The following is a 121896-nucleotide window of genomic DNA, read 5'->3' as shown; positions in this document are numbered from 1 at the left end:
ATGAAGATTAAAACTCAAATAACTGGCAGCAATGGCTTTACAATCAACTTCAGTAAACTACCACATGCTCAAAATTGTAAAACAGCTGTCTTATTTTGGAAACATATTGTTAAAAAAAACATCAAATACCCTAAAATGCTAGAAGCAACAGCCCTGTGCATATTCGGGTGATCCTTGAAAGAGTCCCAGCTCTAAGCCCTTCTGATGCCCTCCCCTCCTCTCTCTTCCATGTGTGCGCTTCCTGTACCGTCCTGTTTAAACAAAACAAAAACACCAAAAATAAATCCTCATAAAATATCAACCTTGATTTTGTGGATTATATTTAACTGAAAACTGAATGCAAAACAAAATTACAAGACGAAAGAAGAAATGGTTTACTGAAGAGTTCTTAAAAAGCAGGATTTCATTTATACCATTTCTTTAAACCAGTGGTTCTCAAACTTTTTATACCAAGGCAAGTACCACTTCAGAAAATATTTGTCTCTCTTAGTTCCACAATAGATGTCAGCCGCTCTACAGTTAAAAAAGAATATGTATTGTTGTCAGCCACTTTAACATTGTAAATAAACAGTTTGAACATTAACAATGTACTGTGCGTACATACAGGTAAATGAAAAGCCTAAAGATTAAATTAAAATTAAAAACAGACCTAATGGATGGGAATCATATGAGGAAAATGTGGGAAAATCTCTAAAAGACAGGAATTACCAGCAACACAACAACATCAGATTCAAGCTTTGTATTCGTCACATACACTATAGAGCATATATAACCAGCAGTGTAATGTGAGTCAGGTCCAATCCATGATGAGTGTTTAACTTGAGCATCTGTGATAAAGCAACACACACACACAGGTATTGATCTTCTGCAGCTTACATGTCCTTTACCCATTTAGCACTACACATTTTTCAGCGTTGAAGGTCGGCCATGTGCCGGCTGGGTTTATTTAGCTGGATGATGGATGTCAAACCTATCTATGTCAAAAGTATCTATGTTAAGATACCAATGTGTAATAATGAGAACTCTTTAAGCCTGGTTTAAATAGCAGCACTGCTCACCTTTTATTCCTTGCTTTTTTTGAGACCAGATAAATATTCTGTCAAGACTAATAACACATTTGATCTAGATACAAATGCATTTAATTAATTGTTGTTTATTTAATTATTACTTTGACTATTGTTAATTTTTTATTAGTTTGTAGCCTATTTTGTATTATTTATAAGCCATTGTGTGTGTTTTGTTGCCATTTGCCAAATTTAACAATATCTAGTCACAAATTCCGTTTTTAGGAAAAAAATGTTGAGTGCTGCCAGCTCATTTTCTAGTCCCGTTAACATCTTGGGGACCTATTATTTAGTGACTAACTATTATTTAATCTGTTTTGCAAATGTGCCAGTTGTTGTCGATATGTATACATTTCTATGATAGATGCAGATTTGTAGAACAAAGGCATCTCTTAACATAACCATCGGTGCATCGAAAGAAGATCATGGGAAAAGGTTTGATTGAGATTTTACAAAATAATTTAAACACGCCAATGATTGCAGTGAAACCGCTTTGTTTCTCCTCATCCTTTCATCACTCGACAGATTCATGTTCTTGTATCGTTGTTCTTTCTACTCTGCCGATTGGACCTAAAAGCGCGCTCATCGCTATTTTATACGTAAAGTCAGTAAACTGAAGTGGTATATGTCTACTACAACACAATTGGCGAACGTCACGAGTAGAATTGGTCCAAGGTAGCCCGCTCTAGGAGGGAGGGTTGATGAGAGGCGAGGCGGGGCAGGAGGAGGGTAAACATCGCCGGTGTTCTCACTGAGGTAGTCTTCCCTCGGTGTGTGGCTGTAGATGTGGTCGGAGACCGGATTATCCAAACAGAAGGCTGCACGCGCGCGCTCCCAACGCGTCACATCTCACCAGAGTGCATGAGAGAACCAGAGCAGAGCGCTGAGAAGAGACCAACACTTACCGTTCCTGAGTCCCCCGGCCGACAGGTGAGATCTGTCTGTGTGTGTGTGTGTGTGTGTGTGTTCATATCAGAGGATACATACTTGCATTAAGCTTTTCTAATGTGTTTGAAACTGCTCCTGGCATCTTTCTTCTTTCTTTCATCCGTTCTTTCTGTATGGATGAGTATGAAGTACACAATGATAAAAGCTTCTAAATCAACAAATGGTGATTATTATGTATTATTATTATGTATTATTATTATTATTGAGCTGTAACTGTGTTCAGCTCAGGCACAATCACCTGTTATCAAACACACAATTTCCTCAAAAGATATCTGTTTTTTCAAAAATGAAATAGTAATAATCAAAGAAACAAATATCCATTTCATTTCACTTCCAGTGGAATCTGTGGTCAGGTGTGAGGGGGTATTTATTTATTCAGAGGTCTAGGACTGCTTGACTAATGTGTGATTTCAAGCGCTGTGTGAGAGAGCCTTCATGCAGATAATCCATTATGTTCATTCTGCTGGACTTCAAAGTACAAGTCCCCAATTTATTGTGTTAAGGGACCTGTGTGTGTGTGTGTGTGTGTGTGTGTGTGTGCGCGCGCATAGATGCATAATGTGTGCACAAATGTTTTTATGCAGTAATAAGGTCACATATTAATCTATTTTTATTCAATCTTTTAAACTAAACAATCAGGTTTAAACAATTTAGTATTGACCTTTATTGGATCTTAAAAAGTGGAGCTTATTTTTGTAGGTTTTTCATACTTAGATTTGGGAAAACTGGTGGATTATGAGTTATTCTGTGTCAGATGGAGACACTCGTGTTATATCAGAGCCGAGAGTCAAAGGCTAGCCGTGAAGGCAGGTGTGATGGAGGTGATTACAGCTGGGGGCTGGTGTGCTCAGCCAAAATCAATGTCAAGCACTTCCCCAGGGAAATAAAGCATAGCTGGAAATACCTCAGCTGTAAAAATACATACATAATTAATAATGCAGGTCTGTCTGTATAGTCAGTTTAGTTGTATCTGATATATAAAAGGGAGAAATGAATGAAGGTGAAGGTAGTCTTGTGTGAGCATGCATTCTGAACACACATTACTGAAGACTACTGAGGAGGAAGAAATGAGACTAATTAAAATCAAAAGCAGGATGCTGAAAAACGGTGGATAGATGGTGTGAAAGAGAAATTTAAAACAGCTTAAGGGGTGTTAGAAGTGAAAAGAAGAAGGAAAGAAAGGCAGAGAGTGTGTTTTGAGGCTTGAGTAATCCTCCTGGGAACAAGCCTGTGCTGCCAAAGTGCCATCCAACTCCTTCCTCTCTGCGCTCTTCATCCACATCTCCATCTCTCCTGGGTAAAGATTAGCTGTGCGATCTCTCCTCTTCTAAAGCTCTGACATCATTCCTGTGTATTTCCCATCGCAAGAAGAGCTGGATTCCTAGATCTATCTGTGGCATTCCACAGTGTTTAACTGAATCACTGCGTTCTTTATCAACAATCAAATGACTCATTCATATGCAGTCTTGATATTCAGTGTTACAGTATTTCCTTCAGCGATTCAGTGATAATGTAACAAGTAATAAATATACAAAATCACCCATTTAAAGGAACACTGAACTTTCTTTGAAAATGGGCTCATTTTATAACTCTCCTAGAGTTAAACAGTTGAGTTTCACCTTTCTTTAATCCAAAGAGTTTCTATATTTTTCCTATTTAAACTTGACTCTTCAGTATTTACATCATGTACTAAGACCAATGCAAATGAAAAGTTGTGATTTTCTAGGCCGATCTGATTAGAAACTATACTCTCATTCTGGCGTAATAATCGTGTGCCACAGGCGCAGTGATATTACACAGCGCCGGAAGTAGCCCCAGCTAGTTTGTGTAGCTGAAGAGTCACAGTTTTTCATTTCCCGTTGGTCTTAGTTCACAGTGTAACTACAGAAGAGTCTTAAAGTTTGAAACAGGAAAACATTTTTGAAACATTTTTGAGCAAGATGCTAACAGTCTAATCAGATTCAGTGATCTATGCTAAGATAAAAGTACTACCGCTAGACACGGAGATCGGCTGAATGGGTTCAAAAACGGTAAAACTCAACCGTTTAACTCTAGGGGAGTTAGAAAATGAGCCTATTTTTTTTAAAAAGTGGAGTGGAAAGATTACCATTCGGATCCATAAATCACACACAGGGAGAAAGAGGGCCCATTTTTTCCTCTCTCCTCATCACAGTCCCATCACAACCCCAGAAGCATGACGCCCTCCGAGCCTCAAGCCACCATTTCCACTCCAGACTCTGATAGGCCTTTAAGGTAGCTTTGTGAGCATCTTTGTGTGCGGTTTAGGAGATCGCATTATCATCACTCTTGAGCTTGTAAATAAGTGAATGTGTGGGAGCGCAGAGCCGTTACTCACTTCATCCAAGAGAGCTTTATCACCCTCGTCTTCTCTTCATGGACACGCATGAGAATCTCAGCAGCACACACAATGCCCATCTCAGGCGGCTTCCGGAGGGCCTCCATCTCTGTCTGTCTCTCCCCCTTCCCATGGCTTCTGGGGGAACACAGGGGCACGTTGTGTTTACCTCCGGCTGTGGCGAACAGAACACAAAACAATCCGTTCATTGCCTGTTTGTCAGCCCCGAGGCTTTTGAAAGCCAACGAAAAAGAGAGATGAGAAAACAATTAAAAACCTTCCTGAACGCTGCACTAACGTTTTCCCAGCTCAGGGAGCCTGTGAACAGGGACAGAGCCTCTAAACTGCTCCATTATTTCTCAGTTCTTGGCATGATGCTAGAGCTGCTTGTGTCTGAATGGACGACTCACAGAGGCCTTTTGTGGGGAAACTTGGCTCAGGATGCATGCACTGCTTAATTACGATTTTCTGTCCGTCCATCCATCCATCCATCCGTCCATCCATCCATCCATCCGTCCATCCATCCATCCATCCATCCATCTATCCGTCCATCCATCCATCCATCCATCCATCCATCCATCCATCTATCCATCCATCCGTCCATCCGTCCATCCATCCATCCATCCGTCCATCCATCCATCCATCCATCCATCCGTCCGTCCATCCATCCATCCATCCATCCGTCCATCCATCCATCCATCCGTCCGTCCATCCGTCCATCCATCCATCCGTCCATCCGTCCATCCATCCATCCATCCATCCGTCCATCCATCCATCCATCCATCCATCCATCCATCCATCCATCCGTCCATCCATCCATCCATCCGTCCATCCATCCATCCGTCCATCCATCCATCCATCCGTCCATCCGTCCGTCCGTCCATCCATCCATCCATCCGTCCATCCATCCATCCATCTATCCATCCATCCGTCCATCCATCCGTCCATCCATCCATCCATCCATCCATCCGTCCGTCCATCCATCCAATCAGGTTGGCCACGTTCCTTCATTATAATAGTAATGGTGTAATGGCAAAATAGTGTTAAATATACCACACAAGGCTGTATAGTATATTGAATTAAACAATCCCTAAATGTATTTCATGCTATGAATTCATCTTTTATACAGATAAATTATAATTTCAATCATAATGGTCTAAAAAAGTGAAAACATATGCTTTTCCTAAGTGAGATTTTATTTATAGAAATATTGTGTCAGTGTTATTGTTATATCACAAAATGGTTTCCCCATCAGAAAACAAAAAGCAGAAATTACATTTGGAGCACAAATTAAGATATTTTCGATGAAAACCGAGAGATCTTTGACCCTCCCATAGACAGCAACACAACTGACATGTTCCCAGACCCAGAAACTTAGCATCTGTTAAACAGTGTACAAAGAAATCAGAAACAAGGACTTTATACAACAATTCTTCTCCTCATCCAGTCTCAAGCTGGATATTTTTCTTATTTTTTGTTTTCTTTGTGTACAAAAAGTATTCTTGTAGCTGTGTAAAATTACTGATGTCACATGCACTGTTTTACTGATGTCCTTTCTACATTTCTGGACATAGGAACAAATCAGTTGTGTTTCTGTCTATGCTGTCTATTCTTTTTATCTACTGCTGAAATCTGTATTTAAAAAGCTTGGTATGATGCACAATTTAGCTAGAAAAGGTCAAACAAAATGTTTTAACTTTCTTACCACTATTTGTGGACTTCTGGTTGATGTAGTCCTTATGAACACCACCTTATAGACTACAGCATCCTGCAATTCAAGTGAGTGCCACAAGATAAGAAATCAACAATGTTCGACCATGTCTTCGTCACATCCTGGCTTCATAAATGGAGTTGAACGTTTTCGGCTCAAGCCAGCAGACGTCAGTGGCGTTGGGTCTATGCAGTATAGTGGTTGTGAAGTGAGCGACAGGGCTCTGTTGCACTGCTGTACACATGCTGTGTTCCTTTCATCTGTGAAATGAGTAAATCTAGCAAAGCTAGGTTAAAATCTTTCCATCACAGCAGAACATATCAGAAATATAATATATCAGCTACTGGACCATTATTTAAGGGATGGGTGTTTTCAAAACACTTGGTTAAATTTATAGTAGGTTCTATTTTAATGTTTAACCAGGAATAATCACTAAATGTTAATAATTGGTCAGCCAAGCCCTTATAATTTTCATGTCCTCTTTTTATTTATGTGGTGAAATGCCTTAAATGTTGGTCTTGTCTGAAATAGTTCATTTATCTAGACTCAAATCTGATTAGTTAGAAACAGTTACGTACAGTTTTTCTTTGAGGAAGATTTTCTTTTAAAGAGGTAACTCAAATCAATATTTCATGTTTATTTACTTAGTAATAAGTAAATACGTGAGTAAGTACAATGTAATATGGGGGATAATACACATCAAGCCAGTTGTTAGTGCAAAATAAACCACTTACAGGTTCTGATCACGCTGTTGGGGTTTAGTCTGTCATATCAAACGACTGGATGTATGTTATCCCTTACAAAAACTAAAAAATAGCTATCTAAGCATTTACTACAAAGAGCCATAGTTCTCTGAAGAGTTATGCAAAATTGTGTACGTAATCGCAGATGATATAATTGTTTGATTATGAAATCGACAAAACAGTTTGTGATAATGGCAGCGGTTTGCCTATATTCTCAGTGAACTACTGTATGACTCTGTGTAGTAAATGCTGCTCCATCTAAGAGCATGTGGAAATACCATATGTAATTACGTTTTGACTCCAAATTCACTTCATAAAGTCAGTCGAGTGTTTAAAATAAATCCTTCTGTGAGATGATGTGGCTTCTTAGAATAATTAAGACACATAATATTTAATTGTATTCTAAGCAGTGATAAAGGCTATGTCGATTAGCATTCATTATAATTGGACACGCATGGGCTCATGGACGCATTATAAATTATAATAAGAAGAACTCCGATAAACCATATACTGCCGTAGTTGTGTGTTTATTAGTCATGTTGAATCAATTAAAGCAGTTTATTCAGCTGCAGCAAAGGGCATTTCTGGGGATTCGCCTTTGCGATTTAATTTCAATTAATTGTGCAGCTCTAGCCTCAGGATTCCTTTTGTGTTAGAAAATGGTCAGTCAAAAGTTCCCATAGGTAAACATAGCAAAACATACACTGAACAAAATTATAAACACTTTTTTCTTTATAAATGGTTTTGCCCCCATTTATCATGAGCTAAACTCAAAGATCTAAGACTTTTTCTATACAAAATACCTATTTCTCTCAAATATTGTTCACAAATCCGTCTAAATCTGTGTTATGCCGCGTTTCCACCGAAATTACCCGGAACATTTTTACCAGGAACTTTTTTTCCCAGGAACTTTTTTCCCCCCAGACCTGTTGCTTTCTGCGTTTCCACCGTTGTAAAGTACCGGGAAGATTAGGCAAATGACTGGTGACGTAGGTCCGCGCGCGTTTCTCAATACAAAGTATTGTATGATAAAAAAATAAATAAAAAAAAGTACGCTGATTTTGGACGTGCATCATCGGTAGTTAGTTTAGACTTTGTGCATTCGACTGGGGAGTGTGATGTCCGCAACGACGCAAGTCCGGTAAATCTATAACAGCAGCGTAACTATATACATATATATATATATATATATATATATATATATATATATATATATATATATATATTATACTTGATAACTTCAGTCAGCTCATCTTGGCTACTGCAATATTTACAATAAAACGAAATAGGATATCAAATACCACTGCCTCCTTTGGTTTTCATTTAAGCATAATAACAGCTGCAGAAATGTACTTAGTTCAGGGATATGTGTAACATTATATACAGCCATTACAATGAAACGAAATATAATATAGACTTGCCTTTTTTATTTTCATTTTAACATATAGATAAATTGAATACAGACCAAAAAGAAAACCTGTTAGATTTACCCCGCAGCTGAATTATATTTTATTTTTCTTTATAAATAAACAACATATTTGAGTTTTAAACAACTACATTCTCGCCTGAAATACTTTTAAAATTACATTTCATGACACAATAACTGTAATATTTTGAAAATGTTGATCCGAATAAATGGTGGTTGAACTCAACCAATGCTGCGTGAACTCAACCAATCAGAATGTTTAGCGCCAAAGTCCCGCCCCCGAAAGTTCCGGAACCTCGTAAAAGTACCACCTCGCCAGCTGGGACTTTCTGAGGGGCATTTTTTTACCCGGAACTTTATTTAGTTCCTGGTTCCTGCAGTGGAAACACACCAAGTACCAGGCCAAAGTCCCTAGTTCCTGGGTAAAGTTCCTGCGGTGGAAACGCGGCTTTAGTGAGTACTTCTCCTTTTCCCAAATGATGCATCCATCCACCTCACAGGTGTGGCATATCAAGATGCTGATTAGAAAGCATGATTATTGCACAGGTGTGCCTTAGGCTGGCCACAATAAAAGACCACTCTAAAATGTGCAGTTTTATCAAACAGCAAAATGCCACAGATTTGCATAACCAAAGAATTTCTGTCTTGACCAGACTGCAGTTTGTCGTCATAACCAACTTGAGTGGGAAAATGCTCACATTCAATGGCATCTGACTCTTTGGAGAGTTGTTCTCTTCACAGAGCATATGGCTGACAGCTTGTATGGCGTCATGTGGGTGAGCGGTTTGCTGATGAACGAGTGGCCCATGGTGGCGGTGGGGTTATGGTATGGGCAGGCGTATGTTATCTGTTTCGCAAATGTTCAAACTTTTGAAATGTTGGTATGGAAGAAAAAAAAGTTTAAAAAACTGTGAAATTACTCATACTCAGAATTCTTGCTTTGCATTTAACCAATCCAAAGTGCACACTCACCAGTGTTCATCATTTATGTTGTGGCACCCAGGGAACACTTGGAGGTTCCGTGTCTTGCTCAAGGACGCCTCAGTCATGGTATTGCCGGCCCAATACTCAAACCCATAACCTTAGGGTTAGGAGTCAAACTGCCTAACTACTAGGCCATGACTTCCCCTACACATGTTTGGAGGTAGAAATTGACACCTACTTCTAAGCATGCGTAAGTGTTGAATCTTTCTGCATTCATTCATTGAAGCTGAGAAAGGACTCCAGAAGATCAAATAGCTTCACATGTAATTCATTCTAAATGTGAATGAGTGTGCATGTGAATCAGAATCAGAATCTCAGAACAAATCATTTGTGTTTTAGGATTTCTTTGATAAAAGGGCAAGACTGATAAGAGAGATGAGAAATTAGCTCATGTCTGTGTGCTTTGTCTTCTCTGGTTTTCTGTGTGGAAGTGTGGGGAATGGTGCTTGGTTTAATGAGCTCCTCTGAGGCTCAGGCTGAGATGATCAAATGCTGCTCTTCACTACAGTCAGATAACAGATGCACAGTGCTTCATGCTAACTGAGCTCAGCGCTAGCTCACTGGTTACCTTTACATGTACACTGATAATGACAGTATTGCTCAGAATCATGGACTGCATACAGTTATGGTGTTTGTTTATGTGGCATGCAGTTGTTTAAATGCAGTTCCCATTTAATATTATGATTGATTAAGGGATAAAACCGTAACGCTGAAGAAGCAGGCTAGCTTGACCCAGTTATCTCAAAGGCAGGTGTTGGGAAAGGCTCTGTATGGTGTGGGAAGATACTCACAACAATGATATATATCTTACAGTAATTCAGTCTACAAAGTTTCTATGCACCATGAGTTGCATCCCCTAACCCTAGCATTCTCTTTAGAAGCATGTTTTTCTTAGTGGAAGCTTGGATATATCAGTGTCAAACCATACATGTCACGTAACTCATCGTTTGAGAAAACCAATTGCCTTAAAAAGCTGACAAATTATGTTAACTCAAACCATTTGAGGAAACCGATTGCCTTAAACCATTTAAGTTTTAAAACTAACAGTCGGGGACATGTCAGTGTGGCCACTGATTAAGGCAGGTTTTTATATTATTTTTTTAGCTGAGAGGATTACATCACAGAAAGTTTTCAAGGAACATCACAAAAGCAAATGTTTTTTTACAAATTGAGTGTAACTAAGAAATAAAGAAGCTTGAACCTTCAGTAGTTTATTCAACATCAAATAGACCAGGCCCTTTCTTTGTAAACATGCTGCTCAACTCCTTGTCCAAGCTCTTGTTCTGTCCCGGCTGGACTATTGCAATGCCCTCTTGGCAGGTCTTCCAGCCACTTCTATCAAACTTCTACAATTAATCAAAAATGTAGCTGCATGATTAATCTTGAATTAGCTGAAAAGAATGCATGTAACACCTCTGTTCATCAATTTGTACTGGCTACCAGTAGCTTAATTAAATTCAAGGCATTAATGTTTGCCTACAAAACCACTACTGTCTCTGCACCCATATACCTAGATTCCTTACTTCAGACTTAAGTGTCTCTAAGTGCTTGCACTCTGCAAGTGAACAGGGTATTATTGTGCCATCTCAAAGAGGCACAACATCACTTTCAAAGGCTTTTAAATGAACTGTTCCCTCCTGTTGGAATGACCTGCCCAACTCAATCCCAGCAGCTGAGTCCTTAATCGAATTTGTTGAGTTTACTTGAAAAAAGCATGCAAACCGATTGCCTTGAAAAAACGAAGTAAAGTGAAATAGGAATAGTATGTTGTACTGACAAATGCCTCGTATCGTTTACTTACACAAGAGTTCTAGTAACTAAACAAGAACTGTAGGGGGTTCTTGATCTTTTAATTTAGGTTTACTCATGACTTAGTATAGCTACTCACTGACTCCCAGAGTGCATTGTGGCAGAATAAATTATACAGTTGTTTTTTTTTTTGATTTTATTTGCCAATTTTATTTGCTCTTTTGTGTCAGTAATAGCACAACAAAAAGAGTAAATAAAATGGCTATGGTTACAATTAAAAACTTAAAAACAGTTCTAAGTCCCAACCCACGGGAACATGTATCACTATAATGGTGAGTAAAAAAAAACACATTTTACGAAGTTAGCTCATGTGATGATCTCTCAAATATTTCAGAAATATTTCAGAAGATGATGACTTTGGGAAACGAGTGAATGCAACTAGTGAAAGATTACTGCAGGCATGGAGGGAATGAGTGAAAGTCTATTAAGACTTTCTTCTTCTTCTGTTTATATGTTTCACATTAGTAACACATTAGTGCACTGTGCCTCTCACTGGTGTATTAATGTCATTGGTTCCTTTATGGCTACTTGAATATCTCAAGTGCCACTCAAAACAGTAAGTAAAATGTTTTATTTGCATTGAAAGTAGCTGTAACTTGATAAAACCTATTAAGTATAACAACTAAGTAAAGATAACTAATTAAATCTAAGTAAGGTAAACTATTGAATTTTACAGTGATCTTCAAGAAACAACTAAAAACACATATGTTCCATCTTTTTTTGACCCTTTAACTCTAGCAGTTTCTATTCAATTCTACTTTATTTATCTTTTTTATTTAAAAAACCTTGCTACGTGTACTGTGTTAGGCTAACCGAGACTTGTCATTTGCACTTTTATATTGTTGCTCTTTTGTTAGTTTTGACTGATTTTACTGTCCTCATTTGTAAGTCATTTTGATTAAAATGTAAATGTAAAACACTTCATGCACTATCTGGTGATGAATGCATCTTGTCTGGTTATACAATACTTTTGTAATAAGATTGGACAAAATTACCCAGACAGGGTTTGTAATTGAAACTATCAAAGCATTTGCATACTAACCTGTGTGGTACTGATATACTGTAGTTATTTTAAACGTTTAATCATTGTGTGCACTAGACTTCCGTTAAACAGTGTTTCTAAATAAACACAAATTCAGGAATTGTCTTCACTAGCACTCCAGATTATAGCACAAGGCACCTCATAAACATTATACTGAAGATTTCCTGGAATATTCCATGAAGAAAAGCTTTGTGGAATCTGAAAAAACAAACAAACAAGAGTTATTAAAATCAAGAAATAAATGAAAATAAGCAAGAAAGAGAAAGATAAAGAGTGAGGACTGGAATGGCCCCTGGCCCCTGCAGTGCCTCTCTGTGCGCTCACTGTAGATGAATAGGAGCCTGGTGACCCTTCAACCAGAATGATCTGTGAACACTGGAAATCTGTGCACAGCCTAGAATTCCCTAATCACTGGCTCATTACAGCCAGAATCAGCTTCCCATGCACACTGATCGAGGGCACATATGGGTCGTTCATGTTCTTTTATTTTACCTCACGGCTCCCACAAACCAACAACAACAAAAAAGCAGTGCAGAAATGACAATAAATTGGTTATTTATTTATTGTATGTGGACAGCAGTCTGCATTGGTAGGTAACTTTGAGCATTTCTCAGGCTGAGGCTGTTCCAGCAATTCTCAACTCTGTACATTTTGTGTCTTCCTTATTTAACACTCCTGATTCAGATCATCAGTTCATTAGGAATTGGAGGGAATGGGATAGATTTTCCACAGTCTGACCTGTGTTGCAGTCTGGAATTAAACTGCTGGTTTCTTCTGGCCAGAGGAGAACTGTCCTTCGACTGAGCAAAGGTTTTTTCTCCATTCTGTCTCCGATGGAGTTTTGGTTGGAACCCTTAATTTCTGGCAGTATTGACGGTGTGATTGCACAGATGGTATTTGAAGAGAACTGAACTGAGCTGGATGATGACATCACTGGATCAATGATGAAATAAACCGAAGAAGCCACAAAGAATGCATGTTACACCTCTGTTCATCAATTTGCGCTTTGTATCTGCTGATTGCTGGTCGAGATTTACATGCTTGGCTGAATGACCCAGTATTCTCTCATTCATTTCCTTCATGAACGAGCTATGTCCCAGTTCATTTAATTCACGAACGAGATGTATCAGTTCATTCATCTCTCGATCTCGTTCAGTGATGAGCGTATTCGTTCACTACATTCAACAAATCACATCCTCCGTCACATCTCATTCTCGAAGGTTATTGGCTCGATGGCTTGACAGGAGGAAACCGTTCACAGATCTACCTGGTGCTGTGCATGCGCTGCTAATAGTGCCGCCTTGCTGTGAAGAGAGGAACTTTAGTTCAAATGATTTCATAAAAGCAGGACCCGCGGGTTGGAAAAAATCTGACCCACGCAACACTAGTCTGATCTCCAGGCGCACACACGCACGTGCACACACGCACACTCACCAGTGGGCAGCCATTTATGCTGTGGCACCCGAGGAGCAGCTGGGGGTTCGATGTCTTGCTCAAGAACACCTCAGTCATGGTATTGCCTGCCCAAGACTCAGACCCACAACTTTAGGAGCCAAATTCTCTAACCACTAGGCCACGACTTCGCCACACACAGAACAGACACAAAAAGTTTCATGCAGTTTTTCTGACAGGATATTTTTTTTTTACAAAATAACTCCCCATTCACTGGTTTTTTACTTTAATTTTATGGTTTTTGTTATTGTCATTTGACCATTTCTTTCTTTTTTTTTTTTTTAAGGTGATGGTGTTTGGTCATAATATTTTAGCGCTTCCTGTTCAATAACAGTGTTTTTTTATGTAAATTAGTATATTTAACTTTAACTTTATGATTTTTGCTTGGCAGCCACTGCTGCCATTCATTTGATCATTTTTTTTTTTTTTAAGAAACTTTATGCAGACAGTTCTGGTTCCCAGCATGCTTTGCATAGAACTGAATAAGGAGTATAAATGGAAAGGGTTGAGAAAAACATTGAGAAAGGGAAAAACCTGTTAGTGTTTATTGCTGTTATGTTTGACATTTAAAAGATTTTCTATAAAGTTTTGGTTTGTTTTGTGGTTACCTTTTTTTTTGGGTGCCAACCATTTAAGGGGCCGTTCACATATCGCGCCTAAAAACTCATGGAAAACGCTAGGCGCGCCGCTTTCTCCCTCTTTCCAAAGCGCTCGGGCAGAATCATTCCTGAGGCATCTGGCGTTGTTAAGCAACCATGACTCGCTCTTTCCAATGAAGACGCAGAAATTTCAGCAAAGGATAAATGGATTTGCAGCACTAAAAATCTCTTGCAGTAGCTCTGCTACTACATTTATTTCAAAATGTCAATCCATATACAGCTATAATCAGCTGTTCCTTCATCTTGGCTGAGCTTTCAACATTGTTACGGGAAAGGATGAAGCTGATTGGTTGGTTCTTGTCACATGACCCGCGGTGCGCTTGCGGCATTCTGAAAAGTTGAGATGTTTTTAACTCGATGCGTTGCGGACGCGCCTGGAAAAAACTAACTTGTGCGCGCAAAAGACGCGATATGTGAATGGCCCCTAAGAGTTTTTTACTGTTTAAATACATTTGTCTGCAAAATGTTGATTACTGTAATGTATTGTTTATGTCATGATACTTAAAATAACAGCCAATTTGTTAATTTACATCGAATTGTGAGTTGAGTGAATTGTTACATCCCTAACCACCTCTTTACCAAAATTCACTACTTCAGACTAAGCTTGCATTCTGCAAGTGATCGCCACATTATAGTTACAGTCTTCTTTTTTTTTTAAACATGACCCTCTAACACTAGATCTATCTATCTGATTTTATATATATATATATATATATATATATATATATATATATATATATATATATATATATATATATATATATGAACATATAAACACCTTGCACCATATAATGTTGCTCTTTTGTTGGTTTCTGTTTGTCCCTTATTTGTAAGTCACTTTTGGAAAATGTAAATATCATTGTAAATGAACTGACTTTAACTGAAATATTGACTGTTTACGATTGTCCTCTTTTATAAGCTGCCGTACGCATAATTTAATTTTGTTTGCATTTTTGACACACTGTTCCTGTTTAATACTGTAAAGCTGCTTTTGACACAATCTGTATTGTATAAAGTGCTACATAAATAAAGGTGACTTGACTTGAGACACATTCATGAACTGAACTGAGTTTGTCAGATAAGAAAGACGAGAAAATGTGCAGAGCAGTACCATACTATTTTTCTTATTTTATTTATTTTTTTATTCTTGAAAAAGCCAACTTTATATACTATACTTTGATATACTATTTAAATGTATTATTATTATTATTCTGATCCAAAATTTAAACACTATCTTCTCCTAGAGCTTTAAAGCTATAACCACCAAACTTGGCCCAGAACTTCAGACTAGTTTAACTCGGGTTGCTATATCTTTTCAGACTGATCAGGCTTATGGTTTTCCACCACAAATCCCCATAGACTTACATTGACGGAATATTCAAATGAGCCAATACTATTCCAAATCTAACTGTTAAAATGTAAACTTAAACTCCCAGAATCCATTGAGGCTCAATCAAGCTTACCTGCTATGTACTATTTCTAACCCATTTAAACTTCCACTCAAATCATGTTAGGAACATGCTAGCTAAATGCTATTAACATGCTAATCATGCTAGAAACATGCTTACAAACATACTAGTAACTTGCTTATTATGCTAGAATCATAATAAGAATAAGCTGGTAACATGCTAATCATGTTAGCAACATGATATTCTTGTGATTGATTCATGATCAGTCATGCTTACTTCCCCCCTGTGCTACAGTACTTTATTAGGCAATATGCTTTGAATTTGCATGTTTTAAGACTAAATTGGTATTGAATTGCATTGTTAGTGTGATTCAGTCCTTAAATGTAAATGTTTATTGTCCTTTTGACCTGGTGGGATTTTACAAAATGTGTTTGACCTCTGTCTAGACATTCACTGTTGCACCGAGTCTTGACCCCCGAACAATGTGTGTGTGTGTGTGTGTGTGTGTGTGTGCACGAAAGCTATGAGCTTATGTCACCACGGGACACTATGATGATATTTGTGCTATTTTCTGCTAACTTAACCACAGTGTATTATGTATAATATAACGTGAAAGAGAGATCCATTCCATATCCATTTATTATGTTATAAGCTGTTGAGGATAGCTTTCTCTGTGTGTGTGTGTGTGCGTGCGTGTGTGTGTGTGTGTGTTTGTTTGTGTGTTTGGCTCAAGAAGGGCCAAAAGGTTGTAATAGCTGTCAGAGAGAGAGACACAGGAAGAAAGAGAGTCAGAGAGAGAAAATTCTCCTCTGGAAGGAAGCATAAAATTGGGATAATCGCCATCAATTGTGCCTCACAGTGGGCTGCCATTCCTGAAAGAGTGATTCATCCCAATAGAGAGTGTATTGAGTAAGAGGAGAATAGCGCTTCGCCCCCTGGGGGTTCATCCGCTGCTCTCCCACGGTGGGCATATGCATGACATCAACAGCTGAATGGGGCTGGCATCCTCTTCATACCAGACTAAAGCCAAGTCTTTGCCTGGGTGAGTGAGAGTGGGCACTGCCACTTTACTGGGGTAGGACAAAAGCCCTCAGATGGGTAGCCGGGAAACTTCACATGGTCCTGGCCAAGTAACAGGGAGAGAGAGAGAAAAAGAGTGAATACCTTTCACTGGCCTCCTTTGGCATGGCATCAAGTTGCATCAGACAAACACACACACGCACACGCACACACACACACACACAGACACACACTCTACATTCCACCTGTGTCGGCTTCCAAACGATGCCTGGTGAGGAATTTAAACTCCATGGAAGCTGTCATCTTTCCAGAATAAATGAAATCCTAACAGTGGAAGAAATCCAAATGCCAAGAAATCATGATCATCTAAAGTCTGGCTTGGGAACTTAATGCAGAAGCTGGTGTGTTTTAATAGCTCATTCCTCAGGCATGGAGGGACTCGTGTAACCTTGACTTAAAGCACATATTAAATTAAGCAGAACAAAAGAATACAGTTCAATTTGATCTAACCAAAATGCCACACAATGTTTGATCACAATATTTGATTGTACACACATTATGGCTGAGGGAATTTCCCGTTATGTGTGAAGTGCTCTGATCAGAGGCATCTTGAAAAAAGTCAATTGTAAGGCCTATTAGTTTGGTTTAGTTAATCCATTATGTCTCCCTTAGGAGAAATTTGTCATGATTTGTCATGAAATTTGTCATGACCCCCAACTGCTCCCCGGGCGCCGCAGCATAAATGGCTGCCCACTGCTCCGGGTGTGTGTTCACAGTGTGTGTGTGTGTGCACTTTGGATGGGTTAAAAGCAGAGCACAAATTCCTAGTATGGGCAGGGCCGGCACGTGCCTATAGGTGAACTAAGCAGCCGCCTAGGGCCAGGGCAGCAAGAGAGAGAGAGAGAGAGAGAGAGAGAATTATTAATTATTAAAAATTTCCCCACTCCATTATTATAAATTTAAATTAACGTAAAATTTTGAATAAAAATTCCTGCCTGGCCACGCCCTAGTACTATTTGCGTGCAAAATATTTTAAAGTATATTCCAAAAAATTTTAAAACTAATACAATTATCTGGCCATGAGTACAAAAGACGACGTTTTTTAAATGAGCAAGCACTGGAGAAACAAAGAAGCTCCTTTTTTAAATGCATCGCCTCCGCTGCTTCGAGACCATGTGCATGTATTTGGATTTTTATGTGACATCGCATCTCTTAAAGAAAAGGAGAATACAATAGTTCTTCAGGATTGCCTAAGGCTGGAAAAGGCCCTGACTCATGGAGACTCGCGGGATGTTGAAGAATAAATTGTTTGAAGAGCTGACTGTTTTGTTGAGACGCCTGGTTAGAGCTGAAGATCTTTGCCCGGACCCGATGGGACCCGATGGGACCTGACGGGTTCGGTCGGGTTCGGGCTTAATTTATCTCATCTTACGCGGGCTCGGGCCGGGCTCGGGCTTGCGCTCCGGTCTGCGAGGTAAACGAGCGATCATGTGATGTGTTTCGATTAGCGCGAGAAAGATGTGAAATGGATGCTGAGTAGGTGTAACGGAGGCTTGCCTCTGGCAATTACGTTTTGGTTGGGCCAGCAACTAAAGCAAAGTCCGAGGTGTTGAAAAGTTTTGACCATGTTTATAATGAGAATAATGAGTGAATAATGACATCATCAGTGAGCGCAGGAAAACGCTGAAGACATCTACATTGGATTAAATCGTTTTCCTCCACAAAAACATGCAGGCTTAGACTAATCTCTGTGAGTAAAGATTTTTCAAATGATAACTAAATATTCAATGCCCGATTACAGCTCTTTACAATTTCCGATTACAATTTAAGGCCCGATTACAGCTCTAAGCCTGGTTGTTGGAGCTAAACCACTGGATGCGCTTCAATTCATCTGTGAAAAAGGGATGGAATTAATTTTTCCAAATGTTTTTGTAGCATTGAGAGTGCTTCTCACTCTTCCCGTCACTCTGAGCTCTGGAGAACGCAGTTTCTCAAAGCTTAAACTGATTAAAAATTATCTCCGAAGTACAAGTTAAACTCGGGGATGCAATCAAAGCGTTTGCCTCTGCGAAAGCCCGATGTGCACGCTTCTGAAATGTAGGCTATTAGTTGTGTGAATGTGTGTTTGTGTGTATAAGTCAAGAAAAAATCGAAACCTCCAGTACTTAAGAGCTAAAAAGTTGTGTGCATAGGTTTAGTTTTATTCTGTACACTATCTATTATAAAACTGAAATTATATGCAGCTGTTGTGTACTTTTTTCACGCTGCAGAATGAAAAAAAAACCTTTTGAAACCATGCTTACACATTTTTCTTTTTTAGTGTGAGGTGGGGGCGGCACGATCGTGCTCTGCCTAGAGCGGCATCTGAGCTTGCACCGGCCCTGAGGTTGGGTCACCATACTTCGCTGTATGTCACGTCACTTTAACTTTAACTTCCACTTAATATAGTGAGCAGCTCAACATACAAGAGTACACTATAGTTGCACTTTATCCATACCATAAATAAATAGTCAAGTCAAGTCACCTTTATTTATTTGGCGCTTTAAACAAAATACATTGCATCAAAGCAACTGAACAACATTCATTAGGAAAACAGTGTCTCAATAATGCAAAATGATAGTTAAAGGCAGTTCATCATTGAATTCAGTGATGTCATCTCTGTTCAGTTAAATAGTGTTTGTACATATATTTGCAATCAAGTCAACGATATTGCTGAAGATGAAGTGTCCCCAACTAAGCAAGCCAGAGGAGACAGCGGCAAGGAACCGAAACTCCATCGGTGACAGAATGGAGAAAAAAACCTTGGGAGAAACCAGGCTCAGTTGGGGTCAGTTCTCCTCTGACCAGACGAAACCAGTAGTTCAATTCCAGACTGCAGCAAAGTCAGATTGTGCAGAAGAATCATCTGTTTCCTGTGGTCTTGTCCTGGTGGTCCTCTGAGACAAGGTCTTTACAGGGGATCTGTATCTGGGCTCTAGTTGTCCTGGGGCCTGTTCTTCGTACGTCGCTAACTCAGTTAGCTGGATTTGAATGTTGACGATTTGACGTGATCTTGGATCGTTTGGTTCTTCAAAGCTCATCCCGGAGCTGCTGTCATAGCAACAGGTCCGTTAGCTCAAACCTGCTCGGGAGCAGCTTATTTCATGTAAACAGGATTAGATCGCTTCTTTTCAACCAGAACTGATACTCAAAATATGTCTGCTACCACCGCTACTTTATTACAAGAGTATCGAACTGATCCAGGGACACTAATTTAAAATAATAATAATTAAAAAAAATAATTAAAAATAATATAAAAATGCTGTGTAGTCCATAACAGCCTACTATAGACAGCCAGTTTTACTCACTGAAATATTTATTTGTCATAAATTATTACTTCATAATTGTATTAGAGTCGTACACACATGCTATACAGATAATAGAGTCGTGCATTATTTTGAGTGATGACTGCTATTATAAGAGTGGCTTGATGGAGCGCAGGAGATGCAGATAACATGATATTGACCCTTGAGAAACTTTCATTAATGCTGTCACGTAACAAATCTGTCCAAATATAAAATGAAATGAATAGATAATTTCTACATTGAAATAACAATGTAAAGACTGCATAAATTGCGAATCTAAATAATTGGGAATCATGAAAATTAAAAAAAAAAAAACATGTATCTATTATCTGTTTCATGTATCTATTATAACATTTATGTAGTTTTGTTTGCTTGGCTGTTTCCTTATAAAAGTCCAGAAATTTGTCAAGTTTTTCGTCAGGTGTTGTTTTAAATTATATGACGTCATTACATTGCCGTCTGGCCACCAGCCAATCACTGCACTGCGGATCATGGTTTCGAGTATCGATACATATCCCCTTTTAAGCCAACACATGAACGCGCAATTATCTCAGATAACTCAATCCAGCGATACTGATCATACACAACAGGTGTGTTCGAAGAACCCAATTAGCCGGATCATGATTAGCATGATGATATCATCTTGGATGTGTCATTTGATCTCGGATGTAATAAGCGATGTATGAAGAACGGGCCCTTGGTCTCCGCTGTCTTTCAGGGATGTAGTGGTCCTTTCTAGGTGCTGATCCACCATCTGGTCTGGATACGTACTGGATCCGGGTGAATGCAGTGACCCTCTGATCTGGACACAGACTGGATCTGGTGGCCTCGGAATAAGAGAGAAACAGACTAATATTAGCGTAGATGCCATTCTTCTAATGATGTAGCAAGTACATAGGGTGTTATGGGAAGTATTCCCGGTTCCAGTTTACTTACTTAATGCAGCCTAAAAATCCTTTAATGGATTTGGAAATTAAAAGCGAAGTAGTGTGTTATGTGTAAGCCAGGTTAAAGAGATAGGTGTTTAATCTAGATTTAAACTGCAAGAGTGTGTCTGCCTCCCGAACAATGTTAGGTAGGTTATTCCAGAGTATAGGTGCTAAATAGGAAAAGGATCTGTCGCCCAGAGTTTATTTTTTTAGGGCTTTATAATATTACTATGGCACAGTAATATAGTAATAATGTACTTCTTTTCTCATTTTTTTCTGATCATTTGGAATGAGAATAAAAAGACAAAAATAAAACAACAACAATTAATCAGACTCAATGATGGTGGAGTAGAACTGTTTCAGCAGTTCCTGTGGCAGGTTAAACTTCCTCAGCTGGCGAAGGAAGGACAACCTTTGCTGGGCCTTTTTCACAATGGAGTCAATGTGAAGGTCCCACTTCAGGTCCTGAGAGATGGTGGTTCCCAGGAATCTGAATGACTCCACTGCAGTCACAGTGTTGTTCATGATGGTGAGTGGGGAAAGTGCAGGGGGGTTTCTCCTAAAGTCCACGATCATCTCCACTGTTTTGAGCGTGTTCAGCTCTAGGTTGTTAACAGGGTTCTAAATTAACACCCGCCAACCCGCCAAATGCGGGTTAAAATTCATTTTGGCGGGTGTTAATTAAAACTTACTAGCCAGTTCGGCTGGTGATGCATGACATGAGGCTCTGTTCTCGGTCATTTATCCCCCTGGCAGCACTTCCTACATTTCCCATGAACACTGTGCTGTAATGCTACGTGATGACGTTTCATATTCTCATTGTCTGCACGCAGTTTGCAGTGAAACCAGCGCGAAAAAACATGGAAACGAATAGCGTCCATCAGAAAACACAAGGAAAAAGAACGAATGGAGCCAGAGCAGGGAGCATAGACTGAAAGAGGAGGGAGTTAGCTATTAAAGAAAAAAATTAAGATTAAACTAAATGTGGCGGTGGTTGGGACAGATTTCTGGGGGCAAAAAGAGGAACGAGGCAGGGGATGAGGATATTACGGAGAGCCCCGCACGTCACCTGTAGGAGAAAAAAAAATCAATCCGTGACGACGGTTTTGCAATCCGTCCCCTCAGTTTATAAACCGTACTCACAAATTCATAAACTGTTCCCTCGGTTTAACAAATTGTACCCACGGATTAACAAACCGTGCCCACGAATTCCCAATCCGTGCGCTCAGATTTTGTAAACCGTACCCTCGGTTTTTGAATCTGTACCCACGAATTCATAATCCGTGCGCACACTTTCACAATCCATTCCCTCGGATTTGTATTTGTAAACTGACACGCATTTGTAGCTCCGCCCCCACAGGCAGATTCATTTCTGTTTATTAAACATTATTTTTCATAGTATCCAATGAGTCCACGATCAGCATTCACAAATAGTCTTCTTTTTAGCGTTTATTTTAATAGTGATTATTACATTAATCACCAATAGGATAAGACACAGGCGCCTGTATTTTATGAAAAAAAAAAAAAAAAGCTAAAAAGAAAATAAGGGTAAAAAGCAATACAAAACAAATAATATGCCAGTTATGTTTTCATTCCTTTTCTCTCTAACTGAATGCAATGTTATTTTCGGCCTCATTATTTATTAATAACATTAACAGTGAAACATGCATCTAACTCCGGCAGGTGGGGTGGATGGAGCTTAGTATAATAAAATCAGAAAAATAAGTCTTCATGCATGTTAAGAAAGAATTGTAGACAAGCATTTACAAAACTGTCAAAGTTTATTTAAAAATAAAGCAATTCATGAATTATTTTCTTGTACTCATTTATTTAGCCTAAAAATTAAAATGATAAAAATAACTTATATATTATTATATATTATTATACAGGTTATGCATAAGAATCTTTTATCCAAAACAATTTACAACAGAGGAAAAAATTACTCCAGAGTTAGTCACAATGCCAGGTTTATTGTACAATAATAATCAGTTGCTATTATAAGATTATTCCTTTATTATTATTAAACCTATTCCACATAATAATAGTCAATAAAACTGTATGTTAACAGGAGCTTGCTGCATGAATCCGTGAGTACGGTTTACAGATCCGTGGGAACGGATTGCGAAAGTGTGCGCACGGATTATGAATTTGTGGGTACGGATTCAAAAACCGAGGGTACGGTTTACAAAAACTGAGCGCACGGATTGGAAATTCGTGGGCACGATTTGTTAAACCAAGGTAACAGTTTATGAATTCGTGAGTAAGGTTTATAAACGGAAGTTTTTCATGCCAACAATGTTAATAAAATGATCAAATGCATTCAGTGGCACTCATAATTTGTTATTTTTACCGGAAAAAAAATGGCTAGTGGAAATTCTGATTGGCTGGTGATCAAAAAAGTTAATTTAGAACCCTGATTGTTAAGACTGCACCAGACAGCCAGCTGCTCAACCTCTTGTCTGTAAGCAGACTCATCACCGTCCTGGATGAGGCCGATGACTGTAGTGTCGTCTGCAAACTTTAGGAGCTTGACAGAGGGGTCTTTAGAGGTGCAGTCGTTGGTGTACAGGAAGAAGAGCAGAGGGGAGAGAACACATCCCTGAGGGGCACCAGTGTTGGTGGAGCAGCTGTTTGATGTGTATTTCCCCAGTCTCACTAACTGTTGCCTATCTGTTAGAAAGCTGGTGATCCACTGACAGATAGAGCTAGGAACAGAGAGCTGGGTCAGTTTGGTCTGGAGGGTTGTTGGGATGATGGTGTTGAAAGCCGAACTAAAGTCCACAAATAGGATCCTCACATAAGTCCCTGTTTTGTCCAGATGTTGCAGGATGAAGTGCAATCCCATGTTGATTGCATCATCCACGGACCTGTTTGCTCGGTAATTGAAAATTGAAAATTTGATGTTCATCTGCATACATCCTTCCGTGACGTTGTTTGTTTGTAGTTGTATGCATGTGAGGGTGGCCCTAAAGGTGCATTTCTAGAGTTTAGCTCAAGTTCTACTAGACATGGCAGATCTGAGCCTGGTGCTGTTTTTACCTTTTGTCCAGCGGGTGGATTGGATGTTCACCACGGCACTTTGTTAAAATGATATGGAGATTTGCCTTTTGTCTCACACTCTGTCATTTTGGAGTATTTCTTATTTTGAATTTTTTTTTATCATATATGACCGCATATAGATACATGCAAGCATGCACATTAACACTGACATGCGGCAGTGATTACTGTTTCTGAAAGTTTAGGCAAAGGAACCAGGAAACAAAAGTTCCATAATTCCAGTGGCCAGTTAAAACTTTAGAAGTATTTTCACAGTGGCGAACTTGTCGAGTATTTGTGTAATAATGTATATTACGATATTGTTTGTCTGAGCACCAGAATCTCACAAACACACACACCCTGTGTAAAAAAAAAAGACCTGAAAAATGCCTTCAGAGTGCACCTTAGCATCTTAATATCATTATTTTCATTATTGAAAATTCTGCCTGATATGTTTGGCTTGAACAATCCGTCAAAAATCATGAAAATTACTTGACATCCAAGCAGATAAGTGAAGTTTATGGCTTTATATGGACATTGGGATTTAACTTGTATGAGTATTTCCCATCATATTTGATGTTTTGGGGCACTTTTGATAATACATGTCAAGAGTGTGAAAACTAGCCAAATTTAAAATGGAGGATGTCAAGAAAGCTCTGAGAGAACTGGCAAAGAAAATTGATGGAATGGCTGAAAATGTGGGCAAGATAAACAGTTTGGTAGAGGATGTGAAGAAATTAAACAACCTACTCGCACAGAAGGATGAGAAAATTGCAGAGTTGGAGAAAAGTGTTGATGACTTGGAGCAATATACAAGAAAAGAAGATTTGGTCATCAGTGGCCTAAAAACAACACACCGCACCTACTCCAATGTCATCCGAGGGGAAAGCAGCGAAGTTGATTTAACAGAGGGGAAAAACTAACGCTGGAGGAGCAGGTGATTAAGTTCTTCAATAGCAGGGACACCTCTATTCACAAGGAGAGTATCGCTGCTTGCTAAGAAGCGGACAAATGGAAAGAACCATCATTCTGAGTTTTGAAAACAGTAAACAGAAAATAGAACTTTTTAAACAAGGAAAAAAGCTAAAGGACACGCAGGTGTATGTGAATGAACATCTTACGAAAAGGAATGCTGAAATAGCTAAAAATGCAAGGACACTGAAGAAACAAAGGAAAATTACAACATTCAACATGGACAAGGGATTGTAAAATTGGGGACTGCTATAAATTATGAAGGTTTTTTTATCCCGTTTTGGTTGAGACTGATGGTTGACTTACTGTTTTTCCAAGTGCTTTTCTTTATGTTCCAGAGACTTATATTGAACCCACTTTCTTATTGAGGCACGGGCCTCAAACCTAAGCCCTATAGCAGCCCTTGGCCGACTTCTTACAAGTATCCTTGGCCCGAGTCCGACGGGAGCCTGTGTCTCTTCTCTCGCCATTAAAGTAGTTCAGTTTTGTTTTTAATTGAAAAGTTTTATTTCTTATTGTTTCATTATTCATTAATTTAGAAAAATGTTAGGAACTTTTTTTTTTTTTTTTTATAAGTGAGAGAGTTGGGTTGATCATGTTCGATCAATTTAGCCTTCTCAAATCATTGTGACTTGCATAAAATGAAATCTGTAGATATTAACGCTTAAAGAATACACTGAAAAAAAAAACTGTTGGATTAACATAAAAAAAATATGTACATCGGTTGCACATAATAAAATTAGGTGTACGCAACATGATTTACACATGTTAAAGCTACATCATTTTTGCTTGTTAAACGAACATGATTTTTATATGTTATAAATACATAATTTGTTTTTTAAATAAACATGATTTATATATGTTGAAAATACATATTTTTTGCTTGTTAAACAGAAATGATTTTTATATATTAAAGATACATATTTTGTGCTTGTTAAACGAACATGATTTTTATGTTAAAAATAAATCATTTGTTCGTTAAATAAACTTGATTTATATATGTTCAAGATACATAATTTGTGCTTGTTAAACTGACATGACATTTTTATATTTTGCATTCATATATGCTGAGGTTTCAATAAATAAAACTAACCTGATTAAGTTTTATAATACTAAAAGCTGACTGAAGTTAAAAATAGCTTAGATTCCATGAACAAATGTCAATGAACAATGACAGCACATAAGTACTCATATCACTTTACTCATTTCATTTATTCATCACTTCAAGTAAAAGACAATGCACAGTCAAACATGTGGTGGAAAAGGTGAACAGTAATAACCATTCATACAGTAACTGCAACAAAAACATTAAGACAAATACACTGTCAAACAGGTGTAGAGGAAAAGGTGAACAATATCAAGTTGTCAAAAGCATACCTTGACATTTTTGTTTTCAATTTTAAAATCATAAGAAGTCAAATTCATGCATTTCTTTTAAGAGTACAACTCATTTTTATGTATGTGCTACAGAAGTAAACGAACAGTATCAAGTTATTAAAAAACAGAAGACTATCTTCTGCAGTACCTCAAATGTATTTTTCATTTCAGGTGGGTAGTTGAGATTTTAAGGCATACATAAGACTATTAGCATTGCCATAGCTAACGCAAAGTTGTCCAAGCCTTGCAAGATGTTCTGGCCTTCCAGAGCAATCCTGCTGTCATCTGATCTGTCACAGAATTTAAGAATGTATATTCACACTGTCGTCTCCCCTGTGGATTTTTGGATCAAGGCTTCGTCATCATCCTGCAGAATGCACAGACAAAATGAGATTGGACAGAACACCGGGCACTGCTCTGGGAATATTCAAACAAATGCAATTTCAATCATTTAATAATGTAGATATCATGAAAAATGTGAACTTGTATATAATGAGAACCAGACAAGACCAAGAAAGACAGATGACCGATTACAAATTACTGTTAGACCTCAGTTCTAGGATTGTGGATGGTGGTCCTACAAGTTTAGATCAAAGATACCCAATGGTGCAGTGGTCAGCAACCTTACGGCAGGCAGATGGATAATTACAGAATACCAATAATAATGTACTGATGTGCTTTGTCGTGGTAGCATACAATAGCAGAGGGAGTCAAGACAAGAGTAATTAAAGCTACACTGTGTAATAGTTAAATTTGATTTTTTTTTTTGCCAAAATTATATGTTCTCAATGTTTATACAATTCAAACAACTAATTAAGTAGTCTCGTAAGTGTATAAGTAAGTTGCCATTTAAAATACATACGAGTGAATTGTTCTAATGGCGGAAGCCATGTTGAGCCTCCATCTTGAAAATAAATCAGCCAAAGAGGGACATACCTGGAAATGCAAGCTTTGTGTGCATCTCTAATGGTTACATAATACACTGATGAATCAGCACTGCTTTTAAATGAACATTTATTTTAAAAACATTTATTTTACCAAATTTAATTTCCTAATGGCATAAACAGGCTTTACTCCCTTGAAACCTTAACTGGAATGTAACTGCGACTTCCCGAATAGGTGAACACACGCATACGCGCGCACACATCACTTGTGAAGTAAAATTGAAAATTAAGGATGCAGTGCATCGGGATTAGAGGTCGACCGATTTATCGGTTTTGCCGATTAATCGGCACCGATAGTTGATTGGTGGAACAGTCAGTTATCGGCAAAAATCCCTGCTGATAGTTCTACGTGTTTCGTCCTCTGCTAGAGCGGCTGAAAGTTTCCCGGGTTGGGTCTGTTGCTGCAGCGGCTGAGAAGGCTCTGTTTTCATTATACAGTGTGAAAGCGGCTTCTAGTGGCTGAAATCACTGACAGCACGTGCTGCTTGTTTAGACACCTAAACCGTCATAAACCGGAAACCGGTATAATAATAAAAAACAATAAAAAAACAAACTGTATATACATTTTTGGTCAACCGCCCAGCACTAATTAGTTGTACATGTTCTCATATCCATATATTTTGTTCTACTAATAATCTCAAGGTTAAGTGTTCAAATTGTCACCTTCGTTTCTAATTTTCACCTTTTTTAATATATATTAAAATTTAGAATATTAGTTGACAGCCCTAATGCTCATTCATGTTTATTTCACGCTGTAACTGGTATTATTGAGGAAGAGAAGATTATGTGCTTCTCTTGAGCTGAGCCTGAGCGATCTCACGCCACAGCACCAAAACGGTATTTATGTTTTTGAATTTAGTAAGAAAATGGACGTAATTTGAAATCTGAGACTTTGTTTCATATCAATAATAACAAAGCACAAAGATTATTGTGAGTTATTGGATGGGATGTGCACTACAATGTTCCATTCATTCATCAACTGAAAACAGGATGATTAATAGATTCCTGGGATTTAAGAATCGATATTGGTTCAGAAAAATGAGAATTGATTAAAATCGAGAAATCAATATTTTTTACCCAGCCCTAATAGAGAGGAATACTGAAAACCAACAACAAAATGTTGTGTTTCTGTAAAAAAGAGAAATAAACAGGATGAACTTTCTGACGTCTCTGTCTGTGTGAACATGTCGAGCTTGGGCTGAAATGCAATGCTCTAAAAGCAGGTGTAGTGTAGTTTTGCTGTGTCCAAAACTGATGCTTTATATTCAAAATGAGATACATATAATACATATAAGACTGAATTCATGAAGGGCTAATAGAGACAGTAATAAACACATAAGAATTATCTGCTTGATGACACTGATATTTTTATTTTCACTTCTGAGAGAGAGAAAAAAGAAACTAGCCGAAAGTGTCGTCTCTCTGTTTTGGACCGTTCTGAAAGCAGAATTTATGCAAATGCGTATAAAATGTTTTAAAAACTTTAACAGGGAATTTAATAGGTCTGCCCCCCACATAAGATTTTTCTAGTTACTGGTAGTTGTTCAAGTCATTATTGAACTAATCACGTTTATATAAAATGAATCCATAATGAGCCTGAATATATTCTGTGCTCAAGCACACGCATTAAGTTTTCCACAAAGCACAGGAAGAAGTAGCCTAATAATTGTGAAAAAGGAGACATTTTAATTAATTATTAATAAACAAATGTTTTCTTGTCACCTATGTAAAAGATGACATTCACAGTGCTGACTCTCTCCACATGGACACGCCATTAGAGAGAAATGCAACCTTCACAGATTACATAATCAGGGAGTATTAAATACTGTTTTAATTAGCTTTGAATTGTTTCATTTAAAATAAGATGTTTCATGCTTTCTCTAGATTGTACTTCTCACGTATGTGAGTCACCGCATTTTTAAGTTATTTCGAAATCAGGAAAAAAAATCAAGTGATCACGAGGGTGCCTTCCTGGCATGCATGGTTATTAATAATTTTCCGCACAGACAATTGAATGTGAATAGTAATAGAGCACATTTATACTTAGTTAGGTTACAGTATGGGATCTGCATTAAAAATACATTTTCAAAAGTCTACAACCGAGACAGATGCAGTTATAACCTGTAAATTGAAGGCAATTTAATGTTTTAACATGATCTAATGGCCAATGCTGCTCCAATTCATTGATTATTAGTATTCTTGATTAGGATTAAATTGATGCACGACTCTCATAAACTTGTTTTAATAATCTCTTTTGTATTAGATAATAAAGATACAAAGCAGGTTAAGTTAAATATTATTGTACAAATAAATATAACATGCTATAGATTTGCACTTTCACATTTTGCATAAGCATTAAAAAGTTAATTATTAAAAAATTATTACATGCAATTATACAAAATAAAACCAAACAAGATTTGTAATAAAGATAAAATGTGTTGACAAATAAGAATACATGTTGCATGTTACACTGTAAATGTTGCACTCTGATATTTTAAGGAAAGGTGTGGCCAGCTGACTTCAATTACAAGTACTCGGGCAAGTATAAAATTGGTTCCCTTTCTAGGGAACTTCAAACTGCATCATCTAGGGGTCGCTATGGGGAATACCTCGTTGTGACCCATGTCTGAAGCATACATTGAAAAAACACCAACAAGTTGGCTTGCGATAGCCTCCGACGTCACTACCGCCGCGACTATGGATAAATAGGCGCCGGGAGAAAACGTAATTCTCTTCTTCGTCTTCACTGACTGTTTTGTTTGAAGCATGCATCTGAAAGAACCAGTAAGAGTGATCTTTCTCTGTCTATCATGGTGAATACTAGCAAGCGTTTAGACAATGAGTTTATCTGAGTCAGCGTAATTTCACACCCAATGACACACACAATCTTTGCGTCATTTGTTTGGGTGAAGAGCATGCACGCGATGTCATTGAGAAGGCAATCTGCGTGCATTGTGAGCATTTTTTCAATGAAAAAGCTCCACACTCGTTTGTCTTTCTTTCAGAGGAAAAAGGAAAAAAAAGGCAGCCATCTGCTTCCCGTGGTTCAGAACCTGCCGCTGCTTTGGCACAGAAGAGAATGAGCTCGTGGGGAACACAGGTGGATCCGGCTGACGAGTTTAAGTACTTTCCCTTTCGCGCTCGTGTGGTCAGCGGACAAGAGAGAGCCTCGTAAGAATGATGTTATATCTTGCTGAGTTCTACCTAGGAAGAGCAGGAGATGTTTGAGGATGGCAAAGAAGCTGAGGCTGAGTTTCATGCCCTGCATATGAAGAGCTATTGGAGGTTATTGGAGGCAAGTTGGAATTGCCATGGAAGTCTGCTGGCAAGGTGACACCGCAAGGTTGCCTTGATGAGCGTTATCTTTCTAACCATAGCCCTCCAGCTCAGGTGAGCCTTCCATTTCTGCCTGATCTCCATGCAGTGATTGAAAAGGAATGGAAGAGACCATTTTCTTCTCACATCCATTGGTTTCAGCATAAGAGTTATGCTGAGATCAAGGCGATGCACAAAAGCGGCTATAAGAGGATGCTCCCCTGTAGAAAGAGATTTCTCTTCTCTTAATCTCCCTCCTTGCCATCTAAACCCCTTCAGCATACATCTCACTTAAATGTCAAGCTGCCTTCAAATCCTTCATTCCATGAAGGTCCAGATCTGAGCCCGAACAACATAGGGGTCCTGGTCCGTCTCGATCTGAGGATCAGAGATGGGCACAGAAGGCTAGTGTCATGACTCACTTCCCCCACCTGTGGGTAGGGGTAAGAGGAATCTTGGGTCAACGGGGACGTAGGCAAGACCTAAAGGATGTGATCCAGATGAGTAATCAATGTTCTGGTCTGAATCAGAGTGATAAATTTTATCTACTCGTTCTCTTTTGTTTTTTTTTTACATCTGCTCTTATGTGAGTTTCTTTGCAATGCTCAATTACAGTGTTTGCTAAACACTCGATGGCATTATGTCCAGCCGATATGATAGCCCTGATACTGGCTTCATGTTTCCGGTTTCAGGCAGCCAGATCACATGTTTCTGTGGGAGGTTTGCCTAGTCATTCTGATATTTGCAGCTGGCTCTGATGTCTCTTTAGTGGTTAAACATAAAATATAATTTGTTTTGGGTAAATCTAACAGGTAATCTTTTTGTAAAGTTTTATGTTAAAATAAAAATAAAAAGAAGCACTTGATATTTTGTTTCATTGTAATGGCTTTATATACTGTATACACTTTTCCCTGAACTAAGTACATTTCTGCTGCTATTATTATTTTTAATTACGGAATTACTGGATTTGCGTCATTGCGATGAAATTCAAGTCCCAAACATTTATCCTCAGATACCTATCTAAACAGGGTGTTGCTATGGATCTGTTGAGACAGCTCCTTCAGCAAGCCTATGCAAGAGTAAGCGGTAGCCCCTGTGTAACATGTAATACAATGCTAGGTTCTTTGCCATATCCCTTTAAAGGAAACTTTCTTGATTCCAAGCCTTAATCTACACCCTGGGCCAAGGCCCTAATAAGTAAGGTGGGTATGTAGTCTAGGCTTTCGGCCATAAGGGGTAATGTCAAGAACAGTTGCTAACATCCCATCACTGTAAAAAAAGAAAAGTTGACTTCACTTAAAGTTACAAGGCAACTTGCTGCACAGCTTTTTTAAGTTTACTCAACCTTTAAATGAAGTAGTTCACTTACCTCAGTTCACTGAGTAAGGTCACACGTCTCCCAACTTAAGATCTTTTGTTCAGCTGATTGAGTTTTTATAGTTAAAAAATTTTCATTTCAACTTTTAATGTTATTTAAACTTGACTTAATAAAGTATGTTCAGTTGACTAAAATTGTGTTTTTAAACAGCATCACAAGGTTAAAAATAATTACTACATGCTTGATATTATGGTCCAGGTTTTAATTCAAACCAGCAAAAACACATTGGTAACTTTAGCCATACTCATTCCTAATTAAATGAGTATGCAGAAGTAAAAAAAAAACATTCAAAGTGCTATCTCATGCAACCAGTCCTAAATACCTTAAATGTTCAACATTTTAAAATGTTAACACAAAACATGTTACAAAACAAGCAACATAAATTCAAGTTAAAGGAGTATGCTGACTTTTTGGGGCTTTAGCTTATTTACCGTATCCACCACAGTTAGGGTGAGGCTCCTTTGTCTGTTTGGTGTTGGTGTGCTTCATTGCACATGCGCCAATTTCATGGTCATTACAGTACGCATGCTCCAACCTCCAAACTAACTTCAGTGCTTGTTAACTTGCATTTACAAATCGAAATTACAATTAATACTAGGTTGGTCCAACGATTGTTGAACCAACATCTTTTCACTAGTTAAGCCAACATTTTGGCATTTAATTGTCCAGTTAACGAAAATATAATCATTAGTCTAACTTTTTGTGAATTGGATTTTTTGCAGTGAGGGGCAAATCCCATGGAAATGGTAGAGTTGGTACTTAGTGTTCGCCATGATTCTGGCCTGCACTTCCCTCAGAATTGCGGCACTGTTCCCCATAGCAACTCCTAGAGAATGCAGTTCGAAGTTCCCTTGACAGGGAACGTCTCAGGTTATGAATGTAACCATGGTTCCCTGAGTAGGGAACGAGACAGTGCATCATCTAGCTTCCTGCCATTCTTCAGACGCAAGCTTCAGACGAAGAAGTGAATGATGTGTTCTATCCGCGCCTATTTATCCATAGTTGGACCAGTAGTGACGTCAGGGGCTGTCGCCGGCCTACTCATTGGTGTTTTTTCAATGTATGCTTCAGACACGGGTTACGACGAGGTGTTCCCCATAGTGACTCCTAGAGGACGCAGTGTCTCGTTCCCTACTCAGGGAACCATGGTTACATTCGTAACCTGATACGTTAGTTTCACCTTGGCAGCGGTCACGGCAGCCCTTGTGTGAAGCCTCCTCGTTTTAAGACGAGGTGATGATTATGTAAAGACCATCGGCTCTACCTGTGCGACTCCATCGAGCAAGGACACCGGCAAGGCACTTGAGTATTGCCTTTCTCCCCTTTCTTTACTTTTTGTTCAGCTTCTTCTGATACACAATTAGGTCAATTGTACTCACTAGTCAAGTCAGGTGACCTTTATTTATATAGCGCTTTAAACAAAATACATTGCGTCAAAGCAACTGAACAACATTCATTAGGAAAACAGTGTCTCAATAATGCAAAATGATAGTTAAAGGCAGTTCATCATTGAATTCAGTGATGTCATCTGTTCAGTTTAAATAGTGTCTGTGTATATATTTGCAATCAAATCAATGATATCGCTGTAGATGAAGTGACCCCAACTAAGCAAGACAAGAGGCGACAGCGGCAAGGAACCGAAACTCCATCGGTGACAGAATGGAGAAAAAACCCTTGGGAGAAACCAGGCTCAGTTGGGGTCAGTTCTCCTCTGACCAGACGAAACCAGTAGTTCAATTCCAGACTGCAGCAAAGTCAGATTGTGCAGAAGAATCATCTGTTTCCTGTGGTCTTGTCCTGATGCTCCTCTGAGACAAGGTCTTTACAGGGGATCTGTATCTGGGGCTCTAGTTTTCCTGGTCTCCGCTGTCTTTCAGGGATGTAGAGGTCCTTTCTAGGTGCTGATCCACCATCTGGTCTGGATACGTACTGGATCCGGGTGACTGCAGTGGCCCTCTGATCTGGACACAGACTGGATCTGGTGGCTACGGTGAACTCGGCTTAAGAGAGAAACAGACAAATATTAGCGTAGATGCCATTCTTCTAATCATGTAGAAAGTACATTGGGTGTTATGTGAAGTGTTCCCGGTTCCGGTTTACCTAATTAATGCAGCCTAAAAATCCTTTAACGGATTTAGATATTAAAAGCTTATTAGTATGTTATGTGTAAGTCAGGTTAAAGAGATTGGGCTTTAAACTTTTTAAACTGCAAGAGTGTGTCTACCTCCCGAACAATGTTAGGTAGGTTATTCCAGAGTTTAGGCGCCAAATAGGAAAAGGATCTGCCGCCCGCAGTTGATTTTGATATTCTAGGTATTATCAAATTGCCTGAGTTTTGAGAACGTAGCGGACGTAGAGGAGTATAATGTAAAAGGAGCTCATTCAAATACTGAGGTGCTAAACCATTCAGGGCTTTATAAGTAATAAGCAATATTTTAAAATCTATACGATGTTTGATAGGGAGCCAGTGCAGTGTGGACAGGACCGGGCTAATATGGTAATACTTCCTGGTTCTAGTAAGAATTCTTGCTGCTGCATTTTGGACTAGCTGTAGTTTGTTTACTAAGCGTGCAGAACAACCACCCAATAAAGCATTACAATAATCTAACCTTGAGGTCATAAATGCATGGATTAACATTCCTGCATTTTTCATTGAGAGCATAGGCTGTAATTTAGATATATTTTTTAGATGGAATAATGCAGTTTTACAAATGCTAGAAATGTGGACTCGGCTCAGTGTTCATCTTCAGTTCTCTCTTCACAGCAGTTCAGTCAGTGTACTGTTTGAGTAAATGAATTACTCCAGGATATTGGTTTGTTTGAACTCAGAGGGAGTGTCAGCCACATTAAAAATGTTAACAGCTTTAAGTCATTTGTGGATTAATGTGTATTGGAGACGCAAACCATTTAAAACAATTCAGTTTGGTTTGGTGAACTGGTTCAAAAAGATCTGGATACATCGAATGATTTGTTCACGAACCGGATATCACAAACTGATTTGTTTTGAACTCTCTCACAACAGAGAAGACAATGCTGAATAAAGTCGTAGTTTTTGCTATTTTTGGACCAAAATGTATGACCAAAACTGACCCTCTGATGTCACATGAACTACTTTGATGATATTTTTATTACCTTTCTGGAGATATACCGTACACACAGTTTCAGTGGAGGGACAGAGCTCTCGGACTAAATCTAAAATATCTTAAACTGTGTTCCGAAGATAAACGGAGGTCTCATTGGTTTGGAATGACATGTGGGTTAGTTGTTAATTACATAATTTTGATTATTGGGTGAACTAACCCTTTAAATAGAAAAGGCCATTTGGCCTTAGTTTTGTCTTTTTTAATACAACATTACAAAAAAAGGATTGCACCTTCTGCAAATTGCCCACCTGAGAACAAAAATAAATGAATATAAAATATCAAGCCAAACATGTACACAATGTATACAATTTATATTAAAAAAAATTAAATAAAACAATTATAAATATGAATCAGACTTTTTAAGCTGTAATCTCAAAACAAACATTAAAATGTACCTAGATGAGCTAGAGAGTGAGTGAGTGAGTGTGTGTGTGTGTGTGTGTGTGTGTGTGTGTGTGTGTGTGTGTGTGTGTGTGTGTGTGTGTGTATGTGTGTGTGTGTGTGTGTGTGTGTGTGTGTGTGTGTGTGTGTGTGGAAGAGTGACGCCCCAGTCAGACCAGTTGCTTCGTTGCAGTTTGGTACGGCAGAAATACATACATTAATTTTCAGTAGAATGCTGCATTTGTCTTGCACCACTTGCACTGTGGTGCATTTTAGTTGAAGCCTCCATGCGAAAAAAATTGCATCACAACATCATGTATACAGTGAATGCATGCTGAAATTATTGTTGCGTGGCTACATAAAAGTTTAAGCATATGTGATGCATTGCCGCGATTGGTCTGACTGGCGCATGAGAGAGACGAGGGTGCATGCGTGTGTGTGTCAAGGGGTTCTTTTTTTTAAAGCTATACTCTCACATGAACGTGAATACGTTTACTACTTAAAGACATCAAAGCTAAACATCATATCTAGTCAAACCGCATCATGACATCGCTACAAAAACAGTATTGGATTCAAATCGGTGAACATCAATGTATAGGCTTAGGCTACATTACCTTGTTTCAGCGACGCTTGGTGAAACAGCATGGAGTGGATGTTTTTGGTTCAAATGCTGAATCATTGAAATTGTACTGCTGTGGAATGCCAGGTCTGCTTTGCAGTAGACACATTGCACCTTGTTCTCTTCTTTTTTAAGAATGTAATGATCCCAAACTTTAGACATTCTCTGGACATCTTTACTCTCCGCCATCGCACCAGCTAAAATGTATCACGCGCTATGGTGTGCTTCCTAAATATTGAACAACGGTCCATGTGAATCAGATCCCTGCGCATATAGAGCACGTCATAGGATTATAACGAGGCTTTGGGGGGCAGAGTTTTTGCCTCAAGGAATTTTTGTGATCAAGTTAATCGAGTAACTCGATGAATCGTTTCAGCCCTAGTTCTACCATACTTGAAACAAAAAGTAGAATTTACAGTTTTAGCTATATAAAGTTTACACTAAATGAAATAATGATCTGGGATATCATCGCTTAGCTGCATAATTTCAATACCATCAACATCAATTCCATGTGACAATAAACCGAAGGGTATTTTAGGAGGACATTTAAACATCTGAAGTATGTCATTAAAACATGAACAAATTGAAAATCTACTTTTGGACTCAAATCTAGATTTTTTGTGTTTGTCTGAAACGTGGTTAACTAAAACTTCTCCTAGCGCTGCTTTGGCAATGCCTGGGTATAAATATTACAGACACGATAGGAAAATTGGTTGAGGGGGAGGACTTCTTATTTATGTTAAAGATTATTTGACAAGTAAACAAGTCCATCTTGAGTGTTCTAATGAATTTGAATGTATCGCGGTTTTGATTACACTATCTCCGCAAATGTCTTTTATTATAGTTGCAGTGTATAGACCACCCTCATCCGATATCTCATACTATGATCATTTTAAAATATATGTAAAGAGTGTATTGTTATGGGGGATTTCAATCTTAATTGGTCTGATAAAAATACCCAAAAAAATTGAAGGGGATAACTAAATTGTATGATTTTATACAAATGATTAAGAGCCCCACACGTATTACAGCTACTTCGCGAACTATAATAGATCTTATCTTTACTAATAAACCAGATAGAATTACTAAGGCTTTTAACTATTTAACTGGATTATCAGATCATAATTTAACTCTCATATCTAGGAAGTTAAATAAAAATAGGTTTGTTTATCATGAAACCACACAGAATGAACAGAATTGTTCTTTTAGAAAACCAAAAAAGGATATGAGTGCTTTAGAAGAAGAGCTTGGACAGATTGACTGGGAACCCCTTTTATCCACTGAAAATTTGGAAACAGGGCATAAAAAGTTTATAGAAGTATAAATATACAAAATTTGTTAGAAATAGGCATAGAAAGAACAACCTACCATGGATTTCGGAAGAGGTATGGATGCTCATGAAAAGGCGTGATAATGTTCTAAAAAAAGCTATAAAATCTGGTTTACGACAGGATCGACTTATGTTTAATAGCTTAAGGAATAAGGTGGTTAAGACATTACGGCAGGCTAAGGCACAATATTTTATCAATATTTTAAATGAGGCTAAAGGAAATGGCAAAAAGGTGTGGCAAACTATTAATAAATTGATAAAGAAAGAATCTAAATCATGTACTAAATGTTCAGAATTAAATCATGAAGGAAGAATACTTAATAAACCTGATGAAATTATAGAAACTTTTAATAATAATTTTGTTGACTCAGTTCAAAGATTGACTGATAAATTTGGTATCAGACATAGAGAACCTAACTCTGTTAACTCAGCTGAAACTGCTTTTTATTTAATAATCAGTATCAGAGAATAAGATTGAGAATGTTATAAAAACCTTAAAAAACTCATACGCTGAAGATATAGACGGTTTAAATTGTAGTTTTTTAAAAAATAACTGTGAAAATTTTGAAGTACCAATCACACACCTTGTGAACTTATCAATTAAGAAATCAATTTTATCAAACTGCTGGAAAACTGGGATAGTTACCCCAATTTTCAAAGCAGGTGATCCACTAAACGTAGCAAATTATAGGCCAATCTCAATTTTGTCAGCTGTATCTAAAATAACAGAAAAAGTAGTAACTGAACAAATTGTAAAATTTTTTGAGACACAAAATAATTTATTGTGCCCCATGCAATTTGGGTTTCGTAAACGGCACTCTACGGAAACTGCTGTATGTTATTTCATTGAGCAAGTGCGATTAAAGTTAGATAAGGGTGGGGTTGTGGGTGCGGTGTTTCTTGATTTGCAAAAAGCATTTGACACTTTAAACCATAATATTTTATTATCTAAATTAGCACATTTTAATTTTTCTGTGCATACAATGAAATGGATTGAGTCTTACCTTACATCAAGGAAACAATGCACCCGGATCAAAACATGTATATCTTCAACAAGACACTGTTTAACAGGGGTACCTCAGGGGTCCATACTAGGACCTCTACTTTTTAGTTTGTACCTGAATGAACTTCCAGATGTTTGATGATTTATGTACGTGCTAAAACAAACGAACAGGTATCACAAAAACTATCTGCTGTTATGACCAAAATCTCAGACTGGTTAAATTAGTGTTGTTTATCGTTAAATGTCCAGAAAACTGCTTGCATGTATTTTAAGATTAGAAAGATGGATGAGGTTATACCAGATATATTAGTAAATGGTGACAGATTACAAATTGTATCAGATTTTAAATACCTTGGAGTTATTTTAGATAATTAACATTAAAAAAACATGCTAAAAAATAGTTTGTACAGTTACACCTCAACTTAGAATTTTTAATTTATACGGAGTCAACTTTCAGCAGAATCTGCAAGAATCTTTCTGTACTCTTTAATCTTTCCTCACTTCTCTTATTGTATCACTTCATAGTCCCAAGCAGGAAAATCTACTCTTAGACCTTTAAATAGTTTATACAAACGTGCTATGAAAGTGTTTGATAAGAAACCTGACAGACATTATCATTGTCTTATAATTCAAAAACATAATCTCTTTACTTTTAAAAACTTTGTAATATTTCACGATTGTAATTTAATGTATAAAATTGTGAATGATCTTGCACCTCCACCTTTAAAGATGTTTGTTTCATTGCGCAATGACAGCATAAGACAGACAAGAGCCTCGTTAAGAGGTGACTGTGAAGCGCATTTTAGAAAAACTGAATTTGGACGATCAGCTTTTTCTGTAAAAGCTGTCAACAATTGGAATAGTTTACCAACTGATATTAGACAGTGTACAAACTTTGTGCAGTTTAAATTACATTTGAAAATATTTTTAAAAGCAAGTCAGGTTTGTGATCATTGATTATATAAGGTAATGACTTTTTAATATGTTTTCATACTTCTTGTATTGTACCGTGTTTAATTTGTATGTTTTTGATAACTTGGTTTACTCCTGCCCAGGGACAGCAGATGAAATTTAGCTCTGTAGCTAATTCTGGGGCAATATTTTATTGTTCATTGTCCCTGTCAAATAAAGAATAAAAAAAATAAAAATAAATCTAGAGTATGATTTTGACAATGAGTAGGTCCTGAGAGGTGTTGTCTAACCCCAATAGAGTTCGGAATGTCTATAAATGCTGATCTCAATGAATCTTTTTCATTATCAACATGGATATTAAAATCACCAACAATTAAAACTTTATCTGCAGCCAGCACTAACTTGGATGTTAAATCAGCAAACTCTTTAATAAAGTCTATATGGTGCCCTGGTGGCCTGTATACAGTAGCCAGTACAAACATAACAGGCGATTTATTATTAACATTTGTTCTCTGGATAATGTTATATGAAGCACCATTACTTCAAACTAGTTATAATTAAAGCCTGCCCTATTGGAAATACTGAAAACACCTCCCCCTTTACCTTTTGGACACGGCTCATGATTATAACAGTAATCTTGTGGGGTGGACTCATTTGAAATAATGTAATCATCAGGTTTTAGCCAGGTTTCTGTCAAATAGAGCACAACTAGGTTATGATCAGTGATCATATTATTTACAAAAATGTTTTCGTAGAAAGGGACCAGATATTCAATGAGCCAAGCTTTGACAGTCCTTTTGGTCATGACCCACAGCTCATGACCATAGGTGAAAATAGGTGAAAAACGTAGATCGACCAGTAAATCATGAGTTTCGCCTTGCAGCTCAGCTCCTTCTTTACCACGACAGATAAGTACAACAACCACATCACTGCAGAAGCAGCATCTATCCTCCTGTCAATCTCCCGCTCCATCTTTCCCTCACTTGTGAACAAGACCCTAAGATACTTGAACTCCTCCACTTGAGGCAGCGCTTATAATGTATAATAAATATAATGACCAGGACCGGAGATAAAGGGCAGGCCTGCTGGAGTCCAACATGCACCGGGAATAAGTCTGACTTATTGCCTCCAATGCGAACCAAGCTCCTGCTATTGTCATACAGGGACCGGACAGACCTTAGCAGAGGGCCCCGGACCCTATACTCCCGCAGCATCCCCCACAGGATGCCGTGAGGGACACGGTTGAATGACTTCTCCAAATCCACAAAGCACATGTGGATTGGTTGGGCAAACTCCCATGAACCCTCCAGTATCCTGGAGAGGGTATAGAGCTGGTTAAATGTTCCACAGATGGGAAGAAAACCACATTGTTACTTCTGAATCCAAAGTTTGCCTATTGGCTGAATTCTCCTCTCCAGTACCCTGGCAAAGACTTTCCCGGGGAGGCTGAGGAGTGTAATTCCCCAGGAGTTGGAACACATCCTCCAGTCCTCCTTCTTGAAAAATGGGGGACAACCACCCTGATTTGCAAATTAAAAGGCACCGTCCCTAACCACCAACAGCTGCTCACCTCCACTGTAAACTGTATGTGCAGGACATTGCTTCCCCCTCCTGAGGCACCATACGGTTTGCCAGAATCTCTTTGAATCTCTTTGAAAAATTCTAAATTCCTCCCAGACCTGAGTTCTTGTCTCCGCAACCACCTAGGCTGCAGCCCACTAGGCCTGCCGGTACCAGGTGGTGATCATTTGACAGCTCCGCCCTTCTCTTTACCCGAGTGTCCAATACAAATGGCCGAAGGGTCAGACAAAATGACCACAAAGTCAATCATCGATCTCCGGCCTAGGGTGTCCTGGTGCCACATGCACTGATTGACATCCAGTAAGTCTTCCTTCCCGCCCTCCCTGGACCCCTTTCCAGTTTGCATACCGGTCCAACTACTCAACTGATGATGCCATCACCACTACCTTCCACTCAGCACTCACACATATAGAGAAAAAGACTCAACACTTGACTGATTGGAAGACCTCAGGCAGTACAGGGTCGACAGTAACACATCCAACACCATCACATTTAACTCTGTTACCTCATTGCACTCCTTTGGCATCTGCTGTTGTTAGGAAACCATGACCCCCTTATCAGGGCGCGCCCGCAACACAGGGCTATAAATAGATACGCCACAGGTGCATCAACAGGACATTTTGTCTGAAGAGCAGTCCTGGGACATATTAAGCATGGCAATGCAGTGCAGCATCTCGTTCCAATTTCTCAGGGAACAAGGTTACGGTTAAGTAACCGGGAACATTCCCTTTCGAAAACTTCAGTTGATGCTGTGCTGCTCAGCACATTGGGAACGAGAATACCCACGCTGCTGTGCTTGAAAAATGTCTGGACCCCTAAGGTTGTGCAGGTGTGCTACCAAACCACAAGAAAGCCCTTAGACATTAGCTTGTGATGTTGACTCAAGGACATGAGAGCCCAGAGTAGCATGGACATCCAAACTATAAAATCTTATGAATGTGTGCGGAGAGGACCAGCCTGCCGCATCACAAACCTGTTTTAAGGGGGCACCCCTTGCCAACGCACTAGAGGAAGCGACCCCCCTTGTGGAGCAAGCTCTAAGACCTATAGGTGAAGCTTGACTGCGTGCCTCATAATCCAAAGCAATAGCATCCCTGACTCAGTGAGACATGGTCTGCCTGGTGGCAGCTGCTCCTCTGTTACCACCACCATAACAGACGAACAGCTGCTCCGACTTATGCCACTGGCTAGTGCAGTGGATGTAAGCCTGAAGACCATGGACTGGACACAGACTATAAGATTTCTCCTGTTCCAGCTTTGTGAACGGCGGATGGCAGAAGGCCTCTAGAATGACCAGATGAGAGCTAAAAATGGGAACCTTTGGCAGGTAATCAGGATGAGGATGCAAAATCACTTTTACCCTCCCTGGGGCAAAATCTAAGCATGACCGATTCTGCATATCCCCAGTTCTCTTCGAAGAAGTTATTGCCATGAGAAAAAAATATTTTTAGAGTCAGAAGTTTATCAGACGCTGATTCTAAAGGTTCAAAGGGGGTTTCAACCAGACCCTCGAGAACTATAGCTAAGTCCCAAGAAGGCATCTTGGTTTCCATCTGGCCTTGGTCAGTCATCTGGCCCCACGAAGGAAGCGAGAGAGCAGAGGCTGTCAAGCCAAATGACAAATGACAAATGGCAAGCCAAAGAGCGGCCACATAAACCTTAAGAGTAGCAGGGCATGTGCCTGTTGACAATTTCTCTTGCATGAAGTCCAGAACTGAAGCAATGTGGCAGTTGACTGGATCAACATTGTGTACCACACACCACCTGTCAAACATACCCCATTTACTGGCATAACTGGTGGAGGAAGCCCTAGCACTAAGAATGATATCAATAACCTCTGGCGAAAGCCCTATGTTCCTCAGTTGGTACCCTTCAGGGGCCAAACATGAAGATTCCACAGGTCGGGCCTGGGATGGAATATCATGCGCCCTGCCTGAGACAGAAGGTCCCTCCTCTCCGGAATCGCCCATGGCGAGCCATCGAGGAGAGATATTTTCTCAGAGAACCATACCCTGTTTGGCCAACATGGCGCTTATCAGCAAGAGGCAAGACCTTTGTTGGCGAACTCTGGCTAGGACTCCCGGGAGCAGAGAGACTGAAGGAAACGCATACAGGTGCATTTTGGGCCATGAGTGTTCCATCGCATCCAGACCCTGGGGGGCTGGTTGACTTGAAGAGAATTAGAGGGGACATTGCACTTTCTGATGGGAGGCGAAGAGGTCCACCTCTGCATCATAAAATTTTCTCCAAATCTGTTTCACTACCTCTGGGTGGAGTTTCCATTCCCCCGTCAGTAGTGCCTGTCTGGACAGTAAATCTGCTCCCACATTCAAATCATGTGACAGTGACAGGAGCCTGTCCTGGGCCCAAAGAAAAATCTGCCTCGCTATCTTGTTCAGATTGCGTGAGTGCAGACCCCCCTGGTGATTTATATAAGAGACTGTCACTGTGTTGTCCACGTGTTCTAGGACATGACAGCCCCTCAAATGGAGGAGATATTTCAGAGCCAGAAATACGGCCATCATCTCGAGGCAATTGATGTAACAATCGAGCTGATGACCCCCCCCCCATTCCCCTCGAGCTGGGTGGCCATCCAAGCCACCAGAGGGGCATCCGTTGTTAGCAATCTGCGATGACACGGTGCCCCTAGAGTGGGACCCAAGGCAAGGAACCGGGGTCTGAGCCACAGAGATAGTGTACGAAGCCCGCGGCGTGTCACCTTTATTCGCCTTCGAGGATTGGCTCTTGGATGAAATCCTCTGGCTTTTAGCCACAACTGAAACGGTCTCATGTGCAACAGTCCCAAAGGAATCACCGTGGATGCTGAAACCATAAAACCTAACATATTTTGATACTGACAAACAGTGCGATCCTGGCTTAGTCTGACCTTGCTCATTGTCTGCTGAATGGTCTTGATCCGAGCGGGAGACAGTTGTGCCCGCATCGTGATCGAATCCCAAATGATCCCGAGGTAAGTCATTCTCTGGGTCGGACAGAGAACACTTTTCTCTGTGTTGAGTCTCAACCCCAGAGAAACTAGATGAGCTAACACGATGTCTCTGTGTTGTAGCGTCATCTCTTGCGATTGTGCTAGTATCAGCCAATCATCGATGTAATTCAAAATGCGAATGCTCTGGAGTCCTAATGGAGCCAGTGCTGCATCCATGCATTTTGTGTACGTGCGGGGTGATAAGGCTAGGCCAAATGGAAGAACCCGAAATTGGTATGCTTTGCCCCCAAAAGTGAACCTTATGAATTACCTGTGTTGTGTCAAAATTTCTATATGAAAATATGTGTCCTTCAGATTGATCGTGATGAACCAATCGCGATGCCGAATTTACAACACGACCATCTTGACGGTTAACAATTTTAACTTGAGCGCTTTGCCTTTCCGCTTTAAGTCTCAAAGATCCAAGATTGGACGCACTCCCCCACCTTTTTTGGGAACCAGGAAGTATCTGCAGTAATAGCCCGACTCTCTCCTTGGAAGAAGAACATGTTCTATGGCCCCTTTACCCAGAAGGATTTGTAGCTCTTGAGAAAGTACCTGCATCAGCTCCGGTTTCACAGAAGTGGAGACCACGCCGTTGAAACGTGGAGGATGACGAATATATTCTGTATCCTATCGGTACTGTGCTCAGCACCCATGCAGAAATGCCCGGCAGAAGTTTCCACGCTGCCAGAATCTCTGAGAGTGGTACCAATTTTAATACTTCCTTCTGAGAGGATTTTAGATGTTCCGTGTCCTGAATGATGGCAGGAAACACTGGAACATCTAATATCTCACTGGATACCACCTCCCCGTGAATCACACAAAGTGGCGGGGATGGAGGGGTTTTGTGAGGGTAACGGGGCGGGGTGAAAATCTCTCGAGCGTGCCATTCCCCGTGAGGGACTACCCCCACCAGCAAGGGTGCCAGAGTGTCAGGACTTCCTTTTCTTATCAAGGACAGTCCCGATGTCTGGCTTGGGAGGTTGCTGAGCACGGCGAACCTGTGCACAATCCCTTCAAGGTGGAGCCCGGTCCGCCACGCTCCGCTTCTTAACCTCCCTGGTTTTTGAAGGACCAGGGTGCTGGGTGGCTGATGGCCCCTCCCTTTGAGTGCGGCGAGGAAGGAACTGAACGAATGCTTCTTCTTGTTTCTTCACTTCCCTAAACCTGTTGACAACCGTATCAACCGAATCGCCAGATGGAGAAATAAGAGAGTCTAAAATAAATAAACGTTCCATCTCCTTAGGTAACTGAAGAATTGACAAAGCAGACTTGACTTGATAGAGACCCCAAGAAGGCTGAGTATTCTACACTGCCATTCAACCTGTAAGCACAGACAATGGTGAGAAACTTATCTTTGACCCGAAGGCGTAGAGAAGCGACCCTGTAGTTCACTGGGATAAACTCCAACACACAGCAGTTGAGCTGAGAAACTATGAGCAGCCCCACACAAGCCTTTCACCGCAGGCAACTCCAAAGTGGTAGAGAGTCCAGCCTCTCTCAAGGGGCGTTGTTCCAGAACCTTAGCTGTACGTGGAGGTGAGCACAACTATCTCCAGTCGATACCTATCAATCTCCCGCACAAGCTCAGACTCCTTCCCCTCCAAAGAGGTGACATTCCACGTCCCTAAGGCCAGTTTCCGTGTCCAGAGATCAGTTTGTCGAGGAACCTGCCTTCAACCGTCACCCCATCCAGCCCTTTACAATTCCTCCCGTAGTTGGTGGGTTCACAGAAGGTCAGCCCCATGTTCCTTTTTCGGGCTTAGCCTGAAAGCCCTTATAAGTTTTTAATAAAGTTTTAATTTCTAAATTGTATTCTTCTTTTGAGCCATTATTTCATTTTTTTATGACTTCAGTGTCCAGTTTTTCTCAGTCTGTTGTTCTACTACACAAAGTGGAATAAATTCCTTTTTGTGAGCCAACTATGACTTTTAGAAAGTCATTTTGTATGTGATTTATCATCTGTGAGCACTGGAGCCCCGCTTTGCTTCTTCATCAGCGTGGATGTCCTTGCAGGCATTGATTCCCCTGTCTGCCCATTTGGCAGTCATCAGAGAATGTGTCAGACCGGGTGATTTAAACTAGAGATCGACCGATATGGGTTTTTCTATAGCCGATGCCGATGCCGATGTTTAGAGGTCAGGGTCAGCTGATGGCCGATATGTGCTGCCGAATTTTAGGGCCGATATCTTGGAGTTTTCCTCTTGATTTGCATGCTAAAATGTCACACTAATAATAAGTGGATGCACAACACATTTTTTCTAAACCTATCATAATTTATTGAGCACTGACTTGAACCATCTCTTCATTCATCTTAATTTAGTGCACTGCACTGTATTAAAATAAAAAAAATGTATCCAAAGTTAACCAAACAAATTAATAAACTGACCAAGTAATAAACGGACTGTTTCTCTCTGCAGTTCTGAAATCATGCCGAAGCACGTGGAGGTAAGGATGCATGAAAGCCACCTGGAGCCCATCGAGGCGAGGCCAAGCTCCAAATTGAGAACAATATGTCAGAAGATGTGCAAGAACCTGCTGCTCACGCTGACTGTGATGGGTGAGTGCTCTTCAACAACCCACAGTGAGGAAAGGGAACAGCAGACAGACAAAATAAGACAGCACACATAGCATGGTCTGATGGTATCTGGACAGTAAAGGCTCAGAAGAGAGTACATTTTAGTATTTATGTTCTGTGCTATTTTAACTTCAATTGACACTAAAAAAATGTGTGGTAACAGTAATCTATTGGCAATTTACAACTCACATACAACTTACATTAATTTACAGCTCTTAATTTTTACAGTATGTTAAAGTTATTATACCATGTGGTAACTTGTTTCGTTTGGGAAACTGTTTTTTTTTTTTTTTCAAACCATTTGAGCTTAAAACAACAACAACAAAAGCTAAGGTTTACTGGTTACTGTGGAACTTATTTCACTTGAGTCTTCTAAAAATAAATACTTTTTAATATAAAATGGCAAGCATTTAAAGTGTAACAGTAAAGCAAACAAAACATGACTTTAATTCAAACCGCTGCAATTTACTGTCAACTATAGAACAGAGAAATCATCACTGGATTGAAAACTCTACATTTACTGTCTTTAAATAAAGCAGTAGAAGATCAGCATTTGAGGCTCATCGTTGACTGAAGCACAGACTCTGCTCTTCAGCACAATGGTGAACCACAAAACTACATTAACAGATCTCTCTTGTGCAAATACACATTAATACAATTGAGTTCAGTATTTACTCTCCTTGTAGATAATTATGTGAATTATTAAGTGATGATTGTGCTTTAGAGATGAAAAGATACTGTTAACAAGCAGAATCACTGAATGAAAGCAAAACAAAACTGACTTCAGCCACAGCCTTATGCTGTAAAAAACATATAAAAAACATTAAGGCCAGATTTCACAGACAGGGCTTAGACTAAGGCAGGATTAGGACATAAGGACATTTAAGTAATTTTCTATAAACGGGCCTTAATAAAAATCATCTCTGGTTTGCAAGTACAGTCACTGATCTGTTTTAAGATCAGTCAGAGCAAGTGTCTTTCAATTGAAACAACTCAGACTTAAATTTTAGTCTGGCATCAGGCTTATGACTTGTCTGTGAAACCAGGAGTAAATCTCTCAAGATCTGATTAAACAACTCCTAAACAGCATGACTAGCTCCAAACATTATTAACTACACTGACGCTATTTCTGTCAGACCTCTACAGATTATGTTATTGAGATTTAACACTTTTTTTATGACACTACCATGTTGGAGATCAGTGTTTGCTCTAGTTGGGCCCTTGAACTTTGATTTCATAACATCAATGTTTCTTTGACTGCTATAACCATGTGTTTTTACAACACATTTGTTGTGGAGCAATGAAAGTTAATAAAGCTCAAGCAAAGTTTGTAGTATTGTTGATTATGTTATGCTGGTTACATCACCATCATTAAACATCAGATTCAGTCATTTTATTCATGGTTTATTCTCTTACCAAAGCAATATTATAACAACACATAAGAACAAAGGGATAAGCAGGCTGTTATGAAAGATTGCTTTTTTTATAGAAAAAAAAAGCTATGTTGTGCTATAAACACACACATCAAGAATCAGTGTATGAATCTCAACAATGGTGACCATCAACAAAATAAATAAAAAAATCAACTTTGAACATCACAAAACATGCTTCTGAAACTTAAGACAAAAGCAAAAATAAAAGCACATAGTAATTATTAATTCAGCGGCATTATTTATTTATTTTCATTCATGCATGCTGGGAGTCTTGTTTGAGTTTTGTACCTTGCTGGTACCCAGCATGCATTGCAGCATTAAGCTTTTGATTGTCACAATTGTTGAGATTCATATGCTGATTCTTGATGTCGGTCTGTGTCTGTGGTGCTGGAAAGTCTTTCAGTAGTTTGTTATCTGGTCATGCAGTGTCAAAATGCTTCTTCTTAAAAAAAAAAAAAAAAAAGAACAAAGAAACTTTTACAAATTTTCTAATGTGCTTTACGGATACAGTTGTAATGTAGCAGCCAAAAAAAAAAATCTGTCAATAGCAAAATCAAATCAGTTTCTCAAATATTTTTTGTAGATATATGACATAAATAAAGTCAGATTGTAATGTGTGAAGCTGGTTATGCTGTTTATGGAGTTGTTTAATCAGATCTTGTATTTCAGTTGATTTCATGTAAGGCTGTGGCTGAAGTCAGTTGTTGTTCTTGTGTGTGTCCTGTTTCTCTTTCTTTCGGGTGATTCTGCTTGTTAACAGCAGCTGTTCATATCTAAAGCACAAACATCACTTAATAATTCACATAATTATCTATAAGAAAAGTAAATATTTAACTGAACTGTATTAATGTGAATTTGGTTCAGCATTGTGCTGGAGAGTCAATGTCAATGATGAACACTGATGTTCTGCTACTTTATTTAAAGACAGTAAGTGGCACTGATGCAGAGATGATCATGATTTGACTTAAAGTCATGTTTTTAATTACTTTGCTATTATGCACTAAATGTTTGCAGTTTTATATTAAGAAATATTATTTCTCAATGGTCTTAAATGAAAGTTACCTATATGCTTGCACACTACCACAGCAGTGAAATATCTCGACTGAAGTTATCTAGAAAATTGAATTTCACAACAAATGTTCTAATTTACAGTAAGATGTATGTGTCGCATTACAAGTTTACAGTTGCTCTTATAATTTCACTCATGTATAAACGTTTACATTTACAGTAATAGCTGTAAAAACGGTTGGCTGTATTTTTACAGTACAATTGTATTTATTGATTTACAGTACTTTTGTTAATTCACAGGCTTACTGGCAAACCAAAACTGCCAGTAAATTACTGTTAATTTTACAGTATTTTTTTTTACAATGCACCCTTAACCCAGACAACCTTAACTTGGTGGTATGATTTATTTGTTTGGAATTGCATATGGCCACATATTTATATCCTCTATAGCTTTAAAGTATGCTCAGGAATATTAACCAACAGAAGGAACACCCTTTTTCCCCATCACAGGTGTGATTTTGGGAGCTGTTTCTGGTATGCTGCTGCGTGTTGCTTCCCCGATCGATGACAATATTGTGATGGTAATTGCCTTCCCTGGAGATATTCTAATGAGGATGCTAAAAATGCTCATCCTTCCCTTAATCATCTCCAGCTTAATCACAGGTAACTCAAACTTCATATCTTAATTAACTGTCAACAATAAGATTGGGAATATTAAAAACATTGGTGAAACCACAGTCAATTAATTCTGCTGATAATTCATGCCTGGGTGTGTTATATTATACTAACAAACAGAGGGCAAGAGAGGTCTCTTCAAAACATGCTAATGCCTTACATTTAATTAAGCCAAAATCTACAGATGTAGAGTAACGTGAGAAGAGCTGTGTTCTGTCTTCTCACAGATTCTGTTTGCTGTTGCTTCTGCTTTATAGTTCTTTACTGTATTTAAATCTTAGAGACGTAATCCGTGATTAGATTTTGTTTCAAGAAAGGCCATTAGTTGCACTCTATATCAGACTTGTGTTCGTTTGATAGTCAACTATGAAGCGTTGTTTCAAAATGAAAACAAAATTCACAAGTTCAATGAGCCAAAGTCTGAAATAAGTAGAAATAAATAGAGATAGAGATAGAAATAGAGGGGAAGTTAAAGGTCTGAAGTAGGATGCTATTCAAAGTTTGGGGGTGGGAGGGTGAAAAATATTTATTTTCATATGGTTAGAATATATTAAATGCATCATATGCAATTCCAGATATGTGCTCTATTACATAGTAAAACATCCTGTTTAAGTTAGCTGAGCGATACTTGTAATGCCAGTAGTAGTCTAGACTTCTATAATAACTGCACTAACAATTAAAAGAAGTACCTGCTTATAAACTAAAGGACACACTGAATTTAATGGACCAATTCTCACTATTATGAACTAACTATGAACTATGACTTCTGCATCACTAACCTCCAAATTTGCTGCTTAATAGGTCTAATAGTTAAGTTTAGGTATTGGTTCGGATTAAGGGATCTAAAATATGATCATGCACACTCTTGACACAACATCTGTTATATTATAACACATTAATGTGTGAGCTGTGGCAACACGCGTGTCCTGTCCTTCACTACATACATTATGTTAAAAAACATTCACAAAATTCTGAACAAAATGTTTGCGGTTGACAAAATGAATGAAAAAAATCATTGGCTGTGTAGCTTATTGTCAAAATATGAATTATGATGAAATAATAAGAATTACATTCATAGAACTGCAGAATATATGTTACATTTTAAGCAGTCAAAAGGGAAATGTCCAATACAGCCCAACACAGTTCTATTAATCTCATTAGATAACATGATTCCGGGTTTCAACACTATATTAAAACAGAGAGAGAGAGAGAGAGAGAGAGAGGAAAAAAATTTCAATTTATTTTTTACCAACATTTTTTAACTATTCTTCTCTAACATAAGTATATATACTGTATATATATATATATACACAGCTTGTCAATAACATATACAAACATTTTAGCTGAACTGTAAACTAAATTATACCAGATTTAATTTCAATACTTACATATCCTGAATTCTGTCCAAAGATGATGAGATCCATATTTTCAGCCTTCAGCATGTCTGCATTGAAGGGTAGCTGTTTGAGACACAAACACACTAAGACACACTTCTCCTTCCTACAGTAGATAACCCACCTGTGCACTGATATCAGGTAGCTTCCTGGTGATGTGGGACTGCACTGGTAGAGTCTTCTGCCTGATAAAAGATCAGAATAATGCTAAAATATAAACTAAAAAATTCTTGATTTGGTATGAATGAATGATTTAGTGTGAGTTTTATTGCAATGCTTATCTGAACGGTGAACACAGAAAATGATCCATCTTCTGATTGATTCATTTGCTGTGTAATAAACATAATGTTAGACTTCGATGTTAGCAAGTTTAGATTGTAAGTTAACGTTACCTGGTCTGCACCAGTGGCTCAGCACTTATAACATATTGCTAATCATTTCTGCAATTTTTTTAATACTTTAGACATAATAAATAAATAGCATTGCTAGCACCATTTTTTCATTGACAAAAACAGAGTAAAATACAGAGCCTAAAAGTGCGGTCACATTAATTAACAACGCTTGGCGAAATTCCACATGCTAAATTCAGTCATGTTTAAAGTTCTCTTCACTCTCGGGATGTTTGTCTATTTGAAATCAACATGTTTTTGCTGCGCTAACCAACAGAAAGCTGATTGATTTACAGTAGCGTAAAGTTACACGATTAATGTGCTTCAGCTAACGTTGCTAACATAAAATTTCGCTGTGCCTGCATGTTGAAAACAGCATTAAAAAGACAGCAGCAGAAAACATTGCTTTTGTTAATAAATGTAAGTAAAATATAGTTTCAAGACATCGTTCATGACATCTTACCTCAGGAATCTTGCTTGCAGTCCAATCAGCGGGACACGAGTCGTCTCCTCCCTAATAAAAAGGTGGTTTTGATGAGCAGTTTTGATGCTAGGGTTAGTCGTTTAACATAATAAAGCGATCATGCTATGAATACGATATTTTACTTACAACAATACAGAAGTAAAAAGAAATGGCATGTCACTGTAATTAAACTAAAAACTGGGAACAAATGAATACAATTAATAGGTGGGAATTAAATAGATATCCAGCAGACAATAAATATATCTCTGTGATGCTGACTGTGTGATTTAAAACATTAATATTTGATGTTCACAAAAAAGACATATAGAAGAACTTTTTGTGTGTGTGTGTGTGTGTTTCACATCTTTATATATGGCCCATATATATATATGAACACAATTTTTAAGCACAATTTATATTAATTTGCTCACCGAAACATATTAAGTTACATTTATATAATAAATATAGGCTTAATGTGTACATTCTGGGCTTTAATTTCAAAATTGGAGGAAAGGTTATGGAATTACAGCTCTTTAATATTTACCTCCCCCTTTTTCAAGGGACCATAAGTAATTGGACAGTTGACTCAAAAGCCATTTCATTAACAGATCTGGGCTATTCTTTTGTTATTTCTACATCAACTACGCAAGTGAAAGGTCTGGAGTGTGTCTTTTGCATTTGTAAGCTGACGCTGTGAACTCACTAGGGCTTGCATTGTCTAGTCGAGTAGTCAAGTGTTCGACTACTTCAACCACTAGTCGGCGCTGTCAGAAACAATCGACTACTCATGCATGCATTAACCATAATGCGTACAAAGAGTTTGCAATTACGACGTTAATTTTAGTATTTCAATATTGCGTGTAGCTGTTACTTTCTATGACCTTATCTATGTTGCATGTAAAATTAAAATATGTAAATAGGGGTATGCCTGAAGCCGAATACCTTATTCCGAATGGCACAGATAATGGCTTCAAAAATGAATAACAGACAAGGAATAATTCTGCCTGAATACTTGGCTGAAGCTGGCACAGTCCAGAGTTTGCTAGATAACCAGTGAGCCAGGGGATAAGCGCAATATTACACTAAGACCTCTAAAGTCACGAGTGTGAAGTGAATCAATTTAAGCTTTATGAATGAAAAGACCGCAAATCAAACACAGAAAAAGCTGTAGAAGGCTTGGAACAGTTTATGATCCAAAGCACACAACATGGTCTGTGTGATGCCTGAGCATGCATGACTTCAAGTGACACTTGGTTACTGGTTACCAGATGAACTCTGAAGTGTATAGAGATAGACTCTCTGCCCAGAGAGTTGATCGGGCGGCGCTTCATAGTTAAATTGAACAATGACCCAAAGTATACAGCAAAAGGAACCCAGGAGTTCTTGAAGGTAAAAAAAGTGGAATATTCTGCAGTGGCGGAGTCAGTATCCAGATTTCAACCCGACTGAGCTGCATATTTAACATGTTAAAGACAAAACTAAAGACAGAAAGAGCCACATACACACAACAACTGAAGTCAGCTGCAGTAAAGGCCTGGCAACGCACCACAAAGGAAGAACCCAGTCTCTGCTGATATCCCTAAGCTCCAGACTTAAGGCAGCCATTGCTTGCAAAGGATTCTCAACAAAATATTAAAATTTTTTGTTTTTACAGAGCCGAAAGTATGAAAATTGTGTCAGTGTCCACAATATACATTTATATGGACCTAACTGTATCTGACTGAGCTAGAGTGGTTAAAAAAAATTACAAAATACACATATATTAAAATACATAATGGCACTGAAAACAATGTTTGAACTGTGTAGTTGTGAATATGACCGAATGAGTGTATAAACTAATATGCCACGTCTCCCTAACTAAGGTCTAGCTGGTCTGGATGCAAAGTCAAGTGGTCGTCTGGGTACCAGAGCCATGATTTATTACATGACCACTACTATCATTGCTGCTGTGCTGGGGGTCATCCTGGTGCTCCTCATCCACCCCGGAAACCCAAAACTCAAGGAGAACCTAGGAGAAGGAGCCAAGAATGATGATGTTTCCAGTCTTGATGCCTTTTTTGACCTTATCAGAAACCTCTTCCCTGAGAACTTGGTTCAGGCTTGCTTCCAGCAGGTAAGAGTCCCACAGGGAATGTTCAGTTTCACTGAATATCAGGAGATTGCAACTATAAATCTAATACAGTATACATATTGTGTAATACATACCCATTTCTGTTGTTCTTAATATGAACACATTTTTGCTGTTCAACATGTTACAGCTTTGCTTTTGGTTCCCATTATAGCGTATGCTCATTAAAAGAAATAGGATACCCAAAATGAGGATGTGCTCACCCTTAGGCCATTGAAGATGTAGATGACTTGTTTCAGAACAGATTTGGAGAAATTTAGTATTACTGAATCAGGAGCAGAAACATCACCAAACACGCTATACCAAAAAAAGAAAAAGTAACACAGCTAAATGTGACATTATAATGGGTTTATGTGGATATTTTTTTCTCACTCATATTAAAAGTGTTGGTAATATGTTTAATGTAAAATCAATCCATCAATCAATTTAGGCCTGGCTTACACTTATAATGTTATGTTGAATGGCTACAGTATGTAATTGCTAATTTTATGACAAATTAAATAGTCAAAATATTATCTTCATGTTGTTTCCACATTCTCTTGGTGATTTAGTGTGAAATTAAATTTATGATACAATTTAGCTTAGGGTGTCTTTAACAGTGGAAATCATTACAGAATTCTGGCAATTTATGTGCAATCAACAATCCCAGTACTTTAGTTGTCTTTACATTTAAAGTACCTGCATATAATTATAGATGTATTAAATGTTTAATGTAATAACGTGCATTGCAGCTAAAGACATCTGTTATAAAGTGGGAGTGGAAGAATAAATTGGTGTAATTGATTGAGGTGATGTTGAAATGCACAGATCCAGACCGTGGTGAAGAAGGTAGAAGTTCAACCTGATTTCGATGACACCAACAGCACTGACTATCTGTCCAATGCCACCAAACCACCCCCTATTTTCAAAGACAAGAAATCTCTTCAGTACAAGAGCGGAATGAACGTGCTGGGTAGGGCAACCATACTCACAGATATCTATAGATCATTTCTTCTTTTTTCATTGAAATATTGATTGATATCGTTGTCTTTCATTATGTTCTAGGTATAATTGGATTCTTCATTGCTTTTGGTATTTGCATGGGCAAGATGGGAGAGAAAGCTAGGCTCATGATTGACTTCTTCAACATACTCAATGAGATTGTGATGAAGCTGGTTATCATGATCATGTGGTCAGTTATGCTTTATATGTCCTCTAGTTGATTACAAAGTCCAATAATGATACGTTCTATATCGATGTACTCACATTATTGACTGACCATATAGGTACTCTCCCTTTGGCATTGCCTGCTTGATCTGTGGAAAGATCATCTCTATTAAAGATCTGGAGGTGGTGGGCAGGCAGCTGGGGATGTACATGGTGACAGTTATTATTGGTCTGATCATCCATGGTGCCATATTCCTGCCATGCATCTACTTTGCAATTGTACGGAAAAATCCCTTCTCGTTCTTCATGGGCATCTTCCAGGCCTGGATCACAGCTCTGGGCACAGCCTCTAGGTATGAAAATACACTACATGATCTTTGCATGAATGATATATTAATTATATGTAGCCATACATTTGACAATGTTATTAAAATCTAATATAACATGGCCTGAAGTGCTATCGGTAACATCATATCTCATTGGTTCTTGTGTCATGACATCATGATACATAGGAAACAGTCTGGTTCGGTGTAACTGACCTATCGCCATATTTAATTTATACTGAATAAGGAATGTTCAGGTTTTGGATTTATTTATGCCACTTTTCTTAATAAAACCTTAAACCTTTGAATCCCGTTGACTTTCATTGTATGGACAAAAACAGCTGAAACATTCTTTACATTTCAGTCAGTCATAAATTGATCTACTTTGAGTGTAAACTAAATGAGCCAATGAACATTGGCATGAAATTGCTGCATCCAGCTGCCGCTGATCACAGCGTGAGTATAAGTAGGCAGCAGATGCAGCACATATTCAGCTATTCACTTTGGCGTTGAGCGATGACATCGTTCTGCTCCTGACTTCTCTACTGATAGCAGAAGATTGAACAAGTTCAGAAAGCTCTTTGAGAGCTCTTTGTTTTGGCAGTACAGTGCGTCAGCAGTGATGGTTTCCCCTGTCAAGTGGGTTACACACATCAGGCTGCACTACCTCCTGTTGTGTTGCAGGTGGCCATCTCCCCTGTGTGCTTCAGCATGCTTAAAGAGCTTTTTTCCTAAAATAGCATTCATGGGTGCATCTTTTTAATCTTTTAACATGCACCTGGAAGCATACTGAATATACCCACATTCGCAGCAACCTCAAGCAAGCGGCACCGTGGAGATGAGTATAGGCAGGCCGCCCCACACGTCAAGTCAAGTCAAGTCACCTTTATTTATATAGCACTTTAAACAAAACATATTGTGTCAAAGCAGCAGAACATTAATTAGGAAAATAGTGTGTCAATAGTGCAAAATGATAGTTAAAGGCAGTTCATCATTGAATTCAGTGATTTCATCATCTCAGTTCAGTTTAAATAGTCTCTTTGCAATCATGTGCAATCAAGTCAATGATATCACTGTAAATGAAGTATCCTCAACTAAGCAAGCCAGAGGCGACAGCGGCAAGGAACCAAAACTCCATCGGTGACAGAATGGAGAAAAAAAAACCTTGGGAGAAACCAGGCTCAGTTGGGGTCAGTTCTCCTCTGACCAGAAGAAACCAATAGTTCAATTCCAGGCTGCAGCAAAGTCAGATTGTGCAGAAGAATCATCTGTTTCCTGTGGTCTTGTCCTGGTGGTCGTCTGAGACAAGGTTTTTACATGGGACCTGTATCTTGGACTCATCTAGTTGTCCTGGTCTCTACTGACTTTCAGGGTTTTAGAGGTCCTTTCTAGGTGCTGATCCACCATCTGGTCTGGATACGTACTGGATCTTGGTGACTGGTCCTTATTGACAATACTGCGACCACTGCATACACCAACTGACAAGGTGGAATACGCTAAAAGTGCATATCACAACTTGCCCACCACCTCCTCCTCTGGAGCAGGCTGTCTCTTTCCACCCTTAAAGTCTTCATGGCTGTGATTGCTGCCAACCATGACCCTGTAGAAGGGAAGTCAGTGGGGAAGCATGATCTGATCATCAGATTCCTTTGGGGGGGGGGCGAGAAGACTAAATTCTCCACTGTCCTCCTCTCTAGTGCTTGGAGCATTACAGCATGGCCCATTTGAGCCTCTGCAGACAGTTGAGCTAAAGTTTCTATTGATCAAAACTCTGATCCTGATTTCATTAGCTTCAATTAAGAGTAAGAGCTGCATGCATTTCGGTCGATAATTTGTAAGACTGGATAACACAGTGAAAATGTGCTGTTACACTTGGAACAGGAGGTTTTGGAAGCACTTAAACATATGAACAACCGTCTAGGTGCATATGGAAGATTAGAGATGATTATAACCCTCTTGGAAAATAGCAGAAAGTCTGCCGGGGAAATATGGGCTCTGAGGCTATACCATAGACTTTACACATATGGGATCCACTTAGGACTCTATATATGGAACCCAGCCCTCTACCGGTTCTAACGGGTTCATAGAATTAGGGCCTGTTGCAGGACACTCAACCACGTCTGGCTGCCAAGGGGACAGAGGAGCTTAGCTGGGTATATGTTATAGACTCTCTGGAATGATTTTAGCAAGCCGACCCAAAGCCGAGGCCTCTCTATGCTTCTACCGGTTCGAGGTCAAAACACAGGATGTTATCGGCTCCACACAAAGGCTATGGGATCTAGCGAACATTTTGCCTGAAGCTCTACAAATATCTGTGAGCGAGGTGCCACAAGCTAGCACCCATGAGGATGCAACACTTCTAGTAGAGTGAATGGACAGGGCAACCCCTGTGCCTGATAAGCCAGGGTGATGGCATCCACTATGCAGTTGGCCATCTTCTGCTTAGAGGTGGCATTCCCCTTCCTCTGAGAGATAAAGAGTTGGTCTGAGGTCTTGAACCTTATGTCCTGTCTACGTAGCATCTCAATGCTCGGATAGGACAAAGCAAAGCTAGAGCTGGGTCTGCCTCCTCCGGGGCAGCGCTTGCAGGCTCACCACCTGATCCCTGAAAGGATTTTATTTGTGCATAGAGTCAGAATTTGGCATAAACAAAATGAGAACATGGATCCATCATGCCTTGTTACCACTGTGCTTGCTGGTGGTGGTGGTATAATGGTGTGGGGGATGTTTTCTTGGTACACTTTAGGCCCCTTAGTCCCAATTGGGCATCATTTAAATGCCACGGCCTACCTGAACATTGTTTCTGACCATGTCCATCCCTTTATGGCCACCATGTACCCATTCTCTGATGGCTTCTTCCAGCAGGATAATGCACCATGTCACAAAGCTCAAACATTTCAAACTGGTTTCTTGAACATGACAATGAGTTCACTGTACTAAAATGGCCCTCACAGTCACCAGATCTCAACCCAATAGAGCATCTTTGGGATGTGTGGAACGGGGGCTTCGTGCCCTGGATGTGCATCCCACAAATCTCCCATCAACTGTAAGATGCTCTCCTATCAATATGAGCCAACATTTCTAAAGAATGCTTTCAGCACCTTGTTGAATCAATGCCATGTAAAATTAAGGCAGTTCTGAAGACGAAATAGGGTCAAACACAGTAATAGTACGGTGTTCCTTGTAATCCTTTAGGTGAGTGTATATATATATATATTGGATATATATATTAGTGGTGGGCCGTTATCAGCGTTAACGTGCTGCGTTATAGAGAGAATCTTGACGGGCGATGAAAAAAATATCGCCGTTAATCTATTCTCAAAGTTGGGTTGGGAGCTGGGTCTATACAAAGCAAGCTATGATGACTATCACCTTGATATTTTAAATAACCGACTGGCTGAGGCCAGCCTAAAAAGATGCTCAGGACACTTGACGGGCCACTGCTGCGTATCGTCGCGAAAGCTTATCGTTTTCACATGTTTTTACGCCTTACCGCTTGTCGATTTAAACATTAAAGCATCCAAACACAAGACGCGGAAAAGCTGAACGGAGTTTCTGGTTACTCGTGCGCTGTGTTCGGTACGCGACGGGAGCGAGATACACGGACAGCGACACCGAACCGAGCTCTCTTCTGCGAAGAGAAAGGCGTCTCAAAACACTTGAACATCGAATTTATTTTTGCTCTTGTGCCGACAAATACATACAAAATATGTCAAAATATTCACCTTTAAAATTATGCTCGAAAAAACTGTCAGTTATTTCTTAAGTGAAAGTAAACAGTTGAGGAAAAAAATGGGATGTGTATTTTATTGGATGCGTTCATCGTCTCTTAAAGTGACCACGCCTAATTTAGCTGCTGGCTGCTGTTATGTTAATCCAAGAAAATTAAAGAAAATCACTCACTGCTCTTGACTGAATTACTATTATTTGGTTTCTGTACATTGACACCTACAAACTTGACAAAAACTTAAACATTGGTGTGAAACAGGCGTAAGGTTGATTGCACCTTGTGCAATGTGGAATTAGTTTACAGCTTTTTCAAGCACTTTGTGATGTATTTTGGAAACAGGAGATGAGCCCCTTCTCTAATGCACCACCTATCTTGATAAACCCCTTCTCAAAGACTTACTGTTTGTCAATTTTATTTGGATAACACATATTCTGAAAGCCTTCGGCAGAATTTGAATGAGCCATTTTAATCTAGATTAAGATAGATTGATCTAGATTAATTTCAAGATCATAGTGAGATTAATCTAGATTAAAAAAAATTATCTATGCCCACCTCTAATATATATATATATATATATATATATATATATATATATATATATATATATATATATATATATACACTATTTATTTATTTATTTAAAATACTATATTAAATCACTTATTTAAAAATTGTAAATAGTTTATTATTATTATTAGGGGCCAAGCACCAAATGTGCAAGGCACCTATTGTATCCGTTAGCGTAATTTTTTTCTTCCGCCGCAGCCCATAGAACCGATTAAGGACAGGATAGAGGACAGTCCCAACATTAACTATAGCAAATTTGAAGTCCCTAACTCCAACTCTCTAGCGCCAACACTTGTCCAAAGTTTCAATATTTGTATGCTAATAACTTTTGAACCGTAAGCCAGAAAATGATTTTGAACCATTGATTTTGAAAATGAACCATTTCTTTTTTCTTCTAAATCCTTGGAAATCCTTCATTTAACCCCAAAATTAAAAAAAAACACAAGGTTTAGTTTTTTTTCTATTTTCAATTTTTCAAAAAACCTACTTTTTCAAACTTGTCCTAGACGGTTAGTTCAATTTTCACAAAAATTGGCTCAGATCAACTTCAGACCATGCTGGCAAAAAGTTATGGAATTCAAGTTGATTTGTCCAACTGTTCTGGAATGACACGTGAACAGATTTGATGAAAAGCATGCAAAAATTCATGTGAGGCTATATCTTGGCAATGGTTTGACATATTGAGACCAAACTTGGTGTGCGTTATAATAACCATGACCTGAGACTACCTGCAGTGTAGTGAATATTTTGGCTTATAACTTCTGAATGGTTTGGCCAAGAATCACATTACTGGTCTCTTTAGATTCAGTGAGTCATGTTGAGTCGAATGATATGCAGATTTCCCCTGTCAGCCATTTTTAGGCATCAGCCATTTTGAATTATGTTTTAAAATGCTGTATTTTTGAACGCATTATCGTATCATTACGAAAATAATTACAAAAATATTCGGTTTCATGCCCTGTAAGTACTCAAAAAGTTTGGTGAGAGCGCCACCTTGTGGTAAAGAGTTATAATGAAATATCACAAAAATGCTAATAACTTTTGATTGAATTAGACTATTGAAATGAAAATAGTCTCCCTATATTCTGTGTCATGCCGAAAACATCGAATCCAATTATACCCAAATTGGCCATACTTCCTGTCCGCCATTTTGATTAATGTTGAAAATTTACTTTTTCGAACTCCTCCTAGACCTTCACCAAATTTGACGTGGATCATCTTCAGACCCCATTGGCCAAAAGTTATGGATGTCGTGTCGATATACGAAACGGTTCTCATTTAGCACATCAACAAATTGCTGGAAGGATGCCAAAATGCATTCGAGGCTGTATCTCAACAAAACTTTTACATATTTGCACTAAACTTTGTATCTGTAATTGTCACTTCAAACTGACCATGCCACATCAATTGAGTAAAAGTGCCACCTATTTATCAAGAGTAATAAACCATTCATTAACCATGAATAATTACACTTATAATAAGTGTAATAACTTTTTAATGCATTAGCCTATTGCAATGAAACTGGACTCAAAATATTCCCTGGCTTATGCCGACAACATAGATACCAAATATGCCAGAGTAAGCTGAACTTCCGTTCCGCCATTTTTATTTATGTTGAAAACCCGACTTTTTCGATCTCCTCATGAACCTTTTGTCCGATTTTCACCAAACTCGAATCAGATGATCTTCAGACTGTGCTGACAAAATGTTCTGGATTTTGTGTCAATAGACAAAACCGTTTTCGCATAGCACAGCGACGAATTTGTGATATCATGCCAAAATTACATTACAGCCTGTATCGCTGCAATGCTTTAGCATATTGACACCAAACTTTGTGTATGCCATTGTCATCTCTCACAGAACATGCCAAAATGATTTGATTAAAGCGCTACCTCTTGGTCAAAAGTGATAAGCCATTTAATCATATTACTAGTGGTTGTATTTATGATTTTTCAGCCATTTCAGTTACAATCATCCTAAAATTGCTGTAATTGCTCACTGTTGCATTTGGTGTGGTCCTCCATGCAGAGTGCTTGGCCCTGTAATTGCTGCTTGAACCTATATTTATTATTTTTAACTGTTCTCTGAGATTTTGATTACATTATAAGTAAATGCATAAATACATATTACATATCAAATGGCAATAGTGAGCACGATGAAAACGGTTACTCACTCTTGTGTTGCAACGTTACTGTCGAATCAGATATAGTCTGTATAGTGAACAAAGGACCAAGTTCCCCATAACTTGGCACCGCACATCATCTTTTTCTGCAGATGCAGTACACTATTGCATCATAGCGTCGAAGATTCCACAAGCTGTGGTTTTGGCAGACTGCATTCAATATGAACTGTTTTTAGGTTAACCAGAAAGAGTTGGTTTCTCAGTTCATGACCCATTTAAAGACCCATTTTTTCTCTCTTCTAGTGCTGGCACTCTGCCCGTAACGTTCCGGTGTCTTGAGGAAAACCTTGGTATTGACAAGAGAGTTACACGTTTTGTGCTTCCTGTTGGAGCAACCATTAACATGGATGGAACAGCCCTCTATGAGGCTGTGGCTGCCATTTTTATTGCCCAGATGAATGGAATTGTTTTAGATCCTGGTCAAATCGTCACTGTCAGGTAAGAGAGAAGATGCTACTTTTTAAATATATATATATATATATATATATATATATATATATATATATATATATATATATATATATATATATATATATATATATATATATATTAACTAACATCCATCTAATTTATTAATGTACTGTGCACAACTAAATGTTACAGATAGGTTGAGCTGAGCATAAATCATAAGCATATTTCCTGGGTTTTTTAGGTAATTATAATGAACTATATTATTCCCTATTCACAGCATTGACATAGCACCAGTTATTGCAATATAGCAATAAATAAGTTAATCAAATCTAGCCAACTATCAAAACAGTACACATTTTGACTGCTGATACATTAAATAGGCGTATAACCTATCTGCATTCTTATATCAGATGTAAATGTATCATCCGAAGTTTCTGTTGAAGACCTAAAGTTTCCTTTCAGAGGGTCTGAAGCTATGGGCTTTCCCTCCAGGTGTGATGATTGTCTGAAGCCTGTAGAGATGCTCTATAGTTGTCAGTTCTTTGGCTGATGGCGCTGACTCCGCCTGCTGAGACGTAGTGTCACTAATGGCACAAGTACATGCTTGTGCCATCACAACTCTTTTTATGAGTTTTATCTGCTTTTCACAGTTTCCTTATATTTAACAATAAAATAAAATAAAATAAAACACGTAAATAATCAAAATCAAGTAATCTTTTTAAAAATGACGATGTAAATTTTAAATGCATTGATGCAAAATACAGTTTGATGGTCTGTTTCTGTTTCATTTTACAACTGTTCATCCAAAATGGATGTACCACATATCTTGTGTTTCAAAAAGGCAAGCTTCTTATACTACATCTTCAGGTGTACTGGAGAAATGAGGCCTAGGTGTTCAGTAACTTTTTAGGAAAAATTCAGAGCATCTTTGTTTGTTTTTTAAGCAGTAGGCTGTTCTTTTCCTCTTTAAGTTGTTCTGTACAAGATTTTCAACTAAATGCTTAATGTGTAAAGATGAATGAAAATAAAGTGCTTGCATTCCCATCATTTAGTCTCACAGCAACCCTTGCCAGTGTTGGGGCAGCGAGTATCCCCAGTGCTGGACTGGTCACCATGTTGCTCATTCTGACGGCTGTTGGACTTCCTACCCAAGACATCAGTCTGCTGGTGGCTGTTGACTGGCTTCTGTGAGTATTCTGAATCTAGACCTATTTGACCCAGATTGGGAATGTTAAATGAAAGCATTCCCTGAATACTGTCATTTTTAAGATGATCCTACTCTTGTTCAGGAAATGTATGTGACTTCTGAACGCAGCCTTTCATCTAATTTTTGTCCACAGGGATCGTTTCCGTACCTCAGTGAATGTAGTTGGAGACTCATATGGGGCTGGCATCGTCTACCATCTGTCCAAGGCAGAGCTGGATGCTCTGGACGCCCAACATGCAAAGTCTGATGACATAGAGATGATGACCAAGACCCAGACCTACTATGATGACCTCAAAAACCATCATGAAAACAACTCCAACCAGTGCGTGTATGCTGCTCAAAATTCAGTCTTATTAGATGATTGCCAGGTTCAACTCACGCTTATGGGTGTAGAAACATCTACATAACACATCCCTGCATGCTCTACTTGTCTCTATTCTGATCTCTTTTGCATGTTAGCATATGTGTATGTGCACAAAACATGTATGTGTGTATGAACATACATGGTAGCTACAGTATAACTGCATATGTACTCATATTTCTTTGCTTCTTTTATTGGAACATATATTGAGCACATTATAACATAATATAGTTTTTTGTTTTTTTTCAAATCAAATAATTTATAATAGTTTTCACCAAGAACTCTGCAGTTACCTGCTTTGATCCTACATCAGTTATTTTAATGTTATGTACAGTTGAACTGAGATAATCAACTACAGGCTCTTCCTATCAAAGCTCTTTCCACCAGCAGATTTAATATTCAGGGCATAGTGTGGAGTGGTTGAGCATGATACGAATGCAAACTGTTAGCAAACCGCGCTGTGAAAAACTTGCAGTGAAGTGATAAGTACACTATTATTCTCCAAGGCATTTTCAGCAGCTAGCTAGCACATTAAAACTCATATAGCAGTAGTACTCATATAATATTGTGTGCTTCATGGATAGAATAGGAACCTTTCCCTTTCTGCATGATGTGATTAAGTTTAGCCTAAAATAAATTAGCTGATAATCAATATTAAGAACATCAGCAATTAAGCGTTCTCTGAGACTAAACAAACTTTTAGGAGAATTAAGAATGAAAGAGTAGACCAGTCCTCTTGAGGAGACAGTTCTTCATCTTCATCTTTGTTAGTTAGGTGTATAAAAGACAGAAAGCCTGCTCCTGTTGTCTGCGGTCTGTTGTGCTTGCATGCTCTGGAAGCAAACATCAGCTTAACCGAAAACTAACCCAGTTCACCAAAAATGCAATCCATTGTAGAAGCCTTGCAAGTAACCACTCATAAATGCTTGTACTATTGTTGTACCTAGTTCTTTATATTTATTTTTTTAATGAAAAAGTTTTTTTTAAATGTCATAGAGCAGTTTGTGTATTTGTCACTAAATATGCTACATTATATATATATATATATATATATCCAGGAGAATGGTCAAATGGCTTTAGTGTCAAGGTGTACAGTATGTGTCTTGGAGCAAAGAATTCTAAATGGCAGAAACATAAATATTCATGTGTATTCAGTGTATTAAAGTAAAAAAAATGAAACAACAGCATATATATATTTCCAGAATGAAATAGTTGATTTCAATTTAAAAAAAGAGGCCTAAAAGCAGAAGTGTCAGTGGAGTGGAGCACCGAGAGGAATATAATTAGTATAAATTTCTAATCAACGACAACATCAAGAATGATGACACACAGTGTTAAAGTGAGTTTACCCATGATCAAGGCACAGACCTGAAGTAAGGGCATTGTTAAAATGGTCCATTGGTGTTTCAACCATAATTTTACAATGCTACAAGATTACTTTTTTTGTGCAAAGAAAACTAAAATAATGACTTACAATATCAACGATATCCTGATCAGCGTAAGCACCATACTGGGGAGTATCACGACACAAGCGCGTGCTTTGCTCTGACCGTAAACAACACATACAGCATGTTCAACGTTAGCATTGCTTACATGCAGGAAAGGCACGAGCTTGCCTAATTCAAAACTGATTCTTGTAGCTTTGTAAAATTTCTGTGCCTGTCTATGGACGGTAGAAAGATCTCAATTTCAGCAAAAATGTCTTAATTGGTCCTACCGGTTTTGAAATGATATGAGGGTGAATAATTCATGTCTGAATTTTCATTTTTGTGTGAACTAAACCTTTAAAATACAAAACACAGTGTGCTGTAAGGTACTGCCAAAAAATCATGATCTTGAGCATTATCTTCAGAACCAAATCTCACTTTGTGTGACAGTGATTGATCTTTTCTGAACTGTTCAGATATTGATGTCTTGGGCGCTGTAACCAGAGCCTGTAGTTTACACCGTGAGTTTTTATAAGCTCACCTGAAGGAGTTCTGTCAATGAATTGTGCTCATAACTGGCTCTTGAGATGCTATTCTCTCTTGAAACCGAGTCGAAGCTTGGACCTAGAAACATTACTATAGGTCAGTAGATCATGACAGCATCGGTAACAACACAAAGGAGCAGTACAGTATTGTTCCACTATCAGGATCACTTACACAGCTGAAAGGTAAAAACAGCCATCCGTCTGATGTTTACATTCAAAATATCTTTTTGGTAGCATTTGTTTGCTGAAAGGAGCGTACGTTTGATCAAAGTCTCAGAAGTCTTTGCTCCGAAGCTCCGGAGACATCAGATTTACTGTTGAATGTTCAGATGGATACGCACTCACATCTGTCGATTACTCTTTCAGGTAACCTTGGCGGCCACAAACGGCTCAACTGCGGAGTACACACTCGATGAAGAAGACCCTTGGAAAAATGATTAATGCAAGCACCCCAAAAGAGAGAAAGACAACCTGTATTCATGCACATAGAACAAATGGGTTTTGTAGTTTATTTGTATGGTTTCTATTCTTTTCTAACATGTTTAACAATATTATATTGTCTCATGTAACACAAGATTGTGAGCCAAAAGCTCACACATGCAGCTGACATAATGTTGTTGAGGCAGTTACATCAATTATTTGTGATGCTTATATGTATATATATATATATATATATATATATATATATATATATATATATATATATATATATATATATATATATACATGCATAAACTTCCATATGTATGTATTTTTAAAAAGGGGTAAAATGTGAATTGAGAGCAGACAGATAACAAAGCTTCTTGCAGAGCCATCATCCACTGCTGTTAATATTATTCCTGGCGTTCCTTTGGCCTCACACTGAACTAGCACAACAGCGTAGCACCTCTCGGTCCTCCTCTCGCACACAGATGGAGATGCGTTTATTTCCAGAGTTTCCTCCCCTTGAGCTGCTTTTATCACATCGCTCACAGGAGCAGGGGTTCTGTCCAGGAAACAGATGCTAGGGTGTTTCTCGTATGTATGTCCGTGAATCAGTGGCTCAAGAGCACAAAACCCATTCAGGCCATTATACTTCCATTTCAGGTCTTACAAGAGCCCTTTTTTGTCATCCAGATGTACTGAAATATGCAATGCATGTCCTACTTTTAGTTCACGAGAAAGCACAAACTGTCTTTTTATTTTGTACAACCCAAACATACAGCAAACATTCAACTGATGGCTTCAGTGTTAAAAATGATCAACCTTTGAGATAACAGAAGTGCATCTTTTCAGATAGCATGGCTGTTTTTATATGATGTGTGGTGTGTGCTAAACCTGGACTGCCATTATTAACCACTCCATTTTGATTATTAATATGTCCAGTATGAGCGTACAACCCGTCTAAAGTAGATCAATTCCTTTCTAAACATACGCTATATATTCAGTTTGTATCCTACGGTTGCTCTGAAGTTTTTCCTTCCACTGGTGAGATATAGAGGTTTACTCAGGCATATAAAATATATACTCATTTATGTCAGGGAAAACAAAAACATTGCTAATGCTAAGACCCAGATGGTCTGTTGGAGAGAACTGTTTACCTGCTCTTATAATCCATGTAGATTTAAAAACCTAATGGCTTCATTTCTTCACTGATGATGTCTTTTTTTCTGAAGTACTCACCTCAGAGAGACATCACCAAGGCTAGTGTAACTATTTTTAATATGTTTTTGAGCTTTGGAAAATCACATCTAAACTAACTACGAAGCCACATTATATTACAGTAGATGAGTTAAATCATCAAAAAGAGGAAGATTTTGTAACTGAGCTGAGCCAAAACGCTACCTCTGGATGTATTATCCTCTTATTCATCTCTGACAGCATCTATCCCTCATATTGCAACTTTCCATCACTTCCTGTGAGACTGACCAATCACATACCTCACTATGCCAATCAGAGATTCAGACAAAAAACACTTTCTTTCAAACGAGTGATTAATCCAGACCAACACACTTCCTCCCTGTGTGTGATATTTGATCACAGGACTCTAAAGATACATATATAACTCGACCCCTAGTATGTCTAATTCATTTAAGGCATCTTGCTATGATGCTTTGCATACTGAACTGCTTCAGTGTTTTAACCCTTGCCAAGAGAATAAAATTCCTCTGATCACAGGTTCATGCTGCCACATTGTTATAGTGTGTGGAATCATAATTAGATGTTGAGAGTGTTGCCCATCAGAAGGCAGACGTTTGAGACTGCTGAGATTGATTGTGTTTAACGCATGGATATTTAGTGCTTCTGCACCAGTTTCTTAAACAGCATGAGTTTTAAAGTGCCTCCTCACACCTTGTGTATATACTGAGGTCAGGGGCGTCACTAGTGGGGAAGAGCGGGCCTGAGCACAGAGCCCTGTGATACTGTGGGGTCCCTCAGGGTCCTCTCCCCCCACTGAGGAGACCACCGTCCACGAGTCCGGGCGAGGGACACTGACCCAATCAAATGTGCTGTACAGCGGGCCCAGAAAACTTAGCAAAGCCACTGATTGTAGGTTAGTTGAGATAGTGTTTAATTTATGTGACAGTTTTAATGAAGTGTTTTGGTAATCCTATAGAAACCATCCCCTCGCTGTGCTGCATAAGGTCAGGTTCTGTAGGGAAATAGAAAGGTAGTACTTTGCTTGAGTTTAATCCAGACTAGCTCTCTCAGTAATCTCATCTGATTTATGCTTGGAATGTTTTCCCCTTCATAAATGTATGTGTCCCTATATTTCTATGTAATTTAACATCAGACTCAAAAAAAAAAAGATATTTGTATATTATATATAGCATTTCAAAATACTATAGCTATATTTTTGGAGATGTTATACAATAAACATGTTTTTAATGTGATCATGAGAACTTGTAAGAACATGTCTAATATATGCTTGTGTTATATGTACATCAAAAAGATGTAACATCCTAAAGTTATAAGATATGCTGAATTTGAATATACTTGATGATAAGCACACTTTATTTTATATAAGTGTGTGTTGAGCCACATCCACAGTCTCTGTAAAACATTTCTCAGTTTCAGTGTCTGTCTTGCACTCGACTTTCCAATGTTTCTTTTCAGTGTTTCCGGTGTATTTTACACACACACACACACTGACACAAAAAAATTTACATGCAACTGTGATTTTTTTTATTATTATTTTTTCTAGAATAACCCAGATTTATTATTCTGACTTAACTGATTACACCTGGAACCATCATTAGTAGATGGTTTGTACTTCTTACATTGGTGTTATATGTAAACCCATCTGTTCTTTTCTCTCACCCTTTTTGTGATGCGATCTGTTTTTTGTTTTTTCATGTGAAGGGATAAGAAACTATAGTCAAATGAAAGTGGTAAAATAAATGATTTCCTGTGTCTTAGCTGTGAAATAAAAAATGAATTCATGCATATCGATATGTGTTGTACCATTGGTGTACATACAGTTATTATAACTAATAAATGTTGATTCATAACTAGTTAACGTCTTTTTTATTGATGTGACAGGGTAAATGGGGATCTAGTGGGGAAGGGGGTTTGGAACTAAAGTAGTAGAGTGCAAAAGAACTTAAAGTGGGTCTATGCCAGTGAATAATGTGACTAAGTACATGTCTGTGGCATAGGAAATAAACAGCAGTGGACCGAGAACAGAACTCTGAGGAACACGTGGAGAAACCAAAGCTATAGGAAGAGAGTTTTTCAGGGTGTTCCTGAAGCTGGGGGTGTTAGATGGCACCAGCTGGAAATTCACCTTATGTTCAACTTCAAGTTTGGTTTATTTCTAAATCACATTTAATCATGGCCACAGGCCAACCAAAGTGCTGGACAATAATTACAAAACACAGATTACAATAATTACAAGTTCACGGGGAAAAAAACAACAACAACAACAACCAATTAGAGGTTATACAAATAGGATAAAAATAACATGTTAAAAGCCGAAACAAACAAATGAATTTTGAGACTGGATTTAAACTCCGATAAGTGGATGCCATGTTAATTTGAGTTGGGAGATTATTCCACAATGTGGGGCCTGTCACGAAACACACACATACACACACAAACAGGAAGATCCAGTAGCAGTGTTTTAATAGGGGAATCCAAAAATCATAAATCCAGTCAGGCAAAAGGGTCAAAATCAGAAAAGCAGTCCAAAACAAGAAACACGATGAACACGAGAAAGCAAGTTGACATAAACCAAGGACTCCATGAAAATTATAGAAACTGGGTATACATGGACAGGTGAAAACGATGAAAGTGGGAACAGCTGAGTGCAATTACCAGGTGTGCAATTAACAGTGATGAAGGGACAAGGCTTGTGGGAAATGTAGTGCCTGCAGTGGGTGACTATGGGGAAGTGAGACCACTAGTGGACACCCAGGGAAACACAGACCAGACACTGTGACGGGGACAGCCGCTGCAAAGGCTCTATTACCCCTTGTCTTGAAATTCACCTTAAGGGTACAAAACAGTCAAGCAGTTTTAACAAAATGAAATCAGTAAAAACAGTGCACAATATACTGTGTAATCTGAGGGAATTATTCTGTATTTATTTTTTACCTGTGTTTTACGAGTATTTTGAATTTTACACTTCATAGCATTGTATTTTAGAGTTAACAGAAATGTCCATAAAATTAATGGTTTCACTTTATTTTACAGTACGTGTACTAACATGTACTTATAGTGTACTTACAGTGTATTTATCTAAGAAAGTTCTGGTAATACAAGGTAACTGCATGGGGTAGGGTTAGGTTTAGGGGTAGGTTCAGGGTTAGTACCTAGTTATTACATAGTTATTGTAATTACTATAATAAGTACATAGTATGTACATGAGGAACAGGACTGTAAAATAAAGTGCTACCTTAATAAATGAATGTATAATTACAAACTCTTGAACTCATCAGAGGTTGGAAGAGTACCCAAAAACTGTACTCAATTAAAAGTAAAAGTAAAAGTACCTATAGAAATATTTGCTCAAGTAAAAGTAATAGTCTGTATTGATACCTGAGTTAGAGTAAAAAAGTATCAGATAAAAATAGTTAGTTACTGCTGTAGTTACTTTGAGTCATATACTGAATATCTATAGTCTATTTTTATTTTGATATATAGATAAAATTTATGTAATGTATGTATGTGTGTGTGTGTGTGTATATATATATATATATATATATATATATATATATATATATACACATACACAGGTACTGTTCATGTAATTAGAATATCATCAAAAAGTTGATTTATTTCACTAATTCCATTCAAAAAGTGAAACTTGTATATTATATTAATTCATTACACACAGACTGATATATCTCAAATGTTTATTTCCTTTAATTTTGATGACTATATAATAATCGAGTTCTGATTGAGCCAGCGGTACCTGTGCTGTGATTGGACAGCAGCTGAGAGCAGGCTGTCCTCCTGCTAACGTGATTGGGCTAGAACGCACGTGCGCACGTGCTGGAAATGTATTTATAGTCACAGGAGGAGCGTTTTTACTGACCAGATGCGCATGAAAACCGCATTTGTTTTTTTTTTTTGCACAGCCCTAACATCAAGTTAACAAAGCTAAACAGCGTTGCCCTTTGTGTAATAAGTTACTGAAACTGTTAAACGCACCTACTTAATAAAATACACTTACCAGTTGTGGTCCATAAACAACGCCTTCTCCAGACAAAGAGGGAACTGCTCCATCTTTCAAGAATAATCTTTGTGCAAATCCAGCATTAAACTGATTGAGATTGAGAAAGTTGACCTCAGCAAGCTGTCCTCAGCAAAAAATGAGCTGCACATAGTTTTACATGTGCATTATAATTTTCGGGAACCGAGTTAAACATAAATTGTAACCATTAATCTCAAAGTACAGCGTTCCTGGGAAGCCCAAACAGAGATGATTGGACTCAGAGATGAAAAAACAGCGTTTCAACGACATGGCGACAAACACAAACAGCTCTTCCTTCTTCTCCGTCTGAGCGCAACAAGACCACGCCCCCCCTGTTTGTGAATTCATGTGGGCGGATGTTAGTCAAAAAAACTGTTTTAGTGACGTCATTACTGCAGGAACTAGAGGGATGTAGTCCAAACGGGTCGTTTTTTTAGGCGAATTCTGTTAAATCAAATATCTCGCTTGGCATTGAACTTTGAGCTTTAGAATTTTACAGATATTATTTATACTCTAACAACAACATTACACACTAACTAAAGTTTGAAACATGGAATCACGAAGTAGGGGACCTTTAAGACCAAGCGGAATCCTCTGTTCCCGCCTCACAGCGCGCGGGTCTCCGAGGCTTCACTGTCTGCGGTTTGACTTTACTGAATCAGATTGAGGCAAACTTATTGATCATGAGCAAGGCAGGAAAAGTCTACTGGAAGGAAGACGTATATCATTGAGCTAATGCTGTTAAAGAGAGAGAGAGAGAAGTCTAGGACTATTCTTAAACTTGGAGCTCATTATATTGAAGTACATATCCAAACACCAGAAACGTTATGCATTTTATGAATAATGAAATGTTATGAAAATTATGAATTTTATTTATTCACATGCTGTATGGTTGAAATAATATTTTAGTTCACAACTCTAAGTTCCGTTGTTTAAAAAAAATGCTTTATTGGCTAATGTTTCATAAACCTTCAGTTGTTATGCTCTAAAATCCATGCCATTATTAATTTCACAGTATTTTTACCACCTAAATGACTAATCTTTAAAGTCACAAATCTATATTGGTCAAAATTACTCAGGCCAATGGTATTTTTAATGACATTATTTTATTATTATTTTTTATTATTATTATTATTATTATTATTATTATTTGAATAATTGTATCGAGAGGAGCCAGCTGAGGTGGCTCGGGCATCTATTTCGGATGCCTCCTGGACGCCTTCCCAGGGAGGTGTTCCAGGCACGTCTCACCGGGAGGAGGCCCCGGGGAAGACCTAGGACACGCTGGAGGGACTATGTCTCCCGGCTGGCCTGGGAACGCCTCGGGGTCCCCCCGGAAGAGCTGGAGGAAGTGGCTAGGGAGAGGGAAGTCTGGGCGTCTCTGCTTAGACTGTTGCCCCCGCGACCCGGCCCCGGATAAGCGGAAGATGATGGATGGATGGATGGATAATTGTAGCTTACATAAATAGCTAAAGCAAAACAAATATTCGGATTGTCCCTTATTTTTTCCCTTGTTTTCCTAAAGAATAAACACGTATTTTTTACAAGAATAAACATACTAACATATTATTAATTAATAAAAATAATTTAAGCAATTAAAACCTTTTTTTTAACTTGAATTTAAATACTATTAAACTAACTTTAAATTCTCAAGGAGTTTATAAGTTCAAAAAAAGTTCTAAATGAACTTGTGTTAACAATATAATTAGAACTAACAATATAATTCGATTTTTTAAATGAACAATTCCTGTATAAAATGGGACAGCAACCTTTATATCAGTGGTTCTCAACCTTTTTTTCCAGCGAGCCGCACTATGGTCTAAGTGCAAGTCTACGCATATAATTTACATATTACGTCAGCAATACAAACCAACCTGATTTATAATATTATAGCCTAACTATTATGATATATAATCTATTACATTCGTTGAAATAAACAATTCTACTCCCCATAAATAAAACACCTGATGCTGTCGGGAGCTGACCAATTTTGTGAGATTCAGCTTGAAAGGAGTAACACAAAGAAGTTGCGATTGTAACGCCTGTGTTATACTTTCCGCATGAGCAATCCAGACACAGACACGGCCAGCACGGACGCAGACTTCTTTAATTTATTCCTATATACGCAGGCTGATGGCCAGCTCTGCAATTGCCCAGAATTATTGCACATCTCAGTGTCTTTATATTATTTTACTGACGGATTGCACAGGTTCGAGTAGCAATGAGCTCTTCACACTGCCTGCACATGTGCAATTTTGTTTTTGATCCTACTGACCAGGCGCACCTGTCCGCGCGGTCGTCTGCTAGAGTCTCTGCACACACTCTCCAATGACGATTTTTTCTTCACGCCTACCTAGCGGTCCATAGCGGACTCACGGACACAGAAAGTTCGACAGAGGGTTTAAGATGCAGACTTGCATCACCTGACGCGCAACATTTCAGAAAATGTGCGTTCACAAATGTAGCCTATTTTGACCCAAATATGGAAAGCACTATTGAATTTAATAATATGAGGTTCTCTCTTGAGATATTTGCCACATTTTTTCAATTAAGGATTGTTACATAGTGTATGGTGTTTCCATTTATCTGAACTTGTTCAAGTGAGTTGCGGGGCAAAAAAAAAAACGAAAATCCAGCACTTCTCCTTCAATACTGATACTGCGACTGTTGACAGTTTGTATACATGTTCATTCGCAGGCATTTTTTTCCTTTTTTTTTTTTTTCTCCCTTAAAAAACAAATGTGTCCATTCTGATGCGCAATTTTACCTTAAAGGCAAATTACTTAATGGCTGTTCATGACTATTTGAATTGAATTCTGCCAAAGTGCGCGCTTGTATGTGTTCGTTAAATGCTTATGCCAGTGCTCATGTCTGAAAATTATATATGAAGAAGAAAAAAAACACTTAAAACATTAGGATATAGCTTATATTTCATTAGTAGCATTTTTTTTTTTTAAATTGATGTAAACAATAAAATTTTACAAACTGATAAAGTTTTTTTTTTTTTTTTTTTTCAGCATGTTGTGCAGGCCGCATTAGAATTCGTAACGGGCCGCAGGTTGAGAACCACTGCTTTATATCAAACATTTTTAAATCGTCCACAGCTGAGCTGAGTTTGTCAGAGGAAAAAAAATGTGAGTCGTGTATAGGTTTCATTTTAACGGATCAATCACCTATTTTCGTTTGCTGCATGTTTTTTTTTTGTTTTTTTTTTAACACGCTAAAAAATAAGTTTAGCTGTTTAGAGTTTGTGAGAGGAAATAAATAGGCTATTAGAAAAATATTTTACAACAAATCCTTTAAATTTAACAAATTTATCAGAACAAAACAATAATTAAAAATATATAATTCTAGTGGATAAATATAATTTCAGTATATAATAATATAGGCTTAGTAATAAATAATAATAATAATAATAATAATTTAAAGCTAAGCATAAGGTAAGCTTGGGCTTTCTCAATCGGGAGAAATCAAACGTTTCCATATTTGTGATGTTGCCCATTTGAAGCTTAACTATAATTCATGAGGTAAATAGGCTGTGTGCGTTTCAGTATCAATGAAAAAAAAATCATAATTAACAATATGTCAAAGTGCTCACGCTGAATGTCTGGTGAACGACTTCTGTTTCCAGTGAATATGTGCGCGAGGCACCAGCACGATCAGCTGAAACAAATAATACTTAATTTTTGGTCACACATAAGGCATAATTCAAAAATGCTGGTAGTTTGAAAAATCAAGAATAATAACAGAGTTAATACTAATTATTGCTAAATGCTGGACTGTTCCCATTTCGCTCTCCATATGGAACCTGAAGATTTTTTTAAACCAAGAATGAATCGAAATGAAAATGAAATTAAAACATTTAGCTTATATATATATATATATATATATATATATAGGCCTTATATTTATTTACTGATTAATAAAAATAGCATGCATATGATCCTTTGTGTTAAGGTCTTCTTTTAATTTTTGTTTAGTAGACTGTAGTCTAAGACTATCCTACATTTTAAAAATTAACAAATTGTAAAAAAAATTTTAAATGTTACAATGTTATATCATAATGATATTGTTGTTTTACTTCCTTCTTTTATCTCATTTTACAATTACATTCATTTCGCAATCCGTCCCTTTGCGTCACCTAGCAGTAGTTTCGCGAGTGATTTTAACATGCGACTGAATTACAGTTACCACCGTGGTACTGCAGCGGTGGTAAGCCCCAGAAAGGCTGGCCACCTACTGTAAGACGGTACCCAGATTTGAAGACTACAGTAAGTTTAACTTCAACTGTTACAATTATTATTATTTTTTTTTTTTTTGGTAGGCTACTATAAGATGGATAGACTAAATGTTGTAAGCCTTTAACAGGGCTTGGACATTGTGACGTCATTACTTGGCGTGGCCGCCATGTTGATGGTCTCCTTTACTGCTACTCGTACTACTGCGCAGTGTTTAGACATACTCCCTCTCATCCGGGTGTCTTAATTTGATTAATTAAAAATTTATTTCAACCATGGTAAACCGCTGCTGTATTGTGGGGTGTAATAGCACAACACATAATCGCCATGGGGAAAATAAAATGAGGATGGATTAACTTTACACCGCTTTCCTGCTTGGAGGCGCGACCACGGAGACCATAACACCATAACACCAATCTTCACGCGCTGTTGCTCTGTGGACACCTCTTCAGTTGCTCCACTGCACACCTCTGATCACTTCCTCATTACTGCTAACCTAGCACTTACTCCTGAAGTGGCACACACTCCAACGCAGGTCACCTTTCGACGGAACCTACGCTCACTCTCTCCATCTCGCCTATCTGCTGTGGTTTCATCCTCTCTTCCAACATTCTCTCAGTTTTCTGCTCTGGACACGAACAGTGCTACGGACACTCTTTGCTCCACTTTAACATCTTGCTTGGACAACTTTTGCCCACTGTTGTATAAACCAGCACGCACCACCCCATCTGCCCCCTGGCTGTCCGAGGTACTCCGTGAACATCGCTCTAAACTCAGGGCTGCAGAGAGGAAATGGCAGAAATCAAAAAACTCTATGGACCTCAGTGTGTATCAGTCTCTCCTCTCTTCCTTCTCTGCAAATGTCTTCACAGCTAAAACATCCTACTACCACAACAAAATTAACAGCTGCTGTGACGCTCGGACACTATTCAAGACTTTCTCTTCTCTTCTTAATCCGCCGCCTCCACCTCCTCCATCGACTCTTACAGCGGACGACTTTGCAGCTTTCTTCACAAATAAGACAAGATCCATCAGTGACCAATTCTCCACACCGCAGACTGAGGGAAACTTCACAATGACCGATGCACACTCTTTATTCTCCTTCTCCCCACTCTCAGAGATGGACGTCTCCAAAATTCTCCTGTCCAATCACCCTACTACTTGTCCACTTGATCCTATCCCCACTCACCTCCTTCAAGCGATCTCTTCTTCAGTCATACCTTCGCTTACTCACATTATCAACTCCTCTCTTCAATCTGGAACACTTCCCTTAGCATTCAAGCAGGCTCAGGTAAGCCCACTGCTCAAGAAACCATCTCTAAATCCAGCGCTTCTTGAAAACTACAGACCGGTATCCCTTCTTCCATTCATTGCAAAGACACTTGAGCGGGCTGTGTTCAACCAGCTTTCTATGTTCCTTGGACAAAACAACCTCCTGGACAGCAACCAATCTGGCTTCAATAGTGGCCACTCAACTGAGACTGCTCTGCTCTCGGTTACTGAAGCCCTGCGACTAGCAAGAGCAGCTTCAAAATCCTCGGTACTCATCTTACTGGACCTGTCTGCTGCTTTTGACACTGTTAATAACCAGATTCTCCTGTCCACCCTCAGAAAGATGGGCATCTCTGGAACTGTTCTCCTGTGGGTTAAGTCCTACCTCTCTGACAGATCCTTCAGTGTGTCTTGGAGGGGTGATGTTTCAAAGTCACACCACCTTGCTACTGGGGTTCCTCAAGGCTCCGTACTTGGACCACTTCTCTTCTCCATCTACATGACATCTTTAGGATCTGTCATTCAGAAGCATGGCTTTTCTTATCACTGCTATGCTGATGACACCCAACTCTACTTCTCATTCCAGCCCGATGACCCGACGGTAGCTGCTCGCATTTCAGCCTGTCTGAGTGACATTTCTAGCTGGATGAATGACCATCACCTTCAGCTTAACCTTACAAAGACTGAACTACTGGTGATTCCAGCTAACCCATTGATTCATCACAACTTCTCTATACAGCTGGGCTCGTCAACCATAACTCCTTCGAGGACAGCCAGAAACCTAGGAGTTGTGATGGATCATCAATTAAGCTTCACTGACCACATTGCTACAACGACCCGGTCCTGCAGGTTTGCCTTATACAACATTAGGAAGATTAGACCCTTCCTGCCAGAGCAAGCAACCCAACTTCTTGTCCAAGCTCTTGTTCTCTCCAGACTGGACTATTGTAATGCTCTCTTGGCGGGCCTTCCTGCATGTACTGTCAAGCCTCTGCAAATGATCCAGAATGCAGCAGCGAGGGTTGTCTTCAATGAGCCAAAAAAAGCTCATGTTACTCCTCTCCTCATCAGGTTACACTGGCTACCAGTAGCTGCTCGCATCAAATTCAAGGTACTGATGCTTGCCTACAAGACGACCACTGGCACGGCACCAACTTACCTAAACTCACTGGTTAAATCCTATGTGCCCTCCAGAAGTTTGCGCTCTGCAAGTGAACAACGCCTTGTGGTGCCATCCCAAAGAAATTCAAAATCACTCTCACGGACCTTTTCCTGGACTATGCCCAGCTGGTGGAATGACCTCCCAATCTCAATTCGTACAGCTGAGTCTTTACTCATTTTCAAGAAACATCTAAAGACTCATCTTTTTCGCCTGCACTTAACCTACTAACACCAGTACTTTTCCTTTTCTTGTCTTTTTCATTTAATAATATATATATATATATATATATATATATATATATATATATATATATATATATATATACACCTGGCTATGCGTTCTATACTAGACTAACTGAGACTTGTCATGGCACTTGTATTCTGTTGTTGTTCTCTTGTTGACCTGACTGCTTCTATTGTTCTCATTTGTAAGTCGCTTTGGATAAAAGCGTTTGCTAAATGATTAAATGTAAATGTAATGTAAATGAATATTAATTTATATAGCTCAAGTCAACATTGAACACTGAATAAAAGTGAAATTACCTTGTTTACTCATCCAAAATGATAAATATGGGTAATTTTTTACATTCATATTTCTGTTACTGACAGCAAAATTTCATACTACAAAACTGCTGCATTAACTAAACGAGTTGTGAAGCTAGGTCTAACCTGACTTAAGTTACAGATTGGCGTGAAATCGTGCTCTCACAACAACCACGCTATCTTAAAAAGCCCAACATCATGCTAAGGTTGCTTTCAAGTAAGTAAAACGATGTTTTGAAAACACCTGTTTCGCTGGAAGGACAAGGAGTAGCAACAGGACAACAACACAGAGACTTGACAGGTCTGATGGAGGGGCTAACGGGATATTTTACAGGAAAATACTAAAATGGGAAGACAGCGGGAAAAGAGCTCAAATTCGAGAGAACCCCAGAAAAAAACGGGAGGGTTGAAAGCTACTAACTACAATTTTGAAACACATTGTTAAAAGTCCACGTGTGAATGGTTGTTAGCACTAACAGTTACTAAACTAGCAGCTAGGTGGAGCACAGCGTACCGTTGTCCGGATTACTGAATTACTGTATAGTGTTTGCCGGCTTTATGATCTGCAGCTCATGAACCCATCCATTTGTGAACTGCACATGAGACTCCAATGACTTGTAGCTTTAGAACTATTCTGAAGTGTAGGCGCTCACAAAACAAACACGGTAGCCGAAGATATCTATTATGCAAAAGTGCGGCAGCAAGTCTCTGTCGGTACTCCACTCTTTGTTGGGAATTTCATATGGACCCAAACCGTTAATAGTGCTGATTTTGTCCACATACCGGTCCCTGGCATCCCTATTTAGCATTTCCATGTAAATCCCACAACATTTCGCGATTTTAACATATTTTGTCTTTCTCCCAACTCTGCTTCTTCTCGTTTGACTTGCTGTATGTCTATATTCGCAAAGCCATCATTCATCCCAGAATGCAACGTGGCGCCCAACCCCTATTCAGATGGGCTACCTATTATTCTTATGGTATATACAAAAGTGTACATTTTACCAGTATTTACCATACTTTCAAAACAAAAGTTAAAAATTGGAAAAATATTCAATATGAAAAGAATTTAAAAAAAAATTGTTTATTTTAAATAATTATATATATATATATATATATATATATATATATATATATATATATATATATATATATATGTAATGTTGTTACACTAGATTATTGAAATTATTATTAATCTTGTATTTGGGTCAATACGGTATACAAGTCATGGTGATGAATCCTAAAATGAGAACACAGCCAGGGCTGGATTAATAAAGCTCGATTCATTGAACATTTTACCTTGATTATAATTTTTCTTAATATTATTATTTTATTTTTTTTACCCTTATAGTTCAGTGACAAGGTTTGTACTTTAAATACTATTGTACTGTTGTCAACTATTAAATGTGTGTTTTATTATCATTTTTATTTTTATGAAAGAGTGCATTGTAATTTTTAAATAAGAGAAACACAAACTATTTACGGCTATTAATTGAACATTTTCAACAACTGGATTCAAAGCACAAATAAATTTTTCTTGAAATGAACTTGCATTTTTTTGCAAACCAAACTTATTTTAAACACTGCCTGGTCAAAAGCAGAAAATTCACTCTAGGTTCTTGCTAAGAAAAAGTAGCATGTTTACCTGAACTGAAAGCTTGCTCTGATGGAGAGCTAGTGGCTGGCACACAAAGATTGGTCATGATGCTTTCTCCACCATTCCAGAGAATTTGCTTCACTATCCAGCATTGGGATCACCAAGTAGCTGCTCAGCTCTGCTTCAAGTCTCTATTGAAGGGACAAAGTTCCTTTAAAAAAACTTCCCAGATCCCTTTTCCTGAATGGTGTGGACATGGTGCCCAGAAATTTATGTTGTTTTAACTTTGTATGTTAACTTTGTAATCTCAGTACATCCTGAGATTGTTAGAAATACAGCATTTACAATGATTTCTGTCAATATAGTCAATTATTACATGTTGATGTGCTGATGGCCAGTTATAGAGATGGTAATAATATAAATGCGCCATAAAGTCAAAAATCATACTCTATTCATATAGATAGCGTTCAGATCAATAGCCATGATTACACAGTAATAGCGAGCTGATTTGTGCTTAAACAGATGGTAATCATGCAGATACAGGCACATTCAACATAAAACACACTCATATTTGAAAACTATTAAAAAATAAAACAAATAAAGAAAAAGACGATCGCTAAGTTTCGCCTCCATCAGATGACAGGTGCGTCAGAGCATGCGTCACGAGCTGTCACGAGAGAGCACCAGAATTCAAATAAACAATCTTCTGCCTATCTTTCCCTTTTATTTTTCATGGATCATATCATTCTGTTTGTGACACTGTATGCTACAAAACTGTGTCGTTTTTTTTTACCACCAAGATGCAGTCCCTGAGCGTGAGTTATTCTACAACGGACACAAACAATTCCGTCCTGAAGAACTGAAAAGTAAACAAAGGAATTATCATCCATATTATAATGTTATTGCTTCCTTGGACTAAATGTGCTCTATGGGATGTCATTCAGTGGACCCTTACCTTCCTAACTAAACTGGGATTTACTGCTGTGGATGTGTTTTTGACTCGTTATTTATGACGAATCTGGTATGTATTGCGTTTTTACTCTTAAAGGGACAGTAAGTAGGAATTACTCCCATCTAGTGGTGAAATTGTATTTTGCATTCAAACTAATTTTGCTCTCCAGCGCCTCGCTTTTTCAAATGCGCGTTGCATCTACGGTAGGCGATATGTACCAGAAAGCTTTGACAGGATGTCTTCTAATAGCACTTCGTCGAGTTTTCCTTCAGGTGAACAGGTGTGTTATTTCAAACAAACTGCAACATGACAACTAACAAACGAATGTTACTGTATGAATTACTGACTGTGGAAAACATGAAATATTGTAATTAGTAGTTATGTCTTCTTTATTCGTTATATTTTCTGAATTATATGCATTGTTAGATATAAAAAAAAATATTATAATATAGATTGTAACACTGACTTACCTGTCGAGAAGAAAACTGGCCACTTCAGCGTCTCTTTTGAAATCTTTATCAAGCATTAGCTCTTTCCACCTAGAAAAAGCTTCCCCGACATTAACTCTTGTTTTCTGTAATCTACGGTCACGTTTCCTTTTACGTTCTATTTTTGACTGTTTTGGCGACTATGTTTTCTTCTCCTGTGGCGCGGCATATGTATGGTCCATAATAAGAATGCAATCCAGACTTTTAAACTTGCCGGTGCAGTTTCAAGCGCCTCTCACTGCTCTGCACCTGCGTTTCTGGCTCTGACCGAAAACGCGCTGTGGAAACGCGTTGGCTTAGTACTTTTTGTCCCTCTCTGCTATTATAGTTTTGCAAGATGGCGGAACTACATGGTAGCCTCCGTCGACCTACCCATCCCATGTATATAAAGATAATAAATTCTTCATTTACGAGGATTAGTTTAAACATAGGTATTTGTACACCATTGAGGGCATATTTATGAATAAAAATGTTGATTTTAGATAATAAAATACCTAAAAAGTTACTTATTGTCCCTTTAATGTTTTGAGGTGTAAACCTTACACAAATTTAACAAATACATCCTTTATAAGCTTTCCTTTGAAAAACAGCAATCTATTGTCCGTGCTTGAGGCTTTATCTTCATAATGATATATATTTTGTCTAAATTAAATTTGTCAGGTTTCATTTAATCTATTCATAAATAATGACAAGTGCAAACAAGGGTATTCAGGACGTCCGCGTCAGGTTGCAGGTTAAGAGCACCCCCCATTATGGGACTCACATCTGAAAGTGACTTAATTTAAAATTGCAACAGTTCCTTACTTCAGTGTTTTACACAATTTTATTCAAATTAATTTTGGTGTCTTTGGAAAGAAGAGCGTTTGGGCTTTACTCTTTATCAACCAGATTTGATCATGCTCAAAAATATTAAAAGTTGTAGACATTTTTTTACCACACTGAATTGTTTTTTAATTTGATATAAAATACATAAAATCAGTCCTGGAGCAATCCAGAAAAGTAATTGGTTGAAAGTTACAGGTCTGTGTTGTGTGTGCAGCTCATGAGCTGATTGCCCTCACCTGACGCTTGTTTCGGTTCTCCCTTTTATTCTCTGCTGTGTCTGCCCCTTGTTGTCAGTAGAATCAGAATCAGAAAGAGCTTTATTGCCAAGTATGCTTACACATACAAGGAATTTGTTTTAGTGACATAAGCTTCCAGTACACAGAGACAACAACACACAGTTTCTCCTAAAGTCCACGATCATCTCCACTGTTTTGAGCGTGTTCAGCTCCAGGTTGTTAAGACTGCACCAGACAGCCAGCTGCTCAACCTCTTGTCTGTAAGCAGACTCATCACCGGTCTGGATGAGGCCGATGACTGTAGTGTCGTCTGCAAACTTTAGGAGCTTGACAGAGGGGTCTTTAGAGGTGCAGTCGTTGGTGAACAGGGAGAAGAGCAGAGGGGAGAGAACACATCCCTGAGGGGCACCAGTGTTGGTGGAGCAGCTGTTTGATGTGTATTTCCCCAGTCTCACTAACTGTTGCCTATCTGTCAGAAAGCTGGTGATCCACTGACAGATAGAGCTAGGAAGAGCTGGGTCAGTTTGGTCTGAAGGGCTGTTGGGATGATGGTGTTGAAAGCTGAACTAAAGTCCACAATTAGGATCCTCACATAAGTCCCTGTTTTGTCCAGATGTTGCAGGATGAAGTGCAATCCCATGTTGATTGCATCATCCACGGACCTGTTTGCTCGGTAAGCAAACTGGAGGGGGTCCAGTAAGGGTCCAGTGATGTCCTTCAGATAAGCCAGAACCAGTTTTTCAATCGACTTCATGACGACAGACGTTAGAGCCACAGGTCTGTAGTCGTTAAGTTCTGCTATCTTGGGTTTCTTTGGGATGGGGATGATGGTGGAGCGTTTGAAGCAGGAAGGCACTTCACACAACTCCAGGGATCTGTTGAAGATCTGTGAAAAGATGGGGGCCAGCTGGTCAGCACAGATTTTCAGACAGGCTGGTGTAACACCATCTGGGCCTGGTGATTTTCTTCTTTTGTTCTTCTTGAAGACCTGGCGCACATCATCTTCACAGATTTGAAGAGCAGGAGGTGTGGAGGGTGGGATTGCAGGATGTGTTAATGGTTGTGTAGGGAGATGGTCAGAATGGGTGATGGGGGTTTCAAATCTGCAATAAAACTCATTCAGGTCGTTAGCAAGTCGTTGATTAGCCTCAGTGCAAGGGGATGGTGTCTTGTAGTTCGTGATGGCTCTTAGACCTCTCCACACTGAAGTTGAGTCGTTGGAAGTAAACTGGTCTTCCAACTTTTTAGCGTAGGTCTTTTTAGCCGCTTTGATCTCTTTGTTCAGTGTGTTCCTGGCCTGATTGTACAAGAACCTGTCCCCATTTCTGTAGGCATCCTCTTTGGCCTGACGAAGATGTCTGAGTTTTACTGTAAACCATGGCTTATCATTGTTGAATGTTAAATAAGTCCTGGTAGGAATGCATATATCCTCACAGAAACTAATATAGGATGTTACGGTCTCTGTGAGTTCGTCCAGATCGGTGGTAGCAGCTTCAAAAACACTCCAATCAGTGAGGTCAAAACAAGATTGTAAATCCTGCTCTGTTTCGCTGGTCCATCTCTTCACAGTCCTTACTACAGGTTTAGCAGATTTAAGTTTTTGCTTGTAGGACGGTATAAGATGAACCAGACAGTGATCAGAACATCCCAAAGCTGCTCGTGGAACAGAGTGATATGCATCTGTAACAACAATGAGTTTTACATAGTAATTAACTCAAATGATATATAGGGAATTTGAATAATTAATCAGGAATTTGATTAATTTATATCTCAGATGACAGTTAAATTAAATTTGATTGATTATGAAAAATAGCTCAATTGCCTATAACAATAAATAATCACAGGGCACTGTAACTTACTCATTAATATGTCAATATTACATTCTTCATATCAATTATTGTGATATCTCTTACTGTAAATTACTGCAAATCAAACCGTGGTATGTCCAGCAAACCACTGTAGACCTATCAATTTTCAATAAAGTTATCACACCTTATAATTCAAGGAAAAGTATTCTCTGGCCATGAAAATATTATCCTATCCTTATGATAAATTTAGTTTCTAAATTTAGAGCTTGTAGCTATAGATCAGACACATCTCAGTGACTCGTAATGTGAGTGGGGTGGAGTCCAAGCCAATCGTCAGTATATGGGTTTTTAATAATTAAACTAGTAATACATCAAACTACAAATCACACAGAGTAAATATGCGTACGACAATACAAACAGTAAGCTTTATACAATACATAACGAATCCAAATAAAAGAGAGAGAGAGAGAGAGAGAGAGAGAGAGAGAGAGAGAGAGAGAAAATAGAATGAGATCACATAAGGAGCTCAGGTATGAAAATCATAGTCAGTAACTTTTGGGAAGCCAACAACAAATCAGATCATAACAACACTTTAAAGCAGCATTTAAATCTCCATAGAGAAAGTGATACTTGCAAAAATGTCCAATGTGCGTGGCGTGTGCCGGAGGCCATGTGACGCGCGTGCACGCTTCGCTGGATCTTTGCGTGAGCGTGGAGCACGTGGTCCTTTGTTCTGTCCTCGCGCGGTATTTGAAAGGTTCAACAAACAATGTCCCAGAATTCGTCTTCCTTGCGTGGAGAGGCGAATAGTTGAATAAACTTAGTAAAGAAAAGAAACGAACAAAACGAAAGCTCTCTAAAGGAGCCATTAAAATGGCTTTTTCTCTCAGCCCCTGTGCTGAGGGGGTTTGCGCTATGAGCGCGGCCTATGGCCGCGCGGAAGCAACGTTGGAGAGCAGCGTGTCCGAGAACGGAGAAGAGGAAGAAGAGAGGGTGGACCTTGTTTGGTCAATTCTTATAGCTTGAAATAGTTCACGCCTCTTTTCGCGTGAACCACCCAATGAACATCCGCGATCTGAAGCGGCGGGAAAGTTCCTTTGTCTCTGGGAACAACCCACCCTAATGATTTAGGACTTGTCCGATTTCATCAGGGATATTCTAGCACGTTCGTAATTCCAGAATAATACATTTTTCATTACTTTACTTTAGATAAGTGGGTCTGTCAAGGCATGACGATTTGAAAAACACCAAACAATATATATATATATAACTGATAGAAACACGAAGTTACATTCAAATGCAGAATTACACACATTTAAAGATTAACACACGATAATAAATTGCAGATTTTCCCAATTTATATGGGAAACATCTAATGTACAAAAAGGAAACAATACTATATATACACATTTAGACTACATTTGACCATTCTTTCCTAAGGCTTAGATTTCCTGTTCTGTTGCCCAGGGGTCATAAAGCTTTACGACCTGGTCAGGAGTGGGGGTTGCAGAAACATGACTCTTTGAGAAAGTATAAGAATTAAATCACGCATTTCCACTTATAAGTCAGCACTTTAACCATTTACCCAGGATTAACCATTTTTATGCAATACACAAACATTCAAAATACATATTAATAAGGACTTACAAAAAAAAAAGTAACTTTGAGAAAGTTTCTTTGTGTGTGTGTGTGTGTGTGTGTTAAGGAATTTGGGGGGGTTTTCAGGTTTCCTTTGAGGCTCGCATGGGTATCGTAAAATAATTTAAGTCCAGCCAGGCTGGCGCCAGGCCAGGCGTTTAGTACAAACAGGGTTTCATTTGTGGCTTGAATTGAACCCATGAATCGATGACCTGCATATCTGTTACACATCCTTTATTGTGGTGTAACAGTGATCCAATATATTACTGTCTCTGGTGGGACATGTAACATGCTGTCTGTATTTAGGCAGTTCACGGGAGAGATTGGCTTTGTTAAAGTCCCCAAGAATGATTAAAACAGAGTCCGGGTGTTGTTGTTCTGTGTCTGTGATCTGATCAGCAAGTTTCTGTAAAGCTGAGCTCACATGCGCTTACGGAGGGATGTAAACACTGACCAGAATGAAGGAGTGAAACTCCCGCGGCGAATAGAATGGCTTGCAGTTGACAAACTGCATTTCTAGATCAGGACAGCACATCTTCTTTAACACAGTTACATCTGTACACCACCGTTCATTGATGTAAAAGCATGTCCCGCCGCTGTGCGATTTCCCAGTTGATTCTGATTCGCGATCCGCTCTGAACAGCTGAAAGCCCGGCAGATGGAGCGCGCTGTCCGGTATGGCGTCATTCAGCCAGGTTTCTGTGAAACACAGAGCAGCAGAGTGAGAGAAATCCTTATTTGTCCTAGAGAGCAGAAGCAGTTCGTCTGTTTTGTTGGGTAGAGAGCAGAGATTTGCGAGATGGATGCTAGGCAACGGCGTTCGAAATCCGCGCTTCCTGAGTCTGACGAGCGCTCCCGCTCGCTTCCCCCGTCTGCGCGTCCTGAAGCGCTTGATCAGCGCCGCCGCTCCTCCGATAACAACGTTCAGTAAAACATCTGAATAATTTAAATCCGGTAAAAGATCTTGTGGTGTGTTCTGCCGAATGTTCAGCAGTTCATCCCTGGTGAAACTGATCGTGTTTGTTAAACAAAAAACAGGAAAAACGAACAAAAACAGCACAAACACTGGAGAGCCAAGCACTGAAGCAGCCATCTGCGGCGCCATCGAGTACCAGAACCGTAGATGTTGTGTTGTCATAAATGTAAAGTTGTTATTGTGCTGTGTGTCTGTTGTATTACCGAGGAGTCTTTATGTTGGGCATTGCACCTGAGGTGGTGAATAAATAAATAAAATTAAAACAATTTAACTGTAATACCGCTTCAGTGTTACTTTAACACTCCTTTGTGACTGTTTCTGTAAAGTGGGACCATACAGTCATGGCCAAAAATATTGGCACCTTTGGTAAATATAATCAAAGAAGGCTGTGAAAATTAATCTGCATTGGTAATCCTTTTGATCTTTTATTTTTTTTAAATCATAACAATCTATAATAACATAATTTAAAATGGGGAGAAATATCATTATGAAATAAATGTTTTCTCTAATATACATTGGGTACAATTAACGGGACCCTTTTATTCAATACTTTTTGAAACCTTTTGTTTGTTTGTTTGTTGATACTTTATTGATCCTTTGCAGGAAATTATATTGTCACGGCAGCTTAACACACAGACACCACATTTAACAGAACAAATTACTTCCAACCAATCTACAGTTAAACAACAACAACCAAAATAAATAATGGTCTTTTGAGAATCTTTAGATACTCAACCCTCCTCCTCAATGTGCAGTAGGTGTAATGATACAGTCAGAGATTCAAATAGCAAATACAAGTCTTTATTGAGAAAATGGGGTGACTAATCCGAGCGGAACTTTTTTTTTCCGGGCGGAAATATTTCCCACACTTCAGTTCCGCCCGGAAAAAAAAGTTCCGCTCGGATTAGTCACCCGGTGACATTTTCTCAATAAAGACTTGTATTTGCTATTTGAATCTCTGACTGTATCATTACACCTACTGCACATTGAGGAGGAGGGTTGAGTATCTAAAGATTCTCAAAAGACCACAGCTGGAGAACTGCAGAAAATAGTTGAGTATCCAGGTCAGAAAAGCTTAAAAAAATAGTCAATCCTAGTTTATCCAAAAACAAACTCCAGGATATTCATTTATCATACATGACTGGAACTTCAAATGGGATGGGCTTCTATGGTCAGATGAAACAAAAAAATTAGCTATTTGACAGCAAACACTCATAATGGGTTTGGTGAACACAGGGATAAAAAGTACCCCATGTGTACAATGAAATATACAGCTGTATTTTTAATGTTGTCTGCCTATATTTCTGCTGGAGGTCCTGGATACTCAGGTGTTCTCTAACCTCATCAGGTAGGAGAACATTTAGAGCTGTTAAACTGTCAAATGAAGGTTTTGCAAGTGCTCTGTTTTTGCTGTGGTGTGCTGGGGAGAGGGTGCTCGCATGGGAGATCTAAATCGAGTTAACAAATTGATTAAGAAAGCAGGCTCGGTTGTGGGGACTGAATTTGACGTGATCGAGCATGTGGCTGAGAAAAGAAGAAGGACTAATTTAAGTTAAACACGAGTTCTGTTCCGGTTGGCCCAAGGTGGGGAAATTATCCAAGATACACATCAGGTGTGGGAAGAGGACGTGTCGGATACCGATTGGAGGATCGGGAAGGAAGCAGAGATATAAAAGGGGCTGGTTTATGAACAGGAAGGGGGTAGTTTATTCTGCTGTTGTTCCACACGATACGGAAGTGGCTGGTGTGGCGTGGATGTTGTGATTTACGGGCTGCAACGGAGAATCCAAGGAAAGTGGATATTGGAAGTGCGGAGGAAGTTAAGTGATCAACCTTTTGTATGTTGTGTTTACATCTTATTGTGGATTGAGTTGAAGGAGCGATCCTATGTTTGGAAGGCCCCTTAGTGAAGGAGATCATTGAATTTGTATTGGGAGAGGACAACACTGCGTACTGGTGGGTGAAGACTTTATGAACATTCCTTGTATATTGTGGAGAGTGGATGACGGATGTGGAGGGAGACTAACTGCCTTTAAAAAGGGTTCCGACTGCATATTTATCCGTAGCAGTGGGTAATCCCCCCCCCCTCTTGTGTTGATCTAATAATCCTCAGTGCTTGTGTGTTTACTCAGTGTTGATAGTAGTGCCTTGTGTTGGAGATCGCTGGGAAAGACGGGGAGACTTAGACTCTGGTGTACGATATATACACCTGCTGTGGTCTGCCCCCTGCCTTCGTCCATCTGACACGCCCCGCCAGGACTCTGAGCCCGAAACGGGAATACACCAGGGATCTTCTTTCACTGAGTGTGTGGAGTGCGGTGAGTGCTGCTATATTGAAGTGTACACACGAGAAGAATTATAGTGCCTTTGTGGTGTGTGGTGTTTGTCCGTGGCTGTGTCCCCAGTCGTAGGAAGAGGCCTGACGGAGAGGAGCAATGTATTGGTGAGCTAATAGCCAGCTTGTGCTCATCCACCTGTGTAGGGAACTTTGTACTTACTTGAGGGCAAGGACCCCAGTAAGCTAACAGCCCAGCCTTGGGTCTTGAAGTCTACCACCCCCCCCCCCCCTCAGAACCAGAAAGTCCCTGCACGTCAACCGCCTAGCTCTGTGAGTATCTACCAATATATTGCGCTCTGTACTTACCTGCAATTGGAGTCCTTGTGAGTCTGCAGCTCCCGCTGTATGTGTGCATCCCCTTGTCCACTAGTGCTTTAAACTTACCTGGAGTGGAGTCGGCTGGAAATTAAGGGCTGAAGTGGAGTGTTGTCGAGGAAGGGCTGAAGAGGAGTGTTATCGAGGACTGGAATCCGTATCTGTGGACAAAAATAGTTCGAGTCATTAGTGGTTTTAAAGTTTCCCCTCCCCTTTCCCCAAACTTTTAAATAAATAAAATTTGTTAAATTTTAATCTTGGTTGTCTGTCAGTTCATTGGGGTGTTGTGGGACCTCCTCGAGGTGGAAGTTAGAGGGAGGAGCGAAACCCGTTAAATTGGTGGTCCGCTCTGACCTGCAACAGATTTTGGCATAGTCGGCAGGGTTCCACCTTGAGTTGAGCGACCGCGGCTCCCCAATGGCGGAAGAGGCAGTGCCTGAGGCCCCACCCCGAGTCATGCCCATTTTTCTGGGAGCCCCCTGGGCACTGAAGTATGGAGGGCCGGGATCTGAGATACGGCTGTCGGAATGGAAAGCCCAGGTCGAATATCTGGCTGGGATTCAAGGATTGAGCGCCCCCTAGAAACTGCAGTTTGTGATAAATTCCCTTGAGGGGGAGACCCAACGGGAGGTCCAGGCTGCCCCAGAGGCAGTTCGAACTACTGCACAAGCTGTGTTGGACTTCCTCACAGGACAATATGGGGATGCGACCCCAGTAGCGGTCCTTCGGGCCCAGTTTTTCAATTGCAAGCAAGGGCAGCAACAATCCTTAAGGGTCTTCGCACTAAGGCTGCAGGAGCAGTTCATCAGGCTGCAAGAGAAGCGGGACCATGGCCTGGGAGAGGGAGAGACTCCCTTACGAGACCAGTTCCTGTTGGGGCTGCGAGAGGGCCCAGTCCGTCAGAGTCTCGCGTCCAATTTCGCAGAGACCCAGCTATGACGTTTGAAGACCTGAGAGCAGAGGCTCTGGCCCTAGAAGCGGATCAGGTGGGAGTGGTGGATTCCCCAGTGTGTGCGGCAGTGAGTGGAGAAGCGGCAGCTGCCTCTGGATCAGGGGATTGGAAACAGGCCTTACGTTCTGAGCTCTTGAAGGATGTCCGAGAGCAGATGGCAGAGTTATCTAAAACCCTCCTAGAAGAGATGCGACGAGGCCCCCAACGCTTACCACCAATGTCACGGGAGCGGTCGCACTCCGAGGGAGGACGAGGTCTGGAGAGACGTCCAGTACGGGAGGCCCGAGCCCATTTTCAGTGGGACGAACAGGGACGCCCCATTTGTAACCGGTGTGGTGAGCCAAGGAATTATAGTCGCCAATGCGGCTCTCGACGGGGTTCTCGACGGGCCACGTTTCAACGGCTGATGCAGCGGTGTCTGGGCGGCCAGTTGGTGGACTCTATGCTGGTATATCTAGATGATGTCATCGTCTATTCCCCGGATTTTGAGTCCCATCTGCGACACCTGGAGGATGTGTTCCGGGCCATGGAGCAGTATGGGTTGAAGCTGCAGCCAGAGAAGTGCCACCTGTTGAGGAAGGAGGTGAAGTTTCTGGGCCATTGTGTGAGGACTCCCGAGAAGGTGGGGGCTGTGCAGGGCTGGGAGGCGCCGAAAACCATGAGGCAAGTTCGGTCCTTTTTGGGCTTCGTCAGATATTATCGGCGATTCATCAAGGATTTTTAAAAAATTGCCAAACGCTTAAATCAGCTGTTTGCAGGGACTGGGCGCCCTCGCGGCCGTGGGTCTCCCTCCATTGCTTGGAGCCCGGTGTGTGAATCGGCGTTTCAAGGGCTGATCGCCTATGCTAGCCGAAGCCTCCACATGGCAGAAAGGAACGATTCGAATTACAGTTCATTTAAGCTGGAGTTGCTGGCTTTGAAGTGAGCCCTGAGTGAAAAATTCAAAGACTACTTATGGTAGTCAGGTGTGGGAAGAGGACGTGTCGGATACCGATTGGAGGATCGGGAAGGAAGCAGAGATATAAAAGGGGCTGGTTTATGAACAGGAAGGGGGTAGTTTATTCTGCTGTTGTTCCACACGATACGGAAGTGGCTGGTGTGGCGTGGATGTTGTGATTTACGGGCTGCAACGGAGAATCCAAGGAAAGTGGATATTGGAAGTGCGGAGGAAGTTAAGTGATCAACCTTTTGTATGTTGTGTTTACATCTTATTGTGGATTGAGTTGAAGGAGCGATCCTATGTTTGGAAGGCCCCTTAGTGAAGGAGAACATTGAATTTGTATTGGGAGAGGACAACACTGCGTACTGGTGGGTGAAGACTTTATGAACATTCCTTGTATATTGTGGAGAGTGGATGACGGATGTGGAGGGAGACTAACTGCCTTTAAAAAGGGTTCCGACTGCATATTTATCCGTAGCAGTGGGTAATCCCCCCCCCCTCTTGTGTTGATCTAATAATCCTCAGTGCTTGTGTGTTTACTCAGTGTTGATAGTAGTGCCTTGTGTTGGAGATCGCTGGGAAAGACGGGGAGACTTAGACTCCGGTGTACGATATATACACCTGCTGTGGTCTGCCCCCTGCCTTCGTCCATCTGACACGCCCCGCCAGGACTCTGAGCCCGAAACGGGAATACACCAGGGATCTTCTTTCACTGAGTGTGTGGAGTGCGGTGAGTGCTGCTATATTGAAGTGTACACACGAGAAGAATTATAGTGCCTTTCTGGTGTGTGGTGTTTGTCCGTGGCTGTGTCCCCAGTCGTAGGAAGAGGCCTGACGGAGAGGAGCAATGTATTGGTGAGCTAATAGCCAGCTTGTGCTCATTCACCTGTGTAGGGAACTTTGTACTTACTTGAGGGCAAGGACCCCAGTAAGCTAACAGCCCAGCCTTGGGTCTTGAAGTCTACCACCCCCCCCTCAGAACCAGAAAGTCCCTGCACGTCAACCGCCTAGCTCTGTGAGTATCTACCCAAATATTGCGCTCTGTACTTACCTGCAATTGGAGTCCTTGTGAGACTGCAGCTCCCGCTGTATGTGTGCATCCCCTTGTCCACTAGTGCTTTAAACTTACCTGGAGTGGAGTCGGCTGGAAATTAAGGGCTGAAGTGGAGTGTTGTCGAGGAAGGGCTGAAGAGCAGTGTTATCGAGGACTGGAATCCGTATCTGTGGACAAAAATAGTTCGAGTCATTAGTGGTTTTAAAGTTTCCCCTCCCCTTTCCCCAAACTTTTAAATAAATAAAATTTGTTAAATTTTAATCTTGGTTGTCTGTCAGTTCATTGGGGTGTTGTGGGACCTCCTCGAGGTGGAAGTTAGAGGGAGGAGCGAAACCCGTTAAATTGGTGGTCCGCTCTGACCTGCAACAGATTTTGGCATAGTCGGCAGGGTTCCACCTTGAGTTGAGCGACCGCGGCTCCCCAATGGCGGAAGAGGCAGTGCCTGAGGACCCACCCCGAGTCATGCCCATTTTTCTGGGAGCCCCCTGGGCACTGAAGTATGGAGGGCCGGGATCTGAGATACGGCTGTCGGAATGGAAAGCCCAGGTCGAATATCTGGCTGGGATTCAAGGATTGAGCGCCCCCTAGAAACTGCAGTTTGTGATAAATTCCCTTGAGGGGGAGACCCGACGGGAGGTCCAGGCTGCCCCAGAGGCAGTTCGAACTACTGCACAAGCTGTGTTGGACTTCCTCACAGGACAATATGGGGATGCGACCCCAGTAGCGGTCCTTCGGGCCCAGTTTTTCAATTGCAAGCAAGGGCAGCAACAATCCTTAAGGGTCTTCGCACTAAGGCTGCAGGAGCAGTTCATCAGGCTGCAAGAGAAGCGGGACCATGGCCTGGGAGAGGGAGAGACTCCCTTACGAGACCAGTTCCTGTTGGGGCTGCGAGAGGGCCCAGTCCGTCAGAGTCTCGCGTCCAATTTCGCAGAGACCCAGCTATGACGTTTGAAGACCTGAGAGCAGAGGCTCTGGCCCTAGAAGCGGATCAGGTGGGAGTGGTGGATTCCCCAGTGTGTGCGGCAGTGAGTGGAGAAGCGGCAGCTGCCTCTGGATCAGGGGATTGGAAACAGGCCTTACGTTCTGAGCTCTTGAAGGATGTCCGAGAGCAGATGGCAGAGTTATCTAAAACCCTCCTAGAAGAGATGCGACGAGGCCCCCAACGCTTACCACCAATGTCACGGGAGCGGTCGCACTCCGAGGGAGGACGAGGCCTGGAGAGACGTCCAGTACGGGAGGCCCGAGCCCATTTTCAGTGGGACGAACAGGGACGCCCCATTTGTAACCGGTGTGGTGAGCCAAGGCATTATAGTCGCCAATGCGGCTCTCGACGGGGTTCTCGACGGGCCACGTTTCAACGGCTGATGCAGCGGTGTCTGGGCGGCCAGTTGGTGGACTCTATGCTGGTATATCTAGATGATGTCATCGTCTATTCCCCGGATTTTGAGTCCCATCTGCGACACCTGGAGGATGTGTTCCGGGCCATGGAGCAGTATGGGTTGAAGCTGCAGCCAGAGAAGTGCCACCTGTTGAGGAAGGAGGTGAAGTTTCTGGGCCATTGTGTGAGGACTCCCGAGAAGGTGGCGGCTGTGCAGGGCTGGGAGGCGCCGAAAACCATGAGGCAAGTTCGGTCCTTTTTGGGCTTCGTCAGATATTATCGGCGATTCATCAAGGATTTTTAAAAAATTGCCAAACGCTTAAATCAGCTGTTTGCAGGGACTGGGCGCCCTCGCGGCCGTGGGTCTCCCTCCATTGCTTGGAGCCCGGTGTGTGAATCGGCGTTTCAAGGGCTGATCGCCTATGCTAGCCGAAGCCTCCACCCGGCAGAAAGGAACGATTCGAATTACAGTTCATTTAAGCTGGAGTTGCTGGCTTTGAAGTGAGCCCTGAGTGAAAAATTCAAAGACTACTTATGGGGTGCTATAGTACAGGTGGTAACAGACAACAACCCCTTAGTCCACTTACAGACGGCAAAGCTGGGGGCAGTGGAGCAAAGATGGGTGGCCCAGCTGGCAAACTTTGACTACCAGATCCAATATCGGTCAGGCTGAGAGCACACAAATGCCAACGTGCAGCAGACGGAAGGTGAATGAGAGTTACCGATAGGCCCGGAGGAAGGGCTGACAGTGGGGGTTGTGGAGGTACCGGGGGCTCCGCAGGAGGCTGTGCAAGTGAGTTGGGGCTGGGACCCGCAATGATGGAGGGAGCGTCAGGAGGACCAGGATTTGAGAACGCTAGGTCATTGGTTAAGATGAAGGAGGGGGCCAACGAAGGTGGAACGGCAAGCCCAGACTCACAAGGTGAGGAAGCTGCTGGGGCAGTGGGCACGCCTTGGCTTGAGGGATGGCGTGATGTGCGATTAAAGACCCGAAGTCGGGAGAAGAGGTCTGCCAGGTGGTGGTGCCAGGAGGCCAGGTGCAGGCTTTGTTAGAGGCCTACCATACACAATTGGGGCATCAGGGGAATGAAAGGACGTTGTCGCTCTTGCGGCGACATTTCTACTGGCCCGGGTTGGAGGCCGCTGTGAGTTTGTTCATTCAAGTATGCACTCGATGTACCCTGTTTAAGGCTCGGAAGGAGGCGAAAGCCCCGATGGTTCTGATAAAGGCCAGGGCCCCATTGCATATCCTGGCCATGGATTATCTGACCCTGGGCAGGCCAATGGACCGCTACCAAAACATCTTGGTGGTCACCGACCTGTTTACCAAGTATGCTTGGGCCATCCCGACTTTGAATCAGACAGCCAACGTGACTGCCACCGCTTTATGGAGGGCAGTGATTCAGCCTTTCGGATGCCCAGAATTCTTGCACAGTGACCAGGGGCCGAACTTTGAGTCCAGAGTGATCAGGGAGTTGTGTCGGGTGTATGGATGTACTAAGACCCATACTACCCCCTACCATCCCCAAGGGAATGGGTGCTGCGAACGCTTCAACCAGACTCTGTTGAGTCTACTGGGTACGCTGGACCAGGAACGTCAGAACGATTGGGTGAATAACCTTATTGCACTGGTCCAGGCCTATAACAACAGCGTCCACAGCACTACGGGGTACGCCCCTACCTACCTGATGTTCGGGAGACAAGTGCGGTTGCCGATGGACTTGGTATTGGGGGTGGCCACGTTGGATGAGACCTCGAGTTGGACCGAGTGGGTAGGACGCCACCACCAGCGCCTTCACTCCACCTATGAGCAAGTCTCGGGGAGGATAAATGCTGCCGCAATTAAGAACAAGCAGATGTATGATCGAACGGCCCAAGAAGCCCCGTTGTTACCAGGAGAGAGAGTCCTGGTACGGGACAACCAGCGACAGGGGAAAGGGAAGTTGAGTGACCGTTGGGAGCCTGTTCCATATGTGGTGCAGCACCAGCAGTGGCCGGGGCAGCCAGTCTATGTACTTCGACCTGAGGGGAAGGCTGGACCAGAACAGGTGTTACATCGCAATTTGATTCAGCCATGCCCGAACTACCCTAGACCTCCCCTAGAGGTGCCACCAGCCCCGACTGTGTGCACTCCGCCGATGCAAGGATGGGCCGTATTTCCGACGCTCCCAGAGGCTGAGCCAAGGGGACTGGAACCCGGATCACCACCCAGACGGTCCCAACGAGAGAACCGAGGACGGCCCCCCCGAGAGGTATGGGGATTGGGTTGAACAAGCACGTTCTAGGGACTAGAATGATTTGGCGGGGGAGGATGCCACCGGGTGACTAATCCGAGCGGAACTTTTTTTTCCGGGCGGAACTGAAGTGTGGGAAATATTTCCGCCCGGACTAATTTAGAACACAAGTTCTGTTCCGGTTGGCCCAAGGCGGGGAAATGATCCAAGATACACGTCAGGTGTGGGAAGAGGACGTGTCAGATACCTATTGGAGGATAGGGAAGGAAGCAGAGATATAAAAGGGGCTGGTTTATGAACAGGAAGGGGGTAGTTTGTTCCGCTGTTGTTCCACTCGATACGGAAGTGGCTGGTGTGGCGTGGATGTTGTGATTTACGGGCTGCAACGGAGAATCCAAGGAAAGTGGATATTGGAAGTGCGGAGGAAGTTAAGTGATCAACCTTTTGTATGTTGTGTTTACGTCTTATTGTGCATTGAGTTGAAGGAGCGATCCTATGTTTGGAAGGCCCCTGAGTGAAGGAGATCATTGAATTTGTATTGGGAGAGGACAACACTGCGTACTGGTGGGTGAAGACTTTATGAACATTGTATATTGTGTATTCCTTGAATATTGTGGAGAGTGGATGACGGATGTGGAGGGAGACTAACTGCCTTTAAGAAAGGGTTCCGACTGCATATTTCTCCGTAGCAGTGGGTAATTCCCCCCCCCCCTTCTGTTGATCTAATAATCCTCAGTGCTTGTGTGTTTACTCAGTGTTGATAGTAGTGGCTTGTGTTGGAGATCGCTGGGAAAGACGGAGAGACTCCGGTGTACGATATATACGCCTGCTGTGGTCTGCCCCCTGCCTTCGTCCATCTGACACGCCCGAAACGGGAATACACAACGGAACTTCTTTCACTGAGTGTGTGGAGTGCGGTGAGTGCTGCTATATTGAAGTGTACACACGAGAAGAATTGTAGTGCCTTTGTGGTGTGTGGTGTTTGTCCGTGGCTGTGTCCCCAGTCGTAGGAAGAGGCTTGACGGAGAGGAGCAGTGTATTGGTGGCAACCACAGTCTTTACCTTAAGTAAGCTGGAGCTTGGACGTGTTGGAGGCGCCTCTGGAGGAGGTTGGATGACGTCGCCCACGCAGCGATCTCTCAACCACCTTGTCTGTGCTGTCTCTTCGACAAGGGGAGCGAAGGACAACAGCCAATCCTCCCCCTTGTGCCCCCTTGCCAAGCTGGGCGGGAAGCCCAGTATTGTTTGCAGTCTCACCTGTAAGGCCCACCAGCCGTCAGTCATCGACCAAACCCGTATCTGCTTAGAATACCGACCTCTGAATATCTTCAGTGGTGAGTAGCCAGTTAACAGCCCAGCCCTGTGAATACTCACCTGTGCATTGAACTTTGTACTTACCTGAGAGCTAGAACCCCTGCACGCTAACAGCTCAGCCCTGTGAATACCCACCTGTGTATTGAACTCTGTACTTACCTGGGAGTTAGAACCCCTGCATGCTAACAGCTCAGTCCTGTGAATACCTACCTGTGTTCTGAACTCTGTACCTACTTGAACGCTACAGCCCCGGTGAGCTAATAGCCAGCTTGTGCTCATCCACCTGTGTAGGGATCTTTCTACTTACTTGAGGGCAAGGACCCCAGTAAGCTAACAGCCCAGCCTTGGGTCTTGAAGTCTACCACCCCCCCCCCCCTCAGAACCAGAAAGTCCCTGCACGTCAACCGCCTAGCTCTGTGAGTATCTACCCATATATTGCGCTCTGTACTTACCTGCAATTGGAGTCCTTGTGAGTCTGCAGCTCCCGCTGTATGTGTGCATCCCCTTGTCCACTAGTGCTTTAAACTTACCTGGAGTGGAGTCGGCTGGAAATTAAGGGCTGAAGTGGAGTGTTGTCGAGGAAGGGCTGAAGAGGAGTGTTATCGAGGACTGGAATCAGTATCTGTGGACAAAAATAGTTCGAGTCATTAGTAGTTTTAAAGTTTCCCCTCCCCTTTCCCCAAACTTTTAAATAAATAAAATTGTAAAATTTTAATCTTGGTTGTCTGTCCGTTCATTGGGGTGTTGTGGGACCTCCTCGAGGTGGAAGTTAGAGGGAGGAGTGAGACCCGTTAAATTGGTGGTCCGCTCTGACCTGCAACAAAAAGATCAGATGTCGGAAGATTGTGTGAATTCCGGTGTTATCCATTTGCAACACAGAAACGCAGAGGACAACCCGATCTCTCAGGAAGATGATTTGGGTATGGAGATCCGGAAGACGTAAAGAACCAGGAGTGCTGAAGAGGAAGGATCACAGGAGACTGACCTGTAAACATGAGTGGGAACAACAGAGAAGACAACAGAGAGACTAAATAGGGCTCCTAAATCAGCTGGTGTGAGGATGAGCAGCCGTAACAGCGATTGAACGAATATGTTGGATCCCCATCTACGAGTCGCGGCAGCTGAGAAACCGGGATCAGCGGATTAAGATGAGAATGAAAAAGAGGTTTCAATTTGGAGACATGAAAAATGGAATGAACTCTCCTGTATGCCGGACGAAGTTCGAATCGGACTGCCACTGGACTAAGAATTTTGGTCACAGTGAATGGGCCGATGAATTTATAAGCTAATTAGACACAGAGCTGAGCAGAATATTCGTTGTTGACCGACGACGTAATCGGTGCTATAAACAATATCTAGTGCTATATGGGACCAGGATCTCGAAGAGACAGACTGCAGTTGGAGTAACCCATCAGGAGGTTTGTTAGATGTCTTACCAATAGCGCAAATCGAGAAAGCCAAGAAAAAACTGTGAATGTCGCAAGCCATTAATGGCCACCAGAATCATTGCTTTACTAAACAGCTGGTGCAATTAACACCTGGATGACAGGCCATGTTGGAGCAATGACCCCATCGTATAACCTTCGACCATAACTCCTCCGACACAAATAATCGACTCTGCTAAAAACTCTGCATGTAATTGTCACGGTTCATGAATGCACCGTCTCCTGCTCGTCTCATGTTATGTCATGTTGATTGTTTCATGTGGGTGTTACCGCTGATCATTTGATCAGTGGCAGCTGCAGCTCATTCCACCAGCCTACTTAATGCCCTGTCTTTCTTCTCTTGTTTGTCAGATCATTGTTTGAGGTCCTCCGTGATTCATGTTAGTCTGTCTTCCTGCTCTGCTGCTTCGTTCCTTGTTCCCGGTTTCTGTCTTCATTGGATTACAGCCTCACCTCAGATCTATCACTACCATCACCTCAACCAGCGCACTCAAAACACCAACTCACCTGTCTGTGCTGCCATCGAGGTTCCTGCGTCACCCTCCGACATCTCCTCATCATTACAAACTTTCAATAAACATTCTTACTTGCATTTGCCTCCTGTCCTCCATTAGACACGTCACAGTAATAATCTAGAACACTAAGACTTAATGGCTGCTCTGTCAATTCTTCGTCATCAGTTAGGAACCTTGGTGTGCTCTTTGATAGCAATCTTTCCTTAGAAAGCCTCATGTCTAGCATTTGTATAACTGAATTTTCCATCTCAAAAATATATCTAAATTACGGCATATGCTCTCAATGTCAAATGCAGAAATGTTAATCCATGCATTTATGACCTCAAGGTTAGATTACTGTAATGCTTTATTGGGTGGTTGTTCTGCACGTTTAACCCTTAAGAGGCCAGGGTTTTGTGGAAACATTTTTGTATTTTGACATCAAGATTCCAAAAGCTTGTGGCTTGGAGGGCTTACAGATAGAGATCTACTGTCAATTAGAAAAATGTTTGGCATGATCGAAAGTTTATGTGGGATGTAAATTACTAATCTAATTTGCATATTATGACATCACCAGGGCCAGCTTTCTCAAATTTCATAATATTCAGGAAATATTAGATATTGAATTGATGTTTGAACATATTTGCATGTTTTCGTGTGTGTGTTTCTTTTTTATCCTGATTCCAAATTATCAGAAAAGAGGAAACCAACAATAAAACAGGAGAAAGTACTAAATTATTACTATATTACTACACTATATAGCAGTAAAACCCATGTGAACAGTAGACTACTTTTTGATCAGTTCATCAGTAATATTCAGGAAATAATATATATTGAATGGATGTTTAAACTTATTTGTAAGGGTTTTTTTTGTATTTGATTGTTAATGTTTGTTTTTTTGTTTTTGTCTTTTTATTCTCATTCCAAATGATCAGAGAAAAAAAGTAGTACATTATTACTATATTACTGTGCCATAGTAATATTATAAAGCCCTAAAAAAATAAACTCTGGGCGACAGATCCTTTTCCTATTTAGCACCTAGACTCTGGAATAACCTACCTAACATTGTTTGGTAGGCAGACACACTCTGCAAGTTTAAATCTAGATTAAAGACCCATCTCTTTAACCTGGCTTACACATAACACAGTACTTTGCTTTTAATTTCCAAATCCATTAAAGGATTTTTTGGCTGCAATAATTAAGTAAACTGGAACCGGGAACACTTCCCATAACACCCGATGTACTTGCTAAAAGAATGGAATCTACACTAATATTAGTCTGTTTCTCTCTTATTCCGAGGTCACTGTAGCTACCAGATCCAGTCTGTGTCCAGATCAGATGGTGGATCAGCACCTAGAAAGGACCTCTACTGCCCTGAAAGACAGCTGAGACCAAGACAACTAGAGCCCCAGATACAGATCCCCTGTAAAGACCCTGTAAAGGACCACCAGGACAAGACCACAGGAAACAGATGATTCTTCTGCACAATCTGACTTTGCTGCAGCCTGGAATTGAACTACTGGTTTCGTCTGGTCAGAGGAGAACTGGCCCCCCAACTGAGCCTGGTTTCTCCCAAGGTTTTTTTCTCCATTCTGTCACCGATGGAGTTTCGGTTCCTTGCCGCTGACGCCTCTGGCTTGCTTAGTTGGGGTCACTTCATCTACAGCTAAATCATTGACTTGATTGCAAATGAATGCACAGACACTATTTAACTGAACAGAGATGACATCACTGAATTCAATGATGAACTGCCTTTAACTGTGATTTTACATTATTGACACACTGGTTTCCTAATTAATGTTATTCAGTTGCTTTGACACAAACTTTTTTTGTTTAAAGCGCTATATAAATAAAGGTGACTTGACTTGACTTTATCAAGGAATGTAAAAAGATGGACTAATGAAGCAGAGCAGGATGTGTATTCCTACCAGGACTCATCTAACTTACAACAATGACAAACCCTGGTTCACTGCAAAACTCTGACAGCTCTGTCAGGCTAAAGAAGATGCTTACAGGAAGGGGGACAATGTTTTGTATAAACAGGCTAAATATACACTGGAAAAGGAGATCAGAGTGGCAAAGAGGAAATTTTTCTGGAAAAACAAGGACTCAGTTCACTTCCGGCAACTCAGCAGCAGTGTGGTAAAAAGTCTGAAAGAGATTACCAAGTAAAAGACACCATCCCCCAGCACTGTGGAGAATCAACAACTGGCAGATGATCTGAACGAGTTTTACTCCAGAGTTTACACGTAACTGTACGGTTCACTTGGAACCTCTGTGGTATTAAAAAAGTATCAGGTACCAGGGACTGTACCCAGTAGAAAACCCCCAAATGTGAACTGTACATCATGTCATGGAAAAGCGCCATAAGTTCCACTGAGATCAGGTGACAATGACTGTAATCTTTGTTCTAATATTTAAATAACTGCTGTGTTTTTATGTGTGATGTGTTATACTACAGTGTAAGATTAAATTTTTGGTAAGTTTATCATACTTCTATCAATACGTGCATGTATTGCAAATGCATTGCATTTGATCTGTTTATCTGAATTTGTTTGAAGATTGTCACCATTGCTGAGGTTTGTATGTGGAGGGTTGATGTCTATCTAAATCTTTTTGTATGTTTTGCATACAAAACATGAGATCCGTTCATTTTAAACAACAAGAAATTGATTGTTGCTTGTACAACTGTATTTTTTTCATAGTTCATTTGAGACAGTTATTTTAATGGCAAATGTCAAGAGTGCATTTTTGTAATATGAGAAGGTGCTAGCATGAATCTCTCGGCCTGCTCTCCCATATAAGTTAGTGATCATGGCTCTGAGCTCCCTTAGATTGTGTGCGCCCTCAAACTTTGTCCTGTGTACATGCAAAAAAGTGCTTATTGTAAACAGTTGTTTATTAAATCATTTTATTTAGTGAAATGCAACCCTCATAGAAAGAATGTGTGTAGGCCTATTATTTGGTTACTAAATCATGTGTTTGCAGTCCATGCATTTAACTTCTCAAGATAAATTTAGTGTTGTAAATTCAACAAACACACCATCCACAGGAGTATACTCTAGAAAAAAACAAACACCCAGAATAGTTAATTAATGAGTAATGAAGATTAAATGTTTGACAATATTTTTTTTCTGTGTTTCTGCATGATAACTTAGCACAGTTATTATTTAGTTGTTGAAACGGTGGTGTAAATGTAAAAAAAAAAAAAAAATCCTGTTGGGGGGTTTGAACAACCACCCACAGAAACATGAATCGGCACCTATGACGTATAAAAAAGAAACACAGCACTATCTATATAGAAGAGAACAAACTTAACAGGATAATGAGGGGATGTGGCTAATGAACTATCATGACAACTAATGAGACTGACTATGGCCACTAACAAGGGCAAGGCACCCAGGGAATGAACACACACACATACTGTACACGTACAGGAATGAAAATGCAAGTAAGGGGAAGTGACCTAAAACAAATTACAATAAGCTGTTGTACATAAATAATACTGTATATGCAGTGCTGTGTTGCTAGTTACTCACTTAGAAGTGTTTCATTAGCACTTTCTCTTGTGTTTGTGTGTTACCATGGTGCAGATTGCAACACCACAACCCCCACAACCACTTCCTGTTTTTTTCTTCTTTTTTTTCTGATCAGTGTCATTTTGAAAAAAAAAACCAATTCTTTCAAATCCTTTGTAAAAGGTACAATAATTATCATCTTTTCAATAACATTCTAGCAGATACCAGACTCTGCTTAACATGATATAGCTGTGGTTCTTCAGCACAGCTTCAGCTCTTAGAAGGACGTTCTGAGTCACAGCTGATCTACTGCCATCTGCTATCTTTCACACTTCAAAATCAACACAAATGATGACAAGATAAAAATAATCTGTAACTTTTTATGCATTTCTAGACAAAACTGCCATGACCTGAAACAGGCAGAAACTGTTGACTTGATTTAATATGATTTCATACACACTTGTTTTTCATGTTATGTTAATAGTGAGTGTATTTAGCTTTTTTTTTTTCAGACTTGTATGACTTTGTCAGATCTGTATGACCATTGTTGTAGCCACATGATCTGTGCCTTAAATGTCTTTATTGCGATTTTAAATGATAGCTTTCTGTGACAGACATTAAATAAGGCATTATAAAGTGTTACAGTGAAATTCCGTTTAAGCAGACTCATCTTTACTGAATCACATGTTCAGGAGTTTGTGTAGCCTATAGTACATTTGTTTGTGTGTATCACCATAGCAAAGGACAGAGTCATACCACTATTTAAAGCAGCAACTCTACACAGGAAGTGAGAGGAGAGAAGTCTCGAAGATCTGAATTTCCAGGTGTCTTGTTTATTCTGTTCATAACAACAAATTAAGAATTTGTCCTGTCTTCTAACAAGCAGATTCTGTTTTTCATGAGAAACATAATGCAGCTTATATTGTCAGTTGTGTTTGTCAGCTGTTGTTGCTTAACAAAGACATTTTTTGTTGTGAATCTCCATCTGAAAAGTAATTTGACTTAATTATTTCATGAAGTCATGTGGCTTATGAATGCTGGTGTGGTTGGTGTGGTAGATGTGCTGCCTCTAATTTGTACTAAGTGAAATGAAAAAAAGCCTGCATTATAGTAATTTTAAACATTAATTTGTATAAACAAAGTCATGAGGATTTGTGGGGAAATGTGTTTAAAATAATGTCACAGTGAAACAAATCTTAATCATGCTTAAATAGGCTTTATGTATCTTTTCTTTTGATCTATGCCTGGAAATTTTAAGTGATTCATTGGGTGCAGAGGCTCTTTGTGAGCTCACAGGAGCTGTCACATGTAGTTCTTGGAAACTTTGATATTCAACGTGCCAAAATTATTTTATCTTCTTTGCAGATACTCACACAAAATGACCAACAAATGTTTCAAATATGATTTTTTTTTTTAAATAAATATACGTTAACAGGGCTGAGAAGCAGTAGCAGGGTGATTTGGAGGTGAGGGGTGATTCAGGAGTTATGTCAATCTCTTACCAAACTAACACCAAAGAGAGAGAGTGAAGGGAGATGTTGAAGGGTGTGGTTATACATGCACTTCCCTTTCCTCTGATCTTTATTAGTTAAGACATTCAAATCTCCAAACTTGCAGCAGACTCTGAGCTCTACTGTACACCGTCTGGATTCACACATAGTTTCCTCGTCAGCATCAGGATGTGGATTATTCTGTTGGGTCTCACCTCTGCACTACTGGCCTCCTCGAGATCAGAAAATACCACAGGTAAGAAGACTCTTCATTAGGAACATTACACAGCTTTCCTTGAATTTTGACTGACCTTTACAGAGTATGAATGGAGCAGGGCTTAGTGTGTGTCTGAGGACAGATAAACAGTACTCACTTGTTTATTACAGTGGAAAGGGCGATATGCTGAGCAGATTAACATTTCAGCATTACAAAAACAAACCAAAACAAAGTGAAAGAAAGATTCTGGTTCCAGATTTTTCCTCACATTAAAATATTCAGCTTGTGTTGTAGCATCTCTGTACCACCTCCACCCAAAAATGCACTCTCTGTTTTCGTAAGTAGTTACTGTGGTAACATTTTGTTCTGAAATTTGTCACATGTAGTTCTTGGAAACTTTGAAGGTTGACTTGCCAAATCTGAGTCGGGTGAATTAATCTGATAAATCTTGCTACTGTGGTTTATTATATTATATCATTGATCTCTTCTTCACATCTTAAATCCTATCTGAGATTCTTTTTATCTGAACTATTGATGAAAGCAATACCAATGAAAATCCTTAATTGAGAACAAAATTAAGCTTGCTCAGCTCCACAGTGTTTTTGGTAAAAACTCGGCATGAAAGATGTCAGAGTGAGATGTGTTTGTTTTGAGGGAACTGTGGGAAACTCTTTGTTGGCTGAAGAGACTTGCTAGTGGGCAGGAGTAAATTTATGCTTTTCAAAAGAAAACCAGTGACAGCTTCAATGGAATCAAAACTCAGGTCAAGTCAAAAAATATATCATATTAAACAAAACATTTAATCAGTCAATAAATGAATAAAACAAATAAACAAATAATGAACAAAAAGGAAATTAAACTAAAGGTAATGGTAAAGGTCCTGCCCTTCAACAGAGCACAATGTAAGGATGATCAAACAAAGGAACTGGGCTCCTCCCCAAACCAGGACAGATCAAAAACAAACCCAAAACAACCAGACCTGTGACATGAGTGAAAGAGACCTGTCAAAAAGAAAGAAAGAAAATGAAGGACAGAGTGCAGAATTGTACAGTCACTGGAATGTGAATGAGAGAATGTGAAAATTATGATCAAACTAAATTGACTGATTGAACTGTAGAGAATTGTCTCTCTGTGAGTCATCAAATCCAGAGGAGAGAGAGGCAGACAATGTTAAGTCAAGTCACCTTTAATTATATAGCGCTTAAAACAAAAAAAGATTGTGTCAAAGTGACCCCAACTAAGCAAGCCAGAGGCGACAGCAGCAAGGAACCGAAACTCCATCGGTGAAAGAATGGAGAAAAAAACCTTGGGAGAAACCAGGCTCAGTTGGGGTCAGTTCTCCTCTGACCAGACGAAACCAGTAGTTCAATTCCAGGCTGCAGCAAAGTCAGATTGTGCAGAAGAATCATCTGTTTCCTGTGTTCTTGTCCTGGTGCTCCTCTGAGACAAGGTCTTTACAGGGGATCTGTATCTGGGGCTCTAGTTGTCCTGGTCTCCGCTGTCTTTCAGGGCAGTAGAAGTCCTTTCTATGTGCTGATCCACCATCTGGTCTGGATACGTACTGGATCCGGGTGACTGCAGTGACCCTCTGATCTGGATACAGACTGGATCTGGTGGCTACGGTGACCTCGGAACAAGAGAGAAACAGACTAATATTAGCGTAGATGCCATTCTTCTAATGATGTAGCAAGTACATCGGGTGTTATGGGAAGTGTTTCCGGTTCCGGTTTACCTAATTAATGCAGCCTAAAAATCCTTTAACGGATTTGGATATTAAAAGCATATTAGTATGTTATGTGTAAGCCAGGTTAAAGAGATGGGTCTTTAATCTAGATTTAAACTGCAAGAGTGTGTCTGCCTCCCGAACAATGTTAGGTAGGTTATTCCAGAGTTTAGGCGCCAAATAGGAAAACGATCTGCCGCCCGTAGTTGATTTTGATATTCTAGTTTTGAGAACGTAGCGGACGTAGAGGAGTATAATGTAAAAGGAGCTCATTCAAATACTGAGGTGCTAAACCATTCAGGGCTTTATAAGTAATAAGCAATATTTTAAAATCTATACGATGTTTGATAGGGAGCCAGTGCAGTGTTGACAGGACTGGGCTAATATGGTCATACTTCCTGGTTCTAGTAAGAACTCTTGCTGCTGCATTTTGGATTAGCTGTAGTTTGTTTACTAAGTGTGCAGAACAACCACCCAATAAAGCATTACAATAATCTAACCTTGAGGTCATAAATGCATGGACTAACATTTCTGCATTTGACATTGAGAGCATAGGCCATAATATAGATTTTTTTTAGATTAAAAAATGCAGTTTTACAAATGCTCGAAACGTGGCTTTCTAAGGAAAGATTGTGATCAAATAGCACACCTAGGTTCCTAACTGATGACGAAGAATTGACAGAGTAACCATCAAATCTTAGACACCGTTCTAGGTTATTAATTGAAAAGTTTTTAGGTCCTATAATTACACCTCTGTTTTTTCAGAATTTAGCAGTAAAAAATTACATGTCACCCAGTTTTTTTATATTGACTATGCATTCGTTAGTTTTTCAAATAGTTATGTTTCGCCTGGCTGCGAAGAAATATAAAGCTGCATAATGGTGAAAGTTAACACTATGTCTCCTGATGATATCTCCCAAGGGTAACATGTAAAGCGTGAAGACTAGCGGCCCTAGTACTGAGCCTTGAGGTACTCCATACTGCACTTGTGATCGATATGATACCTCTTCATTCACTGCTACGAATTGATGGCGGTCATATAAGTGTAGTCCCTATGATACACCTTCTGTCACTTTGATTGATGAGTTTGACCTCTGTGACCTTTCCCCTCCCCCACGTTGTGTTGACCCTGTGACCTATCAACATGTGAAAACCGACATATGCAAAATTCCAACATCAATCTTTGACCTCCTGGCATGACAAAAGATGTTTGTACAAATGTGTGACTGTTTCAGAGCGGTGACAGGACAAGAATGAACTCCCTAGGAATGTTTTTAAAGATTTTATGGTCCGTCCTGAGGAATGTTTTTTTGTAGATTTAAATGTTCCTACATCCTGGGGCATTCCCCATCTGGTGTCCAGTTGCATTCCAAGTCAGGGCTTTTTTGTTGTCTCTCTCACACACTCTAAGGAAGGCAAAGATATTGGTTTTAATGGCAATAATTAATAAACAATTCTATCAGATCATGAGATCACAATATGTGTGTGCTCGCATATATAATCTAATGTATAAAATAATTTAAATAAAACGGGTAACATGACTATTGATAAATTGGTGATAAAACAATAAATAAATAAAATTACCCCTACATTTTCCAGGAGAAAATCTTCCTTGTGCAAGCATGACAAATCTTCAATTGAAATGTTTAAGTTTGAAAAGCTCTCTTCCCCCCTCTCTCACCCTTTCTGTATCATTCATGCATGCATGTGCATTCATTCACCCCGAGTCTTATTCTCTTCTTTTAAATTAAATTAAATAAATAAATTATGTGAAATTTCCTTAGAAAGCCACATTCAAAACATTTTCGATGGTTTTATGGTTTTATAAATTGTAACATTTATAAAACAAACAAAACATTTATGCTAGTTTTTGTCATCACTAAAACTATAAAAAGGTTGTACATTTTACCAGGATCGGAAAAATATGTATTTTAACAGGCCAAAAGGTAAGGGAAAATAAGTTTGACACAATGTTTTTAAGGGATCTTCTTTTTTGACAAACCTACATTACAAATGGAAAAAAAAAAATTCCCTGAGATGTTCATTATCCGATTGGAAATGGTCTTATTTGGTTGTCTAAATAATGAGGGGGTCTAGATGAAGCTTTTTAATCGTATCGAGAATACATTATTTTATATTCATTCATCATATTTTATTCAATATTTTTCCTCTTCTATCATGGTTTTCTTATAATTTTACTAATGCATCAGAATGTGGATTTTTTCCATCCAACATGAAATTAAATAGATGTATCAGCCGAGCTTGTTTCAACTCTTTTTTGTTTGTTTGTTTGTTGTTACCATTTTCTTAGCTCATTATTTTTTACTTACATATAGAATAGTTATCTACGTACTGCTCAGAATTGACAAAATGGCACTATGCTGATTAGGAGAGACACAGAGGAGAGGAATTGTTGAATAAAGTTGTTATTTTTGTTTTCTTCCTTTACAAAAGTATTCTCATCACTTCATAATGTTACGGTTGAACCACTGATGGCAGGTAGACTATTCTGATGATGCTTTTCGTACTTTCCTGGACCTTGACACTGTAATTTGGCATTCTATGGGACAGTCTCAAGCAACAATCTCTCTTAAATTGCATTCCGAAGACGAACAATTCGAAAACATTTTACGGGTTTGAACAACATGGGGTTAAGTGAATAATGACAAAACTTTTATTTTGGAATGGTGTATCCCTTTAAAAGTAGGCCTTTGGGGCTGTAACCATGGGGCGACAGAGCATATCAGGCATGGCACAAAGAGCAGTTAAAAAATGAATATAAAGAATTATTTTACAATTTGTCATTTCAATCAACACATTATACTGGAAATAATACTTTAAAGGAATAGTTCACTACAAAAAAAGTATTTCCGTCTTTAACTACTCACCCTCATGTTGTTCCAGACCTATAGGACCTGTGTTCATCTTCGGAACACAAATTAAGATATTTCTGATTAAATCTGTGAGCTTTCTGACCCTCCGTAGACAGCTTGGTGTTCCTGGCTAAGACTTACTAAAAGTGGTGCAAGTGTTCTTTCATTGTTTGTTTTCGGCAAAAATTAGTTTGAAGAAAGAAGAGTCATTCTATTATTTTGTATAAACTGAACAATAATACACTTAAAATGTTAATAACAAAAAAAAATTTCAAATGCTGTCCCAATCTAAATAATCTCAGTCGTGATTTTAATAAATCTTAAGTCATCTGAACAAACAATTTCACAGTGAATAAAGCATGCATTTCATCGCCTATTTCTATGTTTTTTATATTTCATATGTTAAATGGTCCATTAGCCTTCTCAGGACTTTGGTATTACTTCCTGTCCTATGTGTCAGTTTGTAGTCTTTCTGTTTGTTGGTGTTTCTGTTTTCCTGGTTATTTGTTTGTTTTGTTACTTTCATCAAAGCTCCGGCAGTTCAATCTTCCCTCTGCCTTCTCTCCCCCATAGTACCATGTATTTGCCTGTCAAGCTACTACCCTTAAGAGGCAAATAAGATAAAGCCAATATTATAGTAAGCTTTGAAAATTAAACATAAAATTAAAGAAAGACTATAATTGTTATATATATATATATATATATATATATATATATATATATATATATATATATATATATATATATATATATATATATAAAACAGTCACATATGAGGCATCTATGTCATACAATATCTATTCGTTCACCCTCAGTTCCAGTCATCATTTGTCACTTCATGTTTTAACATTTCTGGGGTTGTACTCTGATGGTTGTATTAGCTTCTTCTTCCTGTGCTTTACTTGAGGAAATCAGTCTGTGATTAGATCCATGCCTCACCTGCTCCATTCACCCCAGCAGTGTGACATCTAAAGTTTGCCAGACATATGTGGTGTGTTATTAACTAGTCCTAAAGCTTTTGATCTTTATGTGTAGTCACCTTCAGTCTCTATCACTGTTTCCTTTCTCTTCCTTCTTCTGATGTTTCAGAAAATCTTGCTTCTAATAAAATTGACTCATTCCTATCGTTAATGTTTCTCCTGCAGTTGTACGCTCAAGGAGCTGCAGCTTTGGTGGAGTGTTTCACGTGGAGGGGAGAGAACGCTATAGTCTGATGTTTGAGGAGGCCAGGAGGTTGTGTGAGCATTTAGCCTCTTCACTAGCCAGTCTGGAGCAGGTGGAAAAAGCCTACAATAAAGGACTTCAGACGTGCAGGTTCTTATAGTCAGATAAACATAAAGAAATGACGATTAAGCATACAGAATCGTTAATATTTTGCACTCCACCTGAATATAAACTTACATTTTGTCTGCAGGTATGGATGGATAAACGGCTCAGAGGTGGTGATACTCCGTCACATCCAAAATACAAACTGTGCCGGCAACCAAACCGGCATCATCAAAATAATTCAAGACAGTGAAAAATATGATGCCTTCTGTTATGATGCTGAAGGTTTGATTTGAACCATATTCTGCAATTTTTAATCAACAAACAATCAATTATCTTTTTAACAAAGCATTGCATTTTTAATCAGATACGTCAGAGAAGAACTGCACAGCTATGATTGACCCTGACAGTTTAAACAAAACAGATGGCAACTCCGTCTCAGCATTTACAGGTATGACAGTTACCAAGGAATAACATTTTGACTGTATTTGGAAGGAACTTTTGTCTGAAGTATATTCATGAATTTTATAAGAAGATATCAAACCCATTGACAGGATGTTCACATTTAATGTACAATTTTATATTTAATGTTTGTTTGATTTTTAGCACGTTATTTGTACACTTGCTTAAAATCATTGATTAGCTCTTTTTATTTATATGCTACAGTGCCATTTGCATTGGCACTGCAAATTTAATGTAGACCCCCCCCCCCCAAATCCCCTTCCACACACACACAGACACACACACACACACACACACACACACACACTAAACAGCAGTGAACGACTAGCACAGTAAATGATTTCACATTGAAACAATGGAGAAAATTGTTTGTTTGACATTCATTATTAATACTGTAATGATCCTCCTAACAGACAAAGTTTAAAATGGGGTCAGATTTTACTGTGTGAGAGAACTGCAGGTGTTAAAGGAATGACTTAAAACAGAACAGAACCAACTGTGTAATAAAAAAAAATATTGCACTGGTTTTTCTATTTATCTTTATAAAGAACAAATAAACCAATAACAAATGAACAAATAAACCAATGTTATAATTATTTATTACAGATATGTCAAAGAGCAGTACCACAGTAGTCCAAATGACGATGCATTGCATTTGCAGTCCACTCTTAGTAGATTTTAAAACACTGATGGTAGATTTTCATACCCTTACCATCTTTTACCAAAACTAGCCATCACACACTAAATGACTGAGGATCACACACTACTCACACAGAAACTTGCGCCTTGAACAAATGAAAACAATATGTCATATATATATATATATATATATATATATATATATATATATATATATACCGTAATTCAAAAAAAGCAGGCCTTTATTTCTAATTCCATCTGTTTGATAAGTAATTGTTTTAAATAACCCATTTTAAATTAAAAGCGATAGCGTTCAAGTGGACAGAGATCATAACATTAACACAGAATCAGTTCAGAATCAATCACCAAAAGAATCAGTTCAGTTCAGACGCTCTGTGTGTCGGTCTGCTTTACGCTGAATCACACATGCACAGTATCATCAGCTCCTCGGTTCACGAATCAGACGCGTCTGACAGAAACGGTTCTCAGTTCAGTGTACTGGTTATCCGAAAACTGATGCAACTGATGCGGTTCTTGACTGGAAAATAAGAAACGCTCCGGCAGTGGGCGTGTACGTTCGATATCTGGCTCTCCTGCACAAATTTCCCCCCGGCCTATATTTAAGACCGGCCTTAATTTTATCTCTTAAGCAGAACAGTTCTGTAGATCAGTGTTATCTTTGAATTCATGTGTACATGCATCAGTTTTACTTGTTCTTAAGTTTCCAGAAAAACCCTGTCAAACTTTCCATCCCTGCACAGATCGATTCATTTCTTTAAAAATGACCGCATAAATGCTAAGCTGTTTTGATTTAGTTTTGGCAGTGATGCTGGTTGTCAAATAAATTCAAGTAATACCTATAAGACACCAAGTTGTAGTTCTGCATATTTTTCATTCGACAGAAGTCACAACACACCATACAAATGCTGGAGGGGATGAGTCTGAAAATTCAGCATCTGAAGACACATTTGTGTCTGAGTCCTCCACTCCAGTTGACTGGACGCAGAGAAGCCCCACACAGATCCCAGTGGAACAGAACCGCACTGATCAAGCAGATGATCAGATAAACCATGATACACGTGGTACAGAGCTCACAACTTCCTCAGGACTGAGTAAGACAGCATCTATCAGTGAAACACCATCAAATAAAACAGGTGACATTTTCTGTTTAAAGTCATGGGGATTTGAACCATATCTATCTTATCATGAGTTCATTCTTTACAAAATATACAGTAATACACTGTTCTGTTTCTTAATTGTTACTGAAAATGACTTCTTCCCTCTTCTTTAATCTTTTCTGTTACTGTGCTTCTGTTTTTCTTTTATGTAATTAATTGCAAATTCATTCTGAGTCTACTATTTGCTTTAAGGCATGATTAAACAAAATCATTATAAGGCATGAAAAAAACAAAAACGCATATGCTCGTTAGGTATGTTTTGAAGCATGAGCTGCACTGTAAAAAATTTCTTGTTGTTTTTACAAAAACTTTTTGGCAGCTGTGGTTGCCAGAATAATTTTGTAAAAATACAGAAAACTGTAAACACATTTACGTCAAAAACTGTTAATTTTACAATATAAAGCTGTAATTTACAAACAAGAAAATGTGAATATAAACCAGTAAATTCAACAACACACAAAATTAAATCTGTTTTGTACCTTGAAAATACTGACAACCACCATAATAATAAAGATGGTACTGGATAAGAGAAAGCCACATGAAGTATCAAAGCTCATCACAAGTAGCTTCACCACAAGCAGAAGTATATATTAACATATAGAAGGTGCACATTTATGGAAACACAAAACACCATCATGGTAACACACGTGATACTTAAATAATGCAAAAAACTTTCATTAAGCAACAGAAGATGTAACATAAAGCTCAAATGTACATAACTGATAACAAGAACTATTTAAAAACATGATTATTTAAACAAAATACTTTCAAACGTGGAGTGTCACGCAGGGAATTCTGGGAATATCAGTTTACAGTTTTAGACTGTAAATTATACATTGATTTGTTCTTTTTTTACTTCTAAAAGCTGTATAATTAACAGAATTTTACTGTAAATTTACATTAAATGCTTTGTTAGATCTTTTACAGTTTTCCCTGTATATAGTACGGGAACTTACTGTTAACCTATTATCAGTTTTTTTCCGTAGCGTTTTTACAAAATTTTACAGTTAAAATTACACTTATTTTTTACAGTGTGGTTTATGTTGGTCATATGCTGGCCCTAAGCTGATCCTGAGCAGGAGCTAGTTGCTGAGGACCAGCTTAAACCAGTACCAATGCTTCAAAACACACATGATCAGAATATACTTTTTATGTATTCTTTTTTATACAGGGTTAGGTCAGGGATCTTCAACAACTCCAGTCCTGGAGGCTGTCCTGCAGGCTTCACTATCAATCCCTGTTTGAACCCATCTGTCTTTTAATTGAATGCAATTCTGAACAGGAAGGTTTCCAGTCCTGCACCTGCAGGGTTTACTGCCAAACCCACTTAAACAAACCTGAACCAAAGTAATCAACTCTTACTAGGCATGCTAGAAACTTCCAGGCAGGTCTATCGAGGCAAGTTGGAGCTAAACTCTGTAGGTCAGCAGCTATCGATGTCAGGACAGATCCTGAGCTCCTGTAATCATAATCTTACACGTTAAAATGCCCCGATACCAAACGCAGATACCACACAGCATGTGATAAGTGCCATATTCAGACAAGAAACTCTGACAGACAGCAGAATGGAGTTATTAGAGATTAAGGTTGTCTACATAGGATATTTATGCAATGAATATAATGTTAAACATCCAGTATTTACGCCTGTATAGCTGACATGCGCAAGCTAATAAATAATTCCCATTATTACTGGAAAGTTTGTAGTTCGGTCAGATTTGTCAGAAACAAGTAAGTAAAACAATGCACAAGTTACTTAAAGAGCGAGAGAGAGCGTGCTAACTTCTGTTGTGTGATCTTTGATGTTCACTCAGCACACGCATTTGGATTAAAACTAAATCTTAAAAAAGACAGTTTATAAGGGCATTCACTATAAAAATAATTTGCGCTAGCGAGTATGTTACTACTGTCCCTCTCGTTCTGCAACAGTACAAACACATGCACATGTTGTGTGTTTTGCTTACTTGAGTGTTTCTGCATTATATGAGTGGCTTTGGAATATTAATCACAGCACATTTCAGGTAAAAAAAAATAAAAAAAAAATCCAACTTCTATTTGTGAAAATATCCCAGGTGATTTTAACAAGTGGTTCCCGTCATTATTGCAGAAAAGTGTGTGATTATAGTACTAAGTCGCTGCAATGAAGCTCTAATACTATTAAATTACAGATTATGAACCACAGAGGAAAAATATTAACAAAGAAAGTTGGAAAATATATTTTAATGGACATAATTAAGTGTTAGAATAACCAAAGGATATACAGTCAAAACAAAAATTATTCAGATACCAGATATATATATATATATATATATATATATATATATATATATATATATATATATATATATATCTTTTATTTTAATTTTTTTTTTTTTTTTTTTACTAGTGGGTACAGGACACTATAGGTTATTTATGTAAGTGAGGATAGCAAAATGTGATAAATTATATCCAACAATTCTTTATACAGTGGACTACCAGTAAAACTGATACAAATTTGGGACCAAAAATTATTCAGACCAGGTCTTGGGAAATAAATTGAAGTTCAGGTTTGCATGAACTGGATGACAGCATGCCCAGGAGATTACAGGTGTCATTAAGGCTAAGGCTTGTTCAACTAATTATTGATAGTTGTCTAAATACTGACACTGGTTGATTGTAATCCATTACTTACCTTTCTATCAAAGTTATCAAGATGAATTAGTTATTGTCATATTTTATTACCATCTTCTAAACTATAGAGAATAAACTCTGATAATGTGAAAGGTTCAAGGTGTCTGAATAAATTTTGGTTTGACTGTATCTATTTAGTAAATTAATTTAACCAGCTAACATTATACATTCTCTTTTGGTTTATGTACCCAATATAAAAAAATAACAAATGAAATAAAAATATCGGTATTGGTTACTTGGTATCAGCAAGTACCAAAAATATAAGTATAGTATTGGGTGAGTACTGGAAAAAGTGGTAGCGAGGGTAATTGTTAAACTCAGCAGGACACTGACCCTTCAGGACTGGAGTTAAAAACCCTGTTTTAGGAGGTATGATCACCACCCTTGACGGATGGGGAAAATGAAGGGCTGTGTTTTTTTCATAGTACATATACAGTCGCAATGCTACTCATTAAGTACAGCTTTGTCTGAATTAAACTGTGGAATTAACTGTGGAATTAGAATTTTGAATCCCATGATTACATTTGCAGTACAAACACAAATGCAAAACAAAGATGATCCTGAGTTTTGTTGAATATATTAAATCTGTCAAATTCAATTCAATTCAAGTTTATTTGTATAGCGCTTTTTACAATACAAATCGTTACAAAGCAACTTTACAGAAAATTATGTTTCTACAATATTTAGTAGTAGCTAGTAGTTTGTGCACATTTGACAGGATTTTAGAAAAAATGAAAAATAATAATAATAATACAAGACGTAGTCAAAAGCATCATGTTTTTAAGTTAATCGGATGCTTGTCCCTTACAGCTTTTGGTTGTCTAAAAATTTTAAATATCTGTTTGATTATTTGCTGATGGCAGACAAACCAGCAGTTGTCCTCAAATATTGGGAGAACAAACGAAAAGGGAAAAGCATGAAAATATATATTTTGTCTATTAAGAACACACACCCAAACTGCTGACATAGTGATTATTTAGCAATTTGCACTCTGACTTGCACAACTGCATTGCTTTTTCTTTATTGCTTGGTTTGAAATAACATCTCCTTGATTCTTATCCTCAGACTGGCTCATCCTTTTGCTCACCATCATTTTGGCAGTTCTTCTCATTCTGTTTGTCTGTGTTATTGTAGCAAACAGAAAAAGGTACGTTGTACATACAAAAATACCACCAGCCTCACACACTTTGTACAATTTGTACTTGTCTACTTGTGTTATTTACTGAATGTTCTTGAATGTGTGTAAAAGAACATTTGATTGACACAACTATTATAAAAGCTAAGTTGCTAGTCTTGCCAAGTGGGTTTAGAAACCACGATATCATCACTCTCGTGTAGATGAACATACGCTGCTTTTCTAAAGGAAGGCTTGTGGTTTCTTAAATGTAATACTTCAATGTTGCTTGGGTGGGGTGTGATAGTGTTGGCGTTTATCAGAGCTGGGATCATCTTGATGGTACTTCCTCTCTATGCGTGCACCCACAAGTGTGGGTATTGAACAGGCCCTAAATGTCTTTTAAATCAAGTGCACTTATGCACATATGTGCTCCAAAAGAATAAACAGACAGTAGACAACATTTTATAATAAAAATGACAAAATACAGAAACAAAGCTGCCAGCAACTGATTAAGTTACAGTGTTATTGGGTTTTAGTGAATGTGCATGTTTTATTTTCCCACAGATGGTGTGGCAAGAAACAGAAATTGATTATTACAAAAGAGAGCAGCAGAGAAGGAAATGGTACAGCAGCTTCATTCACAAAGCAGCAGGAGAATGTCAAACTCATGAATACTGAATCTGAGATCTAATGTAACAGATCAGTGTGGATAAGTGAATGGAGGAAACCCAGAGGAATGAGAACACCAGCAGTTTTTCACGAACACCTTACAATAAGGATGCACTAATATGCCTTCATTCATGCTGAACTAATGCACAGATAGTCTTGAGATGATGGATGATTTGTAAAGAACTAAGCCACTCATTACTTACATCAGCATCTGATCAAATGTTTGATTAATAGACCCGGTTTCACTGACTGATCTTAGACTAAACCAGGATTAGGCCATAGTTCAATTAGGACATTTAAGTCATTTTATTATTGTGTTCACCACAGTGAGTCAAAGTGTGTACAGTATTCCAACTTCCAGCTGTCTGGTTTAAAAAAAAAAGAGCATTAGCTAAGTATTTGCAAAGATATGACTTGTAGAGGCACCTGACTCTTAAGTAATATGCTCCCATGGTAATGACTTTAATTTTTCTTTGACATTTCTATCAAAGCACAACTACAGATATGTTTTTTTTTGTAATGTAAAAAAACAGTACTAGCCTAACTAAAATAAGTTTAATTAGGTCAAACATTATTAGACACTAGTAAACAGTCAGTAATTAAAATCAAATAAAAAACGAGCAATAACACAAATAAATTCAACAGAGAAAATACTTATAAAATAAGAAATTTAATTTTTAAAAAAGTAAAATAAAACTGCATATTCGTAACTGTATATATTATAGATTAAGTCTTGTGAAAGCTACACAATTCAAGGGCAGTGAGTGATTATCTCTAACTGTTTGTTGAACGTTAATGAAAGACAGCAGTAAGTGAATTAGGCTGTTGTCCTGTCCTGTCACCCAATCACAATGCTCACCATCACCAGCACCTGTTGTCAATCATCTCATCATAACAATACACAGCTCAGAGACCAACTTTGTCTGGCCTTGTGTGAGAAAGAACTCCTTTTACCTCTTCTCTCACATGTCTTCTGAGTATCTTTGTGAGCAGCATGTTCATCGCTACTTGGCACCACCTAGATGAGATGTGCTCCAGTCCTCCATCACCTTCCATGATCTCCAGCATCACCTGCAACACAGTAGTCTTGCATAGCCAGACCTCCAGACTGATGGCTGAAAGTCTGGAATTCATGGCAGCTTTCATTGGTCAAGACCCACCCATGATGCCGTTTGACCGACATGTCAAACAATAAATCAAAGTTTGTTTTGCTTAGCATCACGTTTCAGGACATGAAAATGTCACCATTATTAACAGACCATTGTGTAAAACTCTCGGACGTTTTTGAAAGATTCTGTGCCACGAACTTTAAGTATTTCACAAACTTTTGAAACTCCAGTGTTTAGTTAATACTGATAAGTGCTCGTTGCCACAGTTGTAAACACTGGCTTTCTTTTTTCATGAGGGGGTTTGGTGCCATGGCATCTTTGTTTCCAGGCTGAATGTTAAAGAACGCAACACACACGTCTCCTGGAAATCCTGTAAAATTCAACCAATCCATTGACAACTTTGACACTCCTAAAGTGTTTCCACTTTTGTGTGCCATATGCATCAGACATTTAGCCAACGGTCCATGGGCGTGATGTCTGAGGCTGAGACTAGCAACACAATAACAAACTATACTATCATCCAGACATTCATTCCAACCTGCTGCATTTCAGTTTACTTCCCGTTGTTTCATATTCCGCACCACTGTCCATATGCCTTCAAGTCTGGTGATTTCATAACAGTGTCACTTTAAAACCTAGTGCACAGATTCAATATAATGAAAACATCTGATTTTTCTAAAAAGAAAATTGTGATGTAATGATTTATTAAATCAGATTCCTGGAAGTTGAAATACATGGCTTTGAAACATTTTTGTAATTCATTCACACTGTTAGTAGCTTACTAGATGTTGATAGGGAATTAATACACATGTAGTTATCAATAAATCATAATGCTTAATTTATTAATCATTGCCTGGTTCCCCAAAACGTTCTTATCGCTAAGTAGTTCTTAACCTATTCCTTAACCTCTCTCTTAACCTTACGGCTTGATTCCTGACACGTTCGTATGCTAAGTATATCTTCTGTAAGTCAAACTTTAGTAAGGTTGGTCTGGAGCATTCGTAAGCTCTCTCTTAGCGTTGTTTGAGCTCAAGACTCTAGTCGCTGCCACTGTGCAGCAGTCTTTCGAAACCAGCGCAGCGCAGTACAAGTCAAACTATGGTATGTTGACAATGTTGTGGCTCAACAATGATTTTATCTTATGGACATTTTAAGACTAATCATAAAATATGTTTGCAATGGATACAGGCCTATTTATGAAGTTGACTTTATGTGGTATCAGAACTAATATGGTGGTAATTAGCCTAGGCTATTTCTTAATGTCATTAAAGCATTTAAATTGTCAATAACTTCTGACAATTAATTTGGCTCTAAATGGCTAAGATCTATAAATGTGTAAGCATGGTGGTGTCCAGTAAGCGACCAACAATGGCAGCGATCCAACGTGTCCTTGTATTGAATCAAAGATGGTGCCGGCCATTGCTGGCATCTCCAGAGTCTTGGGCCTGGTGGATGGCACACTCATCCCTATCGCCAATCCATCAGTGATTGATCAGGCGTACATATGGCGAAAAGGAGATGCGGCCATAAACGTGCTGGTTATAGTGGATCATAGGGGTCTGATCTAAATGTTAAAATAAATGTTACTGGAATAATCTGAGGAATGTTTCATTTGCATAGAACGTGTTGTCTTTCTTAACGCCGCCTTCGCTTGAAGTGGAAAATCAATTCCTGAGCAATCGATGGCAAATAATTCAGCACCTTCACTTGGGACAGCGCCTTTGTAATGTTGAACGTAAGAGGCAGCGTGTTAAGAAGCTTCCTAAGGGACACTTTGGGGAACACACTTAGGAACATAAGCAACTTTGGTAAGATATATCTTTCGAGTCTTCTTAGCATGCTAAGAGTGAGCATAACGTGTAACCGGGCCCAGATTAATTCTTTATTCATTGCTGATTGGCCAACAGGCAATAAATGGCTTAGTTTCGCATGAGTCATATGTTAGCTGTGCATTAGTTCATTAATGCATTAATGCATGTAAGTGCACAGACTGTAAAGTGTTGCCAGTTTTACATTATAAAAACATGACCAGAGAAAATGATAAGTACGAAAATGGATATGGACATGCATCTGAAACAAAACATAAGGAAGCAAGAGTTGTAAAGGTCTATATTGAGTTCTAAATAGCAATCTATACTGTATGTGTTTGAGTGAGAGCATGTGGGGGGGGGGGCATCAAGAAAGCAAACACACATCTATGTTGTACTGCATGCTGTTGCATCTCTCTGTGTTAGATTTTTTCTTAATATTAATTTTGTATTAAAATATTAAATGACTGGTTACTTTTAATGTTATACTAGTGCCCTTGCTTGGTATATCACCAGTGCTGTTCAGATAAGTCAACTTGTCATTGAGCACGAATCAAGAAAGATTATTCAATAAAGTTGTTACTATTACTTTGTCTCCTGCTTTCTGATCCTCCTTTCAGTTCTCTTCCATTCTGCAAGAGTAAAGTTAAGATGATAATGTGCCCACTGCTTTGAATGCCAGATCAGGCAACTGGAAATTTGTTCTCGAGTACAAGTACTGTTACATTGCTGAAAGTACACATTTACAACTACTGGTGTTAAAAAAAATAATTGGGTAAAAGCACAAAATACTCTTTACAAAACTATTCAGACTTCTTAATTACATTTCAGCCAGTGATATTTAATGAATTATCACGAGTAACTACTGAATCAGACAAGATCCAGACAAAAAAAACATAATAAAAGAATACTAAAAATAATTATGGAACTTTGCAAACACTTTACCCAGTGTCCTGAAATCAAACAGCTGGGAAAGAGCCTTACTTGGACATATTAACACATCTCGGACAGTTCACCCTCTGGACCTTCTGTTCTTTTTCAACCAGAAGCTGGTTTTCAAAGCTCACAGAGTCTAATCAGCTCTGCTTGGTTGTGAATCAATCAATCAATCAATCACCTTTATTTATATAGTGCTTTAAACAAAATACATTGCGTCAAAGCACTGAACAACATTCATTAGGAAAACAGTGTCTCAATAATGCAAAATGATAGTTAAAGGCAGTTCATCATTGAATTCAGTGATGTCATCTCTGTTCAGTTGAAATAGTGTCTGTTTTAATTTGCAATCAAGTCAATGATATCACTGTAGATGAAGTTTCCCCAACTAAGCAAGCCAGAGGCGACAGCGGCAAGGAACCGAAACTCCATCGGTGACAGAATGGAGAAAAAAACCTTGGGAGAAACCAGGCTCAGTTGGGGGGTCAGTTCTCCTCTGACCA

At 39.3% G+C, this 121896-nt stretch overlaps 2 protein-coding genes across 3 annotated transcripts; both read left to right on the top strand.

The window, feature by feature from the left end:
* Positions 1-1800: 1800 nt before the first annotated feature.
* LOC113043668 (excitatory amino acid transporter 2) lies at positions 1801-69340 on the top strand. Of its 2 annotated transcripts, none has more exons than XM_026203177.1 (11): positions 1801-1994; positions 46300-46439; positions 49409-49561; positions 53682-53932; positions 54755-54899; positions 54992-55118; positions 55213-55446; positions 62139-62333; positions 63359-63493; positions 63647-63881; positions 66213-69340. In XM_026203177.1, the coding sequence occupies exons 2-11, from the start codon at positions 46310-46312 to the stop codon at positions 66285-66287; spliced, it is 1680 nt and encodes a 559-aa protein (XP_026058962.1). In that variant the 5' UTR covers positions 1801-1994; positions 46300-46309; the 3' UTR covers positions 66288-69340. The 2 variants fall into 2 exon arrangements, with proteins under 2 accessions (XP_026058962.1, XP_026058961.1); XM_026203176.1 differs by having other exon boundaries at positions 1805-1994; positions 63647-63835.
* A 35482-nt stretch (positions 69341-104822) lies between these two features.
* On the top strand, positions 104823-119859 carry LOC113043667 (CD44 antigen-like). Its single transcript, XM_026203175.1, has 7 exons — positions 104823-104985; positions 110688-110856; positions 110957-111093; positions 111176-111259; positions 112812-113063; positions 116820-116901; positions 117436-119859. The coding sequence occupies exons 1-7, from the start codon at positions 104919-104921 to the stop codon at positions 117560-117562; spliced, it is 918 nt and encodes a 305-aa protein (XP_026058960.1). The 5' UTR covers positions 104823-104918; the 3' UTR covers positions 117563-119859.
* Positions 119860-121896: the final 2037 nt, after the last annotated feature.

Source organism: Carassius auratus, chromosome 25, assembly GCF_003368295.1.
Source record: "Carassius auratus strain Wakin chromosome 25, ASM336829v1, whole genome shotgun sequence".
NCBI classification, from domain to species: domain Eukaryota; kingdom Metazoa; phylum Chordata; class Actinopteri; order Cypriniformes; family Cyprinidae; genus Carassius; species Carassius auratus.
This window is presented reverse-complemented; position numbering and strand designations above follow the sequence as displayed.

Bases quoted from the DNA above. Each gene is read 5' to 3' on its own strand.
- LOC113043668 (XM_026203177.1), top strand. From the start codon at position 46,310: ATGCCGAAGCACGTGGAGGTAAGGATGCATGAAAGCCACCTGGAGCCC. The intron at 54,900-54,991 runs GTAGGGCAACCA...ATTATGTTCTAG, and splicing joins GAGCGGAATGAACGTGCTGG to GTATAATTGGATTCTTCATT. The intron at 63,494-63,646 runs GTGAGTATTCTG...TTTTGTCCACAG, and splicing joins GTGGCTGTTGACTGGCTTCT to GGATCGTTTCCGTACCTCAG.
- LOC113043667 (XM_026203175.1), top strand. From the start codon at position 104,919: ATGTGGATTATTCTGTTGGGTCTCACCTCTGCACTACTGGCCTCCTCG. The intron at 113,064-116,819 runs GTGACATTTTCT...TCTTATCCTCAG, and splicing joins AACACCATCAAATAAAACAG to ACTGGCTCATCCTTTTGCTC. The intron at 116,902-117,435 runs GTACGTTGTACA...ATTTTCCCACAG, and splicing joins ATTGTAGCAAACAGAAAAAG to ATGGTGTGGCAAGAAACAGA.